General features: G+C 47.0%; 2 protein-coding genes, 1 long non-coding RNA gene and 1 pseudogene across 7 annotated transcripts; 2 read left to right on the forward strand and 2 right to left on the reverse strand.

Moving 5' to 3' along the window:
* The first annotated feature begins 650 nt into the window (after nucleotides 1–650).
* Nucleotides 651–8,884, forward strand: LOC115272531. The gene is made up of 3 exons (XR_003900398.1): nucleotides 651–722; nucleotides 6,081–6,132; nucleotides 8,446–8,884. It is a non-coding gene; the product is annotated as an uncharacterized LOC115272531 (long non-coding RNA).
* Nucleotides 8,885–25,166: 16,282 nt separating this feature from the next.
* POLR3A (RNA polymerase III subunit A) lies at nucleotides 25,167–75,374 on the reverse strand. Its single transcript, XM_029932015.1, has 31 exons — nucleotides 75,206–75,374; nucleotides 71,716–71,851; nucleotides 71,330–71,467; nucleotides 70,216–70,387; nucleotides 69,586–69,740; nucleotides 62,823–63,062; nucleotides 62,551–62,713; nucleotides 62,237–62,373; nucleotides 60,864–60,967; nucleotides 60,099–60,240; nucleotides 57,307–57,447; nucleotides 53,409–53,478; nucleotides 52,670–52,797; nucleotides 52,218–52,356; nucleotides 49,275–49,439; nucleotides 46,915–47,087; nucleotides 43,383–43,494; nucleotides 42,266–42,384; nucleotides 40,988–41,125; nucleotides 39,038–39,208; nucleotides 37,993–38,106; nucleotides 33,136–33,222; nucleotides 32,955–33,037; nucleotides 32,323–32,493; nucleotides 31,203–31,296; nucleotides 30,926–31,018; nucleotides 29,522–29,686; nucleotides 28,902–29,066; nucleotides 28,582–28,713; nucleotides 27,439–27,571; nucleotides 25,167–25,778 (listed from the first exon to the last, which is right to left on the reverse strand). Exons 1-31 carry the CDS (start codon nucleotides 75,247–75,249, stop codon nucleotides 25,630–25,632), a joined length of 4,173 nt encoding a protein of 1,390 aa, XP_029787875.1. The 5' UTR covers nucleotides 75,250–75,374; the 3' UTR covers nucleotides 25,167–25,629.
* LOC115285586 lies at nucleotides 50,104–51,145 on the reverse strand (annotated as a pseudogene).
* A 2,014-nt stretch (nucleotides 75,375–77,388) lies between the features above and the next one.
* Nucleotides 77,389–83,751, forward strand: RPS24 (ribosomal protein S24). Of its 5 annotated transcripts, XM_029932016.1 has the most exons (8): nucleotides 77,389–77,434; nucleotides 78,902–78,967; nucleotides 79,057–79,266; nucleotides 80,176–80,286; nucleotides 80,411–80,413; nucleotides 80,931–80,948; nucleotides 83,253–83,274; nucleotides 83,654–83,737. In XM_029932016.1, exons 1-6 carry the CDS (start codon nucleotides 77,432–77,434, stop codon nucleotides 80,934–80,936), a joined length of 399 nt encoding a protein of 132 aa, XP_029787876.1. In that variant the 5' UTR covers nucleotides 77,389–77,431; the 3' UTR covers nucleotides 80,937–80,948; nucleotides 83,253–83,274; nucleotides 83,654–83,737. The 5 variants fall into 5 exon arrangements, with proteins under 5 accessions (XP_029787876.1, XP_029787878.1, XP_029787879.1 ...); XM_029932018.1 differs by lacking the exon at nucleotides 80,931–80,948; XM_029932019.1 differs by lacking the exon at nucleotides 80,411–80,413.
* Nucleotides 83,752–140,454: the final 56,703 nt, after the last annotated feature.

Here is a 140,454-nt window from a genome sequence, read left to right on the forward strand (position 1 = left end):
TTCCCATCTGCAGGTCACACCCTTAGGAATGTGGGGAGAGGTAGCTGGGCTTTCCAGATTGGATACCGCAAAGTGGTCTCTTCTCTAGGCAATGTGTAACTGCCTAATGGTTCCGGAGCAACTGACCTTAGGCCTTCCAGTTTAGAGGGGAAACAAAGCCTGTCATGGCGTCTGTTTGGTTCAGCCTTACACTAACAGAAGCACCTCTGGGGCGTTCTGAGTTTGGGAGCACGATTCTCCTAGTTCCACAGATATGCTGGCTTCTGTCTCATTCATTCTTCCATCATTTTGATTCCACAAACGCTCTTTAACCCCAAAGGGAGGAACCGAGAGGATAGACGTGAATAAGGCCTTCTCCATCTGAGCTCTAGCACCTTCCTGGAAACGAAGAGGTCCCCCTGCTCATCCCCCCAGTGTACGTCCCCTTGGACAACACACGCCACACAGTGGAGAGGATTTGACATCCAGATTCGGGAGCCCCAGCTTAGACCCCTCCTCCAGGGCAGCGGCCTGAGGTTTTAACCAACGCCCCCGGCGATTCTTACCCCAGCCTGGCAAACAGTGAACCCCAGACCGGGACTCTTGGAAGGCAGCGTGCACCCTAAGCTTGCAGAGCCTCCCGCTGTCTTGCACACCGGCCCTGACCAATGCTCTGAGTGGCCCTGCGGCTTTGCTGGGAGGTGAGGGACACGGAGCTGCAGGGACCCCATCCAGCCTCTCAGGTACGTCACTCCCTGGAACTCCAACACTGCCGCCTCTCTGGAGCCCAACCCTGAAGGCACAGGGCCAAGGTGGCCACATTGTTGGAGGCTTGTGTGTGTCCCCGACCAGACTCCAGATGCCAGGTTTGTTCATCTTTATTGGCTAACTCTGTCCTGTCACCCCCTCCCTCCTGCTGACACTTTGAGGACTTTCAGTAATTGTCAGCTGAACGAATAAATTAATGACAGAGGGAGACAGACGTGTTAACAGCTCAGAGTAATTCAAGCAGAATGGAGTAAGTGCTAAATGGTGGTGGAATGAGTCATTATTGCTGACGGGGAAGGAAGAGGGAAAAGGCATTCTCCCCCTCTCCCCTGCACTGTCAAAATAGAGCCTTAACTCTTCCTCCCTCCCTGTCTTGCTCACATTCAGAGGAGAGCAGAAAATGGATGTGTATAGTTTACAGCCTAATGCCAGAGCAAACGCCCGGTCCCTCCCTCTCCTGCCCCTCCAGGGGAAGAAAGAGCATTTCACCAGACCTCAAAGGCCTCCTGTGCTCCTTCCATGACAGCCCATCACCCCCTCTGCGCCCTTCCAACCTCCATCTGGAATCTGGTGAAAACCATTTTCGGCTTTTCTCTAAAGTTTGGCTATATATACCTATGTATGATATGCATATATATCACGAAACAACACACTGTCTAGACTGTCCTGGTTTTGAATTTTCTAGGATTGCACATTTCTTCTGTGCCTCACTGCGTTTCTGCAAGCTGATTTTCTTTGGAGTTTTGCCCATGTCGATGCTTGCGGTGGTTCATTCTTTCTCCCTGTAGCATGGTCAGTTCTATTGTGTAAACACACCCCGATTTGCGTAGCCATTCTCCTGTTGATGGTGATTTGGATTGTGTCCAGTCTTCGATGATTGCTAACAAGGCTGCTGGACGTGACTCCTGATTGATGCACGGGTGCACAAATCTCTTTCCCATATTTAAGGGGAATGGCCAGGTCACGGGTATGCGATTTTTAACTTTACCAGGTAATGCCTAACTGTTTTCTGAAGTGGTTCGGCTGCTTCTCGGCATTCTCACCTGGAGTTCCTCTCACGCCACGGTACCAGGGTGGTCTCTCTCACACAGGCCTGTAACACCAATTGAATTTCCTTTCATCAGGCTGAGAGTTTGAGAGAAGCTAAGAGCAAACATTGTTCAGAAAGGCCACCAAAGGGAATAAACCCAGAGTTTATTGGCTATGACAGTTAAGACTTTTTTGCTGTGTTTTCCTGAGTGGCTCAGTTGGTTGAGCATCCGACTCTTGATTTCCACTCAGGTCATGATTCCAGGGTCATGGAATTGAGCCCTGCATCAGGCTCTGCACTGACAGCATGGACCCCGCTTAAGATTCTTTCTTTCTCTCCCTCTGCCCCTCTCTCCCTAGAGTACCTGAATAGGTCAGTCGGTTAAGCATCTGACTCTTGATTTTGGCTCAGGTCATGATCACATGGTTCAAGAGTTTGAGCCCTGTGTGGGACTCTGCGCTGACAGCGTGGAGGCTAGTTGGGATTCCCTCCCTCCAATCTCTGTGGCCCTCCCCTGCTCACTCTCTTTCTCCTTCTAAACAGAGAAACAAAAAAGATTGTTTTGCTGTAAATGACAAAACCCCACAAATAGCAGATTAAACTACAAGTATATTCCTCTCCCACATAACTGAAGAACCCAGATCAGCTGTCTAGGTTGGTATAATGCTCCATGGTTTCTTCTATCTTGTTCCACTCTCCTCTGCACATGACATGAACTGCTTAAACACCCATGAGCCTGCATGAGTTCCAGCCATCAGATCTACATTCCAGGCACAAGGATGAAAGGAAAATAAAGTTCACCCCTTTTTCTTTGAATGCACTTTCTGAAAGGTACACAAGATACTTTCTCTTCCATCCCAGTGGCTAACTGCAAGTAATACTAGGAAATATAGTCTTTATTCTTGTGCCCACATGCCCAACTATAAGAAAGAAGAGAGAATGGATTTGTAGGACAATGAACAATCTCTTCCAAAGATGTACTTGCTCAGAAGAGTGCTTCCAAACAGGTCTGCCATGTCCTCACCATACAAACATACATGCACACATGTTTCACAACACTAAATGTTGGAAAGAAAAATATATATTTAACAAGAACACATTCTTAAGTGTTGCAAGCTATACTATCTGTTCACTTAGGAAACTGTGGTGCCCACATGGCCAGTTTTAAAGTAAGTTTTCTTTTCTCTCTTTTTTAAATGTTTAAAATGTTTTTATTGGGGCGCCTGGGTGGCTCAGTCGGCTCAGGTCAGATCTCACGTTTGTGGGTTCGAGCCCCATGTCAGGCTCTGTGCTGACAGCTAACTCAGAGCCTGGAGCCTGCTTCCGGTTCTGTGTCTCCTTCTCTCTCTGCCCCTCCCCCTCTCATGCTCTGTCTCTCCCTGTATCAAAAATAAAATTAAAAAAACATTAAAAAAAAAAGAAAAAGACATGGAGTGCAAAGTCATCCTATAAAAAAATGTTTTTATTTATTTTTTAGAGACAGCATAAGCAAGGGATGGGCAGAGAGAGAGGAAGACACAGATTCTGAATTAGGCTGCAGTCTCCTGATGTGGGGCTTGAATCGTGAACCACAAGATCATAACCTGAGCCTAAGTCAGATGCTTAACCGACTGAGCCACCCAGGCACCCCTTAAAGTAAGTTTTCTTACCAAATAAAAGCCATGCTGTCTAGTTAACAGTAGGTTTACAACCTATTGGAAATATGTATGAATTCCCCTGCCCCCCCTTCCAAAATAGAGTCCCAAGCACTTGGACATTTCACTTCCTGGTCCTTCTTCCCCTCTCCATTTCGAGGGCTTATTTGCGGGCTTTGCAATGAGCATGCGCCAATGCACAAAGGAGGGACTGAAAGTCTTTGTGTCACTTCAGGCAATGTACATTTGTTCCAATCAGACTACTTTTTGCCTTATGTGGGCAGAGGTGACATCTGGGCAAACCTGTAACTCAGGCAATGAGGAACCAGGGGAAGGACTTGCACGCTATGAGATAAATTGTCTGCCGTGACTGCCTGTCCATCAGACACACCTGCTCTTGCAAGAACATTGATTAAAGTCTCACTTCATTTTGAAAATAAACTAAGTAAGTAAGTTTTCTTCCCCAATTACAGTTGTGCCATCCTCCTCTCTGGGTCCTCTACCCCTGTTTTTTGAAGTTAGGGCTTTTTTCCTGGGGCCCCCCTGGAACTGGTACTTAAGTGCCCTCTTATCCATAAATATGGCGCTGAAACCCAGATGGGATGGCCTAGGAGCCCACACATCCAGCCCAGGTAAACAGAAGGTAAATATACGAACTTGACTTCAAACACATTCAGTTCTAACATCCCACATAGTCTCTTTCCCAAAAGCCTTCCAAGGCTCCTAAGTGCTGGGAAAATATGACTAAACTTTAGGCTGTTCGAAACCTAATCTGACACTGACCTTCCTTTTTAGCTTTATCTTCAACCATTCCCAACATGGATCAAAATATAATGACAATAATGGTGAAGAGAATAGTAACAACACTGGAAGTTACCATTAAATACTGTATTTTATGCCAACTCCTGTGTGAGACTTGATATACACATTCTCTCATTTAATCCTCATGGCACCCTTACAATGGTGGTATTTTTGTCATTTTATGGATGAGGAAACTGAGGCTCAAAAGAGTCATGGGATTTTCCGAGAGTCCTAAAAACTGATGTAAAGATAACCAGAATTTTCTGGTTCTGGCCAAACCCTACTCACCGTCAAGGGTGCCGCTCAAATGTCCTTTCCTCCCAGAACCCACCCCCATCTCCACCCCTAAGCAAAATGAAATGCTTCTTCCTCTGTGCTTTCCTATACTGTGTGCATTCTTATTTACCACACTTTCCAACAAATATTCCACATGCTGTCCCTGGTCCCTATGTGTAGCATTATTCCCCTCTCCCCTCCCAGCTCTATCTGGATATGTTGGTGGAAGGAACTGTGTCTTTTTGAAGGACAACTTCCCGTTCCTCATCCCCTCGGCCCCTGGCGATCGCCATTCTTTCTGTGACTATGAATTCCACTACTCTGAGTACTTCATATAACTGGAATCACACAACATTTGTCTCTTTATAATTTGCTTCTTTTACTTAGCATAATGTCCCTGAGGTTCAACTATGTTGTATCATGTGTCTGAATTTCCGTCCTTGTTAAGGCTGAATATCCCCGTATATGTACATGGCACATTTTGTTTATCAGTTCATCCATCTTGACACTTGGGTTTTTTCTACCTTTTGGTGATTCTGAGTAATGCTCCTATGAAAAAGGGTGTTCAAATATCTCTTCAAGACCCTCCTTTTTTTTTTTTAAAGTTTATTTACTTACCTTGAGATAGTGAGAGAGAGCATGAGGGGGGAAGAGGCAGAGAGAGAGAGAGGGACAGAGAGAATCTCAAAGAGGCTCCATGCCGTCAGCACACAGCCCATGAACCAGGAGATCATGACGTGAGCCAAAACCAAGAGTCAGACACTTGACTGAGACACGCAGGCGCCACACAGACCCTGCTTTTCAATCTTTCGGGCATGTACTCAGAAAATGCTGGATCACAGCCTTGCCAACACTTGTTATTTTCTGTTGTTTTTTTAATAGTAGCCATTCTAATGGGTGTAAGGTGGTTTACTTTATAGAATTCTTGCTAAATGAACCCAGACCGTGGCATATCAGAATGTTTATGGAATGAATGGATGAATGGATTTGACCACAAATGGATGAGGTAGTTTTGTTTCCCAGGGTTTGTTTGATGAAGAAGTAGTATCCACTAGGCTAGTATCTTTTCTTAGCTTGACAGCTTGAATTTAGGTCATTTGAGTGTAAGACAGCACATTCTCTACAACAGCAGCTCCCTGCATGAAACCCAAGAGGCTGGTTTCCGCTGCCTGCCAAGCCCAAAGGTCCACCCTCCATCCTGTCTTCTCGGTGGGTGAGTGGTTGCTGGAGGTGTCGGGGAGAGGCAGGCACTCCTTAGAGTCACCTCCGCAACCTGGCTCCACTCTGCACAAGGCAAACAGATCCAAGAGAAAGAAACCAGCCTGCTTGCCAAATCCAAGGCTCCCCACCCACCAGGGATGCTCTGGGGGCCAGGGGAGGGCAAGGGCAAGAGCCCCCCACTCTCTCCTCCCACCCCAGGGCTCAGTGGGGCTGCGGCGCATCACATTTCAGGGACACTCCCAAGCTCGCTTGAAAGTCCAAACAAGCAGCCGCCCCTGCTCTGGAGAACTCCTCTGGGTGCCTGCAGGCTTTTGTTGGGCTGAGTCACTTCCTCACCTTAATTCTCCCTAATACCTTCCCTTTCTCTGCAGCTTTACTCCGGCACCACTGGCTGAGTGTGGAATGTCTGGTGAAGTTGTGCAGGTGGGTCGGCTGAGCGGGGTGCCCAGATATCATAGCCGTGACCGTGACGGGAGTTAGAGCATATGGGGAGCGAAAGTAAAGCCAGGTTTGTCTGCTGGCTCTGAGGCACATCCGAGTCCCCTCAGCCCGTCTGATCTCCGCGAGCCCTCTGGGCAGGGAGTCTTGAGGGACAGGAGTGGGGCTGGAGGGTGGAGCAAAGGGTGGAGACGAGCAGAGCAAGGGGTGGGGAGCCATGGCTGCTTTGCGTTCCATCCTTTGCCACATTCTCTAGAGAACAGGGCTGTATCCTGAAGGTCAAGTTCAAAGATTATGTTCTGTATACCAGTTTCCTGGATGAGTTTAAGGAAGTCTCCCTTTTGTCCTGTGCCCATTTCTGGAAGCACCACTGTTCCTTTTATCTGCCTGTACTCTTTCCTTCCCTGTCTACTACTAGAGTTTTCTTTTAGGATCCTGGATTCTTTGTTTATTACTTTGCTTTGCTTCCTGTGTCTGCCTGCCTGAGCTTGTACATTTTAAGATAGGCATCAGGGCAGTTTTAATTTCTAGTAACCTTATTCATTCAAATAGCTCCAAGAGTCAAATGGTGGCGCAAGTTAGGAAAGGGAGTCTTCTCCATCATCAGAAATATCCACCTTCAATTTTTATGGCTCCTTCTTGTTCCCAACAACCCTCTCACTCTTTTGGCCCCCAGGGTAGCCATATGAGAATCTGGTTAGAGAAGCAGCAGGTGTTGACAATATTGCCACTAGATAAACATTATTCTCATGTGTTTATACCTTGAGCTATGGATAGGCTGTGATTATTTCCCATTTCATGCACAAGTTTTTTATTTTCTCCTGGAGTGAATAATTATCCACCACCCCTTCATTCACTTCATTTTCTTTGTACTCAGTGCCAAACTCTATCAGTTGTTGAAATCTCCCCTCACTAAATTCAGATGATATTCTACCAGTTTAATTTTCTTTTTGTTTTTAAAACTTTTTTTTAACATTTATTTATTTTTGAGAAACAGAGAGAGGCAGATCATGAGCGGAGGAGGGGCAGAGAGAGGGGGACATATAGAATCGGAACAGGCTCCATGCTCTGAGCTGTCAGCACAGAGCCCGACATGGGGCTCAAACCCATGAACCATAAGATCATGACCTGAGCCGAAGTCGGATGCTTCCAACTGAGCCACCCAGGCGCCCCATCTTTTTAGTTTTTTTTAAAGTTTGCTTTTATTTTGAGAAGGATACAGAGAGCAAGCAGGGGAGGGGCTGAGAGAGAGGGAGATATTGGATCTAAAGCGGACTCTGTGCCAGGAGCCAGGAGCCCCATGTGGGGCTTGAATGCACAAACCACGACCCGAGCTGAAGTCAGATGGTCAATCGATTGAGCCATCCAGGCACCCCAAAATATCTTTTTAAATGCATATTTTATACATTTTTTTCTGGCTAAATAAGAGGCCATGACGAAAACACCTGGCAAAAGCTTCCTTACCTCAATCAGGCGTGAAGTGGTTGTGTTCGGAGCCATCCTGGACCTTGAAGAACATCTGAGATCTTGATAGAGTGGATCTAGTCAGGGGCTCTGGGGCTGCACTCTGCTATGCGCTCTCTGGGTGGGGAGGCGGGTGCTGTGATTGTTCCCTCAACCACCTAGAAAGCCTGGTGACTTTAGTGTCAGGTAGAGCTGGGTTTGCTTTCTGCTTCCAACATTTACGTCTGCCCCGGAAAAATGAAAGAGCCACTCTGGGCCTCAGTACTTTTTTTCCTACTTACAAAACAGGGACAGTAGGGGCGCCTGGGTGGCTCAGTCGGTTAAGCGTCTGGCTTCAGCTCAGGTCATGATCTCGCAGTTCATGGGTTCGAGCCCCGTGTCGGGCTCTGTGCTAACAGCTCAGAGCCTGGAACTTGCTTCAGATTCTGTGTCTCTTTCTCTCTCTGTCCCTCCCCTGCTCTGTCTCAACAATAAAGAAATATTTAAAAAATTTTTTAAAAAGAACAAAACAAAACAGGGACAGTATATCAATCTTAGAGGGTCATTTTAAGAGTTAATGACAGCATTTGGGGCACCTGGATGGCTCAGTCAGTTAGGCGTCTGACTTTGGCTCAGGTCATGATCTCACTTTATGAGTTCAAGCCCCATGTTGGGCTCTGTGCTGACAGCTCAGAGACTGGAGCCTGCTTCAGATTCTGTGTCTCCCTCTCTCTCTGTTCCTGCCCAACTCATGCTCTGTCTCAATCTCTCTCTCCCTCTCTCTCTCACAAAAAAATAAACATTTAAAAAAGGTAAAGAGAAAGAGTTAATAACAGCATTTGATGTGTTCACCAGGGTTCTTGCTTCTACATAACCCCATCAGCAAAATCCGATAAACAGCGGCTGTTGATTGTTGGTCTTATGGACACGAAGATGCTTTATTCTCCATGGAGTGAAGGCATTTCCTTGCCTCCCGTTCCCCAGGACAGGAATGACAGACCTTTACTATCCCTGCCCTTGGTGCCTGGTGGCCAGTGCGGTCAGCTGGCTGCCCTGTGAAGGGAGAACGGAGAGTCTGAGCAGTAGCGCCAAGGCGGCACCAGGCCTCCCAGCAAGGCGTCCCAGGTCCTCACCAGACCACGCAGGGGTGTGGCCCTGCTGGTCCTTCACTGCTCTTTGCCCTTGGGTTTTGCCTATCTCCCCATCGTGAAGCCCTGTACTGCCTTCCCAGCCTTTGTGATGATTCTGTGAGCTGCCTGAGATGTTTCCAAAAACACACAGAATGGAATAAAAGTTCCCCACATTGTTAGCTGGGTTTGCTCTCTATTTCTTGTCACTAGGAAATCTCACTGAGACACCTGACATCCAAGACCAGAGACTTATCAAACACATGGCGATGCTGTCTGAGGTGCCAGGGGGACCGGGAAGCACTTGTGTTTCTGGTTGTTCTAGGAGCGGTGAGAGCAGGCCACTGGTGTAAGATGAAAACCACTAGTTAACAAGTTGGACCTTGGCAGAAAACAAACAAGTGCAAATTGAAGAGAGAGCATTTTCTCCTGTCACATTAGCAGGAATCTGTGTGTGTAATTAACTTAACATAGCTCATCCTGATACAACACTGTATGTTAACTACATTGGAATGCAAATAAAAAGGAAAGAAAATTTTAAAAAATAAAATAGCTGGTGTGAGCCGGAAACTTCAAGTTCCAAGCACCTCACAGAGAGCTCAGCCTCTGTGGGTCCTCCCTAGTGGAGGAGCACACTATTTATTTATTTCTTTATTATTTTTCCCTTCTTCTTTGGTTTAAATTTTTGTTTTTGTTTTTTGTTTAAAAAATTTTTTTTTGTTTATTTTTGAGAGACACAGAGCATGGGTAGGGGAAGGGCAGAGAGAGGAGCCACAGAATCTGAAGCAGGCTCCAGGCTCTGAGCTGTCTGCACAGAGCTCGACGTGGGGCTCGGCTCGAACTCATGAACCGTGAGATCGTCGCCTGAGCCGAAGTCAGCCACTTAACCGACTGAGCCACCCAGGAGCCCCTAAATTTATTAGTAGTATTATTTTAGTAATTTGTTATCACATTAGGTAACATATAGTGTACACCGTGTGCTGTGGGCTTCGGGAGTGGATTCCCATGATTCATCGCTTACATACAACACCCAGTGCTCATCCCAATAAGTGCCCTCCTCAATGCCCATCACCCATTTTCCCCACCCCCAACCCCCCATCCCCATCAACCCTCAGTTTGTTCTCTGTATTTAAGAGTCTGTTATGGTTTGCCTCCCTCTCTGTTGGTAATCTATTTTTCCTTCCCTTTCCCTATGGTCAAGAAGCACTTTATTTATTTATTTATTTTTAATGTTTTATTTATATTTGATACAGAGAGAGACAGAGCATGAGAGGGGGAGGGGCAGAGAGAGAAGGAGACACAGAACCGGAAGCAGGCTCCAGGCTCTGAGCTGTCAGCACAGAGCCTGATGCGGGGCTTGAACCCATGAACGTGAGATCTGACCCGAGCCGAAGTCAGAGGTTTAACCGACTGAGCCACCCAAGCGCCCCTCAAGAAGCACTTTAAAAATCGCTTCCCACTGCCCTGAATGGTTCTCCTAATGCACCAGAGTCATTACTCCCATATGTATGGATTTACTAGCAAATGACTTGGCTGTGCCTGTAAAAAGAAATTGTGGTAAAATATACATAACATAAAATCTATCACAAACTATCTTTTTTTAATGTTTTATTTATTTTTGAGAGAGAGAGAAGAGAGAGAGACAGCATGAGCAGGGGAAGGTCAGAGAGAGAGGGAGACACAGACTCTGAAGCAGGCTCCAGGCTCTGCGTTAGCTGTCAGCACAGAGCCCCATGTGGGGCTCGAACCCATGAACCATGAGATCATGACCTGAGCTGAAGCCAGATGCTTAACCAACTGAGCCACCCAGGCGCCCCTCCTTTTTTTTTTTTTTTTCCACCTAAACTGTCTTTATGTGTACAGTTCAGTGGCATTCAGGACATCCACATTGCTGTGTGGCAGTCAACACCATCCATCTCCAGAACTTTTTCATCCTGTAAGAACTAAAATGGTGTGTCCATTAAACAACGATTCCGCACCCTCCCTTCCACTTCAACCCCTGACAATCACCATTCCACTTTCTGCGTTTGTGGATTTGACTCTTCCAGGCACCTCATATCAGTGGAATTATACAGGAATTATATCTTTCTGTGATGGACTTATTTCACTTGGCATAATGTCCTCAAGGCTCATCTATAGTGTAGCGTGCGTCAGAATTTCCTTCCTTTGTAAGGTGAAAAATATTCTATCATGTGCACAGAGCACATTTTGTTTATCCATTCATCTGTCAACAGGCACTTGGGTTGCTTCCACATTTTGGCTCTTGTGAATAATGCTGCTGTGAACGTGGGTGTGCAAATATGTGTTAATCTGTAGTCTGGGTGTCAGCTCAGTTCATTTTCCTCTGAGATTTAAATGACATCATCTAGGGGCACCTGGGTGGCTCAGTTGGTTAAGTGTCCATCTTCAGCTCAGGTCATGAACTCCCGGTTTGTCAAGCCCTGTGTGGGGCTCTATGCTGACAGCTCAGAGCCTGGAGCCTGCCTCTGATCCTGCATCTCCCTCTTTCTCTGCCCCTTCCCTGCTCACACACACACACACACACACACACTCTCTCTCAAAAATAAACATTTAAAAATTTAAAAAAATTAAATGACGTTGGCTTAAGTACACCCACGCCCCCTTATCCCCCCAAAGCAATAAAGAATGGAAGCCTTCCTTGAGCTTGTCACAGTGTCTAGGAACCCTATGCTGTCTTCCGGGACCATGATGACACTATTTCTGGTGTGCTAGGTGCTGGTCTAGGTACTCCACAACCCTTAACCCTTTTAGCCCCGGTAGTAGCACCATATGGTGGCTGAGGGCCATTGCTGACCCACTGGGGTCTTTTTATGTATCAGGAATCAAGCCCCCTTTTCCTGTCACATCCACAGCTTGAAAAGCAGAGCAGAGGTTGGATTGGTTGCCCACTCAGGCCCTTGGCACAGCCTTTTTTTGTAAGCCATAGTGGACTGTAAACACAACACCTGTAAATGAGGCACATGAGCCTGGCCCAGCTGGGAACCCGGGTTGATGGAGGAGGACTTTGTCTGCGGTCACAGGGGCCACGGCAAACTTAGAGCTGAATGAGGCCTGCTTTGGAATGTAGACCTTATTTGTATTTAGGTTGGTGAGGCCACCAGATCGGGAGATGACTGTCCTTGGAGAGGTCGTATGCGTTCATCATGGTGGCTATAGTTAACAGCATAGTACGGATGTCTGAAAATTGCTGAGAGAGTAGACCTTAAAAGTCTTTAACACAAGTAAAAAAATTTTTTTGTAATTATGCAGAGTGACAGATGTTAGCTAGTCTTACTGTGGTGATTGTTTTGCATCGACACAAATATTGAATCATTGTGTTGTACCCCTGCAACTAATATGGTGGTACTGTTGTACACAGATTTTAATATTGCCCCCCAAAACCAGAGACCACCAGGGAGGCCAAATCACGCATGCAAAAGCAAAGGGCTTTATTACGAATTTAGGCCCGGCCAGCCTAAACTCGGGCTCACAGACTTTAACAACACATTGGATCCACGTGGAGTGAGCCCCAAACATGGCGGGGCAGGGCCTTTTATGAGTTTGGGAAGGGGGAGTTACAGGAAATTGTGACACAGGTACAGGGGTCCAATCATTATAGCATCACATCATTGACAGTAACTTTAACCAGTTACAGAGTGGACACGGGACTCTCACATAGGGCGTTACTAGTCTAAACCTCCATCTTTAGACCCGCCCTTAGAAATGTTAATAGTGTTAGCTGGCCTTCAAGGTCAGAGGGGAAACCTGAATCAGACCTGCATCCTTACAGTACATGTCACTTATGCCTCGATAAAAAGGAAAGAGAGTATGTTTCTCACAGTTCCCAGGAGGATGGGAAGTGTCATGCGGGGGGCACACGGGGAAGCACCAGGAGGTGAATGTGGAAAGGGGAAACATGGGCAGGACTCCTTCTTGTGGTTTCTGCAGGAAGGATGGGCAGGGTGGGGTAAGCAGGTTCAAGATTGTCTCTTTTCTTTTTCTTTCTTTTTTAAAAATTATTTTTATGTCTTTATTTTATTTTGAGAAAGAGAGACAGAGACTGAGCAGGGGAGGGGCTGAGAAAGAGGGAGACACAGAATCGGAAGCAGGCTCCAGGCTCTGAGCTGTCAGCACAGAGCCTGACACGGGGTGCAAACCCACAGACCATGAGATCATGACCTGAGTTGAAGTCGGATGCTTAAGAAACTGAGCTACCCAGGTGCCCCATGATTGTCTCTTTTCAATAATGTCAGTGGGCTCTGGGGCACAGGGCTGTCCCTTGTTGGCTGGTACCTGTCCCTGGGGTGATTAGGGTGGAGAATAGTGGCCGAGTGTAACCAGAAGGCAACTGGGCTGCCCGATTGGCTCAGTTGGTGGAGTACGTGACTCTCCCTCTCAGGGTTGCAAGTTCAAGCCTCAGGTTGGGTGTAGAGATTACTTAAAAAAAAAAAAAAAGGTGGTTGGGATATGGGCTTTAAATTAGTTGGTTTGCATATGAAAAGGGCACTCCCAGGACAGTCCTTTATCTCCAGGAATTGGCTAGTCCGGGGAGGGGTAGTCTTGTGCCCAAGTTTTTAAAATCACCCCAAATCACCCCAAAACAAACACCAGAGACTGCTAGGGAGACCGAGTCATGCCTGCAATAACAAAGGGCCTTTATTACAAGCTTAAGCTTGGGCTCACAGTCTCCAGCCGACCGCTGGCCACGTGGAGAAAGCCCTGAACAAAGGCAGGGCAGGGCCTTTTATACCTTTGGGAGAGGGAGTTACAGGAAATGATGATGGTGTACAGTGATCCAATCCCTGCCCCCCCATCAACACTGGCAGTTGTGAGAGCCAATCACACGATCCAGAGCACTGACCAATCAGAGTGGGCCCAGGATGCCCCACGTGGCGCGTGACTAGGCCCGCCTCTAGAAAGGTCAGAGGTAATGGCCGGCCTCCCCCGATTGGGCGCCGCAGGAGTTGTCCCTCCTTAATGCGCGCCCTTTCAGGAGAAGCCGGCGCTTTCCCCTTTGGCTGGATTGGACCTGCGGCGGCGGGGGAACGCCCTCTCCCCGGCCCCACGGCCGCCTGGCGCATCTCCACCACGGAGGTGCACCGCCATCAGACCTGCATCCTTACAGTCTCTATAGGATCAGCAAGGCCTCAGAATATGAAAGCATCAGAATAAAAACACATGCTTCCTACAAGGCCAGTGGCTAGGTTCTTAATCACTTTGCCATCCTTCCTTAATACTTCCTCTGGTCAGTGGCTCTCAAACTTTTACTTTCCTTTTGACAGTGGACCCATTTCTCCAAATGAAATCTTGAGGTTGCCCATTGTTAAAGAATGATGGTCTGGGTGAGGGCCGTGGGGCGGAGGGCAGGATCTGAAGCCCCCGGCACTCAGCATCTACTCATTTCAGAAGCAGCCTGAGAGGCCGTACTGGCCCCCCTAAAGAGAGCAGGCGTTGGAGGGGGCTGGCTGGGATCTGGGACCCCAAAGCAGCCACTAGGGGTGGTGTGGCCTCGGGTCAGTACGTTCCTTCTCACTCTCTTGTCGAAACAGCTTTCCTGAGCTATTATCCACCTAGCATACAATATACCCACTTATATCATCCAACTTAGTGACTTACAGAATATTCAGAGTCATGCACCTATCACCACAGTCAATTCGAGAACATTTTCATCAGCCCAGAAGAAACCCTGCACCTGTGAGCAGTCACCAGCCAATCTCCCCACCCCAGCCTCAGGCAGGCACTAACTTACTTTCTGCCTTTATAGAGTTCCCTGTTCTGTACATTTCATATAAGTGCCATCACATGGTACGTGGCTCTGTGTGATCCTTTGTTCCCTCTTATGGTCAAATAATATTCCATTGTGTGGATGTGCCACATTTTGTTTATCCATTCATCCACTGACGGACATTTGGGTCCTTTCCACTTTTTGGTTACTTTGTAGAATGACGCTCTGAACATTCGTGTCCGTTTTTGTGTTAACCCATATTTTGAACGCTCATGGGGATATACCTAGGGGTAGAACTGCTGAGCCATGTGGTACCTATGTTTAACTCTTTGAGCAACTGCCACTGTTTTCTAGAATTTCTCTTATGGAATGAATGTTTGTATCCTTCCCCCAACTAAACTCCTATGTTGAAACCATAGCCTCCAGTGTGATGCTATCAGGAAGTGAGGCTTTGGGGAGGGAATTAGATTTAGGTGAGGTCACAAGGGTAGAGCTCCAGGACGGGATTTGCACTCTTATCGGAAAAGAGATTCCTGAGCTTCTTCCCTCCAGCATGTGAGGACACCGCAAGGAGGTGGCTGTCAGTACATGGGCCCTCAGGAAGAACTGACTATACTGGCACTTTGATCTTGGACTTCTCAGTGTCCAGGACTGTGAGAAAGTGTCTGTTGTTAATTTTTTTTACTATTATGTCTTAATGTTTATTTATTTATTTTTGAGAGAGAGAGAGAGAGAGAAAGACAGAATGTGAGCAGGGGAGGTGAGGGGGACAGAATCTGAAGCAGGATCCAGGCTCCGAGCTGTCAGCACAGAGCCCAAAGCGGGGCTTTAACCCACAAACCGTGAGATCATGACCCGAGCCAAAGTTGGACGCTTAAGTGACTGAGCCAGCCAGGCGCCCCGTAAGTATCTGTTGTATAAACTTCACAGGCAGTGGGATTTTGTTGTAGCCGCCTGAGCTGAGAGACACAACTGAACCATTTGAGAGCTGAGTACGCAGGTTCCAATCTCCCCCCTGGTGGTGTATGAAGGTTCTCATTTCTCAACATCTTTCCAAACACCACTTGTCCATGTTTGTCTTTTTTTTTTTTTTTTTTTTTTTTTGTTAGTTTTCCTGTGACAGCCACCCTAATGGCCGTGTGGAGATATGTTAGGGTTTTGGTTGGCATTTGCCTGGCGGCTCACCTTCCCTCTCTTGGCCCCCCGGCTAGGAGAGAATCCAGAGCTTCTTTGGAGGTCCCTCTGGCTTGGCACTCTGAGTGAAGTGTTTCCTTTAGAACTCTGAAGACCCATGGCTGTGGGTGGGGACTAGAGAGCGGATGAGGGAAAGGGAGAGGAAGAGAAGGGGTGTGATGATCATTCTCAGAAACCTTTCCAAAGAGCGCCCGGTCACAGGATGTCAGAGCTATAGCAGGACTTTTGCTTTCATCCAGTCCACACTGCCCAACTAATTGCAGGGAAGACACTGAGGTCCAAGGGTGTGACAGTCACTGAGCGGTGCTCAGCGGGCCAGTGGCAGATCGGAGAACTCAGACACACTCGAGGATGCTGGAGAGCCCTGGGCTTGATTCCCACTGATCTGTGTGACACTGAGCCGTTTTCTGAACCCCAGTTTCCACATCTGTGCAGTGGGATTGATACCTAACCTTATGGAGTTGTTGTGAGAGTATATTTAATGTAGTAAATGCTCTGTAAAAAGACGCATTTATTTTAATTTTGGAATATTTAATATTTACAAACCTATGATAAAAAAGTCCTACAGTACACAAAGGAGCACACATGAAGAGTAAGTCAAAGTCTCTCTCCTTTACCCCCTTCTTTGGGGCCACCACCGTTAACTAGTTTCCTGACTTTCCCATCGGATGGATTTGGCGCACGCAGTAGAAGTTCTTTATCACACGGGACCCTAGGCTTGGTGGAGATCATTAACTTGCCTGCCTTCCCAGGCTGGCTTTCCCACCGTGCCCTTTCACCCCCTCCCCCCGCCAGTACACAGAACAGTGGGGCCCCCTCATTTGCCCAGCTCCCCCTTCTCAAGCCCCATCCACCTGGTAATGATTTCCTAGAGAGTCTCCCAAGGGTCTCCATGGGGACGTTTCCTGCTCCAATCTCCATGGCAACTCTTCAGGTTGCTATGGTGACACTTGTGATTATTTGGAGACCCTTAAATAAATCACCCATGGTGGTATATGCTGGAAGTGTTTGGCTCCGACTCTCCTGTTTGGGGCCAGGGTTGGGGCCCAGGCCTTGCAGACAGGAATGGGAGGTGGGGAGGCGCTCATCAGCCACTTGCCCGGGTTCCAGCGCTGCGAGGGGCCCTCTCTGGGCAAAGGTGGAATTGAGCCTTTGGGGAAAAGTGGTAGAGGACAGTCCTTGAACAAGGATGCCGTTAATGGGCCTGTGGGCTTGGGGCTCTGGGCAGCTTCAAGGAAGCGGGAAAGTGAGCAGATATGTAAATCCAGGCTGCTGGGCTCCAAGGGCCTCACTCCTTGACGATGGACACTAAGGGGATTCAAGACTGAATCTGCAGGGCACCTGGGTGGTTCAGTCAGTTAAGCGTCCAGCTTCGGCTCAGGTCATGATCTCACGGTTTGTGGGTTCGAGCCCCACTTTGGGCTCTGTGCTGACACCTAGCTCAGAGCCTGGAGCCTGCTTTCTGTGTCTCTTTCTCTCTGTCCCTCCCCTATTCACGCTTTGTCTCTGTCTCTCAAAAACAAATAAATGTAAAAGAAATTAAAAAAAAAAAAGACTGAATCTGCTTCATTTATTCCACCCACTAAGTGCCAGGCACTGTGCTAAGCCCGGAGGGCACAGCAGTGATGAAAACAAAAGGAAGGACCCATCCTCATGGAGCCTGTGTTCTACTGGGGGAGACACAATTAGCAAAACAATTACACAGGCCAGAAGGTGGCTTACCGACTGGGAAACTGAGGGGGAGAAGGTAGGTAGTGCTGCCAACCCGGGCAGGGGGAGCCCTGGCTCGCTCAGGCCAGGGCCATTTCCGCCGGCCCACTGGATGTTTTGGTGGCTGTGAGTTCACACGGAGCCTGAGCGCTGTCTCACCGAAGGCCGACTACATCGCTTGCCCTGAGCACCTGGGAGACTGGTGGAGTGTAGCTGGGAGTCTGGCTTATTTTGCTCCTCATGCCAACCTTGGGTGGTTATGATAGGCTCCCCGCCGTGTATGTGGCGAACTGGTCGGGCCTGTTTGGTGGTGGAGGGACTGCAGGGGAGAGGGGCAGGGTTCTTCTCACCGACTCCCGCTGGAGGCAATCCCTCCTCCAGGAAAGGAGTACTGAAGGACAGGCCCCAGGCACACTGTGGACATGGAGTGAACTCTGCCAAGAAGCTTCTGAAGGAGGCTCTGAGACTTGATCTTTCTACGCTAGGCCCCCTCTGCCTTTTCAGAGTGTGGGTCACCCACCTTCTAATAGGACTTGGGTTTGGGGCCAGGTGAGGAGGCCACAGAAAATGGCTACTGGACAGTTCAAGCCCCAAGAGATAGATGTTCACTAGGAAGTTCTTTAGACAGTGAGTAGGTGAGCCGGTGACCAGCCCCAGAAGGCACAGAAGGCGGGGGAAACTCCCTGGGCCTGGGCTCAGCTCAGATACCACTTAGAAGTTTCTGGAGAGGATGTCCCTGGTCTCCAGCTGGTGGTCCTTGGCTCTTGAAGAGCCTTCCCCAGGGCCTCGCTGTGCACCTGTCCCTCTTCCTGGAGCCCTCGTCCTTGCTCTTCCCATCCTCCAGGTGTCCCCTGCTCAGGGCACCGGCCTGAGCAGGCCTGTGCACTCTTCTCCCATCGCTGTAGCCCTTCTGTAGCTCAGCACAGCATGTGATTGCATAGTGTATGGCCTCTTCACTAACCCATGTTTTCCAGTCTTAAAAAAAAATTTTTTTTAATGTCTTATTTATTTTTGAGAGACAGACAGTGCGAGCAGGGGAGGTCAGAGAGAGAAGGAGACACAGAATCCAAAGCAGGCTCTAGGCTCTGAGCTAGCCGTCAGCAGAGCCTGATGCGGGGCTCCAACCCATGAACCGTGAGATCCTGACCTGAGCCGAAGCCGGCCGCTTGATCGACTGAGCCACCCAGGCGCCCCTGTTTTCCAGTCTATAGCCACCAGCACTTGAGATATGCTGTTAAGTACAAAACATACAGGGGATTACAGGGCCCTCGGGTGGCTTGGTCAGTTATGTGTCCTACTTCGGCTCAGGTCATGATCTAGCAGCTCGTGAGTTTGAGCCCCACGTCAGGCTCTGTGCTGACAGCTTGGAGCCTGCTTCGGATCCTCTGTCTCCCTCTTTCTCTGCCCCTCTCCTGTTCTCTCTCTCAAAAATAAACACTAAAACGAAAGAAACCATACACTGGATTTTGAAAACTCAGTGTGAAGAGTGTACAATTGATTACATAAGAAAAATACTTATTTTGGACATGTTGAGTTAAATAAAATATAACTAAGCTTACCATTTTCAAAAACTGCAGGGACGCTAGGAAATCTGAAGTTACACACATTTCTGCAGGAGATCACTGTGGCTGGACTGAGTCAAGGTACGGGGCCATGGGAGTTTTGCCCGCACTCTCCACCCAGCACTGGTAGCAGGGTGAGTGGTCATCAGGGTTATTGAGTGAATGCTTGAGTTATATTCTCCACGAGCCCAGAAACAGTTTGAACAGCCTGCTAAGGGAATGTGGTCTAACTTCAATGTCAGTTTATTAAAACAACAAAACAAAACAAAACAAAACAACCAAGCCAGACAAAAAACTGTCAGATGTAAAATTTGCCAGAAGGGGAAAAGAATAGGGGGAGTGAAGGGGTCAGGGTCTTGGTCTATTTCTTCTGAAGGGGAAGAGGTTCCTTGGCCCCACATGCCCAGTGTCGTTCTGAGGGGATCAGGGGGCCTTGCAGACCTTGGTCAATCCAAACAACAAATTAACAGCAGCCCCCCCCCCCGCAAAGTCCTGATATACCAGAAGCAGAGACACGACTGTTACCCACTTCCACTTCCTGTTCCTCCTGTTGTCTTTGCCAGGCACATGGCTACCCAGAACCCAAGCAGCATTTGCCAGCTTCCCTTGGAGCTAGGTTCGGTTAGTTCTGGCGGAAGGGATGGAAACAGAAACCTCATGAAACTTTTGGGAACTCTTCTTAAAGGAAGTGCTATGTCTCTCTTTCCCCTCGTTTTCTGGCTAGAATGCCAGGAAATGAAGGGGCCGCCTTGGACCATGGGGGATGAGGACAGGACCATAAACCAGAGCTGGCGCAAGGGGGGCCAGCAGGGCCTGGATCTGACAGCTTCATGAAGGTGCTGTCCGTCTTAGCCCTGTGATGCCCACTGGGCTCTTCTTATGTCAGAAGGGAAAATCATGGAGGTTTTCTTTTTTAAAGGTTTATTTTGTAGAAAGAGAGCGTGAGCAGGGGAGGGGCAGAGAGAGAGGGCGACAGAGGATCCAAGGAGGGCTCCTTGCTGACAGTGCAGAGCCTGATGTGGGGCTTGAACTGATAAACCATGAGACCATGACCTGAGCCAAAGTTGGACGCTAAACTGAGCCACCCAGGTGTCCCGAAAACCTTGGAGATTTAAGGCTGTGTTAACTGAAGACATCTTTGTCACCTTATCCCAGTAACTGTGTCCTCCCTGTATATCTGGTATGTACTTGCTGTCAGTAGGATTGAAAGTGACCGCTCCACCGCTTTCAGGACACCAGAGCACTTTCCAACCAAGTCCGCTTCAACATGACTTCTTTACCACGAGAACTGATTTAAAAAAAAAAAAAAAAAAAAAGGCAGTACCTCCAGAAGATATGAAAATAGAAAAGCCCAACAGAACATAGTGTGAACAATACCTCCATCCTTCAGCCATTGTTTCTATTGCCAGAGGCAACCGTTATTACCAGATTCTTAATATACTCTTTGTGGATGACTTTTTTAAAATGTTTTTTATTTTATTTTTGAGAGAGAAAGAGAGCCAGTGAGCAGGAGGAGAGGAGACAGAAGATTCGAAGTTGTCAGTGCAGAGCCCAATGCAAGGTTTGAAATCACAAACCTTGAGATCATGACCTCCGCTTAAGTCAGATGCTTAACCGACTGAGCCACCCAGGCGCCCTGGTTACCTCTCTTCTAAAGAGAAAAAAGTTCCACCTCCTGGGACACCCTATTGTATAATAACCTATATAACTAAATATATCTATATCCACCTCTGTAAAGACTCTGAGTTATTTTGGTCTTGCTACCCACAACTCTTGAAATGAGGTCACATTTACTTTATGGCCCAAATTAAAATGTTCAAGCCCTCAGCCACAGACTGCCAAATGTCAGTCCCCTTCCCTAGCCTTTCTCCCTGGTATCAAATACTTCCTGAATCTATTGATCTAGCAGACTGTGAGGCAGAAGTTATGGCTAGGGAGGCTGGATCCTCAAGGTCACAAAGGACAGCTCCATCTGGGTGAATTAAAGGGTTAGAGTTTGGGTTTTATTTATTTTTTAAAGTTTATTGGAGCACTTGGGTGGCTCAGGTGGTTAAGCATTCGACTTCCCCTCAGGTCATGATCTCATGCTTCATGGGTTAGAGCCCCGTGTCAGGCTCTGTGCAGATAGCTCAGAGCCTGGAGTGTACTTCAGATTCTGTCTCCCTCTCTGCTCCTCCCCTGCTTATTCTCTCTTTCTCTCTCTCTCTCTCTCTCTCTCTCTCTCTCTCAGGAATAAACATTGAAAAATAAAGTCTATTTTTTTAGGGTGGGAGAGTGCTAGCAGGGGAGAGACAGACACAGAATCTCAAGCAGGCTCCACACTGACAGTGCAAGGCTCGAACTCATGAACCCTGAGATCATGACCTGAGCTGAAACCAAGAGTTGGAGGCTTAACCGACTAAGTCTTGTTGCAGGTGCCCCATATATATATTTTCTTGACACTCAACTAATTGAGCCACCCAGGCACCCTGAGAGTTTGGGTTTTAGTTCTGAATTCTCAGACCGTGTTTTTCATAAAAAATACTGATAGTCACCACAACTGTGAACATACTTAATGAGTGCGTCCTTTGTGCCAGACGCTGTACTTGGGATCTTACATGCATCATCACAAACTTCACAAGGACCCTGTGAGTTAGGTACCACTGAATGGCATTCCTATCTTATAAAATGAGGTAGAGGGGTTAAACCATAAGTTCAAGGTCACCAGGAAGAAAGGGGAAATTAGGATTTGAATTCTGAGTCTGTTCATGGAACCCAGGCTCTTAACCACAAGCTGACCCTGACCAGATGGGAAGCCCCATGCATGCAGGGATGTTCTCTGAGGCCGGCACACCACCTGGCACAGGGCAGCTTAGCAAGCCTGGACCTGAATGTCCACTTACTAATCCTGTACATGGACGGTGGGGCTAAGTATGGGGCTTCCTCTCCCAGCGGCTACAGGATCCCCAGTGAGTGTCCTCCCCTCAGTGCCCATCCTCTAGAATCCAAGACCTAGGGACAGAGGCCAAATCAGCAGGGAGAGGCCCTGTAGAGGGGCTGCAGCCAGAGGCTCTGCTGGCTGAGTGACCTTTCTCTTTTCCCCAATGGGCCTGAGTGCCGGGCCTCCCACCGGATCCTCAGTTGTGCAGTTCTGACCCTGGAAAGGGCTGGATACACTTCTGCAGGCTTGATCCACAACTCCTGGCCCTCTTCTGTTGAAGAATTCTTTTTAGGTGCCTTGGTATCTGATTAACCTGTTTTGTTTACTGCTGCTCTTCTAGTACCTAGCACTTAGCAGGCCCTTATTAGCTGGATGAATTTAAGAATAGTTGAGAAAAACTTGGAAAAAAAGCGAAAAAAACCCAGTTAGGCAAGGCACTTGATCCTGGCTAGGTGGTACTCCCAGAAGTGCACAGACCTAGGAGCCACTGCATTGTGTCCCACCGAGTTTGAGTTAGCCACACGGCGGGGGTGGGGCACAGCACTCACTGCTGACCTCCGGCACCCGGGAGGTGGGCTTGTGGCAGGGGACATTGATTATTTTAGGAGTTAGAGCCCACAGGTATCCCAGGCACCCTGTGTGACAACCCACAGGGATGAACTGCTACCACTGTACGTATACCAAGTTTTCCTCTTTTCAGTTCTACTAAAAAAGTAGAGTTCTATAGAGAGGCAGCAAAAATTCAAGAAAAATAATCATACAGTGTCAGGCTCAATCAGACATGAATCAGTGTGAATACACATGGTAAACCCTGAAACGGAAACCGAGCACCATGATTTAATTCTGACACAGATGCTGAAATACTCCAGAATGTCCCTCCCACTCCCACAGTGGCCAACAAACGGGGCTGTGACTGAACTGATGGTAGCTATTTTAATCCCTTTGTATAAAAGATGTAAAAAGGGCAACACACCAGACAGATCACTAGTCAGAATTATGAAATTTGTTACTATGGAGGACACCGAATTTAAATGTGTTTCTCTTATTTCTTCCAAACAGGCGCAGAGTAAAATCCTTACCTCGTACTGAGCTTGCTCTGGAGGGCACTGCTGTGTGGATCTGGTGCCCGCATCCTGTGCTTGCCCAGGGCCCAGTGCCAGGGCAGGGCAGGTTCCCCCAGGGAAGAGCTGAACATCCATGGTGGCACATCCGGTGGGGAGCAGGGAGGGGGCTGCCAGGTACTGCAGGACCCGTGGTTTCTTCCCGGGGTGCTGCGCTGACGCACACCTGGCCCGTGCCTGCACGCGGCACACACACACATCTAGCGAGGGCCTGTCCGCACGCAGAGCACTGGCTCCAGCAGATGAAGCTCCTGGCGGGGTCGTCTTTATCCCTCACGGCAGTGTGCACCCTCCTTCCTCCACATTTCAGGTACTCGTCCCCTGGCCTTGTGGGCACGCCAGCAGCTCTACGTCTCTGCAGGCCTGACACTTCCCTGCCAGGCTAGTTTTTAGGGAGGCGGAGGTGTGGGTCTGTGGTCTCTTTGCAGGTTGTACGAGAGAAGCAGGGCCCATCAGGCTAGTTCAGGTCAGAGATACAGGGGTGGGGGTGGAACCTGAAAAAGGAGTTTTCCCCTAAAGAGAAGTTCCTTAAGTCTACCTCATAGGCATGAGGAGACCACAGGGCCACACTAATTTTAACAGGATTTTAAGCCAGGGAATGGCCTAACACTCAGGTCAAGAATTCTGAATTTAGGGGGCGCCTGGGTGGCTCAGTCGGTTAAGCAGCTGATTTCAGCTCAGGTCATGATCTCATGGTTTGTGGGTTCGAGCCCCACATCAGGCTCTGTGCTGACAGTTCAGAGCCTGGAGCCTGCTTCTGATTCTGTGTCTCCCTCTCTGTTTGACCCTTCGCTGCTCACACTCTGTGTCTCACTCTCTCAAAAATAAATGGTAAAAAAAAAAAAAAGAACTCTGAATTCAGAATCACTTCAGCATGGAGGAGAGAGCATTCGTCCTAACATGGACCCCAGGGCCAGTGGTTACACAAAGTGCCCCAGCAGCATTAACCCGGAACTGGGGAACCCAGCCAGGGGACGTCCGAGGAGTCCAAGCCTAGCTCTATGTACTACTCCTTGAAATCTGTGAACCCCCCCTACTTTTCTTTTCTTATTAATGTTATTTCTGAGAGAGAGAAAAAGAAAGCAGGGAAGGGGCAGAGAGAGAGGAACAGAGGATCTATAGTGGGCTTTGCACCGACAGCAGAAAGCCTGATGCGGGGCTCAAACTCACAAACCGTGAGATCATGACCTCAGCTAACGTGAGATTCTAACACTCCTGACTAAGCAGCCTTGGTTTCCCAAGCCCCTGGCGAGGAGGGAAGAGCCAGATCGGTGGGACTTGGCTCTGGACAGGGAGGGGAAGGATGGCAGGCTTCACAGGGAGTAGAGAGCTGCGGCCACCATCATTTCGTCTCCATGACCCTGGCCCAATCCTAAGGAGCTGATTCAGTGCCAAGCACCACGGTCTCCAGCAGTAAAACCTTCTGCTCTCTGAGACGTGCTGTGTACATTTCTTTCCTCTCTCACACACAACCCCATCTCAAGCCTTGGAAAGCCCACCCGTGATGGTGCAGTCGCCAGCAGAACACCGAGAGGGCAGTTTTCCTGCCGGCTCTCCTCCCAGCCTGAAAGGTGCTTTTGACCGTCAGTTTACCCTTTGAACGGCCTGCTATTGCCCAACGGGGCACCCGCCAGCTCTAACACTCCACCCCCATGTGGTCCTCCTCCCTTCCTGTTGGGGTGGCCCGTTGACCCTTGACCTGGATGTAAGGAGGATGCCTGCCTGTACCCAGGGGGGGTCCTATCCCACCACTGTCCCTGGGCACTTTTTAGGCCCAAGCTCTGCACCTGCGCCGCTTGCACTTTGGATGTGGGAGGCAGGGCACACGCGCACATACCTCAGGGGGTGTGGTCACCACCCAGGCAGGGCAGGGGCCTGGACCAGTCTCACCCATCCCCTCCAATACACTGTGGTCCCCACTTCAGCAGGCTCCAAACTCCGGCAAGGCTTCTACTGGCCACGAAGGAGGGTCCGACTCCTGTCCCAAGGCAGAGTCTCCCCCTATGGGGGTCAGAGGTAGACAAAAACAAGGAGTGGCCAGGGGTGCCTGTAAAAGATGTTTTAGAGTAGAGTAGAGGCTTGGGCCTCTTAACAGTTTCAACTCGGTCACAAGTCCGAGTCGGTCCCATCTGCTTAACCAGTTTTTCCCGTGATAATTTAATGCTGGCTTTCTTGGTTTCTGTAGCTGCCTGGCTTAAAAGTAAAACCAAAATAACAACAAATAACAACAGTCCTTAAACTGAACAAATAAATAATAGTGATAACATTTACACGAGTAGGCCGTGTGGAGAGTCCAGCATGACCGAGGAACAGAAAGACCAGGAACATGCCCTGGGCACGAGGCTTACAGCTGGCTGGCTCTGGGTCACGGTGGGAAACCCCCGAGGGCCAGTGGTTGGATGGGTGAGGTGAGAAGGACAGAGATGTCTGGCTGGGGCCTCCTCGTGCGTCCAGGGCTTCGAACAGACAAACCTCAGTTCTCCCAGCCAGGCACTGTGCTGTGCTCAGGGCCCCAGGGGAGCTGCTCCCGGGGCCTTGGGGGCCTTCTCTGACTACCGGGCACGGCGGAGATGTCAGGGTCTGTCCCAGGAAGCATAAGCTCTCCAGATCAGCTGCCAGTCTCGACCCTTTTCAGACGGGACAAGGAGCCGAGGTCATGAACGGTCCCCTCTTCCCTGGACTATGTGACAAGGGGGATGTGGAATTCGTTTGTGTCGAAGATCAGGGGCCTCCTGGGAGGGCTTGGGTCCCTGTCAGCCTTGTGCAGCAACTTGAAGAGCCCAGTTCCAATGTTCATGGGGATCCCCATGATGATGCATTCAGACACCCCTGAAACCAACCAGAAAGAGGATTAGAGGGCTTTTCAACACAAGGGGGGGCTCTCAGCCCAGCAGGTCCCCGAAGTCTGTAGGCACACCTTCAAGAGCACTAAACACAGAGAGCAAGGATACTGAATGAACCCCAGGAAACACTGAGCCCCCCAGTGTTTCCTCAGCTTAGAGCCTAGAAGAGAAGCAGCCAGGCCGACAGTAGATGCCAATCCCCTTGGAAACAGCAGCAAAAACTTGTTCCCTGTGCTCCAGGGTCAGGGCGGGGTCAGGCCCAACAGCACACCCGTGCCCTGGAAACCCACAGCCTAACCAGACACACTAGGAAGACAAGGTGCCTATACAGACACAGGGGTGAGGCGATGCAGCAGATTCTTTGTCTGAACTCCACTCCAACTTTGGCTCAGGCTTCTGGTTCCATAACCAGCACCTGCCTACTGTGTTCTGGGCTTTGGGCTACCAGGAGACCAGAGACCTAACCATCAAGTTAAAGACCAACACGCAGTGAGGGTTGACACGGAGTTAACAACATGTAAAGGAAAAGAAAGGGAGAGATCTCAGAGTGAGGGCGGTGTGACCACGCCAGGCCCCAGAGGTGGCCAGCGGTGGAGAGGGGGCAGTGCGTGGGGCTCCACTGTCAAGCACGCTCACTTTTACTTTTGTCTTGTCCTTGTCCTGTTCTCCCACCTCAGTCTCTGCTCCCTTCTTTCCTCTGACCATTCATTATCTTAAAATGATACAACAATTCCTCTGTTCCTCTATCTGCAACCTGCGTCCCTTCTGAAATGAGGAAGAGTTAGCCTTAGGAATGAAGAAAGCAGAGGTGTATACCCTGATGGGCTCCCACCCGACCACCACCTGTTTGGCAAATCCACCTAAGACTGGGAGAGGGGATGGATGGGAAATGGCCGCCAGGACGCAGAGCTCTGGTGGTGGGGACAGTGGCCAGGCTGGGCATCCCTGCCTGGGCCGGATGAGAAGGTGACCTGGGGCAGGATACTGAGCCCCCCAGGGACTCCTGCATCGGCCTGCAGGGTCTCGAGTGAGACAGGATAGAGGACAGCGGGCACTGAGCGCGGGACTCAAGGAAGAGCGAGCTGAGCACTGTCGTGTCAGCCCCCCCGGTTCTCCTCTCCCAGGCCGTTGTCACAGATGTGCCGAGTAGCAGGGGAAGGAGGCCCGTGCAGGGAGAGACCCATCAGGAAGTTAGTTCCTTGTCGCTCGTCCAAGGTTAATACTGCGCCTCACAGCGTGCTGAAGGAAGCGCACGCACGGTGTTGGGCCCGGCGGCTCTTGCCCCGGGGTCACGACAGCGGGAGGGCTGGACGCTGCCCCTCTCCTGTCAGCCCGGGCACCACGCAGAGGGTGCAGGATCGGTGGCTGACTGCAACTCCAAGGTCAAGAACAATTCCTTGGTGCCCAGGGTTGATCTTCCCTTCTCGGCCCCAAAGCTGTTTGTACCGACAGAGCAGCCTTCTAAGAGATGAGGGGGACACAGGGTGTGACAGCCAGGCTTTGGCGATAAAAGATCATCTATGGTTTTATTCTCAGAAAATAAAAGCTCTGCCTACTCAGTTCCCTCACCTCCTGCGAAGCCCCAGCGCATGGGAGAGGCTGTAAATAAGGGCCTCTGGTGAAGTTCCTAGAAACGCCAAACCTACCACACACGGAGTCCTTCTGCCCGAAGTAGGCAGCATCGAAGAGATGGTCGGCCGTCTTCTCAAAGGAGGCCAGCATCAGCACACTCTCCTTCATCTTGGCCAGGCCAAACCTCGTAATGCCCAGGACTTCACCCTGCACCGGGGGCGGGGGGAGGGCACAGGGTGGTACTCATGCCACTTACACAGGCCCAAAGCAATCCCATCAACGGAATGGGCAGAAACCAGCGAGGTGGCGCTGTAGGTCAGTCTCAGGTGTGAACGGGACCCTAACGGCCATCTGTCCCACCCCTATCCCATGGGGGCACGGACCCTTACACTCATGACCACGTGCCATTGGAAGAACTAGGAAATGACAGCTAGAATTAATGACCTAACTTTTAAGCAAGAGGGTACTTCTGAAAACGTTTACTATGGCTCAAAGAACTCCAAAGTCAAATAATTTATGAGTTTCAAAGTAGGGAGAGGGTTAAGCAAATTTAGGTGCTTTCATTCAACTGAATACTGTGTCATCGTTAAAAAAGCGTATTTATAAAAACTACGTAACAATGTGGAAGGTACTTGTAACAAATAAAACAGGATAAAAACGGCATGTCCACTACTCACTGCAACTACGTAACACATTACGTGCACAGAGAATAGCACAGGAAGGGAAGACTTAAAAATGAGAGCCTTTACCCAGAGTGGAGGAAACGGGTCATTTCCCCACCTAGTTCTATGGTGAGGCGTCCTGAAAACCTCATGGCACGACTATGGGGAATATGTCTTGTGGGAAAAGAGAAAAAAAAATAACCAACCTCATTCCCACCTAGCCTCTTCTTCAGATCACGTTGACTTATCATTTACCCGGAAATGGCTATAGAAGTGTGATGAATGGGTTCACCGGGAAAGAAATACCTCAGTTTGCCAGGGAAATCCCTATGCTTTCGGCAATGGGCAGTTTTGCTTTAGGAGGACTTTCTAATAAGGACAGAAATAAGGTCCCACATTCTATAAGATGGCAGGTTTCATCCCGGAAGTTCACCAGAACACCCAGCCTAACCGCACGCTTTGGCTTTTGGGTGATGGCGACCTCTTACTTTCTTTCAGCGATGTCATCACAGCCGGGCGTGAGCTGGCCCGGCACACCTCACCCCTCCCACGAACCTTGTAGGTCATCAGGTCGGACAGCAGCATCACGTGCCTCCTGTCGATGCTCATTCCGTGGTTGACCATCGTGTACTGGATTTCGTTGATGATAGTTGTCCGGGCAGCTTCGATGCCCAGAGTCTTCTCCACCTGCAGAGAGCCCGGATGAGCGGAAGCACCCACTCTGGCGTGCTGTCCCAGTTCTCCCTCCGCTTTCCTCTGCCCGGCAGCTGCCTGGCAAACTCCGGGCCCTCGGCCAGAAGTGGACCGCCGGGCCGTCTTCAGTGGTAGGCCAGGGAGGCGTGCAGGGACAAGGGGGAGGCGTCCCCGGGCCGTACCTCGTAGGTGTTGTTGGAGGTAGTGCGGGTGCCCTTCACGCCGTGGGTGGCCATGACGGCCCGCAGGTTGTCACCCTCCACCAGGAGCTTGTACTTCTCCTTTCCACTCTGCTCGTCGATGTGGATGACGGCTCTGGAGACCTCGGGGATGCCCTGCACCACCACCTGCAGTGACACCGAAGGCTCGAGGCCCTCTGCCCCCATGGCCCGGTACCCTCAGAAAGCACATAGGCTGTGAGAACTGGGAACGTCAGGCCCAGCCTGTCACCTTGACCACCGCTGTTTCTCAGTGGATTTATCGGGAACATACCAAACCAAAAAGCACCTGGGTGCTGTTAGGGGTTAGGCCGAAAACGGAAGGGCAGGGGACTGTGCCACACGCCCCATCAGACAGGAATCCAACGGGCAGAGTCGGTGTGGCGGTGCTAAGATGGGAAAAACCTGATCCCAGAGGGAAGTGGCAGACAAGAAACGGGCACCACCTTCAGTCTCTGCAATTACACAGTACTCAGGCGGCCCGACAGCTGGGTATTCAGGCAAGAGGGAGACGCCGTCGCTCCCTTTACAAATCTCTGGCCATTAGGCAGAATGGGGCCCCCAAGAGGGGACCTGGGCCTCACCTTGGGGAGATCCTCTTTCAGGAACTGCAGCACATAGTACATGGAGCTCTTGCTGTTCTCTCTGGGGGTGACGCACACCACGGCCTCGCCGTGGACGGCCACGTCGCCAGGCTTCACACGGAGCTTGGACATGCAGATGGAATACCGTACCGTCTCAGCGTTCACCTGCAAGGTGGCCAGGCATGGGCACGCCCCCGGGACGTCACTGAGCTGTGTGGAGGCTTCAACGCCAGGGCCTCTGGGCCTGTCCCCATCACTGCCCCCTAAAAACCACTTCATCGTTTCCCCTAATCTTGTTTCTCATCGTGAAACTTTTAAAATGAGATGTATTGAGTGTTTGCTTATGTACCACGTATTTGTAAGTAGAGATTTTTTTCCCACAACCTCCCCTCACCCCCAAACCAACTTTTACCCCCTCTGAAAATGGATGCTCAATTCACAGAACACACACAGGCTCTGCAGTGGTTCGAGGAGTGGGGGCTGGAGAGCAGGACAATTTAAGAGCATCAGTGCAGCCTCCCCCTTACCTGGCCTCACTACAACTGCTTTGTGCCACATTCGAGAGAGGTGGCCAGAGCTAGGTTACAGAAGCCCCCCAGGCTGGGGAGCTGGCCACTCAATTCTGGAATCTCAGTCTCTGGGTAACCCAAACTTGGTATGTGAGTGAACGAGCTGAAACACAATGGATTAAGGCCAGCATGGATGTTAACTCCCTGGGAGGAAGAGGAAGGTGCCAGGAAGTTTACTCAGTTTGCAACCTTGCCTCAGCTGGCCTGTGAGAAAGGGTGATAATCTTTCAATCTTTATCTATTCTGAAACACCAGTAATAGTAAGCCGGAGTAAGCCACCCAGCCAAAATCATTCGCCTAGCCAGCCGGGTGCTGTGCCGAGGGCCCGATGACTGAGACACGGGTGGCCCTAGGCTCCCACCAGACCCTGTAATACTGTGCTACAGAGAAACAGTATCATGGCCTCACAAAATGTGAACTAATTTCTTGTGTGTCATTAGATGGAAGCATGTGTGTCAGGGTTGGGTTTAGAAAGGGAGAATGGCGGGATTGTCTGGGCGACTTAGTTGGTTGAGTGTCCGACTCTGGATTTCAGCTCGAGTCATGATCCCATAGTTTGTGAGATCGAACTCCGAGATGGGAGCCTGTTCGGGATTCTCTCCCACTCTCTCTCTCTGTTCCTGTCCTGCTCGTGCTATCTCTCTCTCTCAAAATAATACATTTAAAAAAAAAAAAAGAGAGAGAATGGAAAGATACAATAGACTTACAGAGCAGAAACCCAAAACAAGCCTCTGCAGTGCTTCTCGTGCCTCACTTAGCTCCTGCCCCAGTTTATTGGCGCCCATTCTGGGACCAATGGAGGATGACTTCCTGCCCATTTAATTACGTGACTCACTTCCAGTCTCAGAAGTCTGATCCGTTCCAGGGAGAGTTTGACGAGGATAAAGCAATCATCCGGAAGAAACACTTCTTCGATATACTCAGAAATCTGTCATGTCAAAAGATCAGAACGATACGCAGTCACTTTTCCCTTTCCAAAGAGCATATGCTGCTCGTGGTTAGGGACACGGGCCAGCGTGGCTGCACTGACCAGTAAACCCACAACAGTATTTACGCCTGCTCGCAACACTGCTGACCTAGTGTTCTTGTTGCCGAGAGGGATTTCTTCTTACCTCTCCCAAGAGGGTTTTCTCAATTCTGCCTTTCACGAGGCGAGCGTAGTCTGCGTCGTCGTCCTTGTCCAGCTGGGCTGTGATGATGGGAGTGCTGAGAAGGCAGGGGGACAGCGGTCACAGGAGACGGCCCGCCGGGGGACCGCTGCTCTGTGAAGTCCAGGCACTACCAGATCCTAATGCTGAACACAACTGCAATTTCCTGGGCATTTCCCGGGGGCCCCACGAACATTCTGATCCAGACTTACTCCTTTTAGAACTCATGACGGGACCCACTCTCTCAGCGAATGAGACAGTTTTCAGGATGCTCTTCCTGACCAAGTGAACCGACCTCGTCCTCTCTGGTCCTGGCGGGGGTTATTTTGGCTCTGCTCCCAGAGTAAATCGAACCTTTGTGTTCATGTGTCACAGTGTCCCATCGCTGTGCCCTGCCCGCATCACCGCCTCTCCGGGACAAGTCCGCCTCTTCCAGTCACTTACTACCAGCTTACGCCCTCAACAGGCTGGCTGGTGTGCCCTGAGCATGCTCCCGGGAGACAGGACAGCCCGGGGAGGCTGCAGAGCCCCCACTGCCACCCTGCACGCCTCCGGCTGCTGCTCTAGAACCAAGCGTGGCTCTCCTTCGCGGAATGCCACCTGCCATTGCTTTGTTGGATTTGGAGTGCAAGTGAATCATGATTTTGTCATAGAATGCACTGTAATGTATTTTCTACCTTTTCTAGTCTCAGATGACCTTCAAACCCTGCCATGAAGTCACATGAAAGTCACAGAGTACGGCCCCAGCTCAGGTGACACTCACTGTCAGCTGTGATTAGACTGGGAATAAGATCGCAAGTTGAAATCGACAGGGACATAGTATTAGCTTTTCCAGTCATTTTTTGTTTTGTTTTGTTTCTCCTTTTCATGTGACTTGTGGCTGTCAGCAACTACTGCCTCAGTTTTGATTTGTTATCTAATTTTTTCGACTTATTTTTTTCCCTCAAGTGGGTCTTTGGAAAACCCAGATCTGATTAATATAAGCCTATCAGTAGAGTTTATTACACGGCCCATCAGAGAGCCACATGTGGTAAGAGAGCATGTGACAGGGGCAGGAGAACAAAGGGACACAGAGGGCAGGCACCTGATGGCCTTGGAAGCGTTGATGATCTCTTTGATCCGGGGCACACCCAGGGTGATGTTCATGGAGGCCACGCCTGCAAAGTGGAAGGTCTTCAGGGTCATCTGGGTGCCTGGCTCACCAATGCTCTGGGCACAGAGTGCGCCCACTGCAGAACCCGGCTCCATCTGTGCCCTGGAAGGGAAGGTATGGAAGAAAGTCCAGCAAAACTGCTGCGAGGCAGCTCTGGTTCTCTCCTCCTTCAACAGACAAGAAGGCAGGGGTCATAGGGCTCAGGAGGGAATATGCTCAGAGCTGGGCTGTGCTTGGAATGGGTCAGCCGGAGGTGTAGATGGGGGTGGGGAGGGGTTGTGACACTCAGAGGGCTCTGCTAACAGAAGTGAACACTGGCTCCTTGTGGTCAGCGTGCAGTGACTGAGCCCAAACATCGACTGCTGCAGATCCAAGAGCCCTGCTGACAGATGGTGCCAACAGTGGACAGAGCGGCTGGCACCCGGCAAACACATGCTGGAGGGGACACTCGGAATGTCTTTGCGACTGAAGCGGCGCTGACAGGATTCCGCGCCAGTGGGGAGACAGGAAGGACAGGAGGCCCGTGCGACTGCCCGGCAGTCTAAGCAGACCAGCATGTGTACCTCATGTACTTGTCCCTACAGGTCTCCAGGAACTTTTCGATCTGGGTGGGGGTGATCCGGTCCAACTGGTACAACACCCGGGGCTGGAAGGGCAGACCGAGAGCGGGTCAGGCTGGCGGCGCCCAAGTCCACGAGGGGTTGGGGGTCGGAGGTCAGGGGTCGGGGAAGGCCGCCCTGTTACCTCTGTGGTGCCGTTATCGTTGATGCCGTATTTGTCTCGGGTCTTCTTGATCTTCTCAGAAATGCCCTTAATGAATTTTTTTATTTCCTGAAAGATCACACAGCAAACATCAGTCGTGTATTTCTTGGGAATCCGGATGGCGGTCTGTTTCACAAACATCAGTAACGTGAGGCGTCCGCTGGTTTTGTGATGGCTAGTTCCGCCCCTGTGCCTGCACCGTGAGGCCCTGGGGCAGCAAGCACGGCCCGTCCCACGCTGCTGCCTTCTCTGCTCTCCCATCACCTGCACCTACACAGCTCGAGATGGCTACAACGGTGCCATTCATAGACCTGCAGTCTCTCAAAAGACTTATTTTTGAGGCTTTATTCTGAACTTACGGTCAACGTACACAACACAAACACGCGGTTGCAGCTTGCCTCCATCTCAAACACTCCCAAGTCCCTGCTTCCCTCTCTCTCTGACCCTCACCTCTGCATCACCCCCATGCCGGTCTCACTTTCCCTTCCCAACAATTAGGACTTTGTAAGGATTCCTGGAAAGCAAAGCTGGAAACTAAATATCTGTGTATCTGCTGCCTCCTCTGTATTTCAGAATAGCACTCAAGGCCCCGGATGAGGTCTACATGGAGCAAGAAAGGTGACAAGAACATCATGTGGAGGAGGCACAGAGCAGGGCTACTGGCCACAGGACTAAGTTTTCGGGCCACCGCTCAAAAGGGAAAACCCATCTGATCTATGATTTGTGGTGTTATCTCTGAAGTAAATCCGCCCTGTGGTCACTCCTGGGAGCAGGACTGGCCAGCACTTGAGGACTTACAGAGGGGTGACGAGCTTTTGCAAGCTACACCCCTCAAACTCTGGCTCCCAGGAGCTCACACATCAAGTGAGGACTCTTAGGGCACTGCCCAGCTGAGGGCCCACACCAGGCCTAACAGCCATCCTTCATATGCTGCAGTGATGCAGGCCTGGGGGCTGCTGATGAGCTGATCTAGTTTGACCCAGGGGCATTTTAGAGAATATGGGAAAGAGTGGATAGACCGCACTTCCCTCAGCAGCCCTCCTAGAAATGTGATTTCCCTCACTGACTGTGGACAAATAACTGGCAGTGAGCTTAAATGTCACTCTTGCAGGTCAGTGCAGGACCCTAGTTGCTCCGGGTGGCTGGCTGAGGACAGACCTCACACATGGACAGCGCGAGGGTGGACTGCACGTTGCGGTGGGTGCAAGGCTTCAAGAAGTCTTGTTTCTGGATTCCGAGGCAGGCAGAGGGACCCCAAGGAGAGACCAGTATGCCTGACCCAAAGTCTACTCAGTCTTTATCACACAGTGAACACATCTCATGTTCTGTCTGTAACAAGTGTTTCAAAGCAGATGGGACCAGGACCCACTTTTGCAAAGATAAAATCCTATGGGCACCCATAGAGAGCTGACACCAGAGCCTGGTTCTGCCTTAACCGTGCAAAAATTAATCGGTTTAGCTTCCCCCAGACCACCTATCTTTTCTGAAAGCAAAAAAAGACCCCTAATACTTGATGTTCTGATGTTCAAGTAGCTTTAGCTTCTATCCACACAGTCCATGGCCCGTGGGCCCTTCTCGGTCAGCAGTGGCCCAGAGCTTGAGGCTTCTCTGTGAGGTGGCACGGCATTAACACCAAGAGTTTAGAGTGAAGGGCACTGAGGGGCTCTGTGAGGTCATGGCCTGTCCGTGAAGTCAGATGCTTTCTCTGAAGACTGCTCTTGGGGCAATGCCGTCTTTGCCCCCTGAGGTCTCTTGGCTCCTAGGAGCCCAGCTAACTAAGGGGCTACTTGAGATCATCATAGTCTGGCTGCCCCTTGTTCACGAATGCAGCTTTCCCATGATGGCTGCTCCTGTCTGCCAACTCTCTTCCTCCTCCTCAAACACATGTGGAACACATGAGGGGTACTGTGCCCTTCAGTTGTCATTCTACACAGAAAGGACTTTTACTGGGGTGCCTGGGCGGCTCAGCCAGTTAAGCATCTGACTTCAGCTCAGGTCATGATCTCACAGTGTGTGGGTTCCAGCCCCACGTCCAGCTCTGCGTGGAGAGCTCAGAGCCTCGAGCCTGCTTCAGATATTCTGTCTCCTTCCCTCTCTGCCCCTCCCCCACTCACTCTCTCTTTTTCAAAAATGAATAAACATTAAAAAATAAAAAATTTAGGGATGCCTGGGTGGCTCAGTCAGTTAAGCATCTGACTTCAGGTCTGATTTCACGGTTTGTGGGTTTGAGCCCCGTGTCGGGCTCTGTGCTGACAGCTAGCTCAGAGCCTGGAGCCTGTTTCAGATTCTGTATCTCCCTCCCTCTCTGGCCCTCCCTGCTCACGCTGTCTCTCTCTGTCGCTCAAAAAAAAAAATAAATAAAGGACTTTTTTAATTTGCAAGAACTTAAAAATTTTTAAGACACAGGTTTACTTACTAACTGGTAGTTTGGGACCACACTTTCAGATATCAGATAGTCAGTCCCTGCAAACCAGAGCGGGGAACTAGATGGGAGGGCAGGGAACCACCTCTCTGGGAGTGGCTCTGCTCAACAGCAAAAGTGTGCAAACGCACGAACACGTGCTGCCGCCTCGCCTTCCCGCCGCGTCGTTCAGCTTGTGCAGCGCCTCTCTCCCCCTGGTCATTTCCTCCCCGGGGCCTGCGTGTCCAGCTTGTGTCCTTCAGGGAGAGCTCCTGAAAGCCCTCTTGGCCCAGATGTTGTCACTCGCTCGGCAGCTGTTAACGGCTGCCCTGCCTGCTGGCACAGTGAAACCAGAGCGAGGGCCACAGCCGAGCAGACCCGGGGATTTCCACCCATGAGGAACCGTGCACGCAGGAGTAGAGGGACACACACCTAAAGCCATCCCCCCAGCTGAGGCACTGCAAATGAGGTCTTTCAGCTACCACCCAAATGGACATGCTTCCTACGGCTTTGTTGAAAGGGATGACTTCGCTTACACAAAACTTAGGGCAGGTATTCTGAAAGTTAGGTTTAAAAAAAAAAAAGCTCACTTTGTAAAAATGAACACTGAAATAAGCTGCTAAGAATTCAACTGAGTGAACCCATGCATTCTAAAAGAGAACTCACAACACGGCAAGTGGCAGGCAATTAACCACACGGTTAAGCGGCAGTTAGGTCTTCACACCCTCCACGGCACAACTGTGGGCACGGGCAGCGGCCTCGGGGGCGCCCAGGGCTCTGCGCCCTCAGGAGCCGCCTCGTGGCCTCAGCACAGGCTGGGGCTGGAGGACATATCAGGGGCTCAGACCAATCGGTTCCGGCCAGTGGATTTTGGACCTGAGTTTATTAGACTGAGTCCGCAGAGGGCAAGGACACAGTCATCTCTGTGTCCCTGAGATCTGCAGGGCATGTGACACATACAGAAGGCTACAAGGAGTGCTCGCTGAAGAAGCACACGCCACAGGTCAGGGCAGCACCCATTAAACCCTGTCAAAGTCAAGAAAGGAGCCAGAGTGATGAGCAGGGAAGCGAGGCAGAAGCTTGTCGCCTCTGGGGCCGGCAGAGACCGGGACCCTTATGCTTAGCACTCCCAGCATGCTCAGTGCGTTACCTCGTTGTACTTCTCATAGCCTGTCTCAGTTAAGGTCTTTGAGATAAACAGAATAGTAAATAAGTGAATATAATATAATCACGCATAAAACCCCAATCACAATTCTAATTTGTTTAAAAAAAAAAAAAAAAGAAGAAAATTTGGGGAAAACACCAAACAAGGCTACCCAACCCAACCATATTCTGGATTTTAACCTTATGGAAGAGTCTCTTTTCTGCTTTTCACACCTCAACATATGAAAAGCACCAAGAGCTTCCTTAACTAGAACATTCTTTAAGTTTCACATCACTGTTGTCATTTTTGATATACTGAAAGGGATAGATTCCTGCCAATTTTGTGCTACATTTGAATCACCCATCGACACACAAAGGCAACCATTTACTGGTTTCTGTATCCCTCCACTTTTGATCATAACCATGAAAATAAACAGGAAGGAGCTGCTTGAGCAGGTCAGTGACATTCAAAAACAAAAAACAAAAAACCATGAAGTAAAAAAGCCTTAAGAGGTTATCAAGGTAACAGCTCCCTGGAAAAAGGAGGCTGGCTGACTCCTCAAACTACTGATCCATACTATAGTAACAGGAAGAGCAATTTAAAACACCACCACCAGGGGCGCCAGGCTGGCTCAGGCCGTAGAGAATGAGACTCTTGATATCCAGGGTGTAGGTTGAGATTTACTAAATTAAGTCTTGGGGCACCTGAGTGGCTCAGCTGGTTAAGCTTCCAACTTCGGCTCAGGTCATGATGTCACGGTTTGTGAGTTTGAGCCCCGCATCGGGCTCTGTGCTGACAGCTCAGAGCCCGGAGTCTATTCAGATTCTATGTCTCCCCCTCTCTCTCTTCCCTTCCCTGTTCATGCTGTCTCTCTATCTCTCAAAAATAAATAAACATAAAAATTGAAAAGAAAATGAAGTCTTAAGTCCCCAGGACTCACAATGACTGTGGGAAAACCTGGTCTACAATATGAGAAAGTAGGTAAAGGGGTTGATAGGGGGACAAGGTTAGAAAACAAAACAAAACAAAAAACAACAGTTCTCTGAAGGAAGTGTTTTTCTTTTAGCGGGTGACACCTGTGAAAGAGACCTACACTAAGAAGGACATGACACAAATTCTTCATGTTGGCTGGGGACATTTTGCTTGGGCCAGTCCTGAAATCTTTAACAAAGAAACGCTTTTAACACACTCCACCCCACAGCCCCTGCCCCTTGCTTGTAACTCCATGGCTGGCACGTGGCCACCATCTCTTGCTGATGGCCACGCTGGGTGCCCCCCCCTGAGCGGAGCTCACCTGCAGGAAGCTGTCCTGGCAGCAGGCGAACTCGGTCTTCTTCATGATGGACTCCGTGGTCAGGACCAGCTCATTTTTACTCAGCGCAGGCTCGCTCTGACACGGGAAGACTGCCTCAAGTATCAAAAGGAAATAGTGTGATGTGTGTGGGGGTGACTGACGGTGGGGGCAGGATTAAATGAAAGAATTTACAAGAGACAAAATGACTTTTCTCAGAGTGAGCGTGATTTCTTTTTTCTTTCAAAGCATATTTTACATTCTACCTTTAGTATGAAGGTGAAGACAGGATAAACCCACTCCAACTCACACAAAGACCGTGGGTGATTAAGTGGGTCCCATTCCATTACTTCCCAACCTTGACCCCATCCCAGATTCGCACTGAAATTATATATCGTTGTTTTTTAAAACCCCAAACATTTCAGGAGTGAAACTACTCCCCTACCCCAAAGCTCACGGGATTTCCCCAAAGTTTTAATGGCTGCACATTACCCTAATATATGGGCAAATCATTATGTGTTTGACCTATACTCTACTGATGGTTTGCCTTTACTATAAATGATGCTAAAAAAAATCCTTGGTACATTTAGATCATTTCTGTTGGGCAAATTCCTGTAAGTGGAATTGTTGGGTCAAAAGACACCCATATTTAAATTCAGATCAGTTCTGTCTGAATACTTTTGAATACCTTTTGAAATTGCCTTTCAAAAAGGTTTTTCTAAAATATATCCCTAGTAAAGCTTGCTTCTCAACACCCATGACTTTTAACACTAGCCTGTAACATGCTTCACTAAACAGATACCAAAGCCCTCCTCTGTTGCCATTCGACTACTACCAATACTAGACAGTGAAATTGAAAAATTATTTTTCCTTCAAATTTGGGAAAACTACACAGGATAACACAAGGAGAAAAATACTAACCCAGTGGCTGGATAGATAGAACTAAAGCATAAAATCGTTAACTGTTTGTGATACTCCAAAAGATACGTCCATTGTAAACACACGTCCTCGGACACGTGCCAGCCCCAGATGTAAGGCTAAATCTTACTTTGATGTTGTCCAGAACTCTTTTGAACTCTAAAGGTTCATCTTTTCCCTCCATAGCTGCAGGATCCAAGCCGTCTCCCCCGTAAATGAACTGGATAATATCACCCGTAGAGCTTCGGACTGTCAGATCGTACTGCGAGCAAAGATCTTCGAGGGACTTGACAAGCCTTCTCTGAAGGAAAAGGAGGAGAGGAAACAAACGCTCCGCTGCTTTGAGAAGACCGGTCTCATGTGCAGGGGATGAGATATGCAATGCTAACTTTCAAGGTTACCAGCACTTTCATCATTTAAAATATTTTATTAGAAATCCCTTAAAAAAGGGTCCCCTGACCCCTGGAACAGCAAGCCCAAGAGTGAGCCGGAAGCCCATGCAGTGCGATTCAGAATATACCCAACTTCCCAGTGCTTTAGTGTGTTTTAGAATACATGCAATCGAAGCCCCACACCCCCAAAGGACTCTGTAAACAGTAACTGTTTTCCTAGGCTGTTTTGCCTTCCCTCTCTTTCTCCCGAAGGTATAAATTAATGCAATAGCTTTACATGTCTAAACACAACTGAATCCAGGACCCCTGTGGATGGACTTCAACATGAATTACAGAGGATCTCAGGTGCATACCCCCTTCTGGGGCCGAGGGGGAAGAAGAGAGAACAGGGACGGCATTGTGTCTGAACCAGCAGGCAGCAGCCATTTCTCACATCTGCTTGGCGGGGAGAACCTTCAACCAGCACAACACTCCACCAGCAACGTGATGGTGGCGCAGTGAATGAAAGAGAACGAAACCTTCCTCCAGGCAACTTCAAAACAAAAATCCCTCGTGCCAGAACTAATTTGTTCTAAGTTAACACACTGCTCTGGGAAAGTCATACTCTCGACTTCAAAAAGGTAAAGTCAAAAATAACGTCAAAAGACATTCTGGCAAGACTGGTAAAATCATTTCAGTCTGTTGGGTGTCTAACTAAAGCAGCATGCTCCAAAACTGAAGGGCAATTTCCCATCAAAAGATGATGACAAGGGAAGTATTGACGAGGACACACACGTATTTATGGAAATAGCTATTTCTACGGACTCCAGTCCGCTCTCCCCCACCATCAACCCTGTTTGCTCTGGCTATCTCATTCACACCTCTTGTTTATCAGTTCTGTTCTCCTAGCCTGCAAAGGGCTGTGCTTCTTAAATTGGGATCCACAGCTGGGACAAAGGGGACTCGAAGCCACAGCCCGGTTTCACAGCCCAGCAACTGGGAGATTTAACTTTACCTGATGTTGTAGAAAGACCAGAACACTGAAAGAATGCAAACACAAATATAGGTCATGGAAGATGGAGTAGAAAATGATAATCAGGGAATGAAATGAAATCCTCTGCTCGTGGTCTCATGGAAGAACGAAGTCGGGATGTGTTCTTACTTCTCTGCATTATGGATGAGAAGCACGGGCATGGGAAGCCCTCTACTTTCATCCTGTTGCCCTGAGCCTACCGATGGAGAGAAAGAGCCGTCCCTCCAAGGGTCTCAGCCCTCCTGCAGGCACCTTAGTAAGTTCTTGGAGTCGGTTAACATTAAATAACAGGTGACATTAATAGTTGCCAAGTGAGAAGTAGAGTCCTCTCAGTCATTGGGACATAGGTACTGTCACCGACATCTTCATGATTAGTAAACAGAGGCCCATGAGGCTCAAGGCCTCCCCAGACATGCTTCCAGCCCATGTTCTCAGTACGGCTTTGGTGAGCGCGGCCCTGGCATGGTCTGAATCACTCAAGGTGCACGGAATGAAGTGAACACATTGCTTTTTCTGCTGTTTATTTCCAGGGCTCCTGCATTTCCCAATTATTCCTGTTAAATACTAAGACGCGATACATTACAGCTCATGTACAAGATATGTAAACACTCAGCAGTCAAAATCCTCGGAACCCTGTCCTGTTCTGCTGCTAATGGCCTACATTTCTTCAAATTACCTGCATGTATCCCGTTTCAGCTGTCTTTACGGCTGTGTCGACCAGACCTTCCCGGCCAGCCATTGTGTGGAAGAAAAACTCGGTTGGTGTCAAACCGGAATAAAAGCTATTAGCCACAAAGCCTTTGGCAGCGGGGAGCTAAAGAGAGGTGGAGAAAAATGAAAAAAAAAAAAAAAAACCAGACAAAAAACTCTTCAAGGTCCACAACTTCAAACCCCATTCACATCACAAAATGCCCCACCTTTAGACTATAAATATCTGGTCAATGTACTCTTATGAAGGGGGAGGCTTTAAAGGCCCTTTCCTGAAAGAGAAACAATTTGGCATAAACCAGCCTTCCCAGAGACAAGGAGGGTGACTCCCAGGCAGGGCTGGTGCTGGGGCCAGTGGCAGGAAAGTGGACCAAGCAGTCTGAATGCCCTCAGCCTCTCCTCTGAATTTGTCAGGCTCCCTTAGAACTCTGAGCCTGACACGCATAGACAGGCACCATTCCAGTGACCACTTGGCTCTCTGACTTGTAGTGAATTATAATCTTGGGCACAGTCCCTCAAATTTCCTGGGACCATATAATACAGAGAATACCTGCATATCCCAGGACAGCAGTCCTGTCTCTCCAGCAGGGGGCTGGACAGGAACCCTGCAGTCTGTGGGGCAGGAGCAGCTGGGGTATCTGTGCATTAACGGGAGTAAGAGCTGACTCTAAGTCCAGAATCTGAGTGACCAAACCTACTCCAAGTCCAAGTTCCTCAACTAGACGTAAAAGTTGTCTGCCCCTGGGTCCCAGAAAAAGCCTAGCAGAGGTCTGTCTACTTCGGCTTATACCAGTGCCCAAACCACCAGGGCCACTGAAACCGAGAGGTCATTTAAAAACCGAGTTCGAGAAGTCAAGAGGAGAATCTGGACGTTCCTGGGTGTTTTAGTGTGGTTCATGTTATCACTATTTTAAAATTCCCATACTTTGATGTCAGTGCTCCCACAATAAGCACACGTTGATCAGACATGAGGTATCTACATGTTTTGGTTGTTGGAAGGGACCTTGAAATCCTCCCTCTTGGAGAGGAAGCAAGAGGGCACTCATCAAGTTTTGCAGCAGCAAATCTAACAAGGCTCCCACACAACCCTGGGGGGATCTACAGGGGTCAGAGAGGGAAGCCTCCGGAGCAGCCCCACCTGCACACGCCCCCAGGGAGCGCCGGGTTGGCGGCACAGGACTCCCGTAGCTCTTTTGCGCCGCCCATGGTCGCCCTCCAAAGTTCTGTCTGAACCACTATCACTTACCTTTGAGTGTTTTTCAAAGTGAGGCAAGGACCTATTTTCAAAGCCATCTGGCACTCGAGAGCCACTGATGGCTTGCTGTCCCACACAGGCAATCATCTGTGATATGTTAATGAAAGAACCTAGGGAAACAGGCCAGGAATGTAACATTCGTTTACCGAACTAACATTAACACGCAAGCAGATCCATGGGATAAAACAGGAATATGACAGGACAGGCTCACGTGACAGGACAGGCTCCCAGTGTAGGGACAGTAAAGGGCCAGAACGAGAATAATACAGGGTGGAGCCCTCAGTAACAGAACAATAGCTGAGGGAGGGCTGCAGGGCCCCGCAGGGAGTGTGAGCACAGCAAAGACGTGCAGGGGAGTCTGGGACCAGGCTGAACTTTCGGAGGACATTACCATTGGATGTAAAAAGGGATGAGGGGAGGAATTCCAAAGAAACTGGAAGAGTGGGAAGCAAAGTCACAGGAATGGGAAAGGGGGGAAGGGGGGTGGGGTAAGGGGAAGACAGCAAAGTTGGACTTTATTCTGCTAAAAGTTTACAAAAATAGAACCATGGAGGTTTTGAATCTGAGTGCAGTACCATGAAACCTCATGTTTTAGGTCCTAGACCACTATGAAATTAAAGTGTTTGCCACATCACTAAATACATTAATTTGGAAAAGTTTTTTTTTTAAATAGTATTACATTTGCTTAAAGGATCCTTGAGCTCAGAAATCCACACGTTATTACTCAAGTTCCTTCAAACAAGTTAAATTTCTAAAATGGAAATAATTGTCTCTTTCTATTCATACGATTTAAATTATATATATATATCTTATAGCTTATTTATTGTTTGAGAGAGAGACACACACAGAGGACATGAGGAGGCTAGGGGTAGAGAGAGAGAATCCCAAGCAGGCTCCACATTGTCAGCGTGGTGCCTGACACAGGGCTCTAACTTACAAACCTCGAGATCTTGACCTGAGCTGAAACCCAGACGTGGACGCTTACCCAGGTGCCCCAGGATATGCCCTTATACATGAAAGGTCTGAAATGATTCCTGCATTTTCTGGGAGAAGCCCTGCCGGCCCATACAGAGAGTACAGTGCGAGCGGTGGGTGGAGGGGCGCACACCTTTGGAGCCGCACAGAGCCATGGTGAGCGGGCTGTTGCTCTTATCCAGCTCCCGGAGGCAGGCACTGCCCGCGTGGTCGCGGATCACAGACAGCTCCTTCAGGATCAGAGCCTGGCGGGAGAGAGCGAGGTGCATGAGGGCTCTGCCGATTACCAACGTTCAACCTGACACATAACGAAATCTGAAAAAATGTAAGCCGGATGTCAGATTTCCAATACATAAAAGGTTTTTGAGCCTTTGAAGATCAATACGCTTTATCTATAAAGACCCTAATCCTCAAGGAAGGAAAGGTTCCAAATCAGTGTTTAAGGTAAAAATGGTCAGTAACAAAATCTTGAAAAATCCTTTCAATGGCTTTGTGTATAGCATCCTCTATAATAATAGGTCTGTATGCACGTTGCTGTATACGCACATATAAGCCTAAATACACTTAAGAAATAGAAGGCATGGTAGAGTGTGTAGTAAAGGAAAATTGCTTATGCCACTTCTAACATTTACTGCTTATTTTTACTTTCCAAGCATACACGTGAATTCCCAGAAGTTAAGTGTGTGATGAGGTGACTCCACCGGAATATTCTAGTCCATGAGCTCATCCACAAGGTGTCCTTTCTCAGCTCACAGAGAGGGTGCTGAATCAGTTACGAGTCACGGTTCTACTCAAAACAAGTGCTACTGGGGCCGCAAGTAAATTTCTAGGTAAGTGCCAGTGAGAAACATCCATTTCTCTCTCTCTGAAGACTCAGTGAGATTAATCAAAAAGCCGCTAGAACGGATTCATGAATTCAGCAAAGTCACACGATATACAATCAATGTACAGAAATTGGTTGCATTTCTATACACCAATAATGAAGTAGCAGAAAGAGAAATCAAGGACTTGATCTCATTACAATTGCACCAAAACCCATAAAATACCTAGGGAAAACCTAACCAAATAAGTGAAAAATCTATACACTGAAAACTAGAAGAAACTTATGAAAGAAACAGACACACAAAAAATGGAAAAACACTCCATGCTCATAGATCAGAAAAGCAAATATTATTAAAATGTCAATACTATGCAAAGTAATCCATATGTTCAATGCAATCCCTATCAAAATAACACCAGCATTCTTCACAGAGCTAGAACAAACAATTCTAAAATTTGTATGGGAGCAGAAAAGACCCCAGAAAAGTCAAAGTAATGTTGAAAAAGAAAACCAAAGCTGGAGGCATCACAGTTCTAGACCTCAGGCTGTATTACAAAGCTGTAATCATCCAGACAATATGGTATTGGGACAAAAACAGACACTAATATCAATGGAACAGAAGAGAAAACCCAGAAATGGACCCACAAATGTTTAGCCAACTAATAATCTCTGACAAAGCAGGAAAGAATGTCCAACGGAATAAAGACAGTCTCTTCAGCAAATGGTGCTGGAAACACTGGGCAGCGACCTGCAGAAGAATGAACCTGGACCACCTTCTTCCCACACACAATAATAGACTCAAAATGGATGGAAGACCTAAATGTAAGAAAAGAGAGCCATCAAAATCCTAGAGGAGAAAACAGGTAAAAGACCTTGGCTATAGCAACTTCTTACTTGATGCGTTTCCAGAGGGAAGGTAAACAAAAGCAAAAATGAATTATAAAGACCTCATCAAGATAAAAAGCTTCTGCACGGTGAAGGAAACAATCAGCAAAACTAAAAGGCAACCAACGGGATGGGAGAAGGTACTTCCAAATGGCATACCAGACAAAGGGTTAGTATCCAAAATCTAACTCAATACCAAATCAAATTCAATACCAACAAAACAAATAATCCAGTGAAGAAATGGGCAAAAGACATGAATAGACACTTTTCCAAAAAAGAGATCCAGATGGCTAACGGACACATGAAAAGAAATTCAACATCACTCATCATCAGGGAAACACAAATCAAAACCACAATGAGATACCACCTCACACCTGTCAGAATGGCTGACATTAACAATTCAGCAAACAAGATGTTAGGCTGAGGAGAAAGGGGATCTCTTGCACTACTGGCGGGAATGCAAACTGGTGCAGCCACTCGGGAAAGCAGTGTGCAGGTTCTTTAAAAAATTAAAATTAGAACTACCCTATGATCCAGCAATCACACTACTGGGTATTTTATGCAAAGGATACAAAAATGCTGATTTGAAGGGGCACATGCACCCCAATATTTATCGCAGCACTATAGACAGTAGCTGAAGTATGGAAAGCCCAAATATCCGGCAACTGACGAATGGGCAAAGAAGATAAGGTATACACACACAATGGAGTATTACTTGGCAATCAAAAAGAATCAAATCTTTGCCACTTGCAACAACGTGGAGGAAACTAGAGTGTATTATGCTAACTGAAATGAGTCAGAGAAAGACAAAAATCATGATTTCACTCGTGGAACTTAAGAAACAAAATGATAAACATAGGTGAGGGAAAGCAAAAATAAGATAAATATAGTTAAGGAGATAAACCATAAGAGACTTAAGTACAGAGAACAAACACGGTTGCTAGCAGAGTGTTGGGTGGGGGGATGGGCTAAATGGGTGATGGGCGTTAAGGAGGAGGTATCTGCTGGGATGACACTAGGTGTTGTTTGTAAGTGATGAATCACTAACTTCTATTACTGAAATCATTATTACACCGTCTATCCGCTAACTAACTTGGATCTGTGAGATTAGGAACGAGCTAATGGTGAACAGTGCCTACAACTCTCCTTTCTTCCTATTTCATAAAAAACTCATGTCATCAGAAAATTTCTTATGGATTATCCATTCTTCCACACGTAGGTGAGTTAAAGCTCTGAGTCCTGGGCTGCAGGGAAGGGCAGAAAAGTGCCAGGCGAAGTCCTGGTGCAGTCGGACTGCCCTCCCAGGCTGCCTGACAGAGTGCAGAGCTCCAGAGGCTGGTCGTCATTTTGATTCTGACCCTTGCTGGGCAGCTAACCTAGTTTCAAATGTGACTGGGGAAGCAGACAGACAAGTGATACGAATTTTCCCTCTTCTGTGCCCAAATCTCTTTGGAAGACCATCCGTTATTATTTTTTTAAAGATTTAATTTTTAAGTAATCTCTGCATCCAATGTGGGACTCAAACCTACAACCCTGAGATCAAGAGCTGCACGCTCTACTGACTGAACCAGCCAGGTGCCCCATCAAAGACCATCCGTTTCAAGAGCTGTGGTTGCCAGTCTCTACTGGAAAGATGCTAGAAACAGCAAGCACACCAGCACGTGAGTCCAGTTACAGCAGGGCCCAGTGCGATGCTGGAACAAGAGCAGCCCCGTGTGGTCGAGCGAGCAGCTGGCCCTGTTTTCACCACCTAGAACGTGGAAGTTGCTGGGGATGCAAAGGACCTGATCAGAGGCCCTCCCCTCGTTCAACAAACGAGAACACACGCACGCAGCACCCAGCTGACCTGGGGCTAAGGCCACTGCCTTTGCTTCCCCCGCCCCTCTGCTACTTTCTCTTCAGGCCGGCAGCATGGGCCTGTGAGCATGGAGTGGCTAACCCACCCGAAGAGCGGACTCACCTCCAGAGTCTCCTCGGCTGTGCAACCAGGTTGCTGCTGCAGCTTTCCTGTGTTCAGGGCCTCAATGTACTCATCACATTTCTTATAGCCAGCGTTCAGCAACTCGTACTTGGCCTTTAGCAATCCTTGACCGGGTGTGACGTCACCAATGCCAATGGAGAATCCACGGTTTGCTGTAGAACAGTTGGCAGGTAGAGCAGAAAGAGAGCGCCATGAATGTTAGTCAACCCACTATACAGAAACCATTTATACCTTCAGAGAATATATCATGACCCAATTAAATAAAAATGTGTATCAGTTGTAGAGAGTTATATAAAAATGACCCAAGACTCACTGAATCCTGTCAGAGACATTACAACCCTGTGGGGAGCAAGCACTGTCCCCAACTAACTACAATATGAAGCACATTGATATAAATACCAAAGAGCAGCTAGACAAAGTCAGCAATAATGGAAAGTGAGCCACCTGACTTCTTGTTCTAAGATACCATCTTAGATACCTTTCTGCCCACACCCCCTTCCTTCTTCAGAAATCATCCCCAAACACAGGAAAACCCCATCTTTGAGGGAACTATACATGGTCAATACTCCTAACCCTGACATTGAAAGTGGGTGCATGAGAGGCACCTGGCTTAGCAGGGTGGAGAAGGGACACCTCAGTGTGGCTGTGGAAACAAGGACGCATGAGTCTGGAGACACTCAGAAACTATACCGCCAGCTCCTGCAGATGCTGGAGATAATGTATATGTTGCAGATAAGGAGACCTGGTAGAAAATCAGTATTTTTCTGTGGAAGATGGGCATTTATATCCCAGGAAATGGAATCATAGAGCTCTGGACTAAGGGATCCTAAATGCAGGCAGATGGGGAGGACTCTAAAGCAGAGCATGAGGTCTGTATATGCCGTGATTGTGATTCCTTAGTCCCTTTCCCTGGCCACACCCCAGAATCCTGACAAGCAGGTCTCAAGTGCTGGGTGGGAGGCTGAGATCGGAAATAGATCTGTCCCTGGAGAAACCAAGCTTCCCTAGAGAAAAGTATTACTGATAGGGCTATTTGGTAGTTCCTCAATAAAAATATTGGCTTGTAGCTCAACCAAGAACTAAGAAGTCAGGGTGCCTGGTGGCTCAGTCGGATGGGCCTCTGACTTCGGCTCAGGTCATGATCTCACGTTCGTGGGTTTGAGCCCCGCGTTGGGTTCTGTGCTGATAAGTTTGGAGCCTGGAGTCTGCTTCCAATTCTGTGTCTCCCTCTCTCTCTGCCCCTCCCCCTCTCATGCTCTGTCTCTCTCTGTATCAAAAATAAACAAAACATTAAAAAAAAAAGAACTAAGAAGTCCATCAACCAATAGGCTCCATGATCTCATGGTTCGTGGGATTGAATCCCTCTATTGGGCTCTCTGCTGACAGGGCCAGAGCCTACTTGGGATTCTCTTTCTCCCTCTCCCTCTGCCTCTTCCCCCACCCAAATACATAGACATTAAAAAAAAAAAAAAAGATGAAATGAATCCAGAAACAAAGAAATGGACAATAGGGAAAAGGAGGTAAGAAAAATCAGAGAGTCAATCCAGAAGCTCTACTTACATAATGAACAGAAATTCCAAGAAGAACAGAGAAAGTTAAGGTGAGAAAATTATCAAACAAAACAAAACAAGAACATTTCCACAACAGAAGGACACATGGGGGCACATTGAGAGCTTACATAGTGCCCAACACAATGAGAAAAGACTCATACCAAGGGTCTACCAGTGTGAACTTCCAGAACAACAAGGACACAGGATTCGCACAGCTTCCAGAATGAAAAGACAAATACAGAAGCTTGGAAATAAGACTAAAAATAAACTTTCACATCAGCTCTGTAGAGTAGAGCAGTACCTTTAAAATTCGATCCAGAGTTCTATACCCAGCCAAAGAATCCAAGTGTAAGAGTGGAAACAAAATGTTTCCTGCATGTACAGCATGCTCGGAAATGGAACAGTGCAAGGAGAGAAGGGGAACCCTGAGTAACCCAGCAGAGCCGAGCTATGAGGGCCGCGAGGACCACGTCGGAGTGCAAGTACCTTGGAAGCAGCCCGCGAACGGCCCTTATCTAACAACCCCTTCAGACTGGCATCACAGAGCTATGGGGCATTTTGAGACAAGAAATCAAGAGCAAATTCAAATCTGAAAGGAGGCTAGTCAGTACTGGACTCATCTCATTCATAAGTCACAAACGATTCAGCCTGGATTAAGTCTCCTGTGCGCGGGTATGCATGTGGCGTGTGGGGGCTGGGGGAGGAGACAAAGGTAAAAGAACTAACTAACGCACATCCCTGCAACCTGAGCCACCGCCGCCGTGCACCGGGGCGGCTGGAGATACTCACAGAGATAGACGGGAGCCAGCCTAGCAAGCCGTGACATCGCGTCGGCAGCTTCGTTCTGCCCCCAGTCTCGCAGCAAAATGTAAAATATATTGTTCTTCGATCCCGATCCCAACGTTCCCTTGTCCATGCTGCCGCTCATCAGCTCGCTGTTCTGGATGGTAACATCTGGAAGGACGGCAAGCACTGGCTGCTTAAACACACACTTATTACTCAGCCTTGTTCCAACGTGGGGTGGTGGAGAAAGCATGTTCCCACTATGAAAATTAAAGGAGAGCAAAGAAAAATGCTCCCAAAATTTTTCGAGGGGAACAAAAGAGAAATCTAGAGACTTTTGAAAAGCATGGAAAGCCCAGTTGGTTACTTTACAGTGTCCTAACTCTGAAATGTACTAGAGAACCATCATTTTCTTTTCTTTTTTTTCGATTTCAACAGGTTTTATTTCGTGTATTGTTTGCTGTTAGAACTTTCCTAGGCTCTGCATCTAAAGTCTATCAGTGTGCAAACTCTCTCGGTCAAAAGGGACACGGCAGTTGGGTATCCAGGAGAACACAGGTGAGTGCCACATGCTTTCTGGGCATGCTTAAGGAGCTGTTTCGGGCCAAGAGGAAAAGGAAGGAGTGCTCGCAGAAGCGAAAGACACCCCATGCGCCCTGTGGCACATACTCAGGGAGCTTAGAGGTTGAGGACACTTTTCTATACCAAAATGAGGGGCAAAGAGAATCCTTTTCATCTTCTAGCACACTTGAAAAACAGAGAAGATACCACACATTAACTGACCTTAAATCAATGTCAAAGAAATGAGAAAAAGTTAATGCACAAAGAAATACAATTCAAAAGAAAAGATGCAATGCTTTATAAGCTGCATACACTTCAACGAAAAAGTTGGGGACACAGATTTAGTCATAAACATTTTCAAAAATATTTATCACAAGAAGGGTCCCCTTCCCGTATTAAAAGGAAAACATATGACTGGCAAAATTCCATGAATCGAAATTAGGTTAAACCAATTCCCAAGTCCTTAACAAATAAGGGATCCATAAAGAAAGAGTATTTTGGGATTTAAAATTAGGGAAGCCTATGCACAATGTAGATGGGGAGAGAGAAAATAAAGAATGATCGTTAACGTTTTACAGTCTTTAATTAAGCACATAAAACTGTACTATTAATGTATTTCTCCATGAACGTTTTGTGAAATTCGGATCGCAGTGTATCATTTACAAATCTTTGGTCTTTCTTCTGATCATCTACGCCTTTTGCACAGTTCTTGAAAACAACATCATCATCCCACCTCCTTTTAACCTTAAAGTTGGCCTGAGGCTGGGATGGGCCAGTGAGATTTAGGAGAGGGTTTCCACTCAAAATGTTTTCCATACGTATTCGTTCTTCTTCAGCTTTTTGTTCTTGTTCCTTCCTAGCCTGCTCTTCTGCTCTTTCTTTTTTGATTTTCTCTAGTTCTGCAAGAAGAGCGGCAGTGTCGTCATCGGCACTCTCCTCTTCGAAGTCTTCGTCTTCATCTTCCTCATCTGTTAGAGGATCATCTGCGTCAAGGTTGGCGGCAGGAATCTGGTCTAACCGAGGTTTCTGACACTGACGAGGAGGTTGTATGTTCTCGTGTTGGACGATCTGTTTTTTTCTCTTGCAGCAGCTCGCTCGCTCTCCTCCAGCTCTCTCCTGAAGTCACGGTTGCGAACCTCTTCAGGGGCATCCTGAGTGGTTTGTCTATATTTTAGCTTTGTATGAGAAGGTAGGTCTCTACTCGAATACTGCTTTGAGAGCTGGCTCAAATCACCTTCTCCTTTTCCTCTCCCACCTCTTGCGGGTTCAAAAGTTGGCCTAGCTGCTGTAGTCATCTTTTATGCTCCCAGAAACCTCTGCGCCGAGAACCATCATTTTCAACTGTGAACCATAAATGGCAGCACCGAGCACTTGTCCTCTGTGTCACAGGGGTCTTGTGAGCATCTGATGAAATCACATGCCCCAAAGTACTCAGTAAACTGCAAAGCACTTTGTCATTCACCCCAGATGATGAAAACTGAGGACGTCACCATGAAGAGCCTATACAACAAACTGGATTTACCTCTAGCAAGAAACAAAATACAACCCAAAACAAGTAAGCCAAAACACCTAAAAGACTAGAGAGTGTATTTTCAAAGCAACGGCTCTAAACCTGAGAAAAAAAATCGGTGCTCTTCAAAACATGTACTCTTCATTCCAAAACAGGAATCTTGACCTTCAAAAACTCTGTGGTTCAGTTCTTCAGCAGAGTCCTGGAGATCCATTTCTTGTCACAAGGCCCTGCTCACAAAGCCCATTCCAAGTCAGCGGCACCCAGAGGAGCCTGCTGGCGAGCTGCTGGTGAGCAGGAGCTCGTGCCAGAAAGCAGCACTGGCTGAATGGCATTGGTCTGGGGACTGTACTTTGGGCTGAATTAGTTTGGATGATTCCGATGGTTTAACATTTATTTATTTATTTATTTATTTATTTATTTATTTTTTTCCGATGGTTTAACATTTAAATCCTCTCGTGGTTACACCAGATCTTTGTGTTACAAGAAATAAGCTGACCAGGAGGCAGTAGAAAAATAGTTCTATTATACTTTTAGACAACGAACACATTTTTGGACATAAAATGATAAGTTATGTGACTTATATGAGGAGATTCTCGCTTATGGTCAAAAAAGGGGCGGGGCAGAATAAAAGAAATCATATTAATTTACAGAAAATAGTCATCTAAAACACATCTGGAGAAGAACATTCTAGACCATGTACCTACATGATCTCTACTTTTTAGAGAAATGGGGAGTCACAGTGAGAGGAGACACACCAACTGTGTCCCTGCAGAATAAACTTCCTGCCTAAGAAAAAGATGGCCTTTGCTTGCGAAGTGAAGGCAGTTATTGGCCACCTGCTTTCTGCCCGCTCCCGCCCCGCGGCTTTGACTCACAGGAATCGTTGACACAGAGATCTTCTCCTTTGCCACAGTACTGCTTGCCCTTGGTTCGGAGGTTGGCCCTCACTGGGTTGTCATCACTGGGTCTGAGGATGATGCTGAAGATCTGCTTTCCTGTCCACAGGGTGACAGGCTGAAGGAGGAAGGAAGTCACAGCATCAGCTGGCTGAGCCTGACCTGCAGAGCACTCACATACAAACCTGTCCCCGGCATGCCCGGCTCCTGCACAAACCTTTATTTATTTTCAGAGAGAGAGAGAGAAGATGTGCACGCATGCATGGGGGAGGGACAGAGAGTGGGGAGAGAGAATCTCAAGCAGGCTTTGCGCTGTCGGTGCAGAGCCTGAGCCGGGGCTTGATCTCACCAACTGTGGGACTGTGACCTGCGCAGAAGCCAAGGGCGAGACACCTAACTGACTGAGCCACCCTGGTGTTCCCAGCACAAACCTTTAGTATCGTAGGTGGTGGGAGGCGAACTTTAATTTTCTCATCCTTGCCAACCAATATGGAAGCAATGATCTGGCAGGCCTTGGCTCGGTCAAAGAAAGTGTCCTTAAGAGTGAGGAGATAGGCGCCTATGAATGTTGGGAACAACACAAAACAAAGAGGAGGCGTGAACTTGCAGAACAACCACAAGGTTTCAAATTTGTTATTTTTTAAGTCTTTTAAAACAAATGTTTATTTATTTTTGGGAGAGAGAGTACAAGTGAGGCAGGAGCAGAGAGAGAGAGGGAGACACAGAGTCCGAGGCAGGCTCCAGGCTCTGAGCTGTCAGCTCAGAGCCTGACGACACGGCGAGATCATGACCTGAACAGAAGTCAGATGCCTAACCAAATGAGCTACCCAGGCGCACCAAAAGGTTTCAATTTTAAAATGAATCTGGACTCTGGCTAAAGAGAGAGTAAAAACATACAAGTGCATGCTGGCCCCCTCTTCTCACTAGAGTCTAAGCTCCACAGTATCTCCAATGCTCAGAAAAATGTCTACTGCATGTCAGGAGCTGAACAAATGCTTACTGATTCAATGAATAACCAGCCAATCCAAAATCTCTCAAGTAGCTTCACAATCAAACATAGTAAACAACAGAATTAAACATACAAGACCGAATCGCTTCTTAAGTTGTTACATGAATCACTATGAATCCTAATGCTTCCCAGTCTCCTTTCAAGTGAACTCATAAACACACCTGTTAGAAAGTCCTGAATAGCAGCAATCAGTGGTTCTCCATTCCTTGGGGTTACAAGATTTGCTTTCGTCTAAAGGAAAAGACAAACACAACGTGTTAGCCATTCTTGGACACTCTTTGGATTGCGTGATGCAGTCCAAAATAACCGCACCACAAAGGCTCCGAATTGCCACATGTAAATAAAGAAGAGCGGGTGAGCAGAGAAGTGGGGCGGAGAAATGGCAGCCAGGGTTCCCCATCCCAGCTCTGTCACCAGCTCCTTTGTCTGTTAAGTAGAGACCAAACACACCGGCCACACTGACACCAGACGTTCCTACCGACACTAAATACCAAGCGAAGTTTCGGATCCATGTAAGAACCCTGTACGTGTAAGACTTCCTACTTATTAATAAATCCCTTCTCCAAGGACAGTTCACTCCTATGAATGAGGAGCACTGTTCTCTTTCAGGTCCATCAGTCTCATGCCTCTCCACAATGATGGCAGAACTGCTTGAACTCTCGGTGAAGACAGAGTCCTAATGAGAATTAACAACAGGATTTAAGGAAAAGTTAATGAGTGCCTACACTAAGCAAAACAGGGTGCTAGTTGGCCAGTGCATAATTAACAAATTTAAAGAAGATTCTGTGCATCAGAGTGCATTTGCTCGAATTTTGTTATTGCTGGGAGATAATGGACATATAAATTTGCTCAAATCGTGATGTGGAGGTGCTCATTTTATTTATGAGTTGTCTAGGCAACCTCGCTAGGGCCAACTAAAAGGCCCTCCAAGGCAGAGACCTGTTCCTGCCTTCTTGTGAACATGCACAGAACAGTGATCTTCCAATCAGGGCTGAAGATAATTGTTCATGCTTGTTTTCTTTCTTTTTTTAATTTTTAAAAATGTTTTATTTATTTTTGAGAGAGAGAGAGACAGACAGACAGACAGACAGCATGAGCAGGGGACGGTCAGAGAGAGAGGGAGACACAGAATCCAAAGACAAAGCTAGCGCTCAGAACAGGTCCTGACACGGGGCTCAAACTCACAAACTGTGAGAGCATGACCTGAGCTGAAGCTGGACACTAAGCCAACCGAGCCAACCAGGCGCCCCTGTTCATGCTTGTTTTTAAGAATCTCTCTAGGATGGGACAGGGAGTGGTCTGGGGGCCTGGGTACGTGAAGCTGGGATTTGCATATTTGCAAAAGTCTCCCCAGTCATTTGGGACCACACTCAGGCTATAGCCCTACCCACTGAGACAGAACTGCTGAGTTGATACAGTTAGATGATAATTTTCTTACATGTAATTGAGGGGATCTGTCCTGATGGTAACAAAGATCTTGCATCCTAGCTTGGAGCCTGTGTTTTTTTGTCATTTTTAACCAATGATATATGCTATTATTACAAAATGGATCCTTAGCACCCAACTTAAAGCTGAGGTCCAAGTGGTTGGCTACAGACCATTACCTCTAGCAACTAGCTACATAGCTGATATCACTAGCAACATTCTAATTATTACTTTTTGTTACAAAAATAGTATGTTCTTTATAGAAAGTCTAAAAATACAGACAAGGAGAAAAAGTGAAAACAAAACAGAACAAAAAACCCAGAATCTGGAAAACATCTCTGCATGGAATCGCCAAACTGAAAGAGTTGCAGTTGTAAGGTTTTGGTATATAACCCTCCCAACTTCTGGCTGTAAGCATTTTTACAAACACAGAGACATCTATTTATCAAACGAAGTAAGACCATGTCTTTACAGTCTGCTTTTGAAATAAAAACTAAATCAATAATGGCATTTATGCTGATAACAATACTACATCATCACTTTTGAGTGCCACACAGGATTTTATGGTACAAATATGATGTGATTTTGCAACTCTGGCTATTTCCTCTGGAAGAGCTTACCAGATAAGAGTACGAGGTCAGAACGGATGAGTGCACCGGTCAATGCACCGCCTGGCCGTGTGTGGGAGTGCGGAGCTCGTTCATGGCCACCTGCCCTCCAGCATCTTCTCTCTCGCTATCTCCCCATACAGAACAGAGCACTCATCACAACTGCTACAAATACCGAGGACTTGGAGGAAACAGGCTGGCCTCTCGTTATCTCTTGGACGATCACAGGGTCTTTGTACCTGTTGGTCCTCTGCTTGATCTTTTGCTGACAGTCACACTGCTCGTCAACTTCTTTCAGAATTTGCCTCAAGTGTTGTCATTCTAGGGGCCCTCCCAGACCATCCTCTATGAAATAGGACCCGTCTCGTTTTCTTTCCTCCTTCTTGGGATTGATTCTTTTCTTCTCAGCACTTGCCACCATGTGACCTATTTTATACTGGTTTATTCTTCACCTCTCCCCATTTAAATAAGGATAAAAGCAAGAATTTTGACTTTTTTCTTCTCTGTTGTGCTCCTAGGAGAGTACTTGGCGGCACACAGTAGGTGCTCATTAAGCATCAACGAAATCATTTTAAACGGCTGGAGGAGTCTGAAGAAATAACTCAGAAGAAAGACTCCAAATACACAAAGATGGCCCTTAAGGGATTTGTCCTCACAGCAAAACAGGGAAAAAAACACTAAATTTTCAGAAGGTAGGTGAATCATGGTGTGCTAAACTGGTGAAATACTGTGAAGCCATTATAATCAATAATTATGAAGACTTTACAACAAAGGTGGGCATTTATAATATGTTAAGTAGATAAAAAGGAAAACAAAGACTCTTATGAACTGTGACTAGCACCATCTAAATTCATGGATAAGGAACAAACAGATAAAAAGAGGTGGAAAACAGGGGCGCCTGGGTAGCTCAGTCAGTTAAGCATCCAAGTCTTGATTTTGGCTCAGGTCACGATCTCACGGTGGTGAAATGGAGCCCCATGTCGGGATCGGTGCCAAGAGTAGAGCCTGTTTGGGATTCTCTCTTCCCTCTCTCTGTCCCTCCTCTGCTCTTTTCCTCTCAAAATAAATAAACAACAAAAAAGAGGTGGAAAAAAAGAAAAAAGAGAAGTTGTGATGTGTAAAAACCTCATCTTATTTAAATAACTCCATTATGCTAAAACTCAATGTTCTAAGAAAACTGAAATTACCCACATGAAGTTCTTAGTGTTAAGTGTGTACAAAATATGTAATACATCAAATACTTGGCCAGAAAAGATATGTCGGCTTTAGGCGTGAAAATCCGAGGCAAGGGCCATGAATGCAGGCCCTCCTTCTCGTCCCCACCAAGTCCTCACGTACTTTAACAGATCTGACAGAACTTAAGAGCCTTCCCTTTAGAACTGATACTAACATGCTACACAAAACAGATGAAAAGCACTGTATCAGATATGGTGAGAAGTGTTCTGGAGGTAGGGACACTAATAACCACAGGCAAACCCGTTCACAACACAGAAAACCAGAATACTGGGAAAAAGGGAAACCTAGCCTCTAAACAGTCAACAGTCTGGGGCCCCGTTAAGCTTAGGAGGCTGAGCCCCGCGCAGTACTGTGCTATGGCTGGGGTCGTGAGTGGCCAGTCCATGCGGGACAAGGAGAGCAGGCATCTGCGCGCCTCATCACTGGACTTCTCCGCCACCTCCGGGGCTCCCCTTAACTGCCGGAAATGCAACGGTGGTAAGGGTCATTACACAATGATTTTGTTTAGCATGACCTTCAGATGACAAAGAAGTATGTAATATACTGCAGGAAAGTTTTCAGTAAAATGAATTGGTACTTAACAGTCACGATACTGCTGCACCCTTGTCTTACCTTTTCCCAGCTGGTTTTCACGCATGTCCTTTACCTCAGAAACGCGTATGGCAGGCCAGAAGGTACCCGCTCCTCTCAGCTCCCCGCCTGTCACTGACACTCCCTTACAGGACACACACCCCCCCCTTCCCCTCGGTCAGGCTGTTATACAGAAGCGGGGCTGCGCCACCCTACACACCCCCATAAGGACGAGGGCCTCTGCTTTAGCTTCTTCTGTTTGAGGAAGATGGAGGTTCATCTCGTCACCATCGAAATCTGCGTTGTAGGGTGTACAGACACACTCATTAAATCTGAAGGTCCGGTGGGGCTTGACCTTGGCCTGTGGAATACAAAAAAACAAAAAACAAAATAGGAGAGGGGCTTAGTCATTTACCCAAAAGCTTCGTGGTCTCAAAACATTAAATAAATGGCTCCTTGAAAACTGGACACGTTAGATAAAGGAAATAAAACCCTGGTGTGTTTTGTCAAGTCACTTGTGGAGTTATTCTTTATGAGGCCAAAATAATGCAACGAGTTTGTTTTAACCAGAGGCAAGCACCAATGTTAAGGGCCATGTGAAGGGGCCCCCACCGGCCAATGATGTCACAGCTGGAGACAAGAAACATTTATGGCAGAAGCTGATTAAAACACAAGGACTAAATAAAAACCCATGGTTTTAAAAATTATTATTTTTAAAATTTAAATACAAATTAGTTAATATACAGTGCAATATTGATTTCAGGAACAGAATTTAGTGATTCATCACTTACACAAAACATCCAGCGCTCATCCCAACAAGTGCCCTTCTTAATACTCATTTCCCATTTAGCCCATCCCCTCACCCAACACCCCACCAGCAACCCTCAGTTTGTTCTCTGTATTTAAGAGTCTCTTGTGGAAAAACCCACGGGGTTTTAATGACACCAAAAAAAAGAGAAAGCAAACACAGACAAAAAACCCAAACCGACCTTGTTGAAGAAAACTGAGCAACTTTTTCCTTCCCAAACTGACAACAAAGGAACAAGAATCAGGCATTTGTGTTGCCTTTCCTTCAGGCAATGTATTTTTGGATAAACAAATAACTGTAGTTAAAAAGAACAGACTTTTTGTTATAAAAATGACAGGTATGGAGGGGGTGCCTGGGTGGCTCAGTGGGTTCAGTGACCAACTTTGGTTCAGGTCATGATCTCATGGTTGGTGAGTCTGAGCTCCATGTCAGGCTCTGTGCTGACAGCTGAAAGCCTGGAGCCTGCTTTGGATTCTGTGTCTCATTCTCTCTCTGCCCCTCCCCTGCTCACTCTCTTTCTCTCAAAAATAATAAATAAAATATTAAAGAAAAAAAATGATAGGTATAGAATGTGAAAGGCATGACAAATGAGAAATTCTTCATTTTGCAGCCCCAGTGAAATAACACTGGCAATAATCAGACATGGATGAAGCCTTTAGATAAAATGCTGGTAAGGAAACTTTCAAGGGAGGCACCAGGCTAAAGTATCTGCCGCCCTAACCTTCTCAGAACCAAGAGTGGGGCCGACAGACAACCTGCGCCTCCTAAAATGAGGTAAGAAGTAGCCAGGGCCACCGAGGAGTCGTTCTTGCCAGAAGTGGGGTCTGAATCTAACCCTGCCTCGAGCACCGTGCAGTTTAGATGGATAAGAGAATAAAGATGCTCTTAGTGCTGTCTGCTGTCCGCTTACACACACACACACACACACACACACACACACACACACACACACACCATGGACATTCTTGAGGATCACTGACCTGGTTTTTTCCAACAAGGACACTGAAATTACAAGAACGGGGGTTGTGGGGGTGCTGTTCTAGATCAAGAGGGAGACAGAAGATCTGCACCAACCAAATGTTCCTGCAGACTTTACACCCTGATTTGGACAAACCAGCTGCGAAGACAGTTGAGAGAGACACTTGGGGAAATGCACCCACAGGCTGGGTGCTAGACGGCAGCAGGGAGTGGGGGGTTCATTCTGTGTGGTGTGACAACGGCACTGTGGTGAGTGCGTCTCACACGGGCGCCCCCCTCACACAAGTGAACTGACTACACATGGAGCAGAGACCCGGCCTCTGGGGTCGTCAAAGAAAGAAGGGAGAGAGAAAACAGGTGCGGCAAAATCCTGGAAAATTATTCAATACAGAGAATGGGAATAACACAGTATTCTTTCTACTTCTGTATAGATTTGAAATTTTTCAAGCAAAAAAAAATTATTTTGGAAATGCCTCAAAGCCAAGCACAAATTTCCAGGAAGGGAGGGATTTTGTTCACTCCCCAGATCCCCGTGATCATAATCCCATAGTCATAACTGCTTCTTTGGTATTTTCATGCTGAAGTAAAAAGACTGACGTAGCGTGTTCGTAAACTGAAAACCTGAATCTGGAAAAATTAACCGAAGAGGCTGTTCAAATGCTGTTGCAAATGCTCGTCGATTTAATGGCTTTGGAGATAGGAGAACTTATGAATATTTAACGAATTAAAGTTGCACCTCATTTCCATTTTAAATCTCCAGAGGAGGCAACTGCTGTTGTTGCAAAACTAAATCACTGAAAAAAATACGCGCCAAGGTCTTCGCTGGGGGCCGCTGTGACGAAAAATCTCCTCAGCATTTCAGCCGCGTAGTTAATAGGCCACGTCGGCTCCCAAATCAACGTTCTGCCATATCTGTTTTACAGAAGTCTGCGTGCACATATATACGTGTATATTTCCGTCTGCAAGTGAAATCACGCCAGTCACTTTCACGCTCATTTTCAATTAGTTCCTTTCTGTTTTACTGTTGAGTATGGGTTTTATAAACATTATAAATGTCGGAGGGAAGCTTAAAATGTAAAAGTTTTATTCAAACTAAAAAGCGAAGGAAGAGAAAAATCAAAAGTGACAAAAATTTCAGATTACTGGCCATCTTAATTTTTGGAGTCCGGAATTCGTGTGCGCGCCCAGCAGACTCCCAACCCGACACAAAGGCACCGCCCGCTCACCAGATGCGCCATGATGCTCAGCTTGTGCAGGGAGGGCTGCCGGTTGAACAGCACCACGTCTCCGTCTATGAGGTGTCTCTCCACGATGTCCCCGTACTTGAGCTCCTGGGCCATCTTTTCCCGATTTCCGTACTTCAAAAACCTACACGTGTGGTAAGAAACGTGGTCTGTGAGAACAAAGCCCCCTCGCCACGGTGCTCCCTCCTTGCGTCAGGATTCAGTCTCTAAAATGATGGATCACATGTCACAGAATCCAAGTTGCCTCCACAAGCTGTTGGTTAAACTATGACACAGTTAGGTCATCATTTTAAAAGGTTAAAAATCAAAAAAATTATCTTTCAGAATCACAGAAGTTCAGTAGTAAGTCAGCTTCTCCCACACACCCTGTTGACACGTTTTGTCTCCTGTTCCTCTCAAGAGATAAAAAGGCACCAGCGATCAGGGAAGAGTCGGAGCTGGTGAAGCAGGCACGCCCTGGGCTGTGGGCACAGTCGAGCAACCCCGGAGAGCCCACGCGACGCAGAAAATGACTGGCTTGCCTAACCCCACGTGTTCCATCTTCCTAGATGCAACAGTAAACGCGAGGGAACAAACAGACATCTTGTGTACATGCAACGAGCAAGCACAGCAAAAGGCTCACTCCAATCTAAATGGTATTTTCCACAGGCTAAAACGTCACATGCTGGATTTCGGACTTGGTGGCTGAGTATGGTGACCTCCGTCAAGAGAAGGTCGTTGCATACAACTAGCTTGAGACAGCATTACCTTTTCATCTGCGTGTGTCTCTGCTGAATGAAATTGGCTCCTGGGTGAACTTCAGGGCCATTTCGAACCAGTTTCCTCAAAAAGTTGATATTTGCTTTGTTCACCTGCACAACAGTGATAGAAGACACAAGGAGAGGCTGTTAGATTTCTGTAAGCTAGCATGCTATACCGAACTGCGTCTCAGTCTTTACTTCCCTGGGGTGACTCCCGGAGAAAGAGAGGCAGCTTGTTTATCTCCCGCTGCCTAGGGTGTTGGGTTTAAAGACAACAGCGGAGTGGCACATAGGAACCTGGATTCCAGTCCCAACTCACCACTGGCAGGGTGAAATGGCCAAGTCCTTTCTGGCCTTTGGTTTCCCCATTTGTAAAATGAGTGGGCTGAACTTAGCTGTAGGGACCTTCTAGCACATTCTATGTACAGTTGGCAACTTCACCACCAATGATTTACTGTGGGCTCCTGAGGTTTAAAAGCTGTGGCACCAGCATGGTTAGACCCTGGTCTGAAGCATCGTGTCTCACAACCTTTTGGGTAATAGTCTCCTGGAACACCATCTCAGGGAAGGAAACTTTGGAACATTGCTAAATCAATGAGAATACTTTATACAAGCTTTACCAGAAGCTTCCATGATCTGGGCTGTTTATGAATCTCAAAAGCAAACCCAAAGCCAATACCTTCCTGTTTCTAGAACTTGAATTTTCTGTACGCCAGTTACTGTCAAGGCCATTTTATATTCACAATGGGTATGAGTTAAGTGTAAAGGGGGACAGCCTTTCTGGCTATGCGTCAATTAAAAGACCCCAGATACTTGACCCAATGGCTGTTAAGGCTTTAAAAATAATAATCTATCCCAAGGAAATTACTGTGCGTGGTGTTTATCATTTACTTTATTATTTTTTTAAATTTTCATTTATTTTTGAGAGAGAGGCAGTACAAGCAGGGGAGGGGCAGAAAGAGAGGGAGACACAGAATCTGAAGCAGGCTGTCAGCACAGAGCCTGCCATTGGGTCGAACCCATGAACCGCCAGATGACCTGAGTCGAAGTTGGCTACTTAACCAACTGAGCCACCCAGGAACCCCTATCACTTAGTTACTTTAAAACAAGAGGACACAGTAAGAGGTCAAAGACCATACTACTTGAAGAAGCTGCAGAAGAGATGTCTAATCTAAACGTGAACATATATGCACCAAGACAGACACATGTGTGTTTGTGTAGGTTGCAGCCGCTACGTGAGGTGGTACATGCATGAAACTGGGAGATGACGCATACTCACACACACCTGGGGATTTTCCAACTATCTACCTTTGGAATCTCAAAATATAATGTAAAAGACGGGAATTAAAACATAGACTTGGGTGGCCGAATCGGACCTACCTTCTCAGGAAAAGTAAGAATTTTGGCCACGTGGACCGGCACAGCAACTTCATCAATCCTGAGGTTGGGGTCAGGTGAGATGACTGTTCGGCCAGAAAAATCCACTCTCTTTCCTGAAAGGTTGCCCCTAAATCGACCTAAGTCAATAAGAATAGGTCATAGGTCTGTGTGGCACAAATGTGTGCTGTTTGAGAATACAGTATGACCACAAACAAGAAAATTCTGTGACTTCAACTAGATACACTGGACACACTCCAAAAAAAAGGGTAACAAAAGCCAAAGACTATCTCCTGCACATCTTGTTGGACACGTACCCTGTTTTCCCTTTAGGCGCTGGACAAAGCCTCTGGTCCATTTCTTGGGCGCCATGTTGAGGGGGATGCCCGAGAGCTCGCTGTTAATGTAGAGGGCACACTGTAGCTGGAGGAAATCCCAGTCTTCCATGATCATCTGGGTCTTCGCTCCTGATATGCGATGCTAAAAATGAGCAGGAAAAAAAAAAAAAGATCCTGGGTCAGTCTGACTTTTCTTGATGACAAGAGTTTGCATAGATACACTCCTAAACCTGGGGCTTGGAAATACCGACCTTTTTAATGACATCATTTAGGAAAATGATTTCTGTCAGTTTCATCGTCAGATCATCTTCATTGGTGCCAGACTTCAAATCACTAACGACGGAGGGTCTGATGCACAAAGGGGGCACTAAAAGTCGTGTGAGGATCAAATCAGAGGGCTTTCCAGCTTCTGGGTTCATCAGGAGTAGAGGGACATCTTCAGCTGGGATTCGTTTAAATAAATTCAGAACTACTAAGGGATTCAAGTTTTCCTATGGAGAACGGGAAAGGAAGAATGGAGATACACGTTAACTTCCCACAGCTTGGGCAAGGGCTTCCTTCTCCGTGCGCTCTACCCGACCCACCACTTAACTCAGAGTAAGTACTAACACAGAGATTTCTGTTGGTAACACACTATGTTGGCAGAGCCCTAAAGATGGGTACACCTTTCATTCCAATTATTTAAAGCCAGTAATTCCACTTCTCATAATTATTCCAAAGGGTGTGACTTTAAAAATCAACACAAAGATGTGGCTATAGGGATGTTCACTAAAGCCGTTAATAGTGAAGAGTTTGAGACTGCCTGATAGGTTGCTGGTCAGACAAAATCATGGTATATCCATCTGAGAGTAATCATGAAACGATTAAAAAAAAGACATTACAGAAATGTAGCTACAGTCATGACAGGTGTTCATAAAACATGGGTAAATGAATGGAGTGTTGTGTATAATATGGTCTCATTGTGTCTCTGTACATCCGCACAGAAAAGAGGAAATGTACATTTAGCAAGATGTAACAGTACTGTCTACAAGTGAATTTGAATTATAATTTACTTCTTCATTTACATTTAAATTTTCTGCAGTAAACTTACATTGCCTTCGTATTAACTTCATTTAATAGACGTGCTATGCTACAACAATTTACTCATGATAGAAGAACTCTACAAATGATCAGAGATACCCAAAGACGAAAGTTAAGAATGGTCAGCTTGTGTCTTATTGCCGCTTATCACATTTTCTTGGGATGAGAGATTGTGTGACCGAGGACACATGTTACATCCAGAACTTGGTATGCATAACTTAATGAAACAGGGAGCAATGTTTGGCAGAAACGTTTCGCAAGAGGAAGTTTCTGTAGTCCTGCCCTGGAGATGTCAGTGGAGCTGGGGAGGACTCCTGCCTGAAGTTTTGCAGTCTGGTCCCTGGCCACAGAGTTCCCTTCCTCAGCTTCCGGGTCCCCCAGCAACGAGCACCTCATGGCCACCTGAAGCAGTCAGAGGAAATCTAATGCGAAGAGTTTTAGGAACAGGATGAAGGCTGGACGTCACCTGCCGTACCAGAGTCATGCTAGAAAAGGACTGGCAAGTCACATATCTCCCATGGGACACATGGAAACGGGCCTGATTTATCGTTATTTGCCAGCAAACAGAAGTTGGGGACCACTAGAAAGACAAAGAAGGGTTGTTTGGTCCAAGGCAGAATATCCCAACAGCTAGGGCTCCCCGGTGGAGTGTGGGCTGCCTGGGGTGGTGGTGAAGGGAGCACGGCTTGTTGCTCAGTCTGCCGGAGACACTGTGGAAGGCATTCCTACCTGGTGGCGAAGCAAGACTGATGTCATCTATGGACAAACTCTTAACTGCAGGTCCACCAAACCCTGGATTTACATTAAAACTGGGACTGGATGGGGCACCTGCAGTGGCTCAGTTGGTTGAGCCTCCAACTTGACTCATGATTTCAGCTCAGGTCATGATCCCAGGGCTGTGGGATGGAGCCCCACGTGAGGCTCCATGCCGAGTATAGAGCCTACTTAAGATCCTCTCTCTCTCTCTCTCTCTCTCTCTCTCCTTCTGCCCCCTCCCCTGCTTGAGGGTTCTCTCTCCTGCAACACAAAAAAATCCTCTTTCCCCCTCTGCCCCTGCTCCTGGCTTGCATGGTCTAAAAAATGAAAACAAATTAAAAATGAAACAAAAAATGGGGAGTAGATATACACTAGTCTTCTGGAGACAGAGTCCAGAGGTTTAGTTCCATTCCTAAAGAAGTCTGTGACCCAGGAAAGGTCAAGAGCCACTGCTCTATGGTCTCCATCAACTCAAGGATACCACGCTACACATAAAGGTATACAGGGTTCCATGTCCCGGGAAATCAAACGGGTAGGTAAACATGTCAGGACGTGGATGGTCCTGAGATTAATGAGCTTCAGGGCAATACACTCACCTGTCTGCACAACACCCTTCTCCACAAAAGGAAAAGGTAACTCAATGATGCTTTGTTCACTTGGTGACTAAGGGGTCCTCTCTGAGGAAGGGCCATTCAGAATCAGGGAAAGGGTGAATTCCTGTTTCGCCCCCTCCCTCCTTCCACAGCTGGTTTAAGAACAAGGACGAGGGGCGCCAGGGTGACTCAGCCATTAAGTGTCTGGCTCTTGATTCAGCTCAGGTCATGACCTCATGGTTTGGTTCGTAAGATCGAGCCCCATGTTGGGCTCTGCGCTGATAGCACAGAGCTTGTGCAGGATTCTCTCTCTCTCTCCCTTTCACTCTATGCTCCTCCCCCAATGCACACACACTTTCAAGACAAATAAACTTAAAAAAAAAAAAAAAGGCAGGACGAGCTGATGGTCTCGGAGGACCCCTGGAGGCCCCACCACTGTCCGAGCACTGTGAATGGCATCAAACAGGGCCTCGGAAAAACAGACCTTGTTACAGACCACACTTAAGGAGAAGCCAGTGGAAACAGAAGATGGAACACAGGTGTTATAGGAGACACAGACAATGGACATGTGGCTGAGGAAAGGGTGAGGTCAAAGGGTCCAGAGAGCAGAGGTGTGCCGGGCTGCAGGGAAGACGCCAAGGGAAGGGAGACTTTGGTAAAGAGGGGGAGAGAGCAGGCTGAGTAAAGTCTAAAGGATAGAGTCTGAGCCTACACGTGGAGGGACAGAAACCTCATTAATTGTCACCACGTCTGTCATTTAAAAAAAATAATTTTATTATCATAAATTGAATCATATGGATGCACTAGAGAAGATTGCTTTTATTTATTTATTTTTAAAGCTTATTTGTAGTAATTTCTACCTCCAATGTGGGGCTCGAACTCATGATCCCGAGATCAAGAGTCACACGTTCTTCTGACTGAGCCGCTGGGCACCCCTGTCATTATTATGAGACCATCAGTCGCGGTGCTAACTACGACAATGGGGTAACACGGTCTAAGCACCTGCTGTGCACCAGGCACTCTGCTAAGTACTTGATCTGGAATTCATCTCTTATTCCTCATAATAGCCCTAAAGCAGACACTCTTGTAATCCCTGTTTGGAGTTGAGAAAACTCAAGTCCAGGTTGGGTCACGTGTCTGAGGTCATGGAATAAACAAGCAGCACAGCTGGGCTGATTGTGGGTCTGGCCCCAAAGCCAAAGCTCTTTACCACTACCCTGAACCACCTCTAGGACATTAATCTGGGTAGAGTGGGGTAGAGAGAGATACTCAGGGAGGTGGTGGCAGTGGGGGAATGCCCAGAGAGCCAAGTTTGATGCTCTAGACTCTTAAACGAGAGGGGTTCCCTCCAGGGCTGAGTCATTTAGGAGGCTTTTCCAAACAAGATGCCTCCCAGGCCATATGGGAGAATTGGGCTACTCCCTACCATGGGGAATGTGTGAAGGAGAGCCAGGTCACCCATGCTGGGCAGAAAGCTGGCAGGGGGCAGTGGTGGGCATCAAGGATGCTGATCCAGGGGCAGCAGAGTGAGTGCAGGGGCATGCTGCAAGTCAGGCTGCCTCCAGGAAAGCTTGGACACCCCTCACGCTCACGAGCAAGGCTGCTCATCAGGCTTCTGGAAGCTTTCTGCCCAGCCACCAGCTTGGAGAGTGCCTCTCTCAGGGCTGTATGAGGGCAAGGTCATCATCCTCAGCCCGCCCACACTTCCTCTGCACCAGCTTCCCTTACTGCCTTTGAAGACATTTCTGCCTGGATCAGTTGCCGACACGCTCTCTCCCCATTTCCAGGAACACTCCTATTTCCCAGACATCTGTGCAAGCACGCGGCCACCCATCACCCCAGTGGCTGATCGCCGACCCCTGTCCATTCTTACTGCGTGCAGGGACTCTGGCCTCTGGCTCCTTTATCGCCACCAGGCTCAGGGTCTGTTTTCCTTGTATCCCCTCTGTTCCCCCAGTAATTCACATATACTAAACTCCACAATCCTAAAGAGACTAACATGTTTTTACATGTATATACCAAACATACACTAACCTTCAGATCAAGATACACTACATATCTACCTCTCCATTAAAGGACCTTGATACTTTTTTTTTAATTTTTATTTTTTTTAGCGTTTTATTTATTTTTGATACAGAGAGAGACAGAGCATGAGAGGGGGAGAGGCAGAGAGAAGGAGACACAGAACCGGAAGCAGGCTCCAGGCCCTGAGCTAGCTGTCAGCACAGAGCCTGATGTGGGGCTCGAACCCATGAATGTGAGATCTGACCTAAGCCAAAGTCGGAGGCTTAACTGACTGAGCCACCCAGGCGCCCCCTCTTGATACTTCTTTAAAAAAATTTATTTTTGAGAGTGTGAGTGAGCACGAGTGGCGCAGCGACAAAGAGGGGCAGGGGGACAGAGGATCTGAAGCAGGCTCTCCGCTGACAGCAGAGAGCCCCGTGTGGGGCTCAAACTCATGCACCATGACCTAAGCCGAAGTTGGACGCTTAACCACCTGAGCCACCTAAGCGCCCCAGGACCCTGGTCCCTCTTCTCAGTCAGCACCAAGCTCTCACCCCAGGGGTACTGCTCTCCTGAGGTCAATCACCACAGATCAGTCTGGCCTGCTGTTGACCTGATCTACACGGAACATGCACCGTGTACTCTCTGGTATACAGATTCTCGTTCTCCGCACATTCTGACCTTTGGCCAGGTTGTGTGTCATGAGTTCACTTCTGTCATTACGGCACAGAATTCCATTGTGTGGATCGATGACAATTTGCCTCGCTCCTGCTGACAGGTGGGCTGTTTCCAATTGTGGCTTTTACTAATAAAGTTACAAGGAACGTTCTTGTACTGGTATTTCTGCAGACATATGCACTCATTTCTCTCAGGTATGTACGGAAGGTTAAAACTGCTGAATTGTATGGTAAGTGTAGGTGTAACTTTGTAAGAAATCATCAAACTGCTGTTTCTTTTACACTGTCAAGGCGAGTGCCAGTCTCTTTACATCCATGCAAGCACGCGGTTTTCAGTTTTTGTACGTTTTCATTTTTCTGTGTATAGTTATGAGTAGCGATTCCCTGATGACTAATAACCTCAAGCAATTGTTCATTTGTTTAATGGCAATGGAACATATCCTTTTGTGAAGAGGCCAATACGAGTGTTGCTCCCAGTGCTTAAAACTAGGTTGTATTTAGGGGAACCTGGGTGCCTGAGGCAGTTAAGCATCTGACTTGATTTCAGCTCAGGTCATGATCTCATGGTTTGTGAGTTCAAGCCCCACGCTGGGCTCTGCACTGAAGTGTGGAGCCTGCTTGGGATTCTGTCTCTCTTCCTCTCTTGCTGTCTTTTACCGTCTCTCTCTCTCAAAATAAATATAAATAAAGGTCAGGTTATTTTTCTTACTGACTTTTAAGGGTGGTTTCCTATATCCTGGATACGAGAGCCCTCTGTCAGATATATGATCGTGACTGCTTCCTCTTAACCTGTGAGCTGCCCTATCTCCCTGGTAATGGGGTCTGTGAGGAGCAGCCAGGCTCTCCTACAACTCTGTCACCTATTCACCATGAACCATTCGCCACCTCGAAGCCTCGGACGGCACCACGCTCCTCGGAGCAGGACATGCTCTACGCCGAGCTCTTACTTGTGTCTTTTCTCTCGCACTCTAGCTGCCGTGGCTAGAGTCCCCTTGGTCACCTTGGGCAGGGCTGTCTCAAGCACCACTGAGGATTAAATAAGAGGCAATCCATGTGAAGAGCACGGAACAGGGCCCCCAAAGGCAAGGTGCCTTCATTAGCAATCTCTGGTCTTTCAGAGCCTTAGCCTCAGAATCAGCTGAGCCATGGCTGCCTGGCCGTGCTGAGCTCACTACCCCTGCCTACTTACGGTTAAACACCAGAACAAACCGCACCTTTCCTCGGTCTTTCCCAACCAAGCCCAAAGTGACATGTGCCTCCTCCTTTCCCACTGTCTTTCCAGTCTCTGCCACTCAAATGAGGTCAGCACCCTGGCCCAGGATGTCAGTTATCTTTTCAGACTACTTGCTTGTGACACATCTGAGTGGTGGGGTCAGTGACAGCAGACCCACTGTCTTGCCGTTCCTGACGCTCTCCATAATGCGGACCGAGTTTGGTATTCAGTAGCCACTCAACTAATTTGTTAGTTTTGTATGCTACCAGTTCTAGATGGTACCACGTGGATTCAGTACTAATTGAAATATAGGGAGGCAGAACAGGAGACTTCATAAAGTTCTACTAGTTAAGCCTGTGCCAAGAAAAGTAAGAGGAGTTCCCTACAGCTTCTCAGATCTCAGTACCCATGTGAGACACGGACTCTCTCGGTTTATGCTCTATGCGGCCGTGATTCAACAATCTCTTATGATCAAACTGTGATGTGTTGCCTGCACAATTAAAAGTGTGTTAGTTACACGATCAGTCCACATTAGACATTAAACATACTGTAGGACAAACACTCTTCATGAAGTATTCCTGGAGGGCTAACTTAATACGACTTCTCATTTTGGAAGACGTGTCTATCAAAAACAGGGAGGGGGTGAGGATGGGTTGATGGGGGGGGGGGGGGCATGCGATTTCAGGCTCACCTGTGCCCTTCCCAGCAGTGGTTCTACTTCTTTGTTATGCTCGATGGCTGTTTCAAAAGACTGCAGGAAATTTGATACGACAGGATCCACCACTTTTTTGTTGGTCTTGTATTTCTCATGAATTATCTTCAGTAATCCACATTTCTTTACAGTACCTGTAAGAGAAAATTTATTTACTAAGGTTGGGAAAATGATATACTTGGGGCACCTGGGTGGCCCAGTCAGTTAAGCATCCGACTCAGGTCATGATCTCACGGCTCTCACAGGTTCAAGCCCCACGTCGGGCTCTGTGCTGACAGCTCAGAGCCTAGAACCTGCTTTGGATTCTGTGTCTCCCTCTCTCTGCCCCTCCCCTGTTCATGCTCTCTCTCTCTCTCTCTCTCTCAAAAATAAACATAAAAAAAAAAAAAAAAAAGAAAACGACACACTTCTTTAGGCTGGCCCGAGGCCGCAGTGTGGTCAATGTAATCACTGAACATGCATTTGCTCACGGGGCATCCGTTGCTAGGCACAAAAGCCTAGTGTGCAAGAAAATAACCTGACTTCCCAACACTCTGTAAAACTAATAAGCTAAATGGACCAGAGGGAATGGAAAGGACTGTCACTAAGCCTTTTATGTGTATTCCTCACCATTAAATGCACCACAGTAATGGCAGATGGTTTTCTTCCGGCACTTATCAGAGATTTTCTTCTTCAGTCCGCGTTTCTGGAGGTAGGTCAGGCCAGGTCTCTTCAGATAATCCAGAAACTGCTTCTTCTCCTCCTGGGACAGCATGATGTGGCAGCAGGTTTTACAGATCATCTTTTAAAAATTCAAACAGATGGAAGGATGAGAGATGAAAAAGTCCTTTTTGAGGGGGGAGGGGGGCAAAAAAAAAGTCACCCTAACCTCTCACCCAGGACACTTAAACGGAGCCGCATGTCCAGAGATATGCACAGAGAGGTGGCTGATGTTCACCAGAATACAGTCAGAGCTGGCTGGCAGGATTTTTGCTGGTTTTTAAGTTTTGTGCTGTTCTGTACTGCTTGATCTATGATTTTTTTTTTAAAGGTTACTTATGGGGTGCCTGGTGGCTTAGTCGGTTAAGCATCTGACTTAGGTTCAGGTCATGGTAACACGGCTGGTGGGGTCAAGCCCCCATCAGGCTCTGAGCTGTCAGCACAGAGCCTGGAGCCTGCTTTGGAATCTGTGTCTCCCTCTCTCTCTACTTCTCCTCCACTCACACTCTCTATCTCTCTCTCTTCTCTCAAAAATAAATAAAATGTTAAAAAAAATTTTTTTTTAAGTTTATTTTGAGAGAGAGACAGAGCAAGCAGGGGAGAAGCAGAGAGAAATAGAATTCCAAGCAGGCTCTATGCTGATAGCATGGAGCCCGATGTGGGGTTTGAACCCACAAACCATGAGATCATGACTTGAGCAGAGATCAAGAGTTGGACCCTTAAATGACTGAGCCACCCAGGTGCCCATGCTTATTTTTTATGCTTCTCTACAACCTACTCAAAAAAATCAAGAAAAAGGAATTCTTATGCAACTTCCTGCAAGAAGCAATATTATATTATAGAATTGTATTAAATAATATAAATGTTATATAATATATAATATAAAATGTAGACATATTATATAATCACATAATATAAAAATTCTCCCCAGATGTACTCCTGACCACTCATAGCTCCTAAGCTCATGCCAGTGTCCCCGAGCAGTAGTTAAGTTTGCACCCTGAAAACGACACCTCTGCACCACCTGTAAGATGCCGATGACAGCTCGGAAGTAGCCCACGTGGAAGCATGGCAACTCCAAGTCAATGTAGCCGTAGTGTCCCAGACAATCAGCCAAGTTCTTCCCGCAGGTCTCGCAGGGACGGTCCTTCTCACTTGTCCCCTTTGGATACAAGCACACGCAATCATTAATGGAGACAAGTGCAGGAAAGGAGGTACAGGTGCCTCCGAGTTGGGATCACTTGGAAAGGTGCTGCGTATTCACATCTGACAGACCGAGGGCTGGAGACCCTGCGGGATCCAGGGAAACAAGGGGGATGGAGAGAAGCTCTTGCTTCTCCAGTGTGGCAGGCCATCAGTTTCAAGGGCACATGGCACCACATAAGGAGGTGGGAAGGGGCGGGGCCTCACCATCCTGTGGTCCAGCACTCCGTAGGGCAAGGGGGCGTGGTTGTTGTCCTGGCTGTACAGGTTCTTGCTCACAACCTGGATGTGCGCCTGCTGGCGCATCTCCTCGGGTGACTTCATTCCAAAACAGATGTGGCTTCTAGAATAAAAAGAAATGGGAGTTGGGGCGCCTGTCTGGCTTGGTCCACAGAGCACTGAGACTCTTGATCTTGGGATAGTGCGTTCGAACCCACATAGCGTACTGAGCTTCCTTAATTAAAAACAACAACAGGAAAAGGGAGCAATTACCTTAAAACACTTACCAAAAATGGGTATCACAGAGTGACCTGCCACAACCAACCTCACCCTTCCCACTGTCCATAGGCTCTCTGCTCTGTTTTTAAATATACTCAAATCTCTCCCATTTCCCCCTGGTTAGCATCCCTTCATCCTACTGAAATCGTTCCCATTCTCACTATTGAATGATTGCTTGCTGCTAAATCCTATAAAAATGTTCTCATTTGACCTCTCTGCAATGCTGGATGTTAACTCTGTCTTCCCCTGACCTTGAAACATTTTCTTCTCTCGGCCTTGGTGACATCACATACTCTTTGAGTGCCTCCGCCCCATGCCACCTGTTCCTTCTTACGTCTCTTTTGTGACTGCTTTTTCTACCGCCATCCCTTAAACAATATCTCTCCTCACCTAGGGATGTAACTCTCCACTTCTTTTTATTCTTCATATCCCTCTTGAGTGATGTGTCACTAGAGGACATGTTAATGTCTAACCTCCACCTAATGGCCAGCTGCCATTACTCAGCTGGAGACGCATAGATGCCTCTTCTGAGCTGTACGGGCACCTCAAACTCAATGCATCTAAAACAGAACCCCACACTTTCTTTCCCAAATCTCTTCTGTAAGGATGCAGGTCTGAATCAAATTGACTCCATGACAGGCTTCAAGTCTCCCCTCTGACCTCGTAGGCCTAGGTGTAGGTTTCTCAGAATCATTAGACAATAAAAGGGCACACATTGCTCAGGGCAGGAGGGACCACCCTTGTAACACCCAATCAGGAAAGGCCAGCTAACACCCTTAACAATTCTAAGGGCAGGCCTAAAGATAATCACCTGTTGCTTAAGGCTAGTCATGCCCTAAGGCAGGGTCGTGGGCCCACTCTGTAATTGGTCAATACTCTAAATGTTGTGATTGGGTCCCGCCAAAAGTAACAATGTGTATGGTTAAAGTTACTGCCAATACTGACGGAGGTTAATGATTGGACCCCTATACCTGTGTCACAATTTCCTGTAACTCCCCCTTCCCAAACCCCATAAAGGCTCTACCCCCCCTTTGTTCGGGGCTCTCAGCATGGATCCACTGCGCGGGTAAAGTCTGTGAGCCCGGTCAGCCTAAGCCCATAATAATAAATGCCCTTTTCTTTTGCATCCTTACTCTGTCTCCCTGGCGGGTCTCTGGTTTTTGGGGATGATATTGAAATCTTGGGCAAAACACTTCCTCCAGTCATCTGACCCACAAACTGGGTATTTACTATGTGCCGGGCTGAGAATACAGATTAGATGAGACAGACAAGGTCCCTGCCAACACGGAGCTGTGAGCTCCGGGTGGGCAAGACAGATCAGCAAATACAGACACAAAAGCGAATAGATGCAGACCGAAACTGATATGAAGTGATAGAGCATGAGAAAACTGTGTTGTGGGGTCAGGAAGCCTCTGTAAAGCTGACGTTTAAACTGAATTCTGAGCCAGAGCGAGCCAGCTGTAAGACAAGACAGAGATCCAGCATTTTTAGTAAAGAATAACTAGGGCAAGGATTCCAGAGCCAGCACAAGCTTAGCGCTCAAGAACCAAATGAACCAAGCCAGTATGATGGAGCACACAAAACTAAAGGTACAGGAGGAAATCAGCGAGGTGTGGGGAGGGGGGCGCGTCGGCGGGGTCAGGTCTTGTTGGGCTTGGGAACTCTGGTAGAGAATTTAAATACTGGTGCCAAAGAGAAGTCTCAGATACCTAATTTGCATCTTAACAGAGGCTAGCAGCCTGCTTTGTGAGAACAGATTACATCTGAATATGGGTGGGGTTTGGGGTGGATACTGGGGCTAAGGTGAATATGGAAAGCCCACTTTCTCTAGGATTCCTCCAAGTAAGATACTTGTTTCCCATGCATGGCGACCATCTACACAACTGCCCAGCAAGAAATTCTGTGTTTCAGTCTCACTTCTCCCTTCCTTCATCCCTAACAATCCTGTCAACTTTACATTCTAACCCCTCTGAAATCCACTCCTCTCAACTCCAACGGCTCTACCACTGTCATGCACGTCATCATTATCCCCTGCCTGGACCCCCGCAGTGGCCTTCAAGGTCTTCCTCTTGCTCTGTCCCCACCTCCACCCCCACTGAGAATCAAGAGATCTTCCAGAAGGAGAACTCTTATTAAGATACTCTCCTACTTGGGGCGCCTGGGTGGCTCAGTCGGTTGAGTGTCCGACTTCGGATCAGGTCATGATCTCACGTTTGTGGGTTCGAACCCCGCATTGGGCTCTGTGCTGACAGCTAGCTCAGAGCCTGGAGCCTGCTTCAGATTCTGTGTCTCCCTCTCTCTCTGCCCCTGACCGCTCATGCTCTGTCTCAAGAATAAATAAAACATTAAAATTCCTACTTAAAATGCTTCAAAGGTTCCTTACTGCCTGGTGATTCTGGAACACAGCTTCAGATCTCCTGCTTCCTCCTCATCACCCCTTTCTCCCTCGGTCCCCTCCCTTATCTGGTCGGCGTCCTTCTGCTTTCTCATTAGGCACCCTCAGAACACCTATCCCTACCCCTGTACTTGCCAAGGTTCACGTGTCTACCTTCTTCAACTAGATGAGGCAGTAAGGTCTTATTTAGGCCCTGTCTCTAATGCCTATCGCTCCGTCTGGCACACGATACTTTCTTCAGTAAGCATCATCTGCTGCATAAAACAACCGGTTCATTTTCTCACTGGAAGCTCTAAGGAGTGGCCTGATAAATAAGCTCTGAAGGAGAAGGCCCAGAAGAGCAGCCTCATTTCTGGGACTGCCACCCATCGCCCATATAGCTCTCTAGCTGGCATTGCCTCCGTGTTAGATGCTTTGCGGTAAATCCACAATTAGACACTCTCCTCGCCCCCAGATTGCTCCCACGCTGCGGTGGCAAAAAATTCGCCGAAACAAAGGGGTCATCGTTTGACCTCGAGAGGACTCGTGCTTAGGCCCAAGGCTCGTGTCCCAGCCCATCTTCTCCGCCCAAAGCCCAGGGGCCACCTCCAGCCTGCAGTCCTCCAGGCGCTGGAATGCCCTCTGCCTGACCAATTTCTTTGGCCTGCTTTGATACTTCTGAGTTTTGCCCACACCTTCCGCTGATGCCTGGACCTCCCCTCTCAACTGACCCTCATCTCCGACTCCTCAAGACCCAGGCCCCCTGACCTCGCACCCCTCTGCCCCTCATTTCTCCGTCCTTTGGCCGTTCTTGCCCCTCCTTACATTTTCTTAGCCACATCCGTCTCTCGGAACTGTTCCTTCACCATGGTGACGGCTGCCGGGGCACCCTCCTCGAGACTCCGGGAGCTAGACTAGAGAAACGAAGCTCCCTGCACCTCCCGGCCGTGCTTCTTGCCTCGTTACCAACACAGCCGCGGCATTCTCTCGGCCACCGTAGAGCACCCCACGTGGTCGCTTCCTCTTCCGCTACTCGCCGGCGCGTCTGTCAGTCAAGAGAGGCTTCGGACACGCCGCTTTTTGCCTTTCCCCTACACTGCCATCTTGCGGCACCTCTTTGAAACGGCACCGAAGCCTTGCTGTATTTTCCAAAAGTCCATTTCAGATCCATTTCTCCAGGTCTTCTGACACCTGCAGAGAAATTGCGATGCTTTGCCACAGGACTTTAAGGCAGTCAGAGAGACAAAAATTGCATAAAAAGGAAAGTCGTCACCATCATCATCAACAACATCTTAATTAAGATCCTCTACTTTTTTAAAGTAAAGGTGGAGGCTAAAATGAACCTGCCCAGGGAACAGAAGTTCCAACTGGACAACCACCAAAAGAAATAAACAGGTCAGAAAACACGGCCATGCGTATACCTCCAGTTTACAAAGTTACTTTGAAAAAGAAATGAATTAAACTTAAAGTATTGATTACAAAAGCAGAAGCTGTATATCTGTGAAGAGTTGGTCATGGTGAGCTAGGGGTACAAGATGACGGGACACTATGAAGATTAACGTATAGAGGAAAGAAATTGCTTATCCATAGTAACAACCTGTGGGAGGTGATCTTAGTGTGACATCAAAGCACATGTGACTACCAAGGAAACCATACCTTCATAGGATTTGGCACTACAGAGCCAAAAATGTCTTTACTATTTAAAAAAAAATTTTTTTAATGTTTATTTTTGACACAGAGAGAGACAGAGCATGAGAGGGGGAGGGGCAGATAGAGGAGACACAGAACTGGAAGCAGGCTCCAGGCTCTGACCTAGCTGTCAGTACAGAACCTGATGTGGGGCTCGAACCCACGACCGTGAGATCTGACCTGAGCTGAGGTCGGAGGCCCAACCGACTGAGCCACCCAGGCGCCCCTCTTTACTATTTTTGAGAAACTAAACAGAACCCAGTGAAGTGGTTCAACACCTTTGAATTTTAAGAAGGAATGCTCTTTAGACTCCATGGATTCTTACTAGCAAAACACAAATGTAACAGATGAAAAGCAAAGCAAATCAGATTTTACTTTACTCATTGTAGACAATACTATACTAACGAGATTTGAGGGGTGACTTTTGTCATATAGAGGTTAAAAAACATTCTGGAACCATAGTACCTCCATGGGTACTACTACCTAAAAGTTGCGTGACCTTGGGAGTTATTTAGCCTCATTGTGTCTTAGTTTCCCATCTTATAAAAGGAGTCAGTAATAGGTACCCTACTTCTTAGTTGGTCAAATGGCAAAATGAGTGTGAAAGTAATTAGAATATAACAGGCACATAGCAATCACTCAATATTAACTATTATTATTGTGAAAAATATAGGAAAGTTGTCTTCAAAGCCTGCACCTTGGTTTCCTCGTTCTAATGTTTGGAACGTTCTTTCCTAATGTCTCTTTGAACATGTACATATATTATTTATTGTTGTGTGACCATTTTACTTTAAACAACTCAATGAATTTATGGATCAAACAGCTCTCTCTTTTGGTAAGGACTAAGATTTTCAGAAAAAGACAAATTAATGAGTTTTTTGTTTTTAATTTAGAAAATCACCAGAAAAATCTCAGAAAAATAATAGCAATAAACGAAAACAGTTTTGTGCATTTGAAATAACAACCATTTTGAGTTAGGGTTTCTGCAGTTTCCCTGGCTATTAAATGAGGAGGCTGGTCGACAGTTATCTTCTAAGAGAGGTATCTCCTAAGATGTCTTCCAGCTTTACTAACCTCTAACTTGCACGGAGATAACTTAAACTATAGTTTGGTTTTTGGAACTTTAAGGAAGCTCAATTCCAGACAATGAATTGAACTGAAAGGGAACCCGTGCTTGCGTAAATCTAGTCTCGCAGGCATGCTTTAGGCACTTTCAATCCGGCATTGGCGCGGCCGCCCTCGCGGTCCGGGCCACGCCCACACGCTGGCACCTCCTGGGGTCCTTCCGAGAGCATTGATATGATTGGCCGGCGAATAGTTGTTCTCTTTTCCTCCGCGGATGCTTGAAGCTCCACCGCCATCATGGTGAGTTTCCCAAGACCCGTGCAGTCATCCGTCGCCTATCTGAGCCATCCTTTGTCTCTGGGCCCTGCCGTTTGCGCTACGGCCACTTGAAATCCCGTCGCTCTTCTTTGGCTGTGTCTGACGGAGACCGGCTTCCTAGAGTCTTGGGAGTCAATCGGCGGGGAGTCCGGGCTGCGCCACCAACCCGGACATGCGGGGTTTCAGATTCCAGGGCCTGGGGATTTAGCGAGCGCCTGTTGCGTCTGTCGGCTTCGTGGAGCCTAGTGGAATGGGCAGGGTGGGGTGACACCCATCTCACGGGCGGTCCGTTTGGGATAGGCAGTTTGCAAGTAATGGCAGCCCAAGAGGTGAAGCGGGTGCCGGCCCTCTCTTGCGAGTTGCGGCGAGTGAAGCCCATCCCACTTGTAAGCTAAAATATCGTCACCCGGACGGAACATCTTGAACATTGGGGAAACCGAGGCCCTGGAAATGGAAGCCTGCAAAGAGCCTGGCTTCTTCATCATGACCAGTCAGCTCTGTCATAAAGGTTCAACACCCATTACTAAGTCGATCCCTTTCCACCACTACGCCGCTCCAAGCTTTTCAATCTGAAATTGAAACGTAGCAACCAGTTGTTGGCTCTCACTTTACTCTTTTGGTAAAATTTTTTTTAGGTCGTGAAAACATACATGCCCAATGCTCACATTCCTTGTGGTCGCTTGTAGGGGGTAGGTTTTCTTGTAGGGTGTAAAGTTAGCCATTCAAGATGGGTAGTTTACATGCAGAGAGTGCAGAGTTTGTGTCAGATTTGTGCAGGATGTTAAGAATGTATTTGGGACTATGATATTTATTTAATTGAAGTAGTTTTAGTTCAGAGAATGAGTTCTTGGGTGAGGGTGATGGTTTTGTTTTTGTATGTGTGTGTGGTTTTTTTTGTTTTTGTTTTTGGTGTTTTTTGTTTGTTTGTTTGTTTTTTGCTTATAAGGGTACACTCTGCAAAACCTGGAGACATTTTAAATCACAACTGTGGAGTTGGGGGTCCTCTAGTGGTTAGCGGCCACGGGTGCTCCTAAACCTCTTAAAATGCACAGGACCGACCGCCTGGAATTAGTGGGACCAAAAGGAGGTGTCGAGATAGAGAAGCCCTGCTCCAGGGCGATTCCTTTAGCAAAGAGTATAAGCTGCCAGAAAGCTGATGAGTGCGTGTTCTTGGTACTGTGTGTGTGCGTGTTACATGTGTCCTGGAAGTTAGGCATTGGGGAGGAGGGTTTTTCTTTACATTGAAGCATTCTGCCACTAGCTCATGTGGTTCTTGAACGTTTGAAATGTGGCTCCTGCCGCTGTGGAATTGCATCTTAAATTCCATTTAGTGTTTAGAAATTATTCACATATGGCTAGTGGCTATTCATTGGCAGCTCCAGAGCTTGGAAGATCGCAGGGTCAAGAAAAGGTTCAATAGTATCATTAACTAGTCTGTAATGTTTTCAGAATGACACCGTAACTATCCGGACCAGGAAGTTCATGACCAACCGACTACTTCAGCGGAAACAGATGGTAAGGAAGGACTCGGCAAAGTTTGGTTGTTTTGCTTCAGAAGATGCATTTCGTAGTAGTAAATGATAAAATTTGTTACTTCCTTTAAGGTCATTGATGTCCTTCACCCTGGAAAGGCAACAGTACCTAAGACAGAAATTCGGGAAAAACTAGCCAAAATGTACAAGACCACACCAGATGTCATCTTTGTATTTGGATTCAGAACCCATTTTGGAGGTGGCAAGACAACTGGCTTTGGCATGATTTATGATTCCTTGGATTATGCGAAGAAAAACGAACCCAAACATAGACTTGCAAGAGTAGGTGTTCTCATTTGTTCAGCAGCTACTGAAGACTGAGTTTCACCAGCATCGTACTGTGGGTGCAGTGGAATGAGCAAGAGCAAGCAGTCTGGGGAGCGGCAGTCTACAGATCTAAAGAACTACCTGGGTTAAGAGTGAAGGCTCTTTGACAGATGTACAGATAGAGTACAGGGTTTCAGTAATGGGAGTCTGCAGCTTTTGAAGAGGTGGCCTTTGAGCTGGGTTTAGAAGGGCAAGTATTAGTTATGGAGATAGGAGCTGGAAGTAGGGGGATGAGTTGAAAGGCTGGCACCAAATTGAGGTTTTATATATTGAAGTCTGAGTTTGGACGTTGTTCTCATAAGTAGTCAGGAATGATGAAAGGCTTTTGGTCGTTTGTGGGTACCTAGCACTACAGTCAACCGCAGCAATGAGCTGGACAAGTTCCCTTAGATTCTAGACCATAAACTAGTATGCAGATGGTTACTTTAGTGTTTCTCGCTCTTCCCGGCCATCAGATAAGCCCTTCACGGTAGAACATGAGTGAGGAAAACCATGGTGATGTGGCAGATGGATGCTGCGCCCTTTAGTTAGGTGGTCTGGGAGGCCTTGCTGGGAAGTTGATGTTGAAGCCGAGATTGTGTGGAGATTGATCGGAAGCGGTCCTTTAGGCAGCAAGGGCAGAGTGAAGATGAGCAGATTGGAGCTTTGAGAGCACATTTGATTCCTGTGCCATTGATTCGTAAATGTCCGTTAATTTGATTACCAAGTTCTCACACAAACAAGTGTTGTTAAATGTACCTGAGAAAGTATTGACTTGGGAAGCTGCATTTCTTGAGCTGTCTGGCTTGCTCCCGGTCCCTGCCAGATTAGTTAACGCGGAGTTGATGTTGCAAGTCTCTTACAAGGTACTCCTTTCTCCTTCAGCATGGCCTGTATGAGAAGAAAAAGACATCAAGAAAACAGCGAAAGGAACGCAAGAACAGAATGAAGAAAGTCAGGGGAACTGCAAAAGCCAATGTTGGTGCTGGCAAAAAGGTATTGTTCATTGGAGAATACAGAAATGGCAGTTGCAGGTCTTTAGTTTCTAGAAAGGAGGGATTTGTTTTCTTAATAACCTTTTTTTAATGTTTTTTCTTTTCCCACTTCTTCTGGATTACAGAAGGTAACGTGTTTTGAGACGCTACACGATGTAGTATCTTAACACCTCACTAGAGTAGCTTTGCCCACCCTTTGTCAGCTCACAGATCAGCACAACACAGGGGCCACATTGGTTCAGTGATCCTGCTGGGCATCTTGCAAGCCCTATCAGGAGAAGTTTCCCATTTTACTGCTAATTGGTTTAGACTGTTTAGACTGGCAGTATGTCTAGTTCCTGGAGATGAAATTTACTTGCTTAAAACAAATAACTGGTTGGAAAAGCTGTTGAATCAGTGTGGCCCGTGTTCTGGCACGCTGGAGAGGCAGCGGCCATCGCCATTGCTTTCCTCTCCAGCTAGCCAAGACCTCAGTGATTTTAATGATGAGCAGCTTTTTACCAGCTTTGCTAGCTAACTGTAAATAATAGTTGAATGGAATTAAGGTGCTGGGTTGTTAAATTAACCAATAATCAAGTGTTCTGTGAACTTTTTTTTTTTTTTTTTGCCTTTTCCCTCTACTTTCTTGGATTTCTTGTTCATCAGAAATGAAGTGTCTAGCAGGTACTGAGATTGTGAGCACGGTGTGGGGATGCATCACCTTCACACGGAGTTTGCTTTGATGCTTTGCATGTTGGCTTCTGGACAAGAGTTTTCTGTAGTATGGTCTCAAATTGAAATGCTGTGTTTTAAAATGGTAGATAATGAGCAAAGGAAAAAAACTTTTGATATCATTTATTTTGGAAACTCAAAAATGCACGTTCTTTTACGAAGTGACCTGGTGGAGAAAGGTGGGTACTCTACTAAGAAGACACCTTTTAACTTGCACTGGGAAGTGCTGTGCCCCAGAGTTCTATACCCAGGAAATGGCTTCGCTTGTCACAGGGCTTGGGAAGGGTTCTCATTTTTTGTCAACAGTCTTTCCTTTAGGAACCCTGGGACTAGTTGGTTTCATTGGCAGCTTTAGTAATAAACTGGTCTCGGAAATCTGGCAAAGCATCTGTCCAGGAAGCATTCATTCAATTGCCCTTTACCATTCATTCCTTCCCCCCCTCCCGTTTTTTAATTTTTAAAGTTTATTTATTTTGAGAGTGCAAGCGGAGGGAAGGAGAGCTAGAGAGGGAGAGAATCATAGGCAGTCTCCATACTGTCTGTGCAGGGCTCCATCTCATGATGGTGCGATCATGACCTAAGCTGAAATCAAGAGCTGGAGGCTCGACTTGGAGTGAGCTACCCAGGCACCCCCTCCATTGCTTTTTATTGACCTCTGATTTTTGATCTGCTGTGCGTTTTTCTTTTAGTTGAAACAATTCCAAGATAAATTGTATATTCACACCAAAGTTTTGACAAATGCACTTTTTCCATAACTATTGGGACAGAATGGTTCACTACCCCATGTTAAACACAGTTTTTGTGCTTTTGAGCAGCCCCAATCAGCAGCATGTGGAGTGGGCTAAGAGTGGATTGGCGGGTAATCGGGTTTTGAAAGACTGGTAGCCACCGTCCCTTTGTGCTTCCTCTAGTGATGACTCCCGCCAGGCGGTCAGTGTGCCGTGTCCGCCCACCTCTCTAATCAAGTTGTCTTCTCAGCCGAGGAGTTCTAGTAGTGGACCAACTGCCAGAGGAGCGACCTGCTGCTTAGAGCTGCTCCCTGTTTGTGAGGTTTACACCTGTCAACAGAAGTTCCAGAGGTCGCAAAAGGATCCAAGTCAGTGGACTGACTGATCTAGACCAAAGGACGTTTTAACTCGTTCTTGTCTTCATTCAGCCTTTGAGACCTGTGTGTTAGTGCACGGCGGTGACGTGTGTGGAGGGGTCACCTGTGTGGACCTGAGCCGTCACTTTTCCTGCTTCAGGTTGCACTGGTGCTTTTCACTAGCATAGCGCTGAAAAACTGGCTGGGAGATGAATGTGTAAATTATGTCACGCAGGCATATTTGGCTCAAAATAGCAAGGCATACTAATGTTACTTTTAATTGTTTTTGTTTGGATATTGAAGTTGGTATTTGATCTTAACCTTTTGGGTATGACAGTGGTTTTTAATGAACAAATAGTCGCACTGCTGAAGAGCATCAGAAGCATTTTCATCAACTGAGTTTTGCCTTTTTAAAAACTAATTAGCGCTACTTATGGTGGCTATGAACATTGGGTTTTAAAGTACTGAACTGAGACATTTTTTTAAACCATTTTTATGTCTTTTTTTTTTTTTTTGAGAGAGTGCGAGCAGGGGAGGGTCAGAGAGAGAGGGAGGCATAGACTCTGAAGCAGGCTCCAGGCTCTGAGCTAGCAGTTAGCACAGAGCCTGATGCGGGGCTTGAACTCATGAACCTGACCTGAGACGTGAGATCATGACCTGAGCCGAAGCCGGACACCCAGCCGACTGGGCCACCCAGGCGCCCCCTGAGACATTTTTTAAGACTTGCTTGTTATTTAGAGTTCTCTTTGAGGCTAAATTAGACTCTAGTTAGGGATGATTCCCAGGTCTGTTGAAGGTGCTTGTGTGCCCAGCATGATGTTGCTGAGCAGAGCAGGAAGGCTGCGGGTCAGGTGTCTGTACCTCGTGTCTAATCTGACAGCGGCAGTCCAGGGTGGCACTGCCGTTGGCACAATCCCTTCCTTGTGAGGTCATCATGCTGCTTTGTTTACAGAACTGTAGTAATCCTGTGAGGTAGTCTCAAAATTGGGAGGAATAAAAATCTGAGTGTGTCTAAAGAGTGTTCTGTATACAATTACAAAGAAAACAGTCATTTTTAAGGTATCTGATTGCATGCACGTAAATGCAGATTATTTTGGAGTTTGAAAAGGGACTATTAATGAAATGTTTCTTTTCCTTCTTCCTCCTTTCTCCCTTTCCTGCCACTGATTCAGTGAGCTGGAGATTGGACAACAGGTATAATTTAAGCTTTTCATGTAGATCATTAGACTTGTTTACTGATAATGCTACCTTAAAAGTGTAGAACATGTGAAATGATTTTAGAAGTCTGTTTACAAAGTCTCTCAAGAATTATAGCTTTTTAAGTGCTGATAATGGCATGGTTTTGTTTTTAAAACCGTAATATTTAACTCCTTTATTTCTTTTTAACGTGAATGCTTGCAAGTTTTATTTCTTGATGTTTACCTTGTGTCATCACAAAATTAATATTCTAGGTTACTAATATTTTTTCTGCATGAGAGTCATTAAATTTGGTTTGTTGAAGATTTTGAACTTTAATTTTCAGGTTTTTAAAGGCGGTTAACTAATTAAGTTTTTCTTTTTCTTTGTTTCACAGAAGGAGTAAAGATTCTGCTGTGACTCTCTGGTGATTGTGCAGATTTTTCATGAGAGGATTAATAAACTAAGAACTTTTATGTGTCTGGTTGTTTGAAACATTTGACGTTCACTGGGAGTGTTGTGATAATTTGCAGTTAGAGCAGATGGGGGTTGCTGCCCAGATTCACATGTTCCCATAAGCCTGCAGTGAAAACTTGGCATGCGTCTCGTTCCTTTCAGTGGCAAAACATGGTAGGTGTACGGTCTTAGCAAAGCGGGAGCATATAGGTAGGGCCAGACTATTTTGCCTCCTCTGAATACTTGCCATCAGTCTGGTTGGTCAGTGACTGAAAAAGACTTGAAATCTGAATTCCTTTTTGGTCTTCCTAAAACCTGACTTCATTCTTGCTGGAAAATTACTTGCTGGCCTCAACAGGAAATTGCTAGATTACATTTTCATCATTTATCGTGAAGTCAGTAGAATCTGCCAAAATCATTGTTAGTGCACTGTAAGTTTGTGCTTACGGGATAAGCGAGTGGTGTATTATGAGTGGGGAATCTTGAGAGAGACTAACGAATATTTGGGTGTAGTGTGTAATTCAGATAGTGTGTGCTTCTGGTGAAACCTGGAGGGTTATATGGTGTTAATTTTTTCTTTGAGTTGGCTTTTTCAGACATCAGGGTTGAGGACTTGAGCTCCGGGTTATTGGTCAGTTGTGGAGATCTGAGAAGGGGCTGTTTTAAGGTTACTGTGAGGGTTGGGGTATCTTTTTTTGAGAAAAATTTTGAAGTTTATTTACTTTTGAGAGAGAGTGAGCTCAAGAGCGTAAGTGAGGGAGGAGCAGAGTGGGAGAAGTGCTGTAAGTTGGGTGTGTTTTGATGAGAGGGTAGGAAGTGTAGGAGTTGGGTATTTGGCATGAGGGTGAAGAGGCATTAATGGCTTAAGGATTTTGGATGCCATTGTCCCCCGAAGTTGGTGTAGGATTGGTTTGCATCTTACATGAGTCCATCTGGGAGTCAGACTTATAAATATTATAGGAATTCGGTCTGTGGATGAAAAATCACTAGAGAAACCTCAGGAAGTGGTAATGAAGACCTGGTTGGTTGGGTAGACGGGGGATTCAGGAAAGTGCAAGAATCGTGATAGAGAAAGCATAAGATGGTTGCTGGAAGGAATGTTGCATGTTTTGGAGGAGAGCTTGGTGAGAGACCTCGACTGAAGTAGTTGGAGACCTGAGAACAGGGATGTGAGGGCTGGATTCGCTGGCCACAGCCTGCTGCTGGGGGGATGGGTGTAGTTGCCCCACCTAGAGCTGTGCTCAGGCTGCACTCGGGTTTGTGGAGCCCATGGCCCTGTGGGTTCCCTTGCCAGGGCCAGGACTTAGTAGAGCCTGGGGGTGTGTGAACCAGTGGTCAGTGGATGGAAGGTTGAGGAGCAGGACTGGTGGGAGCAACCTGAAGGCTTGGCTTTCAGAGCAGAGCCCAGGGACTGATGGGAGCTAGCAGGTGCAGCTGCAGGGAGCCCGAGTGGAGGTGAAGGTTGGTAGCAGTCACATAGTGTGGAAGCTTCAGTTGGGGTGTGCTCAGGGAGGGTGGAGTTGGCACTCATTCAGCTGGCAGCTTCTTTGGAGGCGGGAGTCGTGAACTCAGGCTGAGCTCACTGTTCCAGAGGACCTCCTGGGCTGGGCTACTGCAGAAGTCGCCAACTGGCAGTCTTGTCTGTGAGCTTTATTGCACAGGTACATTTTGAAACTGAATAAATGATACATAACAATCGAGATTTCAAGGGACCCAAGAGCAGGCTCCTCTTCCTCCATGGTGACAATTGGCAAGGCTAGATTCCTGGCCGCCTGCCTCAGGATAGGTGTGGTCCAGTCTGCCTTGGCTTCCACCCCCACCTCTGCTCCTGTACTTAGCTTGCACTCTCACTACTGTGCTCTGATCTTGGGTCTCTTCCATGTAGTAGTCCAGCTGGATGTCTGGGCAATTCACTTGGTCAAATGATAGGGTTAACTTCTCTTTAAATTGTGGTACCTTGTACCTGCTCTGCTGGCCCGACTTGACCAGGCTATTTTGAGGCTTAAATGACTTAGCATCTGGAATAAGAGTGGGAACTGCATTGTTAAACACTGTGTGGTAGGAAGCAAGGACTTACAGGAACTCTTTAAATTGTGGACAGTCTGTGCTGTTGAACTTAGGATTCTCAGAGATCCAGCGTTGTCTGCCCTGACAGTAACCAGAATGTACTGTGCTGTCAACAGGCTTTGAAGGAGCCCTTGTAAAAAGCAAAGTTGACTTTACTAAGGGGAGTCAGCAGTGGCAGAGGACACCTCGGTTTCCTCAGTTTGGCCTTAGTGGGAGGCTTTGGCTAGGTGAGATGTAGCAGGGAATCTTTGGAGAAGCTAGAGGTGATTCTGAAGGGTGGTGGGTGGTTTTATAGTCTCCAGAGAATACTGGGGTGCTTCTGGACAGTTTGCCTCCTCTGTAGTTGGATGTGGAATAAAGCATCTTTTAAGGGTGCTTCGTCCCTCCTCTTTTTCCTGGCAGGTTATTTTGGGTTCTTAAAGACTGCATCTTAGTAGGTCATACTCTTGGAGCCAGGGCAAGTGCTGTTCTAGATTCCATAGAAGCACTCACCTTTAATCTGCGTGGTAACCATAGGAGGCAGATGTTCTTGGACCCATGTTGGAGAGTTGAGAGCAGTTAGGTAATTGTCCAAGTAGTGGGGCTGGGAATAGATCACAGCTGTCTGACTCCAGAGTCATCACTTGTGCCTTCGTTTGGTCACATGTTACTTGAGCAGCTGTTGTCTGCAGGGCATGTAAAAGTGAAGAAGACTCATGATTTTTTTTTTTTAAGGTTTATTTTGAGAGGGAGACAGGGAGGGAGGGGCAGAGGAAAGAGAATCCCAAGCAGGCCCTAGTGTCGGTGCAGAGCCTGATAGGGGGCTTGAACTCACAAACCATGAGATCATGACCTGGGCCAAAATCAAGGGTCAGATGTTCAACCAACTGAGGCACCCTGGCATCCCAAGATGCTGATTTGCATGCCCACTGTGCTCAACAAGATGCCATTGCCATGGGGTTATTGAAGTAAATGGCCAACCCACTTACCTGTTTACTGAGCTGTGTGCTCTTGTCTCTGTTAGGGACTGCCGGAAGTGGATGGAGAGACTATCCCTTCCCTCAAGGCTTGGGGGGTAAATAGCTCTCTATAGTGTCCTGGCTTGGTTTCTCCGCGAAGCAGCAGATGGTGTTTAATTGTGTAAAGTTACATGATCGGTATCCAGGAGTGAGAGAACCCGTGCTGGGTGACGGGGTCTCGGAAGGGCTCTGAGAGCTTACCACCAACTGGGACAATCTGATCTGGACATACAGGAGGAGGGTTTTCTGATCTAGGGCCATGAAAGCTCAGAAACACCTTTCTGCAGGGTGGGAACCAGCAGTAGCTGTAGGGTGAAGTACACCCACTCTGTTGGTTAGGTGGGGAGGGCAGGAGCAGAGTGCTTGTAGGTGAGATAGAAGACCCTGTGGTGACCTCGGTGGCTTTAGCAGTTTTGCACAGTATGTTTCTGGTATCAGAAACTCCCATTTCAAGACTTCAGGTTAGCTCTAAGGGCACCAGAGGTATGATCCTTAATTTGTGCTGACGAAGTAGAGGCTCTCCTGAGTTCTAGAACTGCAGTGTGGGTCCAGGGGGTGAACACCCCTCCACGCTTTCATTTGTCCTTCACCATCTACTCCCTATTGAAATTCTGTAGGCCAGGTGGGGAGGTGAGACCTCCAGGTAAGTGTCCAACTGGTTGGAAGTTAGGGAGTGAGTGAAGTTCTGGAGGGAAATGAGACTAGAGAGGGCAGCAGGGTGCAGGTTACTGAGGACCTCTTATGCCAGGCTAAGGGTTTCTCTTGTTCAATATTTTGGTTGAATTTAAAAAAATGCTGGAGAATGAGATGAGCTGTGGATTGAGTGTCCTTGTCACATGCTGAATTCCTCTGCGTGGGGGATACTTAAAGCTGTTGGACTCTTCATCATGCTTGCTGGAGAGGGGGTTTGTGCAGGAGGCTAGGGATTGAAGAGCTGGCATTCATGCAGTCTGATTTGGAAAAGGACTAGACCAGAATCCAGAAGCCTAGTTTCTGATTTTTGCTCAGCTTCTCGGCACCTGGGGCTCTGGATAGTAAGACTTATTCTGAGTCTTCATTTTTCTGTATCTAGATGAGGTACACGGCTAGATGTGCAGTTCCCAAATTTGGCACCTGGGGGCTTGTTAAGAATACAAATGTCCAGGCCTCCTGAGTTAGTTGTGGCACCCAAACATCTGAAGTTGTGACAACTTCCCAGGTGCTACTTCTGGTCTGAGTTAGGGGAACTTTGGACTATTAGGCCTCTAAGATTCCTTCTGCCTCAGAATTGTTGAGTAGGAGAAATGATCCCTGTCCTCGAGAAGCTGGCACATGAACAGTAATATTGCAATTGCTAATAAAATAATAATGGCAGAATAGCTAACATTTATTTCCTGTGTGCCAGAAAACCTGTTGCAAGAATTATAGTTTTCCCCAGCTATCAGGAAGTAGAGTGATCCTGTGAAATCTTTCAGAAGGTTAAGATGAACTAAATTATCATTAATTTATATGAAATACTTCTGGAGTGTTCTCAGACCCATAAAATCATCTCTCAGGCTTTCCTAAATCTTAGGATGCATCCTGCTAATGGGTGCACAAAGTACATCGAGGTTAAAGGTGCTCACAACACAGTTCAAAGCTCTGGTACCTTGGTGCTGAGATGCTGAGTGTGGGGCAAGGGGCTTGGCTGTGCCTCTCACCACTCAGGGAGTGCTGCAAAGCAAACTAAATTCCGGTTTGCTTTCTTGCCCTGCAAAAATGAAAATGCTCTTTGAATTTCTTTCAGTTAGCAAAAATAAGTGCTAATGTAGGTTTACTGAGGGGGATACCTGTATCATTTGCCTTTTATAAGTATTCTATGAGGGAGCTCTTAATACCCACATCTTACAGATAAAGCTGAGGCTTAAGGAGGTTAAGGAACTTGATGAAAGTTACATAGTTTTGACATTGTATAAGCCTGGGGACATTTGGAATATCTCATAAAGGCCTAGAATTTGTGCTGAGCAGTTTGTTGATGGGTGCAGAGATTAGCAAAGGCAGTGGTTCTCCGAAAGTCCTGAACCAGCTATATTGGCATCACCTGAGAACTTATTAGAAATGTAAAATCTTGGGCCCCACCCCAGAACTACTGAATCAAAAACTGGGTAGGTTCCAACAACCTGGGGCAGGGGGGGGCATTCCAGTGGGACAGCTGTGGGGACCAGGGAGGGCCGTGGTAAGGACTGCTCCAATTACTGGCCTTTCCTTTGGTGGAATAAAGAGGTCTGTTGAGCCCCACAGACTCCCACGAGGTGGCACTGTGGGCACAGGCTCGGAAGCAGCCTGCTTTGTTGTTCTGGCCACTATCCTTGCGAAAGCATGAGAAAAGCCTAATGCCACATCAACTGGAGAGGTCACTCACTCTTCTCAGAGAAGGTCTAATGGGGGTGGTAATCTTGTTTATAGGATTTGGCCCTCGTAGGGAAGCTGAACCTGCAGGGTTTTCTGCTGTTCACATGCGCATGGCGGTGTCTACCCATCCGTGCTGCAGTGTCTCTGCAGATCCCCGGTAAATAGCATTCCTCTTTTGTAAGCTGCCCCAGCTAAGGGGCTTGCAGTTTATTTGGGCGAGAGAACACTTGAACCCTAGTGGCCTGGTTCTGGTTCAGTGTTCTCCCTGTGGTACAGTGTCTCCATCCAGTTCTTGGATGGTTGGGGTGGAGAGAGGGCCAGACGGCTGGGCCATGAGGCCCCCTCCTAACACCTTAGCTCTGCCCCAACCATATTTCCTGATCTCAGGCAAGTCCCTTTTCTTTGGGCCTTTGTTCCCTACTTTGCAAGATGAAGGAGTGGTGCCTTTCAGAAGCGTTCATGAAATTTTGTCCTGGGGAGTTGAGACAGACTTGTCCTACTTGGGGAACCTGGATTGCAGGGCAGCTATAAACCCTGCTATAAGACATCCATCTCCTGTATCCATTTAAGTAAGCCTTGCCGGGGTCTTGGTGCAAGGCAGTAAGGTGGAACCTATCAAATTGGATTTTTTAAAAAAAGTACAGACCTCTAGACATTAAGGATTTGCTGTAGGTTTCTATTCTGCATTTCCTGGAAAGATTTATACCCTGTCCTCAGCTGCAGAGTGTATTCCACATACACATTGCGCGGAGGGAGGGGCCGCGACAGCGTGCCGGCCTTCATTCAGCATTCACCTCGTTAATTCAGGGATTGGCGTACTACATACGCTGTGACTGCTCACCCAGCTGAGCTGCTCTGCCTGGGTAGTTAGTCTCTGGAATTGTGTTTTCAGAGATCTGTAGAGGGCACATCACAGGGCCATCCGGGAGTTAAGGAAGGGTCTGGGTCCAGCCTTCTGTTGGCGCCCATCCTCTCCAATGATACTCAAGACTTTGGCTAGAAATTGTCCAACCCATAGGCAAACACCACTGAACTGCAGCCCTTGTTGGTGGAGGAAACGTGTTAAAAAAGATGTATCTTTCCAGCTAGCCTCCTTGGGGAAGGAAAGTTCTTTAGTTGATCTGGCATCTCCATTTTGTAGGCAGGTAGCACTGCATTTTCTTCTGGTTACAGCTGAGGCCACGGAGGCATACAGTTGACTTTCCCCAAGTCCTACAGCTCATCAGGGGCGGGGAGGAGACTGAGTTTCATTCCTCCTCTTAAACTCCCTGACCCCAGACTGAGCTGTTTGCTACTCAGGATTCATTTCTTCCTCTTTTTATATTTTTTTAATTTTTAATGTTTATTTTTTATTTTTGAAAGAGCATGAACGTGCACGAGTAGGGAAGGGGCAGGCAGACAGGGAGACACAGAATCAGAAGCTGACTCTGAGCTGTCATCACAGAGCTTGACGTGGGGCTTGAACTCATGAGCCATGAAAGCATGACCTGAGCCAAAGACGGAGGCTCTGAGGCTCCCAGGCACCCCTTCCTCTCCTTCTCTCTCTCTCTCTCTCTCTTTTTTTTAAATATGCCACCCTCAGGTGTTCCTTCTTCCCCATTTTATTGAGATAATATTGACATATTATATTAGTTTAAGGTGTACAGCATGATGATTTGATAAATTGTGTATATTGTGAAATCACTGCCACGGTAAGTGTAGCTAAAATCCTTCATGTTGCTGTTACAAGTTTTCTTGTGATGATAATTTTTTGGGGGGGGGGGAGGGGAGAGAGAGCATGAGCAGGAGAGGGGTAGAGAGACAGAGAATGAGAGAAAATCTTAAGTAGACTCCACGCTCGGTGTGGAGCCTGATGTGGGGCTTGCTCTCATAATCCTGAGATCATGACCTGAGCCAAAATCAAGAGTTGGATGCTCAAATTGCTGAGCCACTCTGGCACCCTTTGTAATGAGAACTTTTTTTTTCTTCTTCTAGATGAAGTTTTATTTTATTTATTTTTTATTTATTTAATTTTTAAAAATAGTTTATTGTCAAATTGGTTTCCATACAACACCCAGTGCTCTTCCCCACAAGTGCCCTCCTCCATCACCACCACCTCTTTCCCCCCTCCCCCTTCCCCTTCAACCCTCGGTTCATTTTCAGTATTCAGTAGTCTCTCAAGTTTTGCGTCCCTCTCTCTCCCCAACTCTCTTTCCCTCTTCCCCTCCCCCTGGTCCTGCATTAGGTTTCTCCTGTTCTCCTGTTAGACGTATGAGTGCAAACATATGGTATCTGTCCTTCTCTGCCTGACTTATTTCGCTTAGCATGACACCCTCAAGGTCCATCCACTTTCCTACAAATGGCCATATTTTGCTCTTTCTGTAATGAGAACTTTTAAGATCTCTCTTAACAACTTTCAAACATACAATATGGTATTGTTAACTATAGTCAACATGCTGTATATGAGCTGTCCAGAACATACTTATAACTGGAAATTTGTACCTTTTGACTACCTTTACCAGTTTCCTTTACTCCCTACCCCCTGCCTCTGGCAACCACCAATCTCTTCTGTTGTTATGAGTTTGGGACTTTTTTGGATTCCATATATTAGGAGATCATACACTATTTCTTGCTTGAATATCACTTAGAGTAGTGCCTGCCTTCAGGCTCCATCCATGTTGTTACACATGGCAAGATTTTCTTCTGTTTTTAATGGCTGAATAATATTCCAGTGTGTGTGTGTGTGTGTGTGTGTGTGTGTGTGTGTGTGTGTGTTTACTCTGTCTACTGAGTTTTTCTTTTCCTTTTTTTTCTTTTTTTTTTACAGTTTATTTATTTTGAGAGAAGTGCAGAGCCTGATGCAGGGCTTGATGTCACGAACCATGAGATCATGACCTAGGCCAAGATCAAGAGTTGGACACTTAATCTACTGAGTCACCCAGGCGCCCCAATCTTCAATCCATTTTGAGTTGATTTTTGTATAAGTGCCTGTAAGTGCCTAGTGTAAGATAGAGGCTCTATTCCTTTTTTTGCCTGTGGCTGTCCAGTGTTTCTGACGCCATTTCCCTTCTGTTTTTAAGGTTATAAAGTGCTGCAGTTGTTGTCTGGGGGCACTTTTCCATGTTGTTCAGCTCATTGTGCTATGCTGTCTTGCAGAGTATCACTGGCACAGAAGTCTTCTCTGAGACATGAAGAGTTGAAATGCCTACTACTGGTGCTCCGTGAGCTCGTTTGTCTTTCGTTTAGATGGCGTTTTAGGTAGGAAGCCTTCAGCAGCCAAACACTGAGAACTGCATTTAAACTGTCTTCAACGATGAGGACGTTTAGTTGCTTACGTAAGAAGTCATCTAGATGCTGGGGGGTCTTCAGGCTGACTGATGCAGCAGATCAAGAGTGCCATGAAGACCTAGATGCTTCCTCTGCTTTGCTGCTCACAGTGTTGGCTCCATTCTGCTGATGCGGTGGGGGTATTCCTGGTCAGCAGGGGGCCCTCCTCTGCATGTGGGGATTCGGGAACCCAGCTCCTCCTACTCTGTGCCTTTTGCCATCTTTAGGGCCTCTTGGTCACCTATGTCTACCTAGCAGAATGGGGGAAAGGTGGAGGAGAGGCACCCATTCTCCACAAAGTCCTGACCAGAAGTCACCCACGTCATTTCTGTTCCTGTCACATTAGCTGGAACTCAGTCTCCTTTTAAAAAAATTTTTTTAATGTTTTTAAATTTATTTTTGAGAGACAGAGAGAGATAGCACGAGCAGGGGAGGGTCAGAGAGAGAGGGAGACACAGAATCTGAAGCAGGCTCCAGGCTCTGAGCTAGCTGTCAGCACAGAGCCTGATACGGGCCTCGAACCCACTACCGTGAGATCATGACCTGAGTTGAAGCCGGACGCTCAACCGACTGAGCCACCCAGGCACCCCTGGAACTCAGTCTTCTGGCACACCTAATTGTAAGAGGGTTGGGAAATGTAGGCTAGCTTTAGCTCAGAAGGTAGGGTAAATGCTTGGGGGCGGGGGGCAACTACCAGTCTCTGACATGGCCAGATGAAGAAAATGGATGCTTCGTGGAGACTCTGAGCAGAAGCCTCTCAAGCAAAAGGGATTTACTGGAAAGCTGGGAGGTGTTTAACAACCGAGGTGTGGGCCGTGCTGGCAGCCTCCCTGGGGTCGGGACTGGAAAGTGTTCCAGTACAAAGCCCTTCCCTCCTTCTTCCTCTTCTTTGAGTCCACTCCCGATCCGTCTTTGCAGACAGCTTTCTGTGCTCTCCTCCTTTCTCACAGCCAGCACGCCGACCTTCCCACTGGTTCCCATCCCAGGTGTCCAGTTCCATTAGTTACACCTGACATCCACCTTGTCTCCAGGGACTCGACGCTGACTGGCCTAGCCTGGGAGAGACGTCCCTTGCTCGTCTTGTCGGCTCATGCAGCCCAGTCTCCACCTAACTGGGGCAGAGGGAGCACTTCCTGAGGGGTGAACAGAGGACTGCTAACGTGGCCACAGCAGCCGCCCCTCGTGTGCGAACTCATCTCCCTTTCCCCATCGCTCCCAGGCCACCCCACGTTGCCCCTGAAAACAACCACCAAACCTTTTTAAAAACTGCTTTATTCATGATTCAGATACTACAATATTCATCCTTTTAAAGTGTATATTTCAGTGGGCTTCGGAATTGTGCACCTAATCACCACCACCTAGTTTCTGAATATTTTCATCATGCCAAAAAGGAACCTTGTTCCTCTAAGCAGTCACTCGCCATTTCCTCCAGCCTCCGTTCCCAACCCTGGGCAACCACTAGTCTACCTTCTCTCTTTCTAGTAATTTACCTGTTCTGGACATTTTCATGTCCTATAAATGGAATCCTACAACTTGGGGTCTTTTATGACTGGGTCTTCCACTTAGCATGTTTTCAAGCTTCATACTGTAGCATGTATCAGTACTTCATTCCTTTCTAAAAATACAGCTTTGTTGAGATAATTTATATGCCATAAAATTCACCTTATAAAGTGTATAATTCAGTTATTTTTAGTATATTTACAGAGAACATTTTCATTATTCAAAAAAACGAACCTCTTATCCATTGTCAGTCTCTCTCCATTCTCCCTCTCCCAGCCTCTGACGGCCACTAATCTGCTTTCTAGTCTCCGTGGATTAGCCTATGCTGGGTATTTCATGTTATGTGGTCATCTCATGTGTATTGTTTTGTGACTGGCTTCTCTCACTTAGCATGATGTCCTCAAGGTTCATGCATGTTGTGGCATGTAGAGGTACTTTATTTGTTTTAATTGTCAAATGATGTTCCATTGTATGCTTATGCCCTATTTTGTATATTCAGTTGAAGGACATTTGAATCACTTCTGCTTTTTGGCTATTATGAATATTGTGAACAATCATCTGCAAGTTTTTGTGTGGATACATACCTAGGAGCAGAATTTCCGGGTCATATGGTAACTCTGTGTTTAACACTTTGAGGTACTCCCAAACTATTTTCCAGAGAGGCAGCACCATTTTGTATTCCTGCCAGCAGTTCTCATTTCTCTACATCCTTGTTAACTCTTATTATTATCTGTACTTTTGATTTTAGCCATCTAAGTAGATATGAAGTGGTATCTTATTATGGTTCTGATTTGCATTTCCTAGTAACTAGTGGTGTTGAGCATCTTTACATGTGCTTATTGGCTGTTCATACATCTTTAGGAAGTCTTTAGCTCATTTTAAAAATGGATTGTCTTTTCATCACTATCAGTGTTCTTCATATATTCTAGATATAAGTCTTATCAGATATTTGGTTTGCAAATATTTTTTCCCATTCTGTGGGCTATTTACTTTCTTGATGGTGTTCTTTATTATTATTTTCTTATTAAAACATTTGAGTGTTTGGGGCGCTTGGGTGGCTCAGTTAGTTAAGCATTTGACTTCAGCTCAGGCCATGATCTCACAGTTCATGGGTTTGACCCCCACATCTGTGCTGAAGCACAGATCCTGGAGCCTGCTTCGGATTCTGTGTCTACCTCTCTCTGCCTCTCCCCTGCTCATGCTCTCTCTCTGTCTCTCAAAAAATGAATGAATATTAAAAATTTTTTTAAACATTTGATTTTTTTATTAAAAAATTTTAAAAATGTTTATTTATTTTTGAGAGAGAGAGAGAGACAGAGGGTGACAAGGAGAGGAGGAGGAGGAAGAGGAGGAGGAGGAGAGAGAGAGAGACAGACAGACAGACAGACATAGAATCTGAAGCAGGCTCTAGGCTCTGAGCGGTCAGCCCAGAGCCCTGCATGGGGGCTCGAACACACAAGCTGTGAGATCATGACCTGAGTCAAAGTCGGATGCCCAACTGACTGAGCCCTCCAGGTGCCCCTAAAATATTTGCTTTTTAAGTAATTTCTATACCCATTGTGGGGCTTGAATTCACGACCTTTAACATCAGGAGTTGCCTGTTCTACTGATTGAGTCAGCCAGGCTCCCCTTGATGGTGCTCTTTAACAGGCAAATGTTTTGGGGTATCTGGATGGCTCATTTGACTGAGTGTCAGGTTTCAGCTCAGGTCATGATCTCACAGTTCCGTGGGTTTGAGCCCCACGTTGACTCTGTGCTGACAGCTCAGAGCCTAGAGCCTTCTTTGGATTCTGTGTCTTCCTGTCTCTCTGCCTCTCCCCTACTCGCACGGTCTCTCTAAAATAAATAAATTTAAAAAAATTAAAAGGTAAATGATAAATGATTTACATTTTGATGATTGTTTTCTCTTTTGTCACTTGTGATTTTGATATTAAGTGTAAGAAACCAAAAAAAAAAAAGTGTAAGAAACCATTGCTTAACCCAAAGTTCATGAAGATTTGCTCCAATGGCTCCTTCTGAGATTTTAATACTTTTAGCTTTTACATTTATGTCTATGATCTATTTGGAGTTGATTTTTATAGACACTGTAAGGAAGGGGTCTGACTTCATTCTTTTTCATGTGACTACTCATTTTGTCATAGCACCCCTTGTTGAAAAGACTGTTTCATCCTTGTTGAATTGTATTGGCACCCTTGTGGAAAATCAGTGGACTATGTTTTCACTTCCTGGGTTTTTTGTCCTTAGAAACTTCTGTCAGGGCTCCAATGAGACTTTGAATACAACAATAATGCCGCCTGTTATTGAGTACCCACTATTCACTGTGCTCGGCACATTATGTATATATTCTGTGTCCTCAAAATACTCTGCAAGGTGAGCATTGTTGTCCTCATCTCAGAGATAATCCTGTTGAAGCTCAGGGTTTTAGTAATTTTCCAAAGGTTCAGTAAGTGGCAGCAGGGTCAGGCCTTGACTTTAGGTCAGTGTTGGCTCCAAGGGCTGTGTCATGTGCTGTGGTTCTCTGCTCCCAGGAGGCCACCCACCCACCTTGGGTGTCATTTCTGGGGTTCTTCAGGGCCATAACTAGACAGATCCATGTGTGGTAGGGATAATGGCCTAAAACCTAAATGGAGATTATATGATTTCATGGTGTGACTTGGAGGCTAAAAAAAAGCACACATTGTTGCTTCCAGCTGCCTTGATAGGAAGTGGGCACCTAGAGTGAAGGAACAGCAAGTCCTCTCTTACCCTGTCCATTTGGATCGCTCCTTGGGTTTATTTTATTTTTGAAAACTGTGACGTGGAGCTTGTTCAGAAAGGAGTACCAGGGTGGTAGCCTGCCTTCAGATGATGGCTTATGAGACCCGTTTGCAAGGTCTGGAGGTATTTTATGACTTTCTTTTATTTTTAAGTAATCTCCACACCTAACATGAGGCTTGAACCCACAACTCTGAGGTCAAGAGTTGCACGCTTCACTGACTGAGCCAGCCAGGCGCTCCTGAATGGTCTGGAGGTATTTAGCTGGAAATAAGCAGAGATAAGATTATTGGTAAAGGGCTATCATGTGGAAAAGAGTGAGATTTGTCCCAGGATGTGGGGAATAAGGCAAAGTGGCATGTCTGGATAGGAGGAAGTTTTTAAAACTCAGAGCTGATGGAAGAGGGCAGGGGCTGACGTGGAGAGAAGTGAGCCTCCTGTCACTGGTCTTGTACCGGCAGAATCTAGCTGCTTGCTTTGTGGGATTGCTATAGAAGCTCTTTGGGCCTTCTGTGGGGTGTAGGCCTAGGGGATTTTTTAGGGTTTCCTTTGACCCCCAAAGTCTGTATGTTGTGGCTTCTTATTTTATGGGGACTTCCTGTACACACAGCTGGGATTGCTCCCAGCCCTGATCTGTCATGTCTCACTGATCCCGAGGGCTAAATTTGGAATTTAATAACAACACTTTGGATTTATGTAGCCTGTTTCCTTGGAGGCACTTCATCTGTTATCCCATTAATTCTCATAACATCCCTGGGCGGAAGGTGAGGGAGGGCGAGAGAGGAGAAGGAGTCTATGGTTTCTTAACATCCTGAAGGTGAGAGGAGGTGGCTGGATTTGGCGCAGGCCAGGGGCTCAATACCTGGCCTGGATCACAGCCCTTCTGTCTTGTTCCCCATACAAAGACCAGGTCCCCCACTGGATAAGGGTGCGTTGCCCCAGCAGGAAGCTCACGTCTTGTGCAGAGTATATCGGTGATCTGATTCCATGACCGTTTTAAGACCCATCTGTAGTGTGTGAGGCTCCAAGTCGGCGCTGTCAGTAATGGAGTGGGTGGGCGTGGAGGTCAGAGGGAAGACCACTAACTGACTTGCAGGGGAGGGTCCAGAGGCAGCAGGAAGGTTTCCTTGCGGGGGGTGGGATTTGAGTCGAGTTTCAGCAGGGTCTGCTAAGGAAGAGTAGGGATGGAAGGGAAGGGTTTTCCAGGTGCAGCACACTGCTTTGGCAAAAGCCCATTGGCTTTGGGGTTCTTTTCTACTCCAGACCATGCTGTTTGTCAGTCCTATTTCTACTCAGGCTCTTCTACATCCTTTCCATGCTTTTCCCCTTCAAGTCTAAGGGTTTCTACTTCAGGCTGGCCCTTGGGGAATGCCCCAGGCTGCACTGGGACACTCTTGGCTGGACTCTGACTAGTGCTGATCTTCCCCTCCCCAGACAAGGGAGGGTGAGGAAAGCCAGGGCCACAAACTTGCAGATTGGTGCCCCTGGAAGGTCCTCGCAAGTCATCAGGCACTACACTCTGCATCTTCATTTTGCAGATGAGGCAATTGGGGCTGGAGGTGCAAGCAGGCGAGCAGTCTTTCAGGAAGAGAGAAGCAGATGCCAAGACTTAGAGGCAAGATAAGGTGGGTGGGTTTATGGAAGCTGGAAGATGCAGGACTGGGAACATATAGGAATGTGGTGGGAGGAGGGAAGGGGTTGGGCTATGCAGGTGTTTACCGGTTGGATTTACTCAGAGAGCAGGGAGAAGCCACTGGAAGATTTTTAGCAGAGGAATGGTGTATCATGTGCCTTTTTTACCAAGGCCACTGGCCGGAAGTTGAGCCCCTGGTATTCCCTGCTTCCTGCTGGCAATCCTCTCCCATGGATGGCAGATGGTTTCCACGTTCACTCCCATGGCCAGTTCATCTACATATTTTCTGGCTCTTCCTTCAAAAGTTATCCAGAATGTGATTGTTTCTTACCACTTTTGTGGCTCCTTTGGCCCAGGCCTGTACATTTCTCACCTTGTTACCGCTGTGGCCCCTTCCCCGGACTCCTGATTACACCTTCAAGCCTTAGAGCTATTCTCCGTGCAGCAACCAGAGTGCTCTGGGAAAATGGGAGTCACATGAAGTCAATCTAATGTTCAGAACCTTCTAGCAGCAGCATAGACTTAATGAGATGCCAAAGGCTCTTCCACATGGCCTGCAACCTGGCCTCCCATCACCCTCCCTGCTGCTAGCTCTGCTCCTCCCGCTTGTGAGCCTTGTTCCGGCTCCAGGACTTCGCACGTGTTGTCCCCTCAGCCTGGCCCACTCTGCTCCAGCTAGCCTTGTGGGTCATGCTCTCCCTTTCACCTGGTCTTTCCTCAAGTGTTAGTCTTCTCAGAGATGCCTTCTTTTTTTTTTAATGTTTGTTTATTTTTTTAGTTTTTTTAATTTAAAAAAAGTTTATTTTTTTACCCCCCTTTTTTAAAAAATAGTTTATTTTCAAATTGGTTTCCATATAACACCAAGTGCTTCTCCCCACAAGTGCCCCCCACCATGGCCATCACCCCCTTCCCTCCCTCCCCCTCCCCCTCCCCCTACAGTTCATGGTTTGTTTTCAGTATTCAATAGTCTCTCATAATTTGTGTCCCTCACTCTCCCCAGCTCTCTTTTCCCCTTCCTCTCCTTATGGTCCTCTGTTAGGTTTCTCCTGTTAGACCCATGAGTGCAAACATATGGTATCTATCCTTCTCTGCCTGACTTATTTCACTTAGCATGACCCCCTTGAGGTCCATCCACGTTGCTACAAATGGCCATATTTCATTCTTTCTCATTGCCATGTAGTACTCCATTGTGTATATATACCACATCGTCTTGATCCACTCATCAGGTGATGGACATTTAGACTCTTTCCATGATTTGGCTATTGTAGAAAGTGCTGCTATGAACATTGGGGTACATGTGCCCCTATGCATCAGCACTTCTGTATCCCTTGGGTAAATCCCTAGCAGTGCTATTGCTGGGTCATAGGGGAGTTCTATTGATAGTTTTTTGAGGAGCCGCCACACTGTTTTCCAGAGCGGCTGCACCAGTTTACATTCCCACCAACAGTGTAGGAGGGTGCCCATCTCTCCACACCCTCGCCAGCATCTATAGTCTCTTGATTTGTTCATTTTAGCAACCAGAGACGCCTTCTTTGACCACTTTATTGAAGATTGTAACCCTCCTCAAATGTTCTTCCTGACTTTGTTTCTCCTCAGCATTCACTTCTTTGTTTTTAATTAAAAAGTTTTTGTTATGTTTTTATTTCATTTTTGAGCGAGACAGACAGATGTGAGTGGGGGAGGGGCAGAGAGAGAGGAAGACACAGAATTGGAAGTAGGCTCCAGGCTCTGAGCTGTTCGCACAGAGCCCGATGTGGGGCTCGAACTTACAGCTGTGAGATCATGACCTGAGGTGGTCAGCCACTTAACTGATTGAACCACCCAGGTGCCCCATATTGTTTTCTTGATTATTGACTATCTTCTGTCTAGAAAGGAAGCTTCATGAAGGCAGGGTCTTGTGTGTCTTCACAAAGTTTTATTTTTTTGTATGTATGTCATTGCTGTATCCCCCGCGTCAGGAATGATGCCTGGTACCCAGCAGTTAAGTAAATGCTTGCTGACTGATTGGCCAACCGAATAGTGGCTGTGTGGAGAGCTCGTTAGGCTGGGGTGCGGGGCTGGAGGGGAGTGGGGACACCAGCCAGCAGGCTGTGGCAGAATCTGGCAGAATCTGGGGGCTCTTGGGTTTAGACACTGTCCCTTTGCTGTGGTATATGAACTGTCAGTTGAGAAGCACTTTTAGGTTTGGTTTGTCCTGTCTCCTCTCTGACCCTTTGAGGAAACTGAAGTCCACAAAAGGACTTCCCCAGCCCTCCTGCCTCCCAGACAGTATCTTATTGAAGGTCTCTGTGGGAGAGGGGAGTCTTCTCAGGTTGCATGGCAGTGACCGAGAAGAACTGTTAGTGTACTCAGTGGCAGGTTGAGGGCCTGTCATGGTGACGTATAAAGTGCTTTTCTGAGCGGTCGCCTTGCAGTCAGTGAATAGGTATGAGCTGGCCCCTGCACCAGCACTGCCAGTCAGGTTGGAAGCTGCTGTGCCTGCTAGCAGTTTGTGGAAAGACAAATCTTGGAGGATCTTCCCATTGCCCCTCCAGGCATCCTCTTTATTGCCCTACCATTCTCCCCACTTGTTTTCTGGGGAGGTGAGTCTTGACTGGCCTAAGTAATAAAAGTGTGGCATTGGCTCCTGGCATAGTAACGGCTTGGTGGTGGGCAGTGACCCGGACCTAAACTGATCAGTGCATGGAATTGCCCCTGGACAGAGCAACTGATTGAGGTTATGCTAATCACAGTTGGAGGGAAGGCTTCTGCTTCATGGCTGGGAAAAGATGTGCAGATGGAAGGCGTGGAACCACTGTACCCATTTTGTTACCATGAGGAAAGCCAAACTGAGGACAGAGTTGAGGCTTGGAGCAGGGCCGAGGGGAAGGGATAGCAGAGAGACAGCCAGAGCCCTGTGCAAACCTGAAGCACCTGTTACCCTGGACTCTAGTTGTGGAGGCTACTGAATGCTGTCCATTGTTTAAGATAGTTTGAATTGGTTATTGAAGAAAGCCTAATGATAGTTGGGTGGATGGGCAGTGATGAGGACTCGTGAACAGAGGAGGTGAGCCTGGGCCGTTCTTTACTAGGAGCATGCTCCACGGCCCCGTCTGAGTCCCTGCTCCTCTGAGGAGCCTGTCCCGCTAGGCCTGGAGGCTAAGTGCCAAGGAGATGCCAGCCTGGGCTATCTGCATAGTGTCTGGCACGATTGGGCCCTTGGAGAGATAGCTGTCTTTCTATAGCTATACAGTTATTGGCTCTTAGCCCCTCTTCCCCTGTGGACACCTGCCTTCTTGGGAGGGTCTTCCTCAGAGGGAAGGTACTTGTTCCGCCTCCGCCAGGGTCCTGCACACCTGTCCACGTGGTGTCCTGTGAGTGCTTGCTGGCCGCAGCTGGCTCCTTCCAGCCCTGCACATGGGGTCCTTGACCTTTACTCTTCTCTGGGTGGGCTGGTGACCAATGGGCTCTATTGCAGAATATTTCTAAATGCATAAACATGAACTTACAAAGAAACCAATTCTATCCAGATACACATAGCAAAATATTAGATGATTTGTGAAGAAGTATCATATGCTTCTTTATTAGTGCGATAATAGTGTCTCATGGCAGATCTTATCACTTACAATTCAAAGTAGCGACTGAGAGCATAAAGGACATCTTGAGACATATAACGTCCATGGTGTTCTATAGAGATATCTCTGATTTCTGTTGGTAACACAGTTATTGGAACTGGTCAGACTACTGGGGTTTGTTGTCTACATTTATAATGGAAAAAAATTAGAAATTAGTGAAATAAAGATGTCATTTTTTTCCCCATCCAAGTTTATGTCCCTCCTGCACTCTGTCCATGGATGCTATGGCAGATGTCTGTGGGCCCCAGGTTAAGAACTGAGTGACAGTTTACAAAAACAAAAAAGCAAAACCCCTTATACACACATACTGTCTCTCACATACACACATGTGAGTGCATGTACCTTCACACCTACTGGGGTTTTCATACCTGCATGTAAAGTTAGAGAACACTTCGTTCCTCTCCAGGTGAACATGTTATAAACACACACACACAGCTATTGGCACGCCCAGAGAGACACTGCATATATGTGAACGTGTGCACATACAAGTTCAGCACATGGGGCCATGTGCATACATCCCCCAACAAGAATGTAAACATAGGCTCACATGTATGCTCACATACACTGTACCCAGAGCCTTCTCTATAAATATGCACAATCCGAAGTTCCAGGCTGAGGGGTGCGGGCGGGGCCCGGGGACCTGCGTGTGAGCGTGTTGTGGCACTGCAGCCATGCACAGGCAGAGGAGGTCAGGCTCAAGGCTGTCTGGATGCTGCCACCTAGCCCCCAGGCACTGCAGAGGCCTGGCTACAATGAGAATTCTGCCAATCCCCTTTCTCAGGGTACAAACCAAGGAGCCAGGAGAATGGCTCTTCAGAATCTTCTCTTTTTCCTTAATGAAATCCACATCTGCCCCCAAAGGGTGGTGGGGGTTTGGTTGATGACACTGGGCCACCCCGAGTGGGCTGATCTGAGCCCGTGGGGGCAGTGGGCGGTAGGCCCTGTATAGTGCAGGGGCGTCCTCAAAGGGAAGCATTCTTCATTGGTATTGAACATTATGTCTGCAGAAACGAATGGCCCAACCTCCTATTCAGTTTATGTAAAATAAAACAGGCCATATGCTGCTGCTTTCAGAGTTTGGGTGTTTAAATTAAATGTTGTTTAATGAATATTCAAACCCATTTGCTCCAAAGTTGTGCTCAATGTGGCGGTGGCTTTCATCCCCCTCCTTCCTTGCGGCCCCCTCCCTGCTCCAGTACCCAGGGTATTAAGCCATTAGAACGGGGTGTGAACATCTAGGCATCTGTCTTCCAACAGAAAGTTGGATATTAAAATGCCGGAGCAGATGACAGTATAAATAAAGACATACAGTGAGAAGCTCATCTGGTTATTTTTTTGTTTGGTAATTAAGACTGAGGAGGTTTTGACTTAAGTTCTTTCTTCCTGAGAAACAGAGGTGGGGGGCCGAGAGGACTCCCCTTCACTTTTTCCTTCACTGGTCAGTTTATAGAGGGGCTTCCACATCGGCCCCCATGTAACTGGTTAATTGATGAGTGTCAACTTGGTGGCACAGAGATGTGAAATGGTTTTACTTTTCTCTCGTCACTGTTTTCTGCTAAACTCTGCCAAATTACCCTTAACATTAGCTGGAGTAGAGTCTATAGCTTTATGGTCAAAACTACTGGTGTATCTCTGGACCCAAACACTCCACTTGGCCCATTGTAGGCCAGGTCTGTACTCAGATGATGGAAGGGGGTGGGGCAATGTTTGTTCTCTCACTCCTCCTGTTCCAGAGCTTTGGGGTTCACCCGCTGGGGTCAGGTGCAAGGACAGTGGGTTGTGGAGGCAGGCTTCCTAGACAAGTGGTCCCCGTGGGTGGCGGGAGGCTTTGGTGTACCGCCATGGCTGATCCATGTAGATGGCAGGCCGGTGTCCTTGGTGCAGAGTACAGCTCCTGCCAGCACCATGCATCCCTGACGATGCGCTCAGCAGCAATGGATCATTCCAGCCCCATGAATGGTGCGCACTCCCTCCTTTCTGTGGGGTGTCGAGGGGCACTGCTTCTTGAGCTGTCCTGTAGCTCTAGCCCACCCTCTCTATACCTCCGTGGGGCCGTACAGGAGCAGCTGAGGCCCTACTGTGCCTGCAGGGGACCGTGGGATCAGGAGTGCGGGTACCCCCTTTCTTCCTAAGCATTCTGCCCCCCTACTTCCTTTGCTGCTGCTGCTGCAGGCTCCTTCTGCCTTGAGAGATCCCCAGGGGAAAGTGGGTGCCATGCCCCCCAGGGAACCCACATCAGCTTCTCCTGGCATGACTGCCTCTCTCCTGGCAGTACAAGGTGGGGCTGCAGACAGTGCAGCTCAGTAAGCACCTGGCTGAGGAGGGAAATGCCAGCCTCCCCACATTTCTATGAGTGCTTCTCTTGAGCCCCTCTCATTGAAACAGTATGTTCTTGGGGTGCCTGAGTGGCTCAGTTGGTTAAGCCTCCGACTTCGGCTCAGGTCAGATCTCACGTTCGTGGGTTCAAGCCCTGCGTCAGGCTCTGTGCTGACAGCTAGCTCAGAGCCTGGAGCCTCCTTCTGGTTCTGCGTCTCCTTCTCTCTCTGCCCCTCCCCCTCTCATGCTCTGTCTCTCTATCAAAAATAAATAAACATTAAAAAAAAGTGTCTATTCTGAAACAGTATGTTCTCTGCCTTTCTAGATGTGTGATAGTGATACTTCTTTGCCTTTAACTCTGCCCCATGACCAATCTGGGGGCAACAGTAAAAATTCCAGCTGACATCCTGTGAGCACACTGAGAGAGGGTGTGTGTACGAGTGGAAAGGTTTTAGGAGCATCATGAGGGTTCCTGTCCTCCCCATCGTATCCTCCAAAGTCTCCCCTCAATCCAAAGAGCTCAATTTGCTCATGTGCCTTTTGTTATTAGCTCCATGTGGGAAACCCCAAACCTGTCACCAGCCCTGAGCTCTCTCTGTGGCTCTGTCTCTACGTGGACATCCCACCAAATTTCAATATGTTCATATCCAGCCTCTTCATCTCTCATTCCCTCTCTTCTCTACAATTCAAACCACTGTTTTCTGTGTATTAAGAACTTGCTCAGCAAGCACTAATGAAGCACTCACTATAACACAAACCCTGTGATAGATGCTGGGGTGGTGGCCAAGTGGTACCAAGAGTAGTGCCTGTCCTCAAGGGGCTCTTGGCACACTGGCAGCCATACAGCTAAGGGACAGTCTTGGTATGAAGTGGAAAGAGCTAAGGCAAGCATAGGGATGGAGAGCTCTCATAGGTTAGCTCGCTGTGGCCTGGACACTGAGGAAGAGCTTCCTGGAGGGCATGACCTTTGAGCTCAGTCCTGAATTGTGGTAACTGGCAGGGTAAGAAATATTTGAAGGAAAGGGAAGAGTGAGAACAAAGGCACGGGGGCATATGGCATAGCATGAATGTGCTGAGAATTTGAAGAGCTTCCGTGTTCCTGGGGTCTATTTTGCATGGGAGGAAATGGTAAGAGGTGTGCTGGTGTCCCGTCTCCATTCCTGGGTCTGTCCTCCTAGTCCCCCATTTGTAAGGAGTTGTGGCTGACTCCTCTTAAGCAGGACGTTGCCCTGCCATGCATCCCACCATAGGATTAGTGACGAGTTAAGGCAGCTGATCACATGGGTTCTTCCCACTTCTCATTTTCCCATCATGTCGTCAGTGGGTGAGTATGATGATATCTCTCTTAGGGGAGGTGGACTAGGGGAACCACTTGAAGATTGAGAGGTTATTGGGAGTAAAGCTGCTACCCTATGGCCAGTCCCTGTGCCCTTACCCTGACCTTCCTTTGAGCTTAGCTCTTGGTCCAAATTCTGAATCTCCTTAATCCTTGACTTCCCTTTGCTTTCTTGGTCCCTGAATTTGTTCTAGAATCTGGCTCTTTGATTCTATTTGGCTCCTTGATTAGGCAGCCTAGTTGGGTCCATCTTTGTTGGTGTTGGCATTTTGCACATGACAGGATATACCCTCAGGAAAAAGGATGCACCTGTGTACTCTAAAATATCCCTATAGGACCTGACCCAGGTTCTCCAGCTCCTGGCCTCTACCCGGCTGTCCAGGAGGATTGAGACCTTCTGGGTAAAGCCAGCTTGGATATGTTCTTCCCTGGCCTGGTTGTATACGTGTGTGTGTGCATGCATGTGCTCGTGTGTTCGTGTGTGTGTGTGTGTGTGTGTAGATTGGTAGGGAGCCAGTGTCCAAGATGAAAATCTGTTCCCAGGACGCACACATCTTTGGGCATCCTGTGAAGCTGGGCATCCTTGCTCACTGGCCCTGGCTCTCAATCACACAGACGTGCATTAAATGCAGTGGGAGTGTTCCATCTCACATGGATAGAAGGCCTGGTCCAGGTCCACATCTGAGAATGACTCTCCCAGGTGATAGGTAGGGACTCACAGAATGCATTTTAATATAACCAGAGTCAAACCATTTCAGAGCTGGATGTGGCAGAAGGAACCCACTTGTTCGTTCCTTCATTCTTCCAAGCTGTACTGGAGCTGGTGCTGGGAATTAGGGGATGGCAGGATGAATAAGATACGCTCCTGTTCCCCAGGGGTTCATGGTGTAGTGTAGCTGGGGGTGGATTCTGTGACTTATGTGCTTGATGGCACTGGACATGACAGCCAGCCCCTGCCATAGGCTGAGGAGGGCTCGGCCATCACAACACATTTATTTAGTACCTACTTGTTGCCCGTCACTTACAATGAAGGAAAGGTGGGCAGATGGATAGACAACCTCTTCCAATATTTAAAATTAGATGCATTATCTTGCTGAGTCCTTTCCAAACCATACCAGTCAGATACTCTTTCCACAGGAGGTGAGAAATTTGAATAACAGAGAGGTTACGTTATTCCCCTCGGTCACAGAGTTAGTAAATAATGGAGCCAGAATTTGAACCCAAGCTTTTCCACTCTGCTCACTTGGCTAGTGATACAGAACCTGGAGTTATGTTTTTATTTCAGTTGTTGGAGGAGATTCTTTCAGTTCTAGGGGACTGAAACAATCTATCATGTCATGGGTGCATGGAAGCTTCTTCACTGAAGGAATATTTTACGGATGTCTCTTCTTATCTCTAGACAGCCTAGCCGTGATGTCCTGAATTCTCTGACAGCGAAATCAGCACCCTGCCCAGGAACTCAGGGAAATCCTTGAAAGATGTGGGGCTTGGGCGACTGGGAGGGATGGGGAGAGGGACATTAGGACAGCATGGAATCACCCCAGGGCCAAGAAGCACCCCTGCCCCTTGAGAAGCACATGCCCATTGTTTGTAGGTGGGGATCACTGGGTTGCATGTGAGCCAGCTTGTGCGCTGGGCAGGGCATGGTGGCCAGAGGTGGAGAGCAAGGCCAGCTGGGCTCACGGCAGTCAGATGAGGGAGGCCGCCGGAGCGTGAGGCAGCTTCCCTCCGCCTATAGTCTCCCCTCTCTCTTGGGCTATGTGGCCTTTGCTCATTGCCCCTCTCTGAGAAGCCTCTGTTATTTTCTTCTCTGTAGGCAGTACTCCTTTTTCCTCATGACTTCTCTGCTCTGTACATTCCCCTCCTCTAGCTTGTTTGCAGATGGCTTGGTTTGCTTTAGGGCCAACTGTGGCCATATCTCTACACAGCCCACAGTGCCCATCCCATGGTCCAGATTCTTGAGAGGAAATAATCTGACCGATCTTTGGTTAGCCAATAGATGTTTTTGGGTCAGGTATCCATCTCTGCTTGAGTCTGAGGAAAACATGTACACTTGGGCGGACCCTTCGGCTGGGACTGTGGGCAGGGCAGATACACCAAATGCATCTGCCACAGACCAAGCGTAAGTTGATGCTGTTTGTCTCACTCCAGATCATGGGCAGAACTGAATCAGGCACGGTTTCTTGTGGGGAACGGGGGTGGTCTGATTTTCTCCTAGTGGGCAGTGACCTCCTCAGGGCTCTGAGCTGGGAGGTTGTGCCCTTGGGGAGGTCTTAAAGACCGCAGTTCACTGGTGAGTTCTTCCAGAATTCAAATCACTTTGAGCCCATGAGGGAGGGAAGGCATTGTGAGAGACACCTATCCACCTGGAATCCCATTTAATTCTCGTAACTCTGCCAGGAAAAATGGGCCTGATTACTACACACAAACGATGCAACATTCATTCGTTCATTAGGTATTTCTTGAGTGCTTCCTGGGTGCCAAGGCTGTCCTGGCTATTGCAGACACAGTGGGGCATGGTGGCTAACATTACTGCAACCTAATAGTAGAGCAGAGACTGTGAAAGGAAGGGAGGGATATATATTTATTTCTTTGAAGCCTCAGATCAACACTATGAAAGAATTTCTGTTTTTGACCCATTGTTCAAACTAGGAAATGGAAGTCCAGAGAGGTTAACTCTTTGTAGAAAGTCACACAGCTAGTAACTAACACAGTCTGAATATAAACCCAGGCCTATGAACTCCTATCATTTAATCCAGGAGTTCTGGGTAGAGAGATTTCGCTGGCCAAGGGGAGCTTGGGAAGTGGTGTTCTCATGGCCTTTGTCTCAGCTGGTTCCCTTGTTTGCTGAAGGAGTGGTGGTGAGTGGGTCCTTGGCTGTGCCCCTCCCACCTTCCTCACTCATTTCCAGAGAGTTGTTTCTGCTTTCTCGCCACATTCCTGCTCCTCCTAGTACGGTTTCCGTCATCCCAAGGTCATAAGGACCCTTGGCCTTATTGTAGGCCATGTTGTCATACTACGTGCTGTGGTCTGAGTGTTTGTGTCCCCCCACAATGCATGTATTGAAATCTCAGTCTCCCAGGTGCTGGTGTTAGGAGGCGGGGGCTTCAGGAGATGTTTAGGTCATGAGAGTGGAGTGTGTGTGTCTGAGTCCTGCTGGCCCAGCTCACTGAGTGGGGCCATGTTTGTGGCTGCGCCTGCCAGCCACTTCCTCTGTGCTCCTGTGGACCTCCTCTCTGTCAGGGGCATGTCTTCACTGAAGGAACAAGCTGCGTGTGCGAGGTGGAGAAGATTAGACATCAAGGCAGGCCTTGGCGTTGGGGCTTTTAATGGGCAAAGTGACAAGGTGACTGTTCTTAATTGGCTAGCACTACAGCCAATGGGGCCCTGCTACATCCATACAGACCTCCTGCTTCTTTGAAGGACAGCTGTGTTAGGGGCCATATGGCAGCCGGTTCCTAGAGCTCCTGGTCCCTAGAAGGGAGAAGGCCCTCCCCCTGGTTCCAGAAATCCAGGTTCCCAGAGTGAGAGGAAAGGCTGTCCCTTGTTCTCCAGAATCAGTCAGAGCCAGAGAACAAGGGACAGCCTTCCCTCTGGCTCTGAAAACCTGGCTTTCTGGAACCAGGGAGGGGGCCCTTCTCCCTTCTGCCCGATTGCCTTCATCACTGCTTAACAGAAGGAAATTCTGGCCGAGAGTGCTTAACTCCTAAGCTGTTGCCTGTTAATGTTCTAACAGTCCCAGAAACCGCCAGTTAGAGTGTTGGGGAAGGAACAGTCCTATGTGGATGATTTGAGAGAATGGGACACCTGGAGGTCCCTATTGGCGCAGGTCTTCATGTTAGCTAAGGAGAGAACACGTGACCATGTCAGAGCACTGGCCTGGCAGAAAGATGTGCTTTGATGTCATGGAAAGGGCATGAATATAGGATCAAGGGGGCTTGGAGCCAAACTGTAAGAAGGTAGTAGTTAATAATAACATAGCACCCATTATTGACTGGGTACTCTTCTAAGCACTTTGCATATATTAATTCAGTTAGTGTTCATAACAACCTTATGAAATGGGTTCAGTATTGCCTCTGTTTTATAGTTGATGAAATCAAGGCACAGAGAGGGTAAGTGACTTGCCCATGATCACAACAGCCGATTGGTGGCTGCTCAGACAGTCATGAGCTACACTAGCCAGCTGTGTGACCTGGGGCACACCCCTGGGCCTCTTTCCATGGGGTGGCTGGTCTTGTAGCAGCCTGCCTGTTGTTGTCTACTGCATTTTAACACTGTGGTCTGGCTGTGGACTCTCCCAAGGGTGTGAGATGCAGAGGGGTGGAGCTCTCTTCCCAGGGACAAAGGAGCTGCCCAGATGGTGTCATCATGAAGCCACCAGAGCCAGCCTTTCTGGATTGATCACACTAGTCATTAATCCCCATGTAAAACACAGTTTGGGACCCAGCTCTGGACCCCATGGTTGCTTTCCTATTTTAATGTGCTTGATAAATGATTCTGTTGGAAGAGGTGTGAAGGGCATCTGTGCAAAGTGGTTCTGAGCAAGATTCCTTAAGACCTTTTCACAATTTCTATCCATTGTGAGGCTGCCTTGGGACTGAGAAATGGGAATGCTCGCAGTACCGGGGTGCGGTGCTCTGAAGGCCTTTGAGCTTGAGTCAGGAGGCCTGTACAGTCTTCTTGATGGACACTGGAGAGGGAGAGCTTACTTGCAGAGCTGCTGAGCCCATCTTTTCACTGCATATGGGGGGCTCGGGTCCAGACAAGAGCAGGAACATCTTGAGGTTGACCAGTGTTAATCCCACTATCAGGACGCTTAGGGCCAGGCCTGGCCATGCCTGGCCTTCCTTCCTGTCCAGAAGGAACATTGTTCCAGAATGGAACACCATTACCGCACTTTACCTGAATTTTCTCCACTTAATGTCCTTACCAACCCAAGGAGTTGGTTTACAGATATTTACAGATAAGGAAAATATTCACAGATTAGGAAACTGAGTCCTGAGTGGCATATTCCTTGTGTTTTTTCAAATTTGTTTTTAATGTTTATTTTTGAGAGAGATAGAGAGAGAGAGCACCAGCACAAGTGGGGGAAGGGCAGAGATAGAGGAGACACAGAATCTGAAGCCGGCTGCAGGTTCTAAGCTGTCAGCACAGAGCCTGATGTGGGGCTTGAACTCAAAAACTGTGAGATCATGACCTAAGCCGAAGTCAGACACATAACTGAGCCACCCAGCTGCCCCTCATTTCTTTTTAATATTAAGACCTCTTTATATTTTCCAGAGCACTTTTTCTTCCATGCACAGGCTGTCTGCTAGAAATAATTGCTGAACCAGCCATCAGGATGGCCTGAACCAGCAATCAGGATGGCCTGGTCCTCCTCCACTGGCCCAAGTTCAAATTCCATGTCCACCATGTATTGTGGCCTTGAGCAGGTTGTGTAATTGTTGCAGCCTCAGTTCATTCTTTGTAAATTGGAGATGATAATGTCTAAATTACAGAGAAGTTTTAAGGATGAAATGAAATCCTTGAAAGGCATTTATTATGACAGCAAGTGTGCAGGTGAAAGCCACTAAATTATTATTATTGGTAAGGAGTGCCAATATTTGATATTGAGTCTTATCCTAAAAATCTAGAATTAAGCTTGTTGGAATGATATGTTAAAGCTTTTTCTAAAGCTAATTGCTAAAAAGGGAATGGCTGTTATGATTTCACTTATTAAGGTCAATGGTAGGCTGAATAATGGGCCCCAAAAATGTTCATGTCCTAATTCAGGACCCTGTGAATATTACCTTACATGGCAAAAGGGACATTGCAGATGTGGTTAAATGAAGGATCTGGAGATGGGCAAATTATCCTAGATTGCCAGGGTGGGCCCATTGGGTCCTGAAAAGAAGGCAACAGAAAGGTCAGAGTTAGAGAAGCAGATAGAATGACGGAAACAACAAATTCGGAGACAAAGACTTAAAGATGGGCTGCTGCTAGCTCTGAAGTTGGAAGAAAAGGCCACAAACCAGGAAGCGTGGGTGGCTGGAAAAGGCCAGGAAGCAGATTCTCTCCTAGGGCTCCCATAGAGAATTCAGCCCTGCCGGCCCATTGTGGACTTCTGACCTGTAAAACTGTAAGGTGAGAAATTTGTGCTGTTTTAATCCCCAAGTTTGTATTTATTTGTTTACAGGAACAGTAAGAAACCAATACAAGGTCCATATTTGGTATTTTCTATTCAGATTCCACAGGATTTATAGGCACCTCCTCCAGGCCAGGCACCGTGTTTGGGAGCTCGCCTGAGGGTGTCCCTGTAAACAGAGAAGTGGGTGCGGAAAGCAAGGGCTTCGATGCGGAAGAGGCAAGCAGGAATCCCAGCTTTATTGCTCATTAGTGGTGTGCTCGTGGGCCAGGCACCTGACCTCTCTGAGCCTCCGTTTTCATATCTGTGAAGGAGAGAAATTAAAACACGAAAAATACCTGACATGGCCAGGTCCTCAGTAGCTTCTAACCTAAGTATGGTTGCTGCCTACTTCCCCTAGACTCAGACGCACTGTGCCCGCTTCCCCAGGAGAGCCCTTGTCAGGATTTGTGTTCAGTGCCTCCTGTGTCTGGGGCTCTCCTGCGGGGTGGGCGGCCAGTCTGCCCTGCAACACCCAGGACAGAGTTAGGGCTAGGTGTGGGGAGGAACTCGCTTTCAGCCAGGGCTTTCCACAGGTGGACACGGCAACTGGCCACCTTCCTTGTTTTCAGGGGTTATAGCTGCCCTCCCCTTGGACTTCAGACGAGGACTCCTGATGTTGTCACCCTATGTGGTCACATGCAGTCACAGAGCTCACTGGTGCGACTGAAAGATAGATGTGTGTCCTGTAGTCTGGAGCTCGCGTGTCCACCCTGGCCCTCCTTCCCCACCTGTCGGGCTCCAGGCACTGCAGGAATGCAGGCTGTATTCTGGGACTGGCAAATCACATTGACGGCACTTTGTTTCGGGTTGGTGGGTTAAAACAATATTTTGGCAAATGTACACACAGAAAATTGTACTTTTTTTTCATTCTGGCTTTGGCAATTCTTCCTTTTTCACTCCACTTAGAGCTGAGTCATTGTTAACCTCGTGAAGGCTTTGCCTCCACAGCCAGCATCCATCTAGAAAAGAAGGAAAAATACAAAAATATCCAAACTTCTTGTATTTGAGTAGAGGCTTCCCCCTTTGAAGGCTTGTCCCCATTCATGGGGCACCTGGGGCGTCCAACTTTGGCTCAGGTCTTGATCTCATGGTTTGTGGGTTTGAGCCCTGTGTTGGGCTCTGTGGTGACAGCTCAGAGCCTGGATGGAGCCTGCTTTGGCTTTTGTGTCTCTCTTTGCCTCTCTCCTGCTCCTGCTCTCTGTCTCTCTCTCTCAAAAGTAAATAAAACAACATCAAAGTGTTGTCCCGTGCAGTCTGTCCTGTAATGCTCACAGCAGCTCTCTGAGGGTGGTGTTCTCATTCTGCTGCTCTGATGTTCCAGCAGGACGAACTGGCGAGGGTACTGGGTGTGCAGAGTGTCCCACCGTGCCCATGGTTCTGGCTGTTTCCTGCCAGCATTCATGCCAATTGCTCAGGGCTTGTGCAGTACTGACAATTACTTACTTGAATAGTATCCCTGGCCATCCCCATTTTACAGATGAGAAGACATAGGTAGGTGAAGGACGTGCACCAGGCCATGCAGCTGAACCCGGGGCCCTTGACTATGAGAAACCATAAGCTTTTCCTGCCCCAGCTGCCCCTCTTTATGGGAGGTTAAATCACACTGGCTTTAAAGACCCCATTACAATACCTTGGTTTCTTTTCTTTTTACCACCTCGAAGTGGCTGTAAAAATATTAAAACCAATTGCTGTCATCTTTCAGACCGCTGCGTTTATGAGATGTAGCTTTCAAATGAATGGAAATAATCGGAAACTCCCTCCCCGTTCCATTCTATGGGGGCATTTCAGATTTGTACAATATTTCTGAAAGCTCGTATAATAGGGCATATGCACTTAGGGCATTAATGAAGTCGGCTCAGTGCTGGCTGGTCTCATTTCATGGAGCTAATTGTTAAGTGTTTTGCATACTTACAATTGAACTAAATTATTCCAAGCTAGCTGGTTTCAGGAAGTGTTAATTATATTTCAGTAAAGGAAAATCAAGGCTAAAAAATCATCCACTTAGAGCTTATCTATTTATGAACATCTCATTCTGGAGATCTCAAACATATATTTTAATGCCATGTGAATATTGAGATTAATATTTCTTCACCAAAGAAACCTTTCTTCCTTCTTTGAATAGTCCCCCTCCCCCCATTCCATCCTTCCAGCTTTATTCAGCAGCCTAGTCTGGAAATTGAAAGAAGCCTTCCTTTGTATTTCTGGCGCCTTGAATCTTTAAGTTGGATGCCAAGAACAGCATTAGCTCCATTCATCTTGAGACCAACTGGCCTTCTGTAAGTGATATTAAGTAATTAATTTATGGGTCCTGCACAGGCCATTTAGGACCCAGTGCTCCCTTGCTCCCGGGTTCTTCTTTGAGGAAGTTAGGAGTTTTCACCTGGGCCATGGATTGGAAAGGGTGAGGGGCCAACCACTGCTACTCAGGTCTTAGTACAGGGTGGTAATGGGGGGATGGGAGAGGAGCAGGTCCGGGGGGTCTACAATGCCTGGGTCGTCTATTCACACTTCTCTTCCTACTCACTGGACCAGAAGGTCAGAATGAATGCCTAACAAGAAGTTCTTCTAGTTTCTTTTGAATCTGTTGCTCAATTTCTTTCCTATTTGTTTTTAGTTTTCTGTTCATCTGTTCACGCATGCATTCATTCTCTCATACAGTACACACATGTCAGGCTACGGAAGGCCGTCACACCAGAACGCTGGACTGGGGACTGGGCATGGAGAGCTGAGGCAGCAGAGCACCCCACTCAGGAACAGAAACAGACCAGGGCATCAGAGCCACTGGGGGGCTGGTTACAGCACAGGGTGGTGGGCCTCACCCCAGAGTTTCTGGTTCTGCCGGACTAGGGAGGGCTCATGATTTGCATACTCTGGCCAGGGATCACCCTCTGAAAAACATTGGAGACTCTGGGGATTTAGAAGTCCTATCCCAAGACCATCTTGATTTTTCCAATAGGACATATGGATGGCCAACAGACATCATTAGGGAAATGCACATTCAAACCACAATGAGATATCACTTTACACATGTCAGAATGGCCAAAATCAAAGACTCAAGAAAGAAGTTTTGGGGTGAGGATGTGGAGAAAAAGGAACCCTCGTGCACTGTTGCTGGGAATGCAGATTGGTGCAGCTACTGTGGAAAATAGTATGGAATTGCCTCAAAAAACTAAAAATAGAATTATCATATGATCCAGTAATTCCACTACTGGTTATTTACCCAAAGAAAATGAAAACACTAATTTGAAAAGATACCTGCACTCCTACATTTACTACAGCATTATCTACACGGCCAAGGTATGGAAGCAACCCGTGTCCAGTGACTGATGAATGGGTAAAGAAGATGTGGTCTATGTACACAGTGGACTATTACTCAGCCATAAGAAAGAATGAAATCTTGCAAACGTTCGCAAGTGTGGATGGACCTACAGAGTATTATGCTAAGTAAAATAAGTCGGGGAAAGACAGATACCACATGATTTCACTCATATGTGGATTCTAAGAAACAACAAAGACCAAAGACTTTCTCTTAAGTACAGAGAAGACTGATGGTTACCAAAGGGGAGGTTGGTAGGAATGGGTGACACAGATAAAGATTACTTATCTTGATGAGCATTGAGAAATGTATGGAATTGTTGAATCATATTGCATACCTGAAACTAACACTGTAGGTTAATTATATTTCAATAAAAAATAAAGCAGAAGGTTGTTCTCTATATATCTATATGCACCACCATCACAGAGCTTTTTTTGGGCTGGCAGATGAGAGTGGCATTTTTTACACAAAGTTTTTCCATTAAAAAAATCACTTTTATCTCATAAATAATGAATAGAAAATAACCAATATGTGTTGAGAAATGGATGTTGAATGGTAGTCAGGCTCATGAACCAGCTGTATAATTCCTCCTGCACACTAGCCTTCCAGAACGAGATTCAAATCCACACTTGTGCAAAATGACAAATTACTCCTTTGCAGAGGTCTTTGCAGAGGGATGTCCACATGTATCGGGGACCCTGGGTAGAATTAATATTTATATAGCCTTGGTAACTGAGCACTGGAAAGGCATGTTAGCTTGGAGAGAGGAGAACAGGAGCAGGGGAGGGGATAGGATGACTGTTCACCTGGAACTTGAAGGGTAAGTAGGAGTTTACTAGCACTGGAGTGAAGCTGGCTTGGAGAACAATCTTTGCAATGGCACAGAAGTGAGAAAAGGCAAGGCTTGTTCACAGAGGTTAGAGAAGGGGCGCAGACATTGCTGTATGACTGTGTAGGGGTGAGGAGGGAGGAAGGGTGGGAGCTGAGGCAGGATTACAAAAACCTTAACTATTAGGCTGAAGAGCCAGACTTCATTGAAATACAGGTGATAGAGGATCACTTAATATTTTACAGTTAGGGAGAGTGACTCCAGGCTGCTGTGAGGTGGGTGTGGGATTAGAAAAGAAGTCTGGCAGGGCGAGGAGACTTGTGGGAGGTAAAGTGACTGAAAATAAGACAAATATAATAAGTAGAAGGATAAAACTTTAGTTCCTCAGCAGTAGTAGCCATGTTTCCAGGATTCCTTTGCCAGTTGTAGCTAGTGGCTACCACTGGACTGTGCATCTAGTACTTTATCATTGCAGACTGTTTCTATTGGACAATGCTAGTCTAGAATGGAACTATGATGTCTGGGTGGGCATATCCCCTTGGATCCATGGACTTCTCCCTGTAGGGAGAGATGGATGTGGAGGTGGGAGGACCATGGTGGAGCCAAGTTCAGGATATCAAGTGCACAGAGTCGAAGCAGTGCTCGGAGGCCCTTAATGGGTCAAAACCATGGGAATGTCCAGAGAAGGCCGAGTCAGAGGTTGGAGGAAAGATGGTGACAGCTGAGTCCTAGAAGCCAAGAAAGAAGTGTCAACAAGTGGAAGCCACGGGTGAGCCTAGCAAAGGGCAGGAATGATTAAGAGAGACTCAGCCCTGGCCCGCCTGCTCCTTTCTCCTGGAAATCTGAATTGGGACACAGTGACAGAAAGCCATTAACTGTGGCAGCTGAGGCTCCCATGTTTGGGAGACTGTGGAGGCTTTTTGCAGGAAGATGAGCCCAGCAGGTGTGTAGAAAGGAAGGAAGAGGCCAGCACCCTTGAAAATGACAGAGACAAAGAATGGCTCTGATCACCTTCCAGTTCCCATGTGGCCCTCTTCTCTCCCTGTGATACCTAGGCATCTCCACAGTGGTGCTGTCTCTACCTGTAACCCAGGGGGTTCCAGTGAATTTCCATTTCTTACAACCCAACACATTGACCCTTCATTTCCCAGCCCAGGACATGGCATATACCAAGTGCTAAATCAAAGCTTGTGGAGTGTTCAAATTCATGTGAGATTTGAACGATGGACAAGACTGAGACAAGTAGAGGGAAGGAGGAGGCAAGGGCTGTTTCTGCATTCTTCTGCCCACCACCGACTGAATGCACAAGGAAATACTGCTGACAAGCTTCTGAAAGATTTCTTTCTTCCCTCACCCCTTTGGCACCTGGAATATGGCGTCCCCCTCCTTCCTCCTTCTTGAAGCTACACGTGTGGCTGGCACTGTTTCTGATGTCTTGCCTTGCATCACCATACTCCCACATCAATTCAGGTGGCGGTTTAGAGCCAATTAAAATTTATAAGCCACAGGTAGTGAGTGAAATCCCAAGGATTAATTTGCTCAGTGGAGTATTAATCTGTGTAATGTCATAGGCGCTCCTTCAGCAAACGTGGCAAGATGGAGACCAGGAGTTACGTCCCCTCCCATGTTTTACTGTAAATGCTTTAATTGGTCCCACTGGGCTGAAGGTAGGGTGTGGCTTCACCTCCTCTGAGCACGGTGAAAGGGCAGAGTCAGCTACTTGGGTCCCCAAGCTGTCCAGAACCTGGCCCCCTGCCTCTGCTACCAGGCAGGGCCCCAGCCCCCTCTTTTAACTGGCAACAGGCACTCTCTGGCCCCCACTTCCTCTGCTCTATGCTCCATTTCCGTACTGCCCCAAGGGCAAGGCCAGGGAAGGAATAGTAATGGGCTGATCCCATCAGCTCCCAGGACTTTCCACTTTCTAGGGTTTTGTAATTAGAATCCTTCTCAATTAGGAGGTGGAGTTAATTAGCATCCAAATTAATAATGTGGCAATGCCCACCTGTCCAGCCCACCACCCTGCCTCCAAGACGGCCAAAGAGCAGAAGAGAGGGTTTACTAATGCTGAGGCTGCAGAATTAGGGCTCTATGGTAGGCTGGAGGTGAGTCTGTCTAACAGGCTTCGGTGCTGGGGTTTGGGACACTTTCCCAGCTGGGCTCAAGAGAACCTTGTCTCAAGGACACTCTGTTTCTTCCTGGAGAATCTAAACTTCAGTGTTGCAAGTCAGAGCAGTTACTGTAGCTGGTGACCCTGGAGTTTAGACTGGCTTCAGTGGCTTGTCCAGAGAGGTGGGCAGAGGCAGATCAGTGGAAGACATTTAATATTCAGTATCATGACTTAGAATCCTGGCTTTGGACCCAGATTTCAGTCCTAGTTCTGTACTTAGCAACTGGATGCTTTTAGGCAAATTAACTAACTTCTCTGAGCTTGTTTCCTTATTACTAGAATGCATATCACAACATCTACCTTGCAGGGCAGCATGACTATAATGAATCGTTTAGCCCATTGCTTGCAAATAGCCAACTCTTAACAAATGGTAGCTTTTATTATTGTTGTTAATGGTAGTGATAACAGTCAAAAACAAACACAAAAACACTCAGATGTCCTGAGTCCCAGTCTCTCCCTGCCTTTCTTTCTATTGGTCTCTCTCAGCTTCTCCTGTGCTTGGTGATAGTAAGCAGGATAGCAGAAGGGACAACTTTGAAAAGGACCTAATTAGTGCTGGAGCATAAGGGATTATTGTTACCAACAAGCTAAATCCCGAAGGCTGCAGACTCCTGCAGGGGTGACTGGCTTGCTCTGGTGACATGGGAGAGAAGTCCAGGACAAAAGTTCCTTTTGGTTTCTGAGGATTCTGCACTGGTATGAGTGTTCCTCCAAGTTCACTCTTGCCAGTGACCTCTGGCTGGTTTACGAAAGAAAGGGATCTGCTGAAAGGGAATATGATCCATCAAAGCATCAGCAGGAAAGCCAGGGAAGTGGAATAAGGGTGGCCAGGCACGAGGATAACAGCCTGAACTGAGCTGCGGGGAAGTCTTGGCGTGGATCTGGTGTGACTTCCGTCTCCACTCTGATGCCCTAGGGACATAGGAGCTGTCTCTACATCTGGGACACATTTTCTTCTGACCTTGCCTCTTACAAGTCATGGGCATCTGGTCTGCTCTTCTATGGTGATACACTGGGCTTCAGCTGCAAACAGGAGAAGGGAAATATGAAACAACTATCAGGCCTGCATTGTTTTCTTAAAAAAAAAATTTATTGAGAGAGAGAGTGGAGGAGAGGACAGAAGGAGAGAGAGAATTTTAAGCAGGCTCCACACTCAACTACTGAGCCACTCAGGTCAAAAAGTTTAGGCCAAGGGCAGAGTCCAGCTGTCCAGAGAACCAGTGAATCTGAGCCGAGGCTGCAGGGCAGGGGAGAGTGGCAATGCAGCCATGGTGGGGAGCTGCCTTTCTGGGGACACACCTCGGTTGTGATGCCCGTCATCACCGGGCTCAACTCTGTGATCCAGCGTATCTAGTGGGGACGAGATTGGCCGGAAAGGCCCTTTTCCTGCTCTGACAGCACAGCTCTTGTCCCCGACCCCAACCCCATGGCAGGTGACCACTGTGCTCCAGGGAAATGAAAGGTGGCTTCCCATCAACAAATAATAAGGCCTCTGATACATTCCAATTGTTTCCCTAAAACAGCATTGAAGCAGTCAAACAGTCAAACACCAGTAAAAAAATGAAAGCAAGTCTTATCCACCCAGCAGAAAAAAGTAGTGCTGCAGTGTTCAAAGCACAGGTGGGTGGCTGGCTGCCCAGGGAATCAGAACCCACATGTCTTCCCCTTGCATCACCTGAAACACCAGGAACCCTTGGGACACTGGTCCTCAAAATGTGGTCTCCATATCAACATCGCCTGGGAACTGGTTAAAAATGCAAATTCTCAGACTCCATGGCAGACTCACAGAATCAGAACCTCTGGCAATGGGGCCCAGCCTTCTGTTTTAACACGCCCTACGGGGGATGCTGGTGCTGGAGTTTGAGAATCACTGCTTTAGGATTTTGAGGAGATGCTCTCCTTGTCGAAGGGCCTCAAGTTTCCCCCTCTGTAAAGTGGAGAGTTTGAAAGATTTTTTAAAATGTTTTTCTTTTGTTTTTGAGAGAGAGAGAGAGAGAGAGAGAGAGAGAGAGAGAGAGAGAGAGAGAGAGAGAGAGAGAGAGAGAGAGAGAGAGCTTGAGTCAGGAAGGGACGCAGAGAGAGGGAGACATAGAATCCAAAGCAGGCCCCAGGCTCTGAGCTGTCAGCACAGAGCCCCATGCAGGGCTCGAACTCACAGATGGTGAGATCATGACCTGAGCCAAAGTTGGATGCTTAACTGACTAAGCCACCCAGGTGCCCCTAAATGATTTTTGAGACATATTGAAATAATTCTATGGAATGGAAAAACCAGATTTGTCACTCTATTCCGTTATCAATTAGCAGAGCATCATTAGGTGAGTCACAAAACCTTTTTGGGCACTTTTTCCTTTTTCATGGAGGAGGTGGTACTTTGGGGCATAGACAGGATTAGATGACTTTTGTGGGCTTCCCGTGGATTGTGGTGTGTGCTATGCTGCTTTTGCAAGTGGTTTGCTGCGACCCTGATATTCAAAGCACCAGGCTGGAATGAGCCATGTGTCAATAAGTAGAACACTAAATTATAGTGCACCCATGCAGTGGGATTCTGCACTTGCAAAAAAGAATGAGGAGAATGTACATGTACTGATTTGGGTCAGTCTCTCAGATCCAATAAGTGAAAAAACCATGGTGGAGACCATTATGTATAATACGCTAACATTTGTATGAAAAGACATAAATATGTTTGAATGTATGTAAGATATCTCTGGCTGTAGCAGACACCATGTGGAAAGGACAGTTGAGGGACTGGGGTTGGATATAATGGGAGTGAGACTCATTTGTCATAAATCCCCTTTGTACCATTTTTAAAGCATATACAGTTGACCCTTGAACAAACAACACGAGTTTGAACTGTATGTGTCTACTTATATGTGGTTTTTTTTGATACAGTACAGTACTGTAAATGTATTTTCTCTTATCATTTTCTTCATAACATTTTCTTTTCTCTAGCTTACTTTATTGTAAGACTATAGTATATAATACATATAATCTACAAAATATGTGTCAATTGACTGTTTATGTTATTGGTAAGACTTCTGGTCAACCTTAGGCTATAAATAGTTATATTTTGGGGGAGTCAAAAATTATATCTGGAGTTTCAACTGTGCAGGGGGTCGGTCGCCCAAACCCCCTGTGTGGTTCAAGGACCAACTGTACATGTACTAGTCAAAAAACAAAAATGCAACAAAAAGCCCGAGCAATAGAGAACCACAGTCCTGTCTGGCTCTCTGATGTTTTGATCTTGGAGCAGTGGCAGCCAAGTCCGCAAGTCAAAGATGAACGAGGCTCATGTGGTGCCCTGAGAGCAAGGAGGAGAGGAAAGTGTAGCAGCAGGTGTCAGCAGAGTTCACCATGACACACACACAAATAGCCCCCTCGCCAGGCCTCCGTCTGCACCTTGCGAACAAAAGGGAGACCTGGAGGTACCGAGGGCCTCTGCTCGTAGGCAGTGGGTCGGGCTCTGGGGAAGCACTGGAGGGCAGAGCGGTGCTTGCCAGGCAGTCAGGATGCTGATCTCATGGTAGATTCCAGCTGGGCACTTGCAAGATGGAGGCCTGGACCCCAGAGGTGCCTGGCGGTGGGGGATGGGAGGCTGTGCTGGAGCATGGAGGCTCACCAACAGGGCCTCCTCCCTGCCTGATCTCCTGTGTGTCCGTGAGGGGCACTGCTGCTAACTCCTTTCTGCACATGAAGACATGGAGGCTCATTTTTTCCAAGGCCCTGCCCAAGTTTGCATTGCTTGTTAACAGCTGAGCTGGGATTGGAACTCAGGTTACTGGCTCCAAATTCCCTGCAATGAATGGTGGAAAGAGGTTGCTTTTGCTAATCACCTGGGCAGGCCATGGTCATCCCCCTCTTATGGCTCAGGCTGAAAGCGCTCAGGGTCCCAGATTTGGGAAGTGGGTTTGGGAGAGCTGTCAGTTCACAGGCTGCCTCAGGCTGGGCTCACGGGGCTGCTCCCTCACAGGGAGGAGGGAGAGGGCTCTGGGGCCCTGGGAAGGGCTCTGCCACGGCCTGGTCTCATTCCCCTCTAATCATTGCATGTGCCAGTCTTGCCAGATAAATAGATACAATGAGCATTCTCTGCCTATGGAAATCCACTTATTCCTTTAAGGTCCAGCTCAAATGCCTGTCCTCCATGAAGATTCTCTGACCAGCCTCTGTGGGTGAGAGGTCCTGGTGAGATCCAGCTCAAATGCCTGTCCTCCATGAAGGTCCAGCTCAAATGCCTGTCCTTCATGAAGATTCTCTGACCAGCCTCTGTGGGCTGGATCTCTCCATTCTGACCTTGCTGGAACCCCAGGCAAAGGGAGACAGTCTCCTCAGAACCATCTTCGGGGCAGGGAGCCGGGACTGGATCCCTTGAGGTTGCCTACCCTGTGTCATAGGCACACAGTGATGTTTTGTGAAGGCTGTAAGGTCTGCCCTCATTTCTCCTGCCCACAGGCAGAAATCACTGATGATGACGAGTCTCATATAGTTGGAACAGAGGGTGTGTGTGGCAGGGAGTGGCCAGGGACTAGTGCTCAGAGTTGGGGCTGGTTGTGAAGGCCTTTATCCTGCAGGCTACAGGCAGATGTGATCCCTGCGGCTTTGGGGGGCCATCAGAGGTGCTGAACTGACCTGTGCAGTCTCTCTGGCAGCGGTGAGGTGGGGAGCCTGGGCCTACAGGGAGAGCCTGGATGCACATGGCCAGGGACTCAGCAGGCCTCCTTACCCTGGGTGGATCTGAATTAGGCAGTGGGGGAGACCTTGTAGGGGACAGCCGGAGCTGGCATCTGTAGTCGGGGGACAGGAGGAGGAAGGAGGAAGGGGCAGGAGGGGACTCACAGTGCCTTGTGGTCTCTCATGGCCTCGGTGGTAGGTAATACAGAATTTCAAGGGACAAGAGGGGTCAGAGGAAGTCTCAACAATGGAAGGGAAAGTCATTTAAAAGAGGGTGGTGGCCAACCTCACAGGCTTCAGGGATCAGTCTGCAGAGGGGTTGGGGGAGAGGTGGCCTGAGCAGGCAGGTGGGAGGCTGCCGGCAGCCCCATGTAATTGCTTTCTGGGGTGTGACGGTGGCGAAGCCGGACTGCAGTGGGAGGCAGGCAGCCGAGGCATCGCTCATAGATGGGGAGTGGGCGCTCAGCGCAGGCTTGCTGCTTGAACAACACAAATAGCCGGAAATGTAAACACGGCTGGATCCGGCGCAGCGCCCCTTGGCACTGCTGATTAGCCCTGAGATTATTCCTCGGAGAGCAACCACGTCACACCTCAGTTGTGGCCGGACAGGCTGTGCGGGGAGGCGGCTGGTCAGCGGCTGCCCATCGACACCTTCTCAGTTTTCTTTAAGAAACACCAGAAACCATCACCCAGCCCCTGCCTCCTGGTCCTACCTTTCCAACGTACCCTTGCTTAGGTGTTCTTAGTGAAGAGAGGGACTAATTTGTGTAATGGGAAAGTCACAGAGAGAGAATGTGGTATAAATGTTAATCGCTTTTTTAACTTCACATTATGTGATCCGTTAACATTCATATTTAATTTAATGCAGTCAAAAGATTAATGCTTGTGTTTATTTCTAAAAAAGGCAAGGATGCTTCAGGCTGCTTTTCAGCTTGGTTGAGCTTTGGGGGAAAAAAAACTCACCCAGAACAGAAGAAATGTATTCATGCTGTAATAATACAAATACCCTCTCCCCCACCCGCTCTCCCTCCTCAATTCCTAAAAATAAGCCGCGGGGTTCTAATGGGGACACTGATTAAATATTCGGCTCTGTAATTTATGCCCAAGTGAATCCCAACAGGAACGAGGGGCTCTGGAAATCTGTTGTGAAATAATTATCCTGAATGACATTGTCGAGATGGTCTGCAAGGGTGCTGTCAATAATGCATTAGCCCAAATCTGTTTGAAATACAGCAAGGAAATTACACGATATTCATGGGAACCTGAAAGAATTATCAGTAAACAAATTTAATCAACTTGATGTTATGCATACCACTCAACCTCTTATTATCTGATCATCTAGGTTTAGAACACGCAGGGGAATTGAATGGCGCGGGGCTCGAGGCTGAGCATGTGCCTGTGTGTGCGCGTGTGCGTGTGAGTGTGCATGCACGTGTGTGTGTGTGTGTGTGTGTGTGTGTGTGTGTGTGTGTGTGTGAGAGCGAGAGAGAGCATGTGCGCATGCGCACCCACGCTTGGAGGACCCAGCCTCAGGTCTCCGCATTTCTTCTCCTTGGCTGCATTTCTTTTGCATTTTTTTCTCTAGGCCTGATTGTTGGCTGCCAACTCTCGCCTTGGACTCTCTTTCTTTCCCCAGAGTCAGAGGCCTGCTTAGAAAAGTCAGCCACCTGCCTCCCTTTCCTCCAGATGCCTCTTTTTCCTCTCCTGCCCTTCAGAGAAGGGGTGGTTGCCCCGACTATGGAACTCAGGGGTAAAGAGGTGGATCCGAGAGGAGGTGAGTGCTATGATCGGGAGAGAGATTTCTGGACATAGAAGGAAGAGCCCAAAGTGAGGATCTGCCACTATTTAGCTGATCTTACACAAGCCCCTTCCCATCTCTGGGCCTCAGTTTTCCCATCTGAAAAATGGGTCTTGGCTGGGTAGTCTGTGATTTTATAAAATCTTGGTGGAAGCTTAGCAGCATCTCATTTGCTTGGATTTTGCTCCTGGTCTTCCAGATGGGGACTCTAGAGGGGCTTTCTCAAGACCAAATGGGTAATTGGAGGCAGTCAACATAACTTTCAGACCCCCTTCTTATGACCCCTCCATTCCCAAGTCAGATCATTACTTTTTGTCTGCACTAAAAGGTATGGGGAGCATTTCCAAGTCTCAATTTCAGAACCAAGCTCTAGGTTCAATGGCAGGGGACTTGGCTTGCCTTCCTGGCTTTGCAAGTCCCTTTCCATTTCCAGGTCTCAGCTTCCTTGTTTCTATGACAAAGGGGATGGATGAGGTGACCTTTCTGACACCCTTCTTTTAGCTTTGACACTCCACATTGTCATGTCATCCACTTTCTAGGTTCCCCAACTACCTATGGCTTCATACTTTGAGGAAGGAGCACTAGCTTCCATTTGCAGACAATGGCCTCTCTTCTAGCTTCTGTGTGCAGTGAAAGTACATTCGTACTGAGTGTCTGCTGTGGTCAGTGCCCAGGACTGGGCCTTGTTGGGGACCATGTATGGAATATGCTTATTGAGTCTACTTTGTGCCTGTCCTGGGCTTGGTATTGGCATCACTTCATGGAACTTGGGGAATAAATAAAAATCAATTCATTCAACACCTTCTTTTTGGGTACCTATTATGTGTCTGTCCCTATTGTCAGCATAATGTAGGATAATAGTCACATATATGAAGACAAACTGTAGTAAGCACTTCAGTGTTTAAAAGCATGGTGAATGAGACTTTCCCATTACTTGGGAATGGGCCACCTTGAAGTAAAGCTAAGAGGCAGAAATCATCTGTTTGATAAAGAACACCAAAAACAAAGAGGTGTACACATTCCTCCAGAAGCTACTTTCACCTATAATCGCAGTCCAGACTCTGACCCCACACTGTCCTGGCCTATACAGATGAAGGTCTAGATGTGGCACTGTTCAATATGGTAGCCGCTGGCTGCATTCAAATGTGGCCAGTCCAGATTGAGATGTGTTGTAAGTGTAAAGTACATACCAGATTGCAAAGATTTAGTACACTAAAATGATGTGAAGTATCTCAGTAATATTCTATATGATTACATGTTGAAATAATATTTTGGATATGCTGAGTTAAATGAAATGGAATATTGGGGTGCCTGGGTGGCTCAGTTGGTTAAGCGTCTGACTCTTGATTTCTGCTTAGGTCATGATCCCATGGTTCTTGAGATCAAGACCTGTGTTGGGCTGTGTGCTGACAGCACAGAGCCTGCTTGTGGTTCTCTCTCTCCCTCTCCCTCTACCGCTCCCCCACTCACATGTGGACTCTCTCTCTCTCTCAAAATAATTAACTTAAAAAATAAAATTAAAATTAAAAAAATGAAATAGAATATTAACATTAATTTCACTTGTTTCTTTTGGCTTATTTTGAAAAGTTTTATTTGCTTAAGTAATCTCTACTTAAGAGATTACCAAAATGGGGCTCGCTCTCATAACCCCAAGAGTTGCATACTCTTCCAGCTAAGAAGCACTCCTCTTTTGGCTTATTTTAATGGGAATAGTAGGAAATTTAAAGTCCTATATGTCTTATGTTATATTTATATTTTCAGTAGAATTATCTCAAAGAATATTTAAATACTCAAATAATTTATTTGATCGGAGTATGGAGTATTAGGAGGGTAGTGATGTGACTTGCCCTCTCCCATTTCTCATGGGGGAGGCTGGAGGGGCATTTGTCCCCACTCCATGTGAGGAGTTTTAAGAGAACCACTCATAGAGATGAAGGGGGTGTTGGATGAAGAAAGATTAACATTTTAGTTCTTGACTTAACTCCTCCTTAGCAGAGGAATTGCTGATCTGCTCCCTGTGCTTATTTGAACAGGGGGAAAAGATAACTAGAGAGTGCCCCCTACCCGTCTCCCCCGCCTTGCCTCCAGATGTCTACGTCCTAACCCCAGTGACCTGTGAAGATGTTATCTTTCATGGTGAGAGGGACTTTGCAGATTTGATTAAGGTTAAGGACTGTGGGATAGGAAGATTGTTCTGGATTATCCAGTTGGGCCTAATCTAATCACATGAGTCCTTGACCATGGAGAGCCTTTCCTGACTGCCATCAGAGAGACCTGGGATGACTAGGATGATGGAAGAAGAGGCAGAAAAGATGAGAGGGTATGGAAGGGGCTTGGCTTGCCATTGTTGGCCTTGAAGATGGAGAAAGGGGCCATAACCCAAGCAATGCAGGGGCCTGCAGATGCTGGGAACAGCTAGGAAACAGATCCTCCCCTAGAGCCTCTAGAAAGGGACATAGCCATGCCAACACCTTGATTTCAGTCCAGTGGATATGCACTTGATGTCTGGCCTACAGAAGTAAAAGATAATACATCTGTGTGGCTTTAAGCCACTGATTGTGGTGATTTGTTATGGCCGCAATAGGAAGCAAATACAGAGAGAGACAGGGTCAGAGAGAGGATACAGTATTTTGGCACAAGAAAACTGCCTGAGTTGCTCATGAGTTGAGTGGACATTTTGGAATACAGCCAGGCTTAAGCCATTCTGGCAAGGCCCACCCAAGAGCCTGGATGCAGGGGGAGGAAGCATCACAGTAAGAGGCTTTGGGACAGATCACCAAGGGTGGTAGTTGAGAGGGGCAGAGGAGGTCAGCTTGGAGCAGTTCTTGGGGAGGGTGCAGTGGAGAATTCTTTTGTAGGGCCTCCTGAAGAGCTCACGCATGTATTCCAAGAGCAGTTTAGGACCTACCACCTAGAGACTGAAGAGTGGGCCGTAGAAGAGCCATCAGCCACCTACGTGAGTTAGGCCAGGTTATCACACAGCTCTCAGATCTTAGAGCCTTATGACATCGGAGCTATGTTCCCTGTTCGTTCTCCATGTCTGTCTCTGCTCACCCTCATGGGATCCATCCTCCCATGTCATTTGCTATAAAGCAAGCCACATGGCTCCACTTCAAGGGGACAGGAAGGTGTAACCCAGCCATGTGTCAGGGGTAGAACTGGGGATATCTATTGATCACTAATGTCTACTAGTCCCCTTTTCTTTTTTATCCTTTCCAGGCCCCAAAGCTCCCAAGGTGAAAGGGCGAAGGGGGAGGAGGATGGAAAAGCAGAGCATATGCCTTTCCTCAGCGGCCGAGACTCTCAGGTTGATACCTGGCTGGTGCTGGAAGACTGTGAGTACTAAATGAGATATGTGATTGAGATTTTAAAGCAGACTGGAATTTCCATGTAGACCTTGAAAATGAAAGGAGGCTGAAGGTCTTCCTGTGATGTCATTACAAAACAGGAAATGTGAGGTTCATCAGGGAATGGATGAAGGCAGTGCTCTGAAAGAAACAAAGCTTTTTTTTTTTTTATGTGTGGCTAATTTCAGACCCTATTGAGCCCAACTACCCATGTGTTTAATCCTCAAAATGATCCTTTGAATCAGTCTCTGTTATTACTTTCATTTTACATATGAAACTGAGGCTCAGAGAGGGTAAGTAATATGCCCAGTGGCACACAGCTCAAGTAACTAGCCAAAACTTAAACTCAGATTGTCTGACTCCAAGTATACTTTTAGAAGCCATGCTTGCAGTTCTGTCTACTACACGGACGTAAGTGGAGTACTACCGTTTTCTGGAGTGGGCAAGGGGAGAGACGCTCATACTGTGAGCCATTCCTTTGTGGGCAGGAGGATAAAATTAGATCCTCAGGATTTGGCAAAAGGACTTGACATTTCTGGAACACCTACTATGTGCCAGCCCCTGCCACGTACGTGGCACACATTATCTCATTTAACTCCCTAGGCAACTTTATATATAAGTAAGCAATTCCATTCCAGTTTTGCAGATGAGCCAAACTGAGGCATAAAGAGATGACATGACTTGCCCAGTGTCAAGCAAGTAATAGGCAAGATTTGAATCCAGTTCTGCTTGATTTTCAAAACTCTCTTGACCCAGCAACGATTTCCCGGGAGGAGCCAGAGGAGAGGAGGCTGGGAGGAGGTGGACAGTCTTAAGGAAGGCCTCCAGGCTAAGAGGACATGGTGGAACAGGGAGGGTGGTGAGAGAAGGTGCACAGATGAAAGCTCAGGCCCAAGAGTAGGTAGGTCTCATTGGCACTGAGAGTATAGAAGAATAGTGGGGGCAGGACGAAAGGCAGGTTGGAGCCAGGTCAGGAGTTGTCTGGAATGTAAGGTTGAGAAGTTTGGCTTTGTTCCCTCGGGCCATGGGAGATGTTTGCAGTGAGGTGTGTGCACTGTTGGAGAAGGAGGAGGAAGCCTGCAGCGTGGGGTTTCTGGGGCTTCCCCTGTGCTGAAGTGCTGGGGCTTTCCTCCATTATCCCCTAAGCAAGTGGGAAACAGGAAAGGCCTGGTTCAGGCAGAAACATCCCTCAAGACAAAGGCATGGTCAGGGTTACAGGAGAGTTGGGGGAGGATTCCAGATACGGCAGGACAGGGCAACGGAAGGCACAGAGATACGGAGGGTGACCAAGGCAGAGGAAAGGCTGTAGCTTTGGCACACGGCAGACCTCTTTCAGGTCTCAGCCTTGCTTTCACTGCCTGTGTGACCCTGGGCACATAATTTTGCTTTGATGACACTGGAATTCAATGAGATCTGTGTGGTAGAACCTGCCCATTTCCTCACTTTAACATGCTTCAAAATGTAGCCCCTTTATTATCTGTGTCTGATCTTGAGGAGCCCCACTCTTACAGAGAGAGGAACAGGGAAACCTCACAGGCCAGCCGACAGTCTCCACTAGCCAATTTAGTCTCCTTTCAGTGGGAATGTTCCTACTCTTCATTTTCATCTTCCTTTCAGCGCTGGCTTAAATAGTTCCTTTGGGATTGATGGATAACTCTTAAGTAAATGCCCTGTGTTTCAGAGTTCCACTTCTTTCCCTACCTCTTTCCAAGATGGCATATGGGTATTTGAGGGCTTTGCCACATTCTCCAGGTAGCACAGAGACAGGCTTTAGATTTGCATGGTGTCCTCTATCCAGGAACAAGTCTGGTCTGCTTCCTGGACTGCTGGCCACTAAGATAAGACTGATCTCTTCTGGCTTTCTGGGTGATGTGTTGGTGGAGTTTGTGGTTTTGGCCATTTGTCCTCAGGTCACAAAGTTCCTCTCCATGATGGCCTCTTTTTTCTTGATCCTAGACCTTTGCCCTCTCAGTGCCTTTGTGTGCCCTCCCTCTTTGATGAAGGGTCAAGGGTGCTGCTCAGATGCATTCTTCTGGTGGTTTCCTCCAGTGGCTGCTGTCTCATCACCCTCTGCCATGTTGGAAAGATTTTTTTTAATGTTTATTTATTTATTTTGAGAGAAAGACAGAGAGCATGAGTGGAGGAGGGACAGAGAGACACAGAATCTGAAGAAGGCTCCAGGCTCTGAGCTGTTAGCACAGAGCCCCATGTGGGGCCCAAAACCATGAACTGCGAGATTATGATCCAAGCCGAAGTTGGATGCTTAACCGACTGAGCCACCCAGGTGCCCTTGTTGGAATGCTTTTGAGTGTTTGTTTCCTAGAGAAAAACTTCTGCTAGTAGACAAAGGAGGCGGGGCTTTAGTTCTTTGGATGTCCTTCCCTTTCCTCTCAACCTACCTGATTTATCTCTTAAAGGTGAGACTACAGTAAGGGGGGAAATGTTGAACACAATGGCCTGAACTTCCCTTCCTTTATCCATCTTTCCTTCTCATAGCTTTGTGAATGTGAAGGGGTGAACATACTTCTACTTTGAGGAAATACAGCCCCATGAGTCCTGTGGTTCATGGATGCTGGCTCCATGCGTGCAGTCCAGGGACAGACAGATAACTGGACAACCACGCCATTCCCTTCCCCTGGCCAGTGACTGGTTCAGGGATGGATATGTGACCACATTTGTGTCATGAGAGACAGCTCTGGGAACTTATCAGCCTATAGCAGAGAAGCTCTTTTTTATTTTTTAATTTTTTTGTTGTTTTTTAATTTATTTTTGAGAGACAGAGAGAGACAGCATGAGCAGGGGAGGGTCAGAGAGAGTGGGAGACAGAATCCAAAGACAGGCTCCAGGCTCTGAACTGTCAGCACAGAGACTGACATGGGACTCGAACCCATGAACTGTGAGATCATGACCTGAGCTGGAGTCAGACACTTAACCGACTGAGCCACCCAGGAGCCCTGAGAAGCTTTAAAAATATTTTTTTAACATTGAAATATAATTTATATAGAATGAAATGCACTGATCTGTAGTGTTTATTTTGAAGAGTTTTGACAAATGTAAACATATTGGTATACCTAACCCCCAAATAATGATGTAAATCATTTTCATCACCCTCAGAAGTTCCCATAGGCTTTTTTTCCAGTCAATCCCAGGAAGTGTCTTCTGCTCCTTTCCAGTCAATACCCTCTCCTACCAGAGTACACACTAGAGGCAATCATTATTCTGACTTTTATCATTGTAGATTACCTTTCCTGTTCCAGAACTTTTCATTTGGGACTTTTCATTCTGTTCCACTTATCTATTTGTCTATACTTAATACAACCTCACAGTGCCTTGATATAGTGCCTTAGAGTTAGGCAATATCAATATTATAATTACGTTATTTTTGAAAGACTGTTTTTGTTATTAGGTCCTTTGAATTTTCATATAAATATTAGAATTACCCTTCTAGTTGCTCAACAAAACATGCTGGTATTTGATTGGCACTTAACTGAATCTGTAGATCAGTTTGGAGAAAGTTGACATCTTATCCGTATAGAATTTCCCAAACCATGAATATGGTATAGCTCTCCTGTTTTTTTTTTTTTAGTTCTTTCATTTCTCTCAGCAAGATTTTGTTCTTAATGTAGAAGTCTTTCATTATGTTCATTTCCAAGTATTTTATATTTTGCAAAGCTATTACAAAGAGTATTTTTAAAAATTTCATTTGTCAGTTGTTTGTTGCTAATATAGAAGTTCTCTTTTTAGTGTTTGCTAACCTGGTTTGAGGGAAGTCATGCAAGGGACACCATGGGGAGATGGTCTTCCTAAGAGTGAATTCAAGGGGAGCAGAGCTAAAAGATGGGGAGGCGAGGAGGTAGGGAGGGAGAGAGAGAATTCTAAAGAAAGGATTTGAGTTCCTATATTCAAAGTTGTCTGAAGCCAGGTCTACCCTGTATTTTACTGGAGACAATAAATGTCTTTATTCTTGCTGAAGCCATTTTGAGCTGGATTCCTCTCACCTGCACATGAAGGAGTCCTGACTAATCTGATGTCTGAGTTGGCCCAGCCTTGCAGGCTAATATGTAGGTGGGTATGAGTTCCATGCCAATTTATTCCATCTTCCCATGACTGAGAGCTATGCACCTGCAGGTTGCCTCATGAAGGTGAGGAACTATTAAGTGAGCCTACTGCTTAATTTTTTCCTCTTCTTTTCTTATTTTTCCCCCTTTTCTCCCTCACTTCCTTCCTTCTTTCCTTCCTTCCTTCCTTCCTTCCTTCCTTCCTTCCTTCCTTCCTTCCTTCCTTCCTTCTTATATGGAAGAAGTCTAACATACAGTCTAAACCTATATGGAAGAACTTAAAAGCCAACAATGTCTCTGTTAGCTGGTCTGTGATCCTGTCATTTGAGATACATCAGTTTTGTTGAGGAGTCCGGGATTTGTGTTTGCATCTCCTGGGGCCTGTGGCATCACAAAAAGCCCACTGGCTTTTGATGGCTGCTTTCTGCAACCCCGGGGATGTCACTGCCTCTCATTATATTCTTTCAGTTTAGACTCTGTCTGATCGTGGGAGAAGGAGTTGGGGACAGAAGTGAGGAATGTGTGTATGGGAAGCACTTGCTATTCTCTCCACTAGTTTAATCATCCATCCATGCAGTCATCCATTCCCTTAGCACTGAACGTTTACTGGAAAGAAAGGTAAAACATGTATTGGGTGTGTGTTTCATATACATGATCTCATTTGATTCCTGCTGCAACCCTTGGAGATGGACATTATCATTACCCTCATTTTTCAGATGAGAAAGCTGAAGTTTAGAGCATTTAAGCCACATATAAGTCCAGATAATGAGAAGGTAACAGAGCTGACATTCAAACCCCCAATGCCCCTGCTTTGTACTTTGAGAAACTGTCTCAGTTTCCCATGTGTGAGGCCCATGCTAAGCAACACAGGGGATGGAGGGAAGATTAGCACTGACCGAGTGTGAATCCTGTCATCCAACCCAGCAGTCTATTAGAGGAGCTGACAATGAGTAGAGTACTGTAATACAAAGGAGAAAGGAGGATCTAAATGCAATGATATGAATCTTTGGGATCCAGAGACAAAAATATGAGAATTCCAGGGACTTTTTTTTTAATATCCTAAGTTATTCTCAAGACTTCCACTGTTTTTCATTTTATTTCCTCATTATTATGTAAAACTAAAATTTTTGATGAAGAAACAAGAAATATGAAATTAGTAGAAAACTATATATAGCCTATAGTGTGTATTAAAACATGGGAAAATGCCAGTGAACATAATTGGGTAGTGTTTGAATAATGTAACATTGAGACCTCCTACTAAGGTTAATAGCACTAAGGAATTCCTTGTCTTCCAAAACTTATTTCTTGGAACTCCACTTATAGGATTTATGTAAAATATGCTATAAACTTATTAACATATATCTTGTTTGCAAGAATGACTCACCATTAGCAGCAAAAAGGGCACCAAACATACGCTGAAATCACAACAGCCATGAGCAAGAGTGACTCACGTCAACCTTAACCTTCAACTCTACCTGTCAGCCTTTCCTGCTTTTGGTTTCAACTTGACGTCGGCCAATTCCTTCAAACCAGTAATGCCTCTATATTGATCAGCTTTAATTCTCACAGGAAAATATGATACTTTTTCTGGTTTTCTTGGTTGCTTTTCTTGAGAGTTGAGATTTGAAAAAATACTGAAATTCTCTGAGAAGGAAGAGGAAGGAGTTTCTGAATGGATACACTGGTCTTGAGGGAGGTACAGATAAAAGCTGGCAGGTTTGGGGAAGGTAAATATTATGGGCAGCTGTAGGACTCAGAGCCGGCTGTAAGCTGGGATGTGAAGGAGGTCAGGATTTAGAGATTCAGGTGGAGGTAAGGGTAGGGAGAAAGGCATTCCAGGTGGAAGGCACAGCTTGGGTAAAAGAAGACTGAGAGGCTAGAATTTGGGGATATACCAAGCAATTCAATTTACCTTGAGCAGAGAGTCTGTGGAACAAGACAACTTGAAGGGTAGAGTGGGGCCAAATCCTCAGGAGGTGGGAGAGTGAGTGTGTGTGTGTGTGTGTGTGTGTGTGTGTGTGTGTGTGTGTATGTGTGTGTGTGTGATGCATCATTTACATCTCCCCGCCCTGTGAAGTGGGTACTCCAGGCTTGTTTCTTATTTCTTTATTTTTGGATTTTTTAAAACATTTATTTATTTTTGAGAGACAGAGAGACAGAGCATGAGCAGGAGAGGGGCAGAGAGAGAGGGAGACACAGAATCCAAAGCAGGCTTCAGGCTCCAAGCTGTCAGCCCAGAGCCCAATGCGGGACTTGAACTCATGAACCATAAGATCATGACCTTAGCTGAAGTTGGCCACTTAGCTGACCGAGCCACCCAGTCACCTCTAGGGTTATTTGTTTCTATGCTATGATAATGAGACTCAGGCTCATGAATTAAGTGACTTGCTTAAGGTCACATGGATAATAAGTGGTAGAAGCTGGGGAACAGGAGCTCTACATAACGTATGGTCCAATGCCTTACCCATCACAGGCACACACTGGGAGGCTCTAGAATGAAGCAGTCATGGGGATTTCTTAAATTTATGTTGAGTTGAACTGATGTATAGAAATTAAAGGGAAATTAGATTTTGGTTACATATGAGCAAATACTTTCAGGAAAAACAGACTTCTGTGACAAGTTTTTTTTTAAATTCTTTAATGTTTATTTATATTTGAGAGAGAAAGAGAGAGAGAGAGAAGTAATACCCGAGCAGCAGGTGGGGCAGAGAGAGACAAGGACAGAACCTGAGGCAGGCTCCAGGCTCTGAGCTGTCAGCACAGAACCCAACACAAAGCTCAAACCCCCAGACTGTGAAATCATGACCTGAGCTGGTCAGATGCTTAACCAACTGAGCCACCCAGGCGCTCCTGTAACAATTTTTTAACCCTTTTTTTTGATATCTATTTCTCTATCTCTGTCATTTATCTCTTATGATGTGAATTTATAACTGATCATGGTTCCCTCTTCCTTTAGGGCACAAGGAAGGTTAATGTCGAATTTGTGGCTCTATAAAATGGGATGGTTTGCCTTTCTGCATGCTAATATTAGCCCTTGCTTTTTTCCCCTCTGCCTTTTCTTCCTGCCTTTGTCCCTTTGCTGTTTATTTTCTCTCTCAGCATTGGATATATTCATTCAAACGTCCTCAAATTTGGATATAATAACTAATCTCTAACCGGGCAAGACTGAGAAATCCTGACAGATGTGCAAAACCGTGTAACATGCTGCCTTGTGAGGTCATGAGCTCACTGCTGTCAGAGGTGTGTAAGGAAAGACTGGAACACCATAAGGCTCCAAGATCCCTTCAGTTCTGAGATTTTCTGATCATAAGAGATGGGAGTAGCCAATTCTTTCACTGTACCCACAGCCATTCTCCCAACACGCTGCACCCCAGTGCCCAGAGTAAAATTCTCTTGCGGCCTGAGGTCCTCTGGCTACACAGGCTAATGAGACCAGGGGCTGCAGATGCAGGCTGTCTGGTACTGGGGCAACAGTGCAAATGATATTAGTAGCATGTGACTAGCCGTGGATTGATTGAGTAAGCAGATGTTAAGGTTTTGGCTGATAACGATTCATTACTATTTGGAAAAACCTGATAGGGATGCTCTCACTCTAAGAATTAATTAGTTTATGCTTCATCAGTTGTATTGAGCAGAGTGTAAATGGCCTTTCTGAGTACAGAGCTCTCCAGCTAGGGGAATTAGCATTCCTTCCAACCAGCAAGACCTGGGAACAGTGAGCTTCCTTCCATGGAAGAACGGGCAGAGGGCAAGGGGAGGAACAAGGAGATGGAGGAACATGCATACCTGATGTTTGCCTTTCCAGCTTCCATCCCTCATCCTCTACAGCTTATCATTTGGAGATGTTCCCCTTTGCCACTCTCAGTTTATGCTAGGGTGGGGCTCCTCTCCAGCTCACACTGGGAGGGAGAGCATGTGGTCAAAGCTGGGCCAATCAGTGTACTGCATTGCATGGGCCACAGTGATTGGCTTATGGATGTACCTGTGTGACCCGATCAGATACCTTGAGCCTCAGTGAGACATTTGCTGGGAATCTAGGAAAAGCCATTCTCTCACCTTTCCCAAAGGGATGTGAGGGGGGGGAGCTGCAGCAGCCATTTTGTGACCCCAGCCCCCAAGCTATCGAATCATTCCCAGCGTTTTGAGCCTCACCAGCTGCTGCTACATGAAGCAGAGACAACTACCTTCACTGAAACTTGTCTAAATTACAGATGTGTGAGCAAAAAGAAGACCATTGTTGTTTTTAAGCTACTAAGTTTGGGGTGATTTGTTACATACCTATTGACCAGAGCAGTTATCTTCCATCTTTTGGACTCCAGACTAATCTTTCCTTATTGCATACCTGACCATCTTACTTTTTTGCTTAAAAATTCCTCAAAAGCCTGCTGGTTAAAGACCAAATGGCTTTTCCTAGATTCCCAAGTATTCAAGGTGTTCCTGGTGATACCTCTGAGATCGCATCTCTCTGCCCTCTCAGAAATCCCGTCCTTTGGTGACACAGAATGCTTACAGTTTCCGAAGTAGCTCATGCTGTCTCAGGTCCCCATGTCCTGTGCATGCTGTTCCCTCTGCCCAGGATGCCTGTCCTGTTCCTACCAGATGACACTTTTGTGGAGGATTTCCTCCCATCTCTTTTCTGAAAGAGCTGTTAGAACCCATAGATTAATCACTGTATTCTCTTCTTCTATATTTTTTTAAAGTTTATTTTTAAAATTTATTTAGCAAGTAGATGAGGGGCTGAGAGAGAGGGAGACAGAATCCCAAGCAGGCTCCATGTCACCAGCACAGAGCCGGTTGTGGGGCTCAAACTCACAAATGGTGAGATCATGACCTGAGCCTGAAGTCAAGAGTCAGACACTTCGGTGACTGAGCCACCCAGGTGCCTGCCCCTTCTTCAACTGTTTTTGTATCTGATGTACCAATTCTTTGATTTACATATGGAGAATTTTCTTGACTTTATCTTCCAACCCTTCTTATTGAAACTTTTATTTTGATAGTCTAATTTTAAATTTCCAACAAGTCTTTCATGCTCTGTTTTTCATAGTATTTGTACTTTTTCATGTTTTTCCTTCTGTGTACTGTTTTATGTTTTATATTTCTTGCTGCACAAATGAAATAGTTCTTGAATCTCTGTGCTCTTCTGTGTGCTGAATTATCATAGCCTCCTCATTAAAAAAAAATATTTCCTGGTCACTCACTTTCATATTGGCAATATGCCTCAAATGTCTGGTGATTCTGAGTTGTCCATTCAAGTTTAAGAAAGAGTGGCTTGGGAGTTCTGAGAACATAGGGCTTGCATGGTTCCCATTCCAGTGTGTAAACAGGAAGTGGCTAGTACCCTGAGAGAGCCTAAATGTTATAAGGTGGGAGCCGTAACACCCTCTGAACTGGCTTTGGTCTTCCCAGATAGTTTATCCCACTGACCTCCTGACAGGGCAGTCTTCACCATGTGATGCATGCTTTGATATAGGGACCATTACACTTGGGATTGGGCGTTCTTTTTTTTTTTTTTTTAATTTTTTAAATGTTTATTTATTTTTGAGATAGAGACAGAGCATGAGCAGAGGAGGGGCAGAAAGAGAGGGAGACACAGAATCTGAAACAGGCTCCAGCCCCAGTGTGGGGCTCAAACTCACAAATCGCGAGAACATGACCTGAGATGAGGTTGGTCGCTTAACCTACTGAGCCACCCGGGTGCCCCAAGGGTTTGGGTGTTCTTGCATCTCAAATATCTCTGTGGTTGCATATGGCTTCCTCATTGGCTATAACCCTATTCTAATGTGCTCTAGGCTGCCTCCTTTTACATCCTACTTTGTCAATTTCCAGTCAGTTTCCATATTCCAGAAATGCATGAACTCACCTATACATTGATGTACCACCCCATTCTCTGAGTTTATACTTTTTAAATCCCCCCACTGTCATTTTACAAGGATCTTATCAGGTAAAGGAGAGAGATGGCTGGTCCACCATCAAGAACTGTAGGTTCAAATTATGCTTTTCTGTCTTCTTGTCCTGGAAAGGACTTTAGAGACCACTGAGTCCTTTTGAAATGGAGAAACCAAAGTTAGAGTGAGTAGAGCCACTAACCAAGGAGGAGAAGCCCAGTAGGGAAGCGGTAGAGTATTAGCTTAGAGCATACCAGTATTACCTGGAGAGCAACTACCTGAGATCAGACAGCCTGGGTTTGAACCCTGGCTCCATCACTTACTAGCCATCAGAACCCGAGAAAGATAGTTAACTTGACCACGTTTCTGTTTTCTCACCAATAAAATGAGGATAAAAAAACTGACTTCATAGGGCTGCGAGAATTGAGTGAGTTAATATACATGAAGTGCTTAGCATAGGACCTATCACAAAGAATTGTCTATTAGTGGAGAAACAGACTGGAACTCAGATCCCAGCCAATCCTTTTTATGAACTTCTATTAGGTGAAGTTTCTAAACAAATTAAGTACTAAATTAAGTACAAAGTCTTCATTCTGATGGCACAATCCTCCCCGGTGTGAGTCCACCACCCTTACCTAGCTTTTCTTCCTGTTGTCTCATACTCCTCCCCCTCTTGTCTACCCAAACCACACCTTTATAGACTGGGCCTCCAGTGCTGCTTTAACAGCTCCTGGACACAAGCCCTAGGCCCATCATTGATAAGCATGTTACAGCAAATGGAACTCTCACACACCTGGAAAATGATTCTCTGTCTTTTGTTGCTGTCTTTCCTGAGCTTTAAATCCTTTTAACAAGATAGACTTTTATCCTATTTGTGTCTGGGCTCCCCAGCAAACCAATGAACTTCTCGAAGGCAGGGACTGTGGCTTAGTCATCTTTGTTCCCTCCAGAAGGCTGGTGAAGTACTTTACACTGCTAAGCTAGATGGAACAACCTTGAGATGTGTAGAGCTGGTGAGGTCTCAACTCTCCAAGGCTATGTGTCCTTGGGTAACTAAATTAACTTCTCTGGGCCATCACTTCCTTTTGTGCATTTTGTGACTCAAATAGGATATGCCAAGTTCTGTAGCACCATGGAAGTAAGTTTTCATTGAGGTCAGGTTGCTGATGAGACAAGCTGAGGAAAAGTGTGATGACAGGAATTTCCTGCAGGAAGGATGGGTGATGAGAGCCCAAACTCCAGAGATCCACCAGAGAGGTGCTGGTAGATGCAGGGGGTGTGAGCTGGGGGAACTGGCAGGGTAGTGTATAGGCACATGTGGGAGGTAGTAGGCAGGTGACCAAGGTGATAGGAGTTTTGAGTGTAGCTCATTGGGAGGATGATGGGGGATGGCCAGGATGGAGTAGTTGGGAGAGGAACAAATTTGGGGGCCAGATGAGGCATTAGGTTCGGGAAAGTGTGAAGTCTGAAGGCTGAGGGCTCCCCTACAGATGTTCCATCAGGCAGTTGGAAGTGGGACGCTGCTGCCAGACAGCAAATCTGAGCTGCTCCTGTGTTGAGCTGATTGTTGGTACCCTAGGAGAGGATGAGATGCCTGAGAGAATGTGAGGACAGAGACTCAGGGGAAGACAGACATCTTTTGAAGGTTCAGTCTAGAATTGCAACCCCTGGAAAGATGAGAGTGCTTTGAGATATAGCAGGACACCGGGAGGGCACTGTGTCTAGGAGCCCATGAGGTGGAAATTTAAAAAGTGAACGCTGATTGCTGATTGGGAATTTGATGATATTAGGAGGTATCATGAATATTTTTAGGTATGATAATGGTATTGTGAAATGATCTCATGTTTGGTATTTGCTTTAAAATGAACTGGTGGGCTGTCTTAAAAGAGACATACTTTACATTCAGAGATACAAATAAGTTGAAAGTAAATGATAGAAAAAGGTATACCATGTAAACAGTAATAGAAAGACAGCTGGATTAGCTATACTAGTATCAGACAAAAGAGACTTTAAGTTGGAACTTGTTACTGGGGACAAAGAAGAGCATTTTATAATGATAAGAGGATCAATCCACCAGGAAGGTATAACAATTATAAAAATATATGCAACTAACAACAGAACCTCAAATACATCAAGCAAAAAGGGATAGAAATGAAGGAAGAAATATTCCTAGGTATTTGATGGTTTTTCGTGCAATCGTGAATGGGACCAGTTTCTTAATTTCTCTTTCGGCTGCTTCATTTTTGGTGTATAGGAATGCAACTGATTACTGTACATTGATTTTTTTTAAATTTTTTTTGTTTTATTTATTTTTGATACTGAGAGAGATAGAGCATGAGAGGGGGAGGGGCAGAGAGAGAAGGAGACACAGAACCAGAAGCAGGCTCCAGGCTCTGAGCTAGCTGTCAGCACAGAGCCCGATGTGGGGCTCGAACCCACGACCGTGAGATCTGACCTGAGCCGAAGCTGGAGGCTTAACTGACTGAGCCACCCAGGTGCCCCTGTACATTGATTTTGTACCCTGCGACTTTACTGAATTCATTGATCAGTTCTAGAAGGTTTCTGGTGGAGTCGATTGGGTTTTCCATGTAGAGTATCATGTCATCTGCAAAAAGGG

This window comes from Suricata suricatta, chromosome 2 (genome assembly GCF_006229205.1).
Source record: "Suricata suricatta isolate VVHF042 chromosome 2, meerkat_22Aug2017_6uvM2_HiC, whole genome shotgun sequence".
Taxonomy (NCBI): domain Eukaryota; kingdom Metazoa; phylum Chordata; class Mammalia; order Carnivora; family Herpestidae; genus Suricata; species Suricata suricatta.

Bases quoted from the DNA above. Each gene is read 5' to 3' on its own strand.
- POLR3A (XM_029932015.1), bottom strand. From the start codon at position 75,249: ATGGTGAAGGAACAGTTCCGAGAGACGGATGTGGCTAAGAAAAT. The intron at 42,385-43,382 runs GTGTGCGCCCCT...CTGTTTCCCTAG, and splicing joins GGCTCTGTGCGGCTCCAAAG to GTTCTTTCATTAACATATCA. The intron at 33,223-37,992 runs GTGAGCTCCGCT...GTGATCTTTCAG, and splicing joins GCCAGGACAGCTTCCTGCAG to GAAATAAAAAAATTCATTAA.
- RPS24 (XM_029932017.1), top strand. The intron at 78,968-79,056 runs GTAAGGAAGGAC...ACTTCCTTTAAG, and splicing joins TACTTCAGCGGAAACAGATG to GTCATTGATGTCCTTCACCC. The intron at 79,267-80,175 runs GTAGGTGTTCTC...TTTCTCCTTCAG, and splicing joins CCAAACATAGACTTGCAAGA to CATGGCCTGTATGAGAAGAA.